Source organism: Phascolarctos cinereus, unplaced genomic scaffold (assembly GCF_003287225.1).
Source record: "Phascolarctos cinereus isolate Bilbo 61053 unplaced genomic scaffold, phaCin_HiC Scaffold_4;HRSCAF=312, whole genome shotgun sequence".
Taxonomy (NCBI): domain Eukaryota; kingdom Metazoa; phylum Chordata; class Mammalia; order Diprotodontia; family Phascolarctidae; genus Phascolarctos; species Phascolarctos cinereus.
The window spans coordinates 699,883,609-700,027,387 of record NW_027555847.1 but is presented as its reverse complement, the minus strand read 5'-3'; the positions used below and the strand labels follow the sequence as shown (position 1 = coordinate 700,027,387).

General features: G+C 44.6%; 3 protein-coding genes and 1 long non-coding RNA gene across 4 annotated transcripts; 2 read left to right on the top strand and 2 right to left on the bottom strand.

The window, feature by feature from the left end:
* Positions 1-2,593: 2,593 nt before the first annotated feature.
* On the bottom strand, positions 2,594-32,110 carry ALDH2 (aldehyde dehydrogenase 2 family member). The gene is made up of 13 exons (XM_020970197.1): positions 31,885-32,110; positions 17,969-18,073; positions 16,076-16,216; positions 15,827-15,906; positions 12,809-12,920; positions 9,619-9,747; positions 8,877-8,990; positions 7,356-7,458; positions 6,524-6,708; positions 5,992-6,156; positions 5,497-5,654; positions 4,930-5,044; positions 2,594-2,868 (listed from the first exon to the last, which is right to left on the bottom strand). The coding sequence occupies exons 1-13, from the start codon at positions 31,996-31,998 to the stop codon at positions 2,836-2,838; spliced, it is 1,554 nt and encodes a 517-aa protein (XP_020825856.1). The 5' UTR covers positions 31,999-32,110; the 3' UTR covers positions 2,594-2,835.
* A 21,816-nt stretch (positions 32,111-53,926) lies between these two features.
* On the top strand, positions 53,927-64,428 carry LOC144457127 (uncharacterized). The gene is made up of 3 exons (XR_013486482.1): positions 53,927-54,304; positions 54,744-54,940; positions 63,981-64,428. It is a non-coding gene; the product is annotated as an uncharacterized LOC144457127 (long non-coding RNA).
* ACAD10 (acyl-CoA dehydrogenase family member 10) lies at positions 59,732-115,603 on the bottom strand. The gene is given in 23 exon segments (XM_020970111.2): positions 59,732-60,555; positions 61,195-61,272; positions 62,019-62,162; positions 64,426-64,598; positions 66,147-66,305; positions 66,944-67,034; positions 67,145-67,282; positions 68,791-68,931; positions 71,014-71,414; positions 74,864-75,004; positions 75,007-75,036; positions 75,981-76,126; positions 77,953-77,993; positions 77,995-78,104; positions 81,295-81,476; positions 82,105-82,173; positions 85,607-85,754; positions 94,500-94,659; positions 96,179-96,337; positions 102,161-102,361; positions 106,302-106,450; positions 108,813-109,017; positions 115,562-115,603. Coding segments are annotated over 22 exon segments (3,183 nt in total). The 5' UTR covers positions 109,000-109,017; positions 115,562-115,603; the 3' UTR covers positions 59,732-60,420.
* A 212-nt stretch (positions 115,604-115,815) lies between these two features.
* BRAP (BRCA1 associated protein) lies at positions 115,816-143,333 on the top strand. Its single transcript, XM_020970112.2, has 12 exons — positions 115,816-116,008; positions 118,639-118,800; positions 119,838-120,033; positions 121,315-121,504; positions 126,215-126,328; positions 127,417-127,565; positions 131,013-131,088; positions 131,559-131,697; positions 132,100-132,209; positions 135,943-136,032; positions 141,630-141,733; positions 142,849-143,333. Exons 1-12 carry the CDS (start codon positions 115,924-115,926, stop codon positions 143,201-143,203), a joined length of 1,770 nt encoding a protein of 589 aa, XP_020825771.1. The 5' UTR covers positions 115,816-115,923; the 3' UTR covers positions 143,204-143,333.
* Positions 143,334-143,779: the final 446 nt, after the last annotated feature.

The window sequence follows — 143,779 nt, the reverse complement described above, 5'->3', positions numbered from 1 at the left end:
CCCTGGAATGTTCTAGGGCTTGGAAAAATTGGTACAATACTATATATGTATATATATATAGGCATAGTGTTTAGAAATTAAGAGATTTGCTTAACAATCCAAATGGGAAAAACTAAATGGATGAACACATCTGTTGTTTATAGGACGACCAATCCATTGAGCAAGTAAATCAGCATATGTATTTGTGGGATCTAATCTAACTTGCTCATTTTATACATGAGGAAAACAAGGCCTAGGGAAGTGAATGAGCTTGCCCAGGGTCATTTGGGACAAACATTCTAGATTGGCAATGATTTGGGTCTGGAACAAGAATTAGCAGACCCAAGCTTCTCCTTAGAGCAAAGACCCATTTTCCCCCCCAAGACGTTCTTGTCAATATCTGGTTGTAAATATTTAAATACCACAATCTCCAAGGAATCAAAGTTATAGGTGACCCAAATGGAGGGACATACAGTGGGCTAAAGTAGGATGTAGCCCATCTCCAACAATGAGCTATGGTCAAGGAGTGGCATAGGTTCTTGAGGAGATGCACAATTGGGAAAGGAAGAGGGCTGGTCACGTGACCAAAGTGGAGGAAAACAGAGTGCTCCACGTGAAACCCCCAAAGGAAAAGAAGCAACCCTAGAGCAGGAGTTAACTTTTTTTGTATCAAGGACTCATTTGGCAACATTCTGGACCCCTGTTCAGAATCATGCTTTTAAATCACGCATAAAAATAATTGAATTGTAAAGGAAAATAATTATACTGAAATTTTTTTTTCAATCCATGTATGTTGGACCCCCTGAAATCTCTCCACAGACCCCTCACCAGTCCATAAACCGCAAGGTAAAAACCCTTCACCTAAAGGAAGCCCTCAAGCATGATGAGTTGATCTTCTGGGGAGGATCTATGGGAGGACACAGATAAGAACAGAAGAAGATATATATTTATCTCAGGATTTCAAACGCCATCAGCGATGAATATCACTAACCATCTTGAAATAGTAAAACACATACATACTAAGGGGAGGAAATGTTTGGTTCCCATCCCGCCCCACACAGCTTAGCTCACATAGTCACAGGATGTAAACATTCCTGAATAGGTCTTAACACCTTGTTACCACAGTAACACTATCTGTGATTTTGTGTGGTTCAGTCACATCCAACTCTTCGTGACCCCATTTGGGATTTTTCTTGGCAAAGACACTGGAATGATTTGCCATTTCCTTCTCCATTTTATAGATAGAAGAAACTGAGGCAAACAGGGTGAAGTGACTTGCCCAGGGTCATACAACTATTAAGTGTCTGAGACCGGATTTGAACTCATGATGATGAGTCTTCCTGACTCCAGGCTGGGCACTCTATGCACTGTGCCACCCGATTATGTACTTAAGGACGCTGCCTCTGTTGTATATGAACAGTCTGCTTGGGGAAAGGGGCGGGAAAAGATGTGTATAAAGAAAGCTGATCAAATCTACTTGTGAAGAAACACCTGCGATAAAATGTTGAGGAGAGAGACACTGTACTGAGGAACAGAAAACTGCCCCCTCTGAGAAATATTCTGAGGGCTCATTGTTGTTTGAAGAGCTACTGGGGCCCGCTGTTCTCTAGCATTATTTAGAGCTAGAGGGGAAACTTCTCAGAGGCCAAGGTTGTCTCCTACTGCTTTCTCTAGTGTGAAAGGGAAAAAGACAATCATTGCAAGTATTTTTGCTGTGATAAGAGGACTGGAGCTGACTGTGAACAAAGCAGAAGCCCCTGTATTAGCAGATCCAAGGAGCCTGACAGTTCTGTTAAAGCTTGACACTTTTTCAGTGCCCTGCCAAGGGTGGCAATGAGCTAAAAAGAGCCTGTCTCAGCTTCATCTGCTTTGAGAACCAAAAGGGGAGCAAACTAGCAAAGAAGCATCTTCACTTAGTATAGACTATTCTTCAAGGGACTGAGGACATGAAGACCTGAAGTCCAGAATGATGAGTTGCTCTGGGCCCATGGATTTCCTCACTCATGCATCTCTCTGCCAGTATTCTCTTAAGTGCGTCCACTCCCCTCAACAGAAGCTGACTGTAGTGGAGGAAAAGTGTGATCAAGATTTGTGATGCTTTGATTATCCTAACTTTTGCCTTCTATTGATTAAAAATTATGATTATTTATTTTTGCCTTCTCCTAAGTAAATGTTATTATTGCTTTTGTTTTTTAATTATTAAATATTTATGTTTAAGATTAAATGGTATCATGTGACTCACTTCCTATAAATAGAGGCTCAGGAGCTACAATTGCAAACAGTCTTTGTGTAGCAACCACCTTCCCCCCCCACACACAGAGCAGGGAGGGAGAGGGTAAGAGAGAGAGGGAGGGGGACAGAGAGAGAAACAGAGAAGTGAGATGTGGCAGGCGCCTACACTCGAGAAACCCCAGACCTTTCAGCATGAGTGCAGGTTAGGTGAATGAGCTAGCCAAAGAATGAAGAGTCCATACCAAACCCAGGCTATACAAAGCTTTACATGATGCTTTAAGATTCGCAAGGCTCTTTACATAGGTGATCTCACTGTGTATCTGCACACATGCCACAGAGGACACTGGGTCTTCTTCTAAGGAGAACAAATTGTACAAGAAGCAAAGGTATGAAGGTTTTTAATAAGGTTTAGCCCTAAAGCAAAAAACGGTGCCAAAATGTCGACAAGAAAGTGACCCAACATATTCAAATGTTTCAGGTATAAAAAATTCACCCATAGCTTGTAATGTTGTTGCAATTAAAAAAATACAGTATTTTCCCCTCACCATGGAACCCTATCATTCTAATCCCAATCTAATCAAAACATCAACGGCCAGCATGGTTGGGGAAATCCCACATTCTTCTTTAGGAATTCTTCTGAGGAACTTTGATGGTGACCTGTTAATAGAATAAAGAGTTAGAAAGTTTCAAAAAGAGGGAACGTGGACTAATGCCCAATCTTGGCCCCGGAGAGGAGATAAGGAAAGACGGCTCTCTTCTTTCCTGGGAGAAGAAGGAGGGAGGTTGGTTTATTGGCTCAGAATATGTACATGCTGCCAAGATGGCTCATTTTGCCTGCAAGGGACACAATTGGGCAGGTATTCCACGTTGAAATGACTTGTGTAAAAATAAAAGACATCAATAAAACTTCCTTTTAAATCAAACAGAGGGAATGTGGTGTTAAACGTTAATTTTTGTTGTCCCCTAGAATAACACCTGTTTCAAAAGCCTCTCCGAGCAAAGCTATCCTTACTGTAACTGTAGTTTTAAGAGCTAAATGCAATGTTGTGGAAATGGAAAACTTTAACTGTTGGTTTGCAGAGACTATTCAAAGGATATCTTGAAAGAAGATGGAGAGGCTTCCTCCCTTGAAAAAGCTGTTTATCTTGTGAAGAAAATGAAAAGAATGCTTGAGAAGGACTTTGCTTAGCTCCTGAATGAACTAAATGAGTCAGGACCATGTTCTCAGAAATGAAGAGACATTATCTGCAGCTAGTGAGTGAGTGAGGATTTGAAGTGATTTTGACCATGATCCTTCAAACAGCTAAAATACTCTAAATGTTCATTTATTTGGGTTTCTGAGGATTGTGCTGTTAACAAACTGTATAAACTGTAATTTTTAATGGAGCTAATCCTGGGAGATTAGAGCTTTGATACTTATAGATAAGCACCTGTTTATAGGGAAAGGTTTCTCCGATTTATTAAATATCTAATAAACTGGGTTGGAGGCTCTAAGTTAATTAGTTGGTGAAATAATATCCAAACGTACTCCTGGATTATACTAGAACTCAGGATGATTGAGAACAAATACAGTAATGGGTCAAATAGCTGACTAATAGAGGACTAATGCCCTCTCACTGGGGAATACATGACTATCAAATTATGGCATATTGTGGTATAATGGAATAGTATTGTACTGTAAGAAACAAAAAATACAAAGATTTCAGAGAAACATGGAAAGAGTCATTTGAGCTGATTCAGAGGGAATTAAGCTATGTCCTGTGCATTATAACATTCTCTCCCTCTTCCATAGCCTTGCAAAGATTATTCCCCGTGTCTGAAACCCTTTACCTCCTTACCAAACCCTCTGGGAATCCCTAGCTCCCTTCAAGACTCACATGAGATGCCGACTCCTACCCAAGGCCGTTGGGTAAGATCCAAGGACCAATCCATCCAATCCCAAAACTGCACTGATTTATCTGTGTCCAGAACAACGTAAACAGCTATCTAACTCTCTCTAGACCACAGGTTTCTAAACCTAGGTATATGAACCTGTTTGGTTTTTTTTTAATATATTGATAACTATATTTGAATATAATTGGTTTGCTTGGTAACTTGGTCTATTTTATTCTATACATTTAAAAATATGATTGAGGGGCAGGTAAGTAACGCAGTGGATAGAGCTCCAGCCTTGAAGTCAGGAGGACCTGAGTCCTAACAGACACTTGACACTTACTAGCTGTGTGACCCTGGGCAAGTCACTTAACCCCCATCGTCAAAGCAAAAAAAAAATATATATGTGTGTGTTGTGTGTGTGTGTGTGTGTGTGTGTGTATGATTGAGAAGGCTCCATAGACTTCCCTAGACTGGCAAAAGAGTCCATCCAGGACACACAAAAAAAGTTAAGAATCCCTGAATATGAGGCAGCTAGGTAGGGCAGGGGATAGAGCACCACCCCTGGGGTCAGTAGGACCTGAGTTCAAATCTGGCTTCAGATACTTACTACTATGTGACCCTGGGCAAGTCACTTAACCCTGACTGCCTCAAAAAAAAAAAATCCCTCAACATTCTAGAATGTAAGCTCAAGGGCAGGGACTATTTTTATTTTTTATCTTTGTATCCCCAGCATTATGCTTAGCACTTAACAGGAGTTCAAGAATTGCTTAATGAATGGAACTGAATATGATGAAAGTAAAATAATTCTTGGTAAATAGGCCTAGGAGTCAGCCCCATACTCACAGTTTTCACTTCTGTGTATGCCTGCAGGCCATACTCGCCCAGCTCTCGCCCGTTCCCAGACATCTTGTAGCCTCCAAATGGGCACTGTGCCCCAAACACATCATAGCAATTTATCCTGCAATTTAGAAATTTAACAATTTAGAACAAGGTTTCAAAAACATTTCCTAGTGGAAGCTTCTTGCTCTCCCAATCTCCACTTAAAGTGGTGTTTATGGGATTTTTTTTTTAATTAAATTGTTTTCAATGAAAATCTGCCTTTTCTCCCTCCTCATTCAGTTGAAAAAGAAAGAAAAGCAAAACCTTTGTGACAAATGTGTCAGGCAAAATAAATTCCCACATTGGCCACACCCCAAAACCAAGTCTCAGACAGCACCCTGAGACTGTGATCTCTCATCAGGAAGGGGCATGCATGTTCCAACAAGAGTCTCCCAGAAGGGTGGCTGGTCACTGCCTTGATCAGAGTTCTAAGGTCTTCCTCAGCTGTGGGTCTTTACAATATTGCCACCACAGAAGGTGCTCAATCAATGCATGCTGGGTTAGCTCCCTGTCAGGGGGTCAGCTCCTTACCACACTGTGCCAGCCTGCAGCACCTGGGAGAGATAGTTGGCCTTGTCCAGGTCTTTTGTGAAGATCGCTGCAGCCAGCCCATACCTGGAATCATTGGCTCTCTCTACCACCTCTTCAACAGTCTTGAACTTCATAATCTGCATCACCGGCCCAAAGATCTGTGGGGCAGATAGAGTGGTTAGCCACTCCACTGTGGGGCAGCTCCTATCTTTGGGAGTTTTTCCTGACATCTAGCCAAAATCTGCTCGTCTGAAACATCTACCCACTGTGCTCTCTGGGGCCAAGCAGAACAAGCTGATCCCCTTTTGTCCCCGTGACCAGGCCTCTAGTTACTTCAGGAGAGCAGCCATGTCCCTCTGACACCCCATCCACCAGACCTTTTCCCCTCCAGGCTAAACATTCAACCCAAGATGAGCCAATGGGTCAGAATGCTCAACTGAGACCTTCCTCTTCCCTCTGCGGGGAGAAAGCAGCCAGTGGGGCTGCGGGGCTCACCTCCTCCCGGGCGATGGTCATGTTGTCCTGCACATCCCCAAAGATGGTGGGCTGGATGAAGTAGCCCCGGTCAGCAGCAGGGCCCCCTCCACACAGCAGCTTGGCTCCCTCATCTTTCCCTGAACTGATGTAGCCTAGAATCTTCTTATACTGTTCTTTATCTACCTGTGGGGGGAGAAGTGCAGCTCGGTCCCAGCTCCCTGAGTCTGGTCTGGGTTGTCAGAGGGAACTGGGCCTCATTTCAGATTAAACCGTAAGCTTCCGACTATCTTTGGCCTCTTTTTGTATCCCCAGCTTAGCACAGTGCCTGGCACATAGTAGGTGCTTAATAAATGTCAACTGACTGACTACTTATGAAATACAACCCATGACAGACAAAAGGAAATAACCAAATAGACAGAAAATGGAGGAATCCGAAAGAGAGCCAGCATTAAGGAAGGGCGCCTTTTGTGCATTCCCCTGCCCCTGGACTCTGCTCCTCCTGGGCTCACACACACATGCACATGCACAGAGAACAGACCGGCCCTCACACCTGAGGCCCCTGCTCGGTGCGGCTGTCAAAGGGATTCCCCACCACCCGAGCCTTGGCCCGGGCCACACTCCTCTCCACAAACTCAGAGTAGATGTCCTCCTGCACGTAGGTCCTGGAGCCAGCACAGCAGCACTGACCCTGGTTGAAGAACAGAGCAAAGTGGGCCTGCTCCACGGCCAAGTCCACTGTAGGGAGGAAGGCAGGAAACAGGTGAGATTCCGCAGGTGCCCATCTCCTGACTTTGGGGCCCCTCCGGGCAATTTAACTCAACTCACATTTATTCCTACTTTGTCACGACCCTCTGTGACCCCATTTGGGGTTTTCTTGGCAGAGATACTGGAGTGGTTTGCCATTTCCTTCTCCAGCTCATTTTACTGATGAGGAAACAGGCAAAAATGGTTAAGTGACTTGCCCAGGGTCACACAGCTGGGAAGTGTCTGAGGCTGGATTTGAACTCAGGTCTTCCTGACTTCAAGCCTGGTGCTCCATCCATCATGACACCTAGCTATGCCTTATTCCTTCTTAGGATGTGCAAAGTGAAAGGTGGTGTGGCACAGTGGGTAAAGAGCTGGCCTTGGGGTCAGCGAGACCTGGATACAAGTCCCGCCTTGGACACACAGCAGCTGTAGGACCCTAGACGAGAGACGGAACTCCTCGGGACTCTGGGCCCTACACCGCAAAGAAGGTGCCAACCTGCATTGGCGGAAGGAGTTTCCTCACCTGGGAGTTCCCTATCCCAATAAAATCACACATCAGGTTTAACAAAGCTACCCAGGCACCACCTTGCCTGCGGGGGACATGGGCACTTCTCCCCACCCTCCGCAGGGCTTACTGTTGGCATCAGACAGGATGATGTTGGGGCTTTTGCCGCCCAGCTCCAGTGTCACCTTCTTCAGGTTGCTGCTCCCTGCGGCTACCTGGATGAGGCTCCCGACCTGTGCAGAGAGAAGAGGCTGTAGGGACTACGAGCTAGGGCCGCCGTTGGATTCATGGCAGCAGACACCACTCCAAACTCCCTTGGCCATTTGCTCCCCATGGGACCTTAGGCTGAGCCTCGGTTTCCTCATCTGTAAAATCAGGGGTTGGATCAGATGGTCTCTGAGCTCCCTGGAAACACTCAAACTGGAATTCTATGAGTTAAGGAAAGCCAGACTCCTCACTTTCTCCGTCCTTGCTGAAACTCACCTCCCTTCCCTGACAGGTTTCCAAAGGAAGGGATTCACCCAGTATCACAGACTCCAGGGCACTGTTTAGTCAGTCAGCCCTTAGTTAAAAACTGACATAATAACAACTAGCATTTATACAGTGCCTACTGTGTGCCAGGCACTGAGCTGAGTGCTGACATCTCTACAGTAATAACAGCTCACATTTATACAGCGCCTACTGTGTGCCCTGGCACACTGTGCTAAGCACTTTCCAAGTGTCATCTCATTTGATCCTCACAACAACCCTAGGGGGTAGGTGCTATTGCTATTCTCATTTTACAGATAAGGGAAGTGAGGCAGTTAAAGGCAAAGTGACTTGCCCTGGGTCACACAGCCAGACAGTGTCTGGGTCTTCCTGACTCCAGACCCAGGGCAAGTTCTGCCATGTCATTCCACATCAATCCACCACATCTGCCAAAAGAAGGGACATGTGCTTTATCAGCAGTCTTGGTCAATATAGTATTGGAATTGTGCCCCCCCCCCCATTCCTACACTAATAGATGGCTACCCAGTTATTACATGGAACTGAGGAGGGAAAAAAAAAGGTTTTTCCCCACAGTTGTGGGAAATCCAGCTGGCCACACAGTATCCAAGGCCATGCTGAGACCTCACAGCATAAAATGCTAGTGGACAAGACCACCTCCGTTTGGAGACTTCCTCCCATCCGCCTAAGAAGCAGCCTCTAAGGCATAGTAAACATGGCGTCTTGGAGCTGGGGCCTGGATCCCGTGTGTGGGGGGAGACTCCAACCATCCAGGTTAGGCTGTCCCTCTGACTCAGGACGTCCATGTTATCCACCGCCCCCTGCCTCTTCCCACCCTCCACCTCCCATTTTGTGTGTGGTCTTCCTTCATTAGAATGTGAGCTCCTTGAGGGCAGGCACTGTCTTTCTTCTTGTAGCTGCATTTCTAGTGCTTAGCACAGTGCCCATAGTAGGTGTTTAATAAATGCTTGCCGCCAGCACGCTTTTAAAATCGCTGCTCCAACCTAGTCTGTCTCCCACGACTCACATGCTCCAGACCTCTTCATTATCACTATAAGAGATGGTCTGAAGCAGCAGCTTCTCAAAGGAGGCTCCACACCCCGAGTGTTACGCAGAAGCCTCTCTTCTGAGGTACCCAAGAAGGGAGGACCCTGGAACCGCTTACCTCGGTGGAGCCAGTGAACGCCACCTTGTCCACATCCATGTGGGAAGCGAGGGCGGCGCCAGCCGTCGGGCCGTATCCGGGGATGATGTTGACCACTCCAGGGGGGAAGCCAGCCTGTGTGTGAACAGCCAAGGGCATGGATGGGGTTATCTCTCTGTGCCGGAGGAAGAAGGGGATCGGGAGTCCCCTGCCAGGCCCAAAAAGGCCCCAGGGGGCTTCTCCCTTCTTCTTAGATGACAGGACAGCACAAGGCAGAAAGAGACTAAGTCTCGACTTAGCCCATATGGGCTTTGGGGGAAGCCCCTTCTGTTCAGCTGCAGGATCCTGAGCCCAGGGCTGCAAAGGACCTCAGGGGTCATTGAAGGGCCCGGCACACAGCAGGGGCTTCCTAAGCGTTTGTGAATGAATCACACGATCTTCCCTCCACTCTCCTCTCAGACCTGTGCCAGTGGCTTGGTCACTTACAGCAGCAGGGACAGGTGGAAAGGAAAGGAAGGGAGAAGAGAAGTCAGCACTCATTTGTTAAGCGCTTCCTGGATGCCAGGCATCGTACAGAGAAAGGCAAAGATGGTCTCTGCCTTCAAGGGGCTCACATTCAAATGGGGCACGATAACAAGGCCCGCAGCAATGGGCAAACCAGACAGACAGAAGGGAGGTAATCCAGAGGAAATCCACAGAGACTAATGATACAATTATAATATTAAAAGAGGGAGGAAGGACAAAGAAGAGCCGTGGCACTCACCTCCTTGATCAGGTTGGCCACGTAGAGGGCCGTCAGGGGCGTCTGCTCGGCCACCTTCATCACAACCACGTTTCCCGTGGCCAAGGCCGGTCCCAGTTTCCAGGCCTGCATCAGCAGTGGGAAGTTCCACTAGAAGAGATATTGTTCAGTCATTTCCAACTCTTTGTGTCCCCATTTGGGGTTTTCTTGTAACCTTGCCATCTCCCTCTCCAGTTCATTTTACAGATAGAGAAACTGAGATAAACAGGGCAAAGTGACTTGCCTAGGGTCACACAGCTAGGAAGTGTCTGAGGCTGAATTTGAATTCGGGTCTTCCTGATTCCAGGTCCAGCGCTCTATCCACAGCACCGCCTAGCTATTACTTATATGTTGTCTCCCCTGTTAGAACGGAAGCTCTCTGAGGACAGGGACTGCTTTTGGTCCCTTTTTCCCCTCCTCTGTATATGCCTGGGACATAGTAGGTATTAATGAATACTTGTCAATCAACTGATCTCTGGAGTGCTTTTATTCCAGTGGGAATGGCTAACCGCCAAGGATGGTCATCCTCTGGCTTGACAGGCCCAGAGGTCTGTCCTTCTGTTGGCTTGAGCCCTTTCTCTGACAAAGCCAGGAGCCAGCCCCCCACCCCACCCTCCCTACCCCACTGTGTGGAGGACCACAGGGCCATACTAACTCCCCACAGCCGCCAGCACGTGCGGACTCGGCCTGGCTGCCCCTCCGAGAGCTGAGGCTTCCCAGCCTAAGGCCCTCCCCAACCCTGGTTCGCCCAACGGACCTTGCCCAAGACCCATCTGAGGGACACAATAAGACAGGAGAAAGCCCTAAGTCTGCTCAGGAGACAATCACAAGTACTTTCCATCCCGTCCTGCAGAGGGATCTAAAGAGCGCAACCCCAAAGAGAGAGGGGCAAACAGGAGGGAGAGGCAGCATGTAGGGGAGGGGCAGCCTGGCCACAGAGAGCTGGGGACACTCAGAATCATTCTGTGGCTTTGTACAAAACTCTTCTGCTGACTTAGCGTGGTTCCCGCCAGAGAACCTGTAAACCCTCTAGTGCCTGGACACTTGGCCTGAAGGTGAGATGCTTGACAACCAGGGTCTCAGAGAGATGCTGTACCTGAAAAAACTGGAGACTGCAGCCAACCTGGCTCCTCTGGACTTGAACAGGCAGGGCCTGACCAGTCAGCCAACAAACATCTATTAGACTCTTACTATGTGCCAGGGCCCAGCTAAGTAACTGGGGGGGTAGGGAGACACACAGGCAGAGGGAAATAACCATGTACTGACAAAATCTGAGAAAATAGGTAAATATGTGTACACATATGTATGTGTGTATATATATATATATATATATATATATATATACACATACATACATATGTACATATATTTATACACAGAGAGAGAGAAAGAGACAGAGACAGATGAAGGGGACAGACAGTATTAGAAGGGGGTTGGGGGGAGTGGGAGATGGAGAGAGAAAAACAGAAGGCAGAGGAGAGAGAAAATAAAGGAAGAAAGGAGAGAGATACTAAGAGGAAGGGGAGACACAGAAAGGGAAGGAGGGAAGAGGGGGAGAGAGAGGGCGGGAGGGAAGAGGAAGACAGAGATGGGGGGAGAGGGAGAGAGAGAAAGTGAGAGAGAGAATGAATGAATGTAACTAGGAGGCCATCCCTGAGGAAAGGCACTACCTTTAAAGAGGCCGAGGAAAGGTTTCTTAGCAAGACGAGCATTCTCAGCACAGGCCGTTCACAGCCCATGCAGACTCAGAATCAGAAATCTTGTTCGTGGACCAGCCACATGGCCAGTGTCACTGGACCCAAGGGGGCGTGTTGGGGAGTTAGGTGTGAGAAGAGGTGGGAGGGGGCCTCTTGTAACTGCTCCTGGGGGCATGGGAAGCCACCCCAGTCTCCTGAGTGGGAGGCTGACGTGACCTGACCTGCATTTTAGGAAAACCACGTCAGTGGCCGAATGGAGGATGAGCCAGAGTGGGGAGAGGATGGAGGCGGAAAGACCCCCCAGCAGCTACTGCCGCAGGACAGGGGGGAGGGGCTGCACCTGGGGGTGGCAGGGTCAGAGCAGAGAAGGGGGCCTATCAACAGGCCTCAGCAACAGCTTGGATCTGGGGGGTGGGAGAAAACGAGGAACCGAGGATGACACTTAGGCTGCAAGCAGGGGGGTGGGCAGGATGGTGTGGCCCTCTATGGGAACAGGGAAGTTTGGAAGGGGAGAGGCTTGGGGGGAAATAACGAGCTCAGTCTGAGCTATGTCTACTAGACATCCAGAGTCGAGTGTCCAAAAGGCAGCCAGCGGTCATTAAGCACCTACCGTGTGCCAGGCCCCAGGGACACAAGCACAAAATGACAAACAGCCCCTCCCTGGAGGGAACCAGCATGGACATGGGTGATCCAGATCCAGATGAGTAAGTACCTGCTGACTACCACAGGCGTCAGGGAAGGCTTCCTGTAGGCGGTGGCGCCACAAGCTGAGCCAAATAAAAAAATCAGTATATTCAACATAAGGGCTAGAGGCCAGACTGGTGATTCCACTGGCACAGGGGCCTCCTGGGCTAGGAAACTCCCTGTGCCCAGCGCAGGCAAGCCCCTTCTCTGGGCTCAGAGCCTTGCAGAACAGCCCAAGGCACTACGAGCCTCCCTGTCCTGTTCAAGCTTACGCACAGCCAGGACGCTTCAGAGGCAAGATCTGAACTCGGATCTCGATAACTCTAAGGCTAGCTCCCCGTGCCCTGTGCCAAGCTGCGTCTCACACATTCGAAATACACGCAAGATAAATGCCAGGTAATTTTAGGTAGAGGCCCTGAAAACATCCTTCTTTTTTGGAAGCACTTTTTTCAATCGTGTACAGAGCGGAACGAACAGGGTAGCGATGTGAACAGATACACCTTCCGTCACCAGACCCATCCGTGGAGGCTTTCTAGCCTGGCCGGCCTGGCCTGTGCTTGCCCCTCAGAGGCACCATCTTGGAGTCACCTTCTTGCCACTGTGAACCATAGCAGGATGACTTCAATGGGAGCCGTCCTCGATGGCAGCCACTACTGCGGCCCACCCCACGGAGCAGTGAGATTGCTCAGTTTTTCTGCCTCATTCCAGGGAAAGCTCAGGTAAGCGCAGACCAGGCCAACATTCAGGATTTGTGGGGAGGGAGGCAGGAGCAAGAGGGAGGCATCACTTACCGGAATGATCTGGGCACACACCCCAACAGGCTCATGGCGTGTGTAGCTGAAATAATCTCCATCCATGGGGATGGTCTTCCCGTGGTACTTGTCAGCCCAGCCCGCGTAATACCTGAAAACGTCAATGGGTTTAATGTAGGCCTTCTAAAGCCCCAGCACAAAGGAGAGCAAACAGGTTTAAGATAGCCCCCACTTCTCAAAGAGCTTTCCTCTTTGGCTCTCTCCCTGCGAACACCGCGGGAAGCACTAAAGATTTGGCCTGGGGGACCTGGGCAACAGAAGAGAGGATACCCAGAGTTCCAAAAACAACACCAGGCAAACATATTCTCTACCCTCTAGAAGCTTACACTCTAGTGGGGAAGGAGTCAAAGAAAGACGTGAGTATGTGTGAGAAGTGATGAGAAAACTTGGAGCAACCTCCTCGTTTGGGGTAAGGAAGGGAAAGACCCAGATTTCATGAGTATAGGGACTTCCAGATGCGGATACTACCTCCACTGATGCAGATCACAACCCCTTTGTAACCCCTGGTCATCTCAGGGTTGCCTCTCGAAATGAAAGGTTAAGGGACTTGCCCAGGGTCTCATAGCTACAATATGTTGGAGGTAGGCCTCAAACCCAAGGCTTCCTGACTCCAAACCTCAATTTGCTAACACTACACTGTCTGTCATTCGTATGTGCAGTAAGTTATGTTCATACACAGAAGCAGGGCTTGGTTCATTCTCTGAATCCCCAGGGTTTTATGTAAATACAGTAGGCATTTAATCAATGCTTGCTTATTGATAAGGGATAGGAGAGGAGAGAGGAGAGGAAAAAAAGAGAAGGGAAAGAGAAGAAAGAAGGAGGAGAGGGAGAGAGAGAGGAAGGAAAAGAGAGGGAAGAGATAGAGAAAGGAGAAAGAAGAGGGAGGAGAGAGGGATATGTGTGTGTGTGTGTGTGTGTGTATACATGCACACACATTAGATATATGCCTATATATACGCGTGTATATGTGTGTGTGTGTGTGTGTATATATGTGTACGTGTGTGTATTTGACTTACCCATGCCCACCCCCGTGTGCCCCATCTGTTCTGAAGGGCGGATTGTTTTCCTTCCCCTTCCTCCTCTCAGAGGAAACACAGTGCTGGTAAGAGTGAAACAGGATGTGCGATTCCACAAGCATAGTAGCTACTGGGTACCAGTTGTGCCAAGAACCTAACGGTCCCTGCCCTCAGGGAGCTTACATTCCACTCCCCTAAACAAGTGTATTCAATAACCAGGAGGTGTTACAGAGCCTATGAACTATTTCATAAGCCTTCGAGGCATGGTCCTGGGCCAGGGCTCATCAGAAGCTGCCTGAAGGGTCTTTGTGTCCCGTCCCCCCCCCCCAGTTCTAGACTGTTTACATCCATGGGATTAACACCTGGAAGTCAAAGACAAAAAAGAAAAATAACAAATTTGCCAAAACGATGGCAGCCACGCTCTTTCCACCCATAGCCTGGGGAACATCTATTGACTATAGGGGGTAAATACAACGGAACATGATCATGTGATGAGAAAACAATGAAGATAAAGAACTCACAGAAACCTCAAAAGAACTGTATGAGCCGAAAAGGACCCACATGTACAAAAATATTCATAGCAGCTCTTTCTGTGGTGACAAAGAATTGGAAACTGAGGAGATGCCCATCCATTGGGGAATGGCTGAGCAAGTTGTGGTATATGAATGTAATGGAATACTATTGTGCTATAAGAAATGATGAACAGGCTGACTTCAGAAAAACCTGGAAAGACTTATATGGTCTGATGCTGAGTGAAGTGAGCAGAACCAAGAGGACTTTGTACACTATAACAGCCACATTATGCAATGACTAAGATTGTTAAACTGAACGTTTCTCAGCATTATGAGGATGTAAGACATTTCCAGAGGCCTCGGGATGTATAATGCTGTTCACATTCAAAGAAAGAACTATGGAAGTCGAATCGCTATCACTTATTTTTACTTTCTGTTGAGTTTTGTTGCCACTCTCCGATGGTTCCTTGTATTGGTTTTAATTTTTACTTACAACTTCACTAATGTGAAAATATGTTTAATGGGTACGTAAATGTAAAGCCTATATCAGATTGTGCACCATCTTGGGGAGGGTGGGGGGGAGGAAAAAGGAGAAAAATTTTCAACTCAAAAGCATATGGAAAAAATTAAAAAATTTAAAAAAAAAAAGAACTATATGAGCTGATAAAGAGCCACATGCACAGAACCAGAAAAACACTGTACAATGTTGATAATGATGGGAATGAATGGGAATGAAAAAACTCCGAAGGGCAGGTGAACTCTAATGAACCAAAAAGCCAGTCTCAGATCTGGGATGTTGCTGCCCACTGGGCTCCTGGTACTTCTTCTGTCTCTTTGCCAGAAAAAATGGGGAAGGGGGCACATGTTGCCAGATGACTTTGGAGTAAGAACAAAATGCATCAATAAAACTTTTTTAAAGTTAAAAATGATGAAGTTCAATGAAAAATCATTTATTAAGCACCTTCTAGGCACAAGGCACTATGCTGGACAGTGAGAATACAAAAAGAAAAAATGAAACAGATCCACCCCCAAGGGGCCTTGCATTCTACTGAGGAGAAAGAAAAGTTAAAATAACATCCATGAGATGTTATTGCTTTTTAAAAAATGTTACTGCTTTTTAAAAAAATTATGTATTTTAGATATGTGTGTCTAAAAATATATATTAAAACAAACAAAATTACACAAATACACGTGTGTATATTGCACACACACATAAATCTGTATGAGTCCATAAATGTGTACATATAATACACATACATGTATATAGGCACACATGTGCATATATATATGTGTGTGTGTAGATATATATATATGTATATATATATCTACACACACACACACACACATGATCTTCAGTAACTCCTAAAGAGAGTACCAAAGTGAATCCATTTTCCCCACACTATCTTGGTCTCCTTAGAACTTTCCTTTTCAGTGCTAGAAGCATATAGAACAAGAACCACGGTACCTACCGAATGCATTTGACAACCATGTCCAAATCCACGAGGTAGGAGATGGAGTAGGGTTTGCCGTTGTCCAAGGTCTCCAGCGTCTGAGAAAAGAAAAGCCGTTCAGTCTTCGCGTGTGCACGTGCCTCGTGCCTATACAGCTACTGGTCACGACAGACTCCTACTCCTAACTCAGGCTTCTGAAGCAGGTGCCGGGTGTGTGCATTTGGGTAGTAGGGAGGGAGGGCAGGGAGGCAGGGGAGGAGCACGTACGGCCAAGTAAGCCCGGTCCCTCTCGATCAGGTCTGCCAATCGGTTCAAGAGCTTTCCTCTCTCCGATGCATCCATCTTCCTCCACGGGGAGCCATGGCGAAACGCCTCTCTCGCGGCTTTTACTGCCTTGTCCACGTCTGCCTGGGAAACAAAGGCCAGGCCCCCGCTCAGTCTGTGCATGATGACGATGGCGACCGACCAGGGACTGCTCTTCCCAGGATTCTAGCTCTAGGGGCCAGCCGATCCACGTCCCTTATTTGCAGATGAGCTAGCTGAGAAACACGAAGATGAGGAGACCTACAGGATCATAGATCTCGAGCTGAAAGAGAAACTAGAGGCCTTCGAGTCTGGTCCCCTCCTTTTACAGTGAGGTAAGTGACTTGTCCAAGGTCACAGGGGCAGTAAGCATCACAAGTGGGATTTGAATCCCGGTCATCTGACGCTTTCTACCAGTCCACACCCTTCTCTCCATATGCATTCATCCCCGAATCCTGGGCAGGCACAATAAATACCTATCAATCCAAGCGAGCCAAACACTGAAACAAAGGTCCAAATACATGACCAAACCCTCCCAGCAGCACTTTCTATGGTGGCAAAGAAATGTGGACATAAAGGGGGTGCCTGCCCATCAACTGGGGAGACAGCTGAACGGAAGATGGTGTGTGCACATAATGAATCATTACCGGACAAAACCAATTTGATGAATTCAGAGAAACTTTGGGAAACCTGTACTAACGGATGCAAAATGAAGAAAACAAACCCAGGAGACAACCTATACAACGACTACAATAATGTGAACAATAATAAAATTCAAAGGCAGATCAACTCAGATGAACTTGGACGCCCCATATGGATTCCAGGGGACAGCAGATAAGGCCTCCCTCCCTCCTCCTCCAGAGTGCTGGGAGGAAAGGCAGAGAGAGACCACGGATGACAAACTCTGATGGTTGTGTCCAATGTGTGGCGGCTCAGCGTTGCACTGTTGTTTTTCTTTCTTATGAGGGAGGGCATTATGGTGGGGGCATAGTATAGGGGGAAATAACATGGTGTAAAAAAAAAGGTTCAATAAACCTCAATAATAATAAATATATATTGATCCATCCTTAAAACACATGCCTGAGAACTGTCCAATTAATCTAGCTCCCCAATCTTCTCTCCACAAACTCAAACTTAAGGATGTGAAAAGGGGAAGCGGAAACAGACAGTGAGAAAACTTCCTCTATTGCTTTGCCGTTTTATAATCTTAGTACACAAGAGGTGAGGTGACTCCTCCAGGGCCAGCCAGCCAGAAGGTTTCAAAGACTGCACTTGAACCCAGATCTTCCAGCCTCCAAAGCCAGCTTATCACATCACCTCACAATACTTAAGAAAACACAAACTTGTTGACTGAAGCATTTCTGCTCCCTACATGTGCAAATAAAATTCATCTTTAGTTCTACAAACACTTCAGGTGTTAAGGACAGGGCCACAGATTTTTCTCCCTCACTATTTATTTCCCTTTCAAAATCAGAGTGGGAATGACCAGTTTACTGGTATCTATTTTTAAATAATAATTTTTAAAAATGCTTATCCATCCCCAGAGAAAGAACTGGCTGTGTCTGAATACAGATTGAAGCATACTTTTTTTTAACTTTTAAAGTAACAATAATAGTAATGATGATAATGAAAGCTCAAGACAAGGACATTCCTGGGATTTCACATCTCCCCCTCCTCCCGTCTTCTCAGAAAGAGAAACTAGTAAGACGATACACATTTCAAAAGGAAAACGGCTGTCTTTCTAGAAGAGACTCAAATGTGCCAGGTCTCCCTCACTCTCTGCCCCTGCAAAGAACACAGGGAGCCGACAAAGCGCATGCTGGCCTTGCTGCCTGTTCGGGACGAGGCTCTCTGTACCTTGTCCCCCTCGGCCACTTGACAGATCACATCCCCGGTGGATGGGTTGATGGTGGGGAAAGTCTTCTGGCTGATGGCATCATGCCACTCGTTGTTTATGAAAATCTGCCACAGGAAGAAAAAAAAAGAAACTTTCCATCAGTCAGTCAACAAGCATTTAATTAAACATTTACCATGTGCCAAGCACTGAGCCTTTAAGCTTCGGGACTTGCTATTAACTGGAGACCACCGTGAAGCACCATGAATGGATGGGGCACCTGGATAAGACCTCAGTTGGCGTCAGCTTGGCCACCGCAGAGGTCAGATCTGGGGAGAGAGAGGTCTTCACTGCAATTGGCAAGTGTGCCAGGGAAGGGAAACCCCGAGCGGAGACACTGAAATGTCACAGAACAACGTGCTAGAAACTGTCCCTAGCTCAGCAGAAGGAGGATAATGGCCCTGGCGCCATTTTGTCCCATACTCAAAAACTGCAGAATTTCCGAGTTAGGAGAGAATGTACTCTCCATTTAGACCAGGAGTTCTTAAACTGGGGACCTCCAAGGGGTCTGTGGATGGATTTAAGGGACTCTGTGAACTTGGCTAGGAAAAACTGACACCTCTAGCTCTATTTCAGTATAATTGGTTTCCTTTCTAATCCTATGCATTCTTCTCAGAAGGGGTCCACAGGTTTCACCAGACTGCAAAGAGGTCCAGGACACAAAAAAAGAGTCTAAGATCCCCTGAACTAGTGCCAACAAAAACCTTGAAAAAGAATTCGGTTCTGTGACAAGTGGCAATCCAGCCCGTGGCTGAAACCTTCCAGCGGAAGGCCCAAGGGAGGAAATAAGCACGTCAATAGCACCTACTATGTGTCAGGCACTGTGCTAAGCACTTGAAAAAAATTGTTATTTCATTTGATCCTCACAACCACCCTGGGAGGTAGGTGCTGTTATTATCCCCATTTTACAGATGAGGAAACTGAGGCAGACAACGTTTAAATGACTCACCCAGTATCACAGAGCTAATGTCTGAGGCACGATGTGAACACGGGTCTTCATGCCACCAGCCCGGTGCTCTATCTACTGCACCACCCAGCTGCCTCTAGGCACAGTGAGCATGTCACCCCCTCCCCCAATTGAATCAACTCCGGTGGCTGCAGGATCAGATAAAAAATCCTGTCTGGCTTTTCAAGTCCTCCATAACCTGGCCCCTTCCCACCTCTCCCGTCTTCTTACGCCCGACCCCCTCCCAAGTTCCCTCTGATCCGGTGATACAGGCCTCCCCCCTTTCCTTCAACATGAGGCTCTATCTCCCTGGTGACTTCCCCCTGGCCGGCCCGTGCCTGGAATGAACTCTCTCTCCTCATCCTGGCCTCCCACACTCCTATGAGTCTCAGATTCAGTTCCACCTTCTGTAAGGAGCTTTCCTTTTGTTTTTAATTTAAAAAAAATGTTAAGTCCTTCTTTTAAAAAAAATTATTAAGTTTTTATTGACATCCTGTTTTTCACACACCCAGTCCCCAGTCCCCCATCTCCCCCACCTTTTCCAGTCCTCCTTAATCTTGTGGATAGAGCTCTGGCCTTACAGTCAGGAAGACCTGAGCTCATATCCAGGCTCAGACACTTGGCACTTACTAGCTGTGTGACCCTGGGCAAGTCACTTAACCCCAACTGCCTCACCAAAACAATAAAAACAAAAAAAAAATCTTGTACTTTCCCTCTGAGGCTACCCCCAATTTCTCACACCTCTGTCTTGTTGGCATGTAGCTGTTTGCATGTTGACTCTTCCATTAGACTGGGAGCTCCTTGAGGGCAGGGCCTGGTTTTTGTTTTTTATCTCCAGTGCCTAGTACAGTGCCTGACACACACAGCAGGAGCCTAATAAATGCTGCTTGATTGATGTCACTGGTATAAGGAGCCCCTGGGTGAGGAAACTCAGCCAACACATAAATATGGATGGGCACCATCTCTGTCTGCCATTCATAGTCTCAGAGAGTTGCCTAGGTCATCGAGAAGTTAAGAGATTTGCTTGAGGCCACAGCCAGCATGCCTCTCAGGCAGGACCTGAACCCAGGTCTTACCAACTATGGTTCTCTATGTACCACCCCATGCTGCCTTGCTGATATTCCTGTTATACCCATTTCACAGATGAAATACCTGAAGCTTGGAACAGCTGCCCAGGCTCACATAGTGAAGTATCCAAGGCAGGTTTTGAACCTGGCTTCTGCCAGGATGGCTCCCTTTCCATACTTTCTCCTCTTCTGTCTCTATAACTGTCTTGCTCTCTCACCCTCCCTCCTTCCCCATGTCTGTCCATCTGTCTCTCTGTCCCTCTTCAGAACACACTGGGGGGAAGGGGAGGGGGTCGGGCTGTACTCTTTGCTGAATGAGCCTGGGTCAAGGATTTGCACCCAGGGCTCTCCCTCAGTACAAAGCCCAGGGTTTGAGATAACAAAGTTACTCACACAGGGAGGGCCCAACCCCCAGCCAAGTTTGGGGTTTCACGCTCTACCAGCATTATATAATAATGTTTGTTTGGCTGCTCTGTGGGCTAGGATTTCTACAGCAGAGAACGAGAAAGGAAATTTCACAACAGAAAGAGCTCTTGGGGGTAAGTACTCTTCAGCGACAGGGCTTTACTGAGGTCAGAGCAGACAAAAGGAGAGAATGGTTGTGGTTCAGGCATTTTGAGTCCTATCCACCTTTCCATGACCCCAATTGGGGTTTTCTTGGCAGAGATCCTGAAGCGGTTTGCCATTTTCTTCTCCAGTTCATTTTACAGATGAGGCAACTAAGGCAAACAGGGTTAAATGACTTGCCCAGGGTCACACAGCTAGTAAGTATCTGAGGCCAGATTTGAACTCAGGAAGAGTAGTCATCCTGACTCCAGGCCTGGTGCTCTGTACACTGCGCTACGTAGGGGCCAAAGAAGCTACTGCAATCTATCAGTCCGTTAAAAGAAGGCCAGCACTTAAAGTGCTTGGCACAGGCTCATACATACAGCACATCCCATCCCATCTCAGGACAGTGCCTGGGCCAGCCATCTCTTCATCTCCCACTAGGCTGCAGTCCTCTGGAATCCTTCACCAGGCCCCTGCCCACCTTCAGCTTCCCCCACTAGCATGTAAACGCCTTGAGAGCAGGAACTATCTTTCTTTGGGCTTGTAAGCCCATTCCCAAGTGGAAGACCTTATGCTATCCCTATCGAATTTCATCTTCTTGGATCCTGACTGTCAGCTACTGTGGTTAGCTCTCCCTCCCAGCTAGGTGCTGTCATCCCTGGGACCCACCACTGTAGACCTTCTGACCGCTGACAATGAACCATTAACAACTTCTCTGATTTTGCATATCTGACCAGTTGAATCCTTCAGACTATATTCTTATCTAATTTACAGATCTCTGTCTTCAAGATAAGAATATTATGAGATATCTGGAGAGCAAAGCAGCACAGTAGGCTAGACCAGAGGTCAGGAAGGTGAGTTCAAATTCAGCCTAGTTGTACGACCTCATACTAGCTGTGTGACCTTGACCAGATCACATAACCTGTCTGCCTTGGTTTCCTTATCTGTAAAAAGGGAATAACCTCCAAGGGGCTGTTGTGAACACAAGACAACATGTGTTTTGCAAACCTTAAAGTGCTATACAAATGCTATCTTCGTCATCATCAAAAGGTTTGCTAAATCTTTCCCTTTCCCTGGCAAGACAGAGCTGGACATTAAATGAGGTGCCACTTGCTCTACAGATCACAGATCTAGAACTGGAAGGGACCTTAGAGGTCACTGCATCCAACCTGAGACCACCCTGGCTCCCCTGACCAGCAGTGACCTAGCACCAGAATCATCAGAAGGTTCTGCCTCTGACCCAGGAAGATGTAGCAACATCAACCCGGCAAACAATGAAAGATCTTTAAAATGCATTCTTCCAGGGCAGCTAGGTGGCGCAGTGAATACAGCCCTGACCTTGGAGTCAGGAGGACCTGAGTTCAAATCCAGCCTCAGACACTTAACGTTTCCTAGCTGTGTGACCCTGGGCAAGTCACTTAACCCTGATCACCTCACCAAAAAAAAATAAATAAAATAAAGAATAAAAATAAAGAATAAAATGCATTCTTCACATCTCCCCTCCCCTCCCTTCCCCTCCCACTCCACGTCTTCTGGTGCCATCAGGGCCCCTGGTCTGACAGAGTCTACCTCACCTGGGAAGCCTTTGAGTACGGATGGACCCAGTGGCAGGCAGCCTCCACTGTCTAAGCAAAGCCCGGCCCTCTCCTCTGCTAGTGCATCTCACAGACAGAGGACATCACTGGCAGTGACCTCCTCACTCACAAGGTGAACACCACCGATTTGGAGCCAGAAGCCCATCCTACTCCAATGTCTTCCTCTGACCCAGGAGGAACCTGAGACTTAGAGAGTAGAGGGACTTGACCCCAAAGTCACCAGGTAAGTCACAAGTGGCAGAGTGGGGATCTGAACCCATGTTCTGATCCCAAATCCATCCCTCTTGTCAGGGCAGAACACAGCCCCTCCCAGAAGCTCTGCTTCTCACCACAGCCTAGGATCCCATGAAATTTCTCTACTCCCACTGCCTGACTCATGTTGAGAGCCAACTTAGCCTAGTTCAGAGAGGCCCTTTGAAAGCTTGGAGCCACAAAGATGCTAAGTCATGGAAGGAGGTTGGCCTTATCTCCAGAGGGAAACCACCCACACTCAAGGGTGGACTTTGCTGCAAAGAGCTATAAAGAGGTCACCAAGTGATAGCTATTTGCAGTCCTAAACTTTGGGCATCAACAGGCACTCCCTGCAGTTCTTTTTATTTTAATCTTTTTAAACAAGTCCTACCCAGTAAACACTTGAACCACTCAGACAATGTGATCATGACCTTCCCAGAGATTGTGAGGTCCTGGGTCCTAAGGGCTTCAAGCCAAAGGCTGACTCCACCCCCTAATACCACATATATTTTCCCATCTTCTGATCTCCATCCCTCATGCCAAGACAGAGTCCAAAGAGTTGAACTCAGAAGTAAATAGATCATGTCAAGAGACCTTTATTTTGCCAGCTGAAAAGTAACTCACAGGAAGTTCTCCAGACTAGGATTCTGGGCTGCTTTTCTTAAGTAAATAGGAGGGTGGAAGGATACTGATTAGACCCAGTGCAAAACCTTACAGCTTGGAAACCAAAAGAATGGAATCTTAGGGAAAGCAAGTGAAAGGGCTGGCACTGTTTCTTAACATTAAAATGTAGTTCCAGGAAGCAGAATCACAGAGTTAGAAGAGAAGTCAAGTGGGGCAGCTAAGTGGTGCAGTGGATAGAGCACCAGTCCTGGATGCAGGAGGACCTGAGTTCAAATCCGGCCTCAGACACATAACACTTAATAGCTGTGTGACCCTGGGCAAGTCACTTAACCCCACTGCCTAGCCAAAAAAGAAAAAAAAGAGAGAGAGAAGTCAGAAGTCATTTAGGTTAGAAGCCATTTAGCTCTTAAGGTGGGGTTTGGGTTTTTTTTGTTTTTGTTTTTTGGTGAGGCAGTTGGGGTTAGGTGACTTGCCCAGGGTCACAGAACTAGTGACTGTTATGTGTCTGAGGCCACATTTGGACTCAGGTCCTCCTGACTCTAGGACTGGTGCTCTATCCACTGATAATCACTTTCTGCTAACTATTTCAGCATCATTGGTTTCCTTTGTAATGCTATCCATCTGGTTTAATGCGTTTAAAAACCTGATTTTGAGGAGTCCATCCACAGGTTTCCCTGTGCCCAAGGGGTCCACTGGGGACGGTTAAGAATCCCCCCGACTGGCCCCAAGTCTACCTCTCCTCCCCAGCCTGCAAAGTGATACTCCTACAGCCCAGTCACGCCCTACACTCTGGATTACCACCCACCCTCCCTCCCCCAGCTCTCTCTAGCCTCCATCAGGATCAAACAGGAAAACGAAGTTTGGCTTTCAAAGCCCTTTACAACCAGTCTCCAGGTGACCTCTCTGGGCTTTCAGGACATTACTCTCCTTTACCTAAATCACCAAGGGACACCCCTGAAATCAATCTGCAATTTGCATCTGTTGTTCCTAGATCTGACTTCGGAACAGAAGGCTAAAACAAGCTGGAGCCTTCCCCTGACCCCAACCCCAGCCAGCCCAAGTGTGCTCCCCTAAGACTGTGGGGATCAGATTATTTTCAAAGTGAGTAAATCAAGACTCAACTGCCCAAAAATTCATTCCCGACCTAGACAGGGGGTGGCCCCCAAATAGAGGCACAGGGGCCAATAAGGAAAGCTATAGCCTTGGGACTCAATAAATGAGTCAAGAGGGTCTATGCACATACCCTCAGTTTTCCTGAAGAGCTCATACACAGGGGACTGATGGCTCAATTCTCCAAGGGGTTTAGCAACAGTCCCACCTCTGAGCTTCTAAAATGTTCCAGACTTACCACACTGACAAGTTCAGGGTGGACCCCAAGAATGCTGGAGTGCCACCTGAAATGATGAGGAGGAATAGACGTGTGGTTCCTATCGTCCTGAAAGAACTTACTCAGACAGTCTCCAAGTTAAATCACCCCATTTCTTAGGGTGATGCACTCAAGTGGATCTGCTCCCACGTGGGAGAGACAGAGAATAGGCTGCAAAGGCCTGTAGGCAGGTTAAAGGTATAGTTTAGATGTAATTTTATGAAATGGGGGAAAAGGGGCAAGACAGTGGGAAGAGCAAGCCCGGCTCCAAGATGCCTGGAACTTCAGGTAGTCCAGAGGTGTCATTATCATACAGATAAGTAAAGAGAATAGGAGAGGGGAGGGGAAGAGTTGTTCTGGAATTGGGGGCACTTTGTGAAAGCACAAAGGTAAGTCCAAAGGTAAGGGGGGGGGGCCTTATGCATCTTTGATCACTCTTCTGGCTAGTCACATCCTGCATCTTATCTCACATCTCACATCTCAAATCCTGCTTGCTCCATCTGACTGGAGCACTCCTTTCTACCTCATCAACACCACCTTCAAAATCATCTTACAATTCCTCAGCTATCTCGTGGTCAGAACCCCATTCCATCTGGAACAGAGCACTGTTCCCCAAGACGAGTCATTAAGCATTTATAAAAGCACCTACTATGTGCCAGGTGTTATGCTAAACTCTGGGGATGCAAAGAAAGGCAAAAACTGTCCCTGCCCTCTCAAGAAGCTCAGGTTAATGTAGGGATAACGAACAAGAAATTCTATATAAACAAGCTATCCACGGGATAAAGTGGAGATAATCTCTGAGGGAACACACCAATATGGAGGGGAAATGGGAAAGGCTTCTTGTAGAAGGTGGGATTTGAGCTGGGAATGAGGGAAGCCACCCCCATCACACCCTTATGATGGGTCAGAATGGAAGGGGTAGGGAAATGGATGCACAAGCTGTGGTCTTATGAATGAAACAGTGTAAGGGACAACAGAAGTAGCAAGGTATGTGTGGTCCTACCGAGAGCCAGCCTCAGTCAGAAACATCTGGGTTCAAGTCTCACATCCAATTAGTGCCCTAAGTGACTCCTAAGACTAGACCTTGCACTGATGGGGAGTTCCCTCATTGTCTTCCCTATACTTCGAAACCAGGAGGGATTAAAAAAAAAGAAAGAAAGAAAAACAGGTCTAATTTTTTTTAAAAAGGAACAAATACAAACAATTCAGATAATTATGGAAAACCTTGTGTGATGATTGCTGTCAAGTGAAGAAAGTAGAAAGAGATAAAGAGATGGAGGAAGAAAGGGATGCTGAGAGCTGGCTTCGAATTTGTGAAGGGTTAGATTTGTTCAACAGGGCCCCAAACGGCAGAACCAGATGCAATGGGTGCCCAGGAGCATTTTTAGGATCCCTATCAGGGAAAAGTGGCTAACAATGGAGCTATCTGAAAATCAAACAGGCCACCCTGGGGGTTAGCAGACTTCCTTCCCCCACTGTAGAGGTCTTTCAGCAAAGGCTAGGTGAGTACTCTATCAGGCAGGTTAGAGCAGGGATTTCTTTTTGAGTAGGGGTTGAATTAGTCCAGGGCCAAGGCCCCTCCCAAATCTGAAACCCCCTAATTCTTAGGGTGTAAAAGAACAGAAGTTAAATAATAACTCATATCAAAGAAATGATCAGTATCTGGTTCGGATGGCTGATGTTAGAACACACGGTCTTCTTGTAAACTGGCAGACTCTGGATACGGACAGTCCTTGTCAGGCGAGAGAACATGATGGAGAGCTTGTAAGAACCATGGGATCACACAAAATCAGACTCCAACCTAGAAAGGACCTCAGAGGCAATCAAACTCATCTGTGTTTGGGGCAGGGTTTGAAATCGGGTCTTTCTGACTCCAAGCCAGGGGCCACCTTGCTGCCTCTGAACATTTATTCACATCTAAGTGTCAGGCACTGTCCTAGGTACTGAGGGTCAAAACCACCAGCTTACTCATGTAGGCAGAAGAGCCAGAGCTTACTGTGATGACATGCTGTTTTACATTTTTCTGTTTAAATTAAACAACTTTTTTCTCCCTCTAATACTGACTTAAGCAAGGACCTGAATAAAGTCTCCAGTTCTCTGGAATTTGTTAGAAAAAAAAGACTATTTCTCCAACCTTCTAATTCAGGGAGGTATCATACATACCACCTCAGGTAGAGACCTTTCCAGTCTCATTTCACTTAACTTCCCTCACTTTCTGTGCCCCTGACTGTCCTCTGTGCATTTAGGGTCTCCCCCTAAATCTTTGTATAAGCCATACCTCATACCTTAAATTCATTCCCTCCTCACCTCTATCTCTAGAATTATTTTTAGCATCTTTCAAAGCTTGGGTACCACCTCCTACAGGAAGCCTTTCCTAGATAACTCCTCCCCCCCCACTATTTTTGAGAGAGCTGTAAGGAGATCTTCTGTTTATATACTGCCTAATTCTCCCCCAGTATACCTCCAACACCCAGTCCCAGGGACTCATCTCTTATATCAAAGGATTAAAAAAAAAAAAGGAAGGGGAAAAAAATTCAACAAAACTGACCCATACATCAAAAAAAATCTGACATATGCAATGTTACACCTACCCAGCACCCACTTCTCCACCTCTGCCAAGGATGGGGGGGAGGAGCACTCCCCTACTATTAATGGTTTTCCTTACTCAAATAACATGTTGTTTTATTTACATGTTGTAAATAAATGTAGAACTCAAACTCAGTGGACTGAAACAGAAACTCCTTGAAGATAGAAAACTGTTGTTTTTGTCTCTTAATCCCTAGCCTGAAACCCAGTAGGGATTTAATTAATGTCATTTTTGTTTGGCCCAACCATGGGTGGGGCATTTCAGCCAAATTTGATTGATGTAAGAAAAAAAGGACCCAATGAGAATGATTCTGTTTCAGGAGGTCAATCAGAGGATGATAGTTAGAGGTCCTGGCAACTTTACAGATGAGGAAACTAAGGCTCGAAAAGTAAAGTGACTTGCCCACAGTCATGAAAGTACTAAATGGCACAGGTGAGATTCCAATCCAGGTCCTCTGACTCCAAATCCATGGCAACACCAGCCTCCAGAGCTGAAGTGGAGAACCTTTGGCCCCGAGGCCACATGTAGACCCTTCAGGTCCTCAAGTTCTGCACTTTGACTCAGTCCAAGTTTCACAGAACAAATTATTTAATTAAGGAGATTTATTCCATGAAGTCCACGTATGGGTTATGCTATAAACCTGAGGCATCAAACACATAACCCACGATGTTAGTGCAAGCAAAAATCGGGGAAAATTTAACAAAATAAAAACTAAGTCAATATGGGATCTTTTACGGATAGTTCAGTTTCCACCTACCCCCTTTCTGAGTTTGACTCAACTGCTATAGAGGGAATCCTTTTTTTGGGGGGGGGTAGGCAGTGGGGTTAAGTGACTTGCTCAGGGTCACACAGCTAGTAAGTGCTATGTGTCTGAGGCCAGAATTGAACTCAAGTCCTCCTGACTCCAGGGCCAGTGCTCTAGAGATCCACTGTGCCTCCTACCTGCCCCTTATAGAGGGAATTCTTCCCCAGATTTGGGCTTCTAACTAGGAACTCCTGTGATTCTGAAGTGAGTGGAAGACCAAAAGCTTTGGTGGGTCAACCAGATGAGGGATTATTTGGAAGTGGGTAACTAATTAAACCATCTAGGAAGGCCAGGAAAGCCGTAGATCTGAAAACGTGGTGGGAGGGAGCCTGAGAGAGTGAGATCATAGAATCCTTAAAGTACCAGAAGGTCCAGACCCCAGTCTATTAACTTAACAGCTAAACCCTAATTACAGGGAAAGGAACTGACTCAACTGTGTAAAAGCTAAAACACTAGGCTCCATCTCTACCCTGTCCTTAATTTACAATAAAATTCAGAAAGGAAAAAAAAATGTGGACAAAGGAGTTGGGGCTTGTGATGGATTTACTGCCTTTCTAATTTGTGGAGTTCAAAGAAAAGGGCTGGATTTGGAGTCAGAGAAAGTAGGCTCAAATCCCAGTTCCTGTGACCCTTGGTAACTGGATGAAACTCTGAGTCTGCATTTCTTTAGCTGTTAAAAAGAGGGAGGTGGAACCCATGACCTCTGATCTCCTATTCCACTGATTAATCTGTAATCCTATCGCGTGTCTGCAAGCAGGAGAAATATGCAAACCCCTAAACTCATGCAGATATGCTTCCTCTAGTAGAATGCTTTAAAAACAACAACGACAACTTCCCAAGGGTCAGAACTCTTTAGATTTCTGGTTCTGTATTCTCCAGAGCCTAGCACAGGATCCAGAACATAATGAGTGCTTCAGAAGTGCTGTCCACAGTAGGTGCTCTTCATTAGGGGCTGCTCTTGTGTAAAAGAAATCTCCCAAATGAAGCAAACTCCCCAAAAGATCGGCACCTTCTTTGAAATCTATTGTTTTAGTTGGAGAGGTGACTTCCCGAAGCCAATGCCAGTGGGTGTGAGAAGGAGGACTGAAGCCAGCTCTCTATCCTGTCCCAGAAGACAGTACAACCAGAAAAATAAAAGCACCTGGGTACAGTGGGAGAAACAAGGGGTCACTCCCTGACAGTTTTCCCTTTTGGGTGCCTGGCCCTCAGCTATTTTGTAAGGTGCTGGAATAGATGCAGACTAGGGGCTCCTCCCAGTGCCTCTCCCCCTCACTAATTCAATTGCCCAGATTAAAAGTGGAAGTGGGGGGAAGGGGGAGAGAAGGACTCTCGGAAAAGGAACTCAGAGCCCAGCTATTAATCCCATCTCAAGAAAGTTGAAGCTGGTCCAAGTTTTCTGAGAACAAAAGGTCAGAGTAGCCCATTCTTTCATAACATAATTCGGAGAACCCAATGATGTTTCCTCTGTGAAAACGCAAGATTCTGATTATTTAAGGGCCTTGAGCTGTTAATCCCTGGGGGTGTTGGTTTTTGTTGTTTTTATGAAAAGAAAGGAATTGTGATGCTTGCCTTTTCAATGGGTGGGGGAGGGGAGGGAGAAAGAGGATATGGAATTCAATTTTTTTAAAGTGAATGTTAAAAAATAAATAATGTGGGGGGAAAAATCCACCCAAAATGTCAGTCGTGCTGTGGATGGAGCAGTGGGGTTGAAATCAGGATGACGTGAGTTCCAGTGCTGCCTCAGATACTTTCTAGTTGTGTGACCCTGACCAAGTCACTTAACCTCTCTCAGACTGTTTCCCCATCTCTAAAATAAGGGGGTTAGACTCTAAGGATGCTTCGAGATCTAGTCCTAGAGTGGAAAGAAGGCTGACTCTGGAGCTTGAGATGCTGAGTTCAAATTCCCTCTGACATTAGCTGTGCGGCCCAGGACGCATCCTCAGTTCCTAAACTGGTGAAATGAAGGGGGTTGCACTGGGTGGCCTCTAAGGTCCCTCCGGTCTCTGGACCTATGGTCCTATGAACTTTCTGATAATTGCAGATAGCCCAAAAGGGAAATGGGCTTCCTGTGGAGGGAAGAGGGTACCCACCCCTGGAGACAGGCCAGATGTCAGGGATGTTAGAGAGGAGACTCTTGGACCAAAATATATGTGGCTTCTTTCAACTCTGAAATTTGGCGATTCAGAGATCAATCAATCAATAAACACTTATTAAGCACCTACTGTGTGCCAGGCACTGTACTAAGCCCTGGGGATACAAAAGGAGGCAAAATGACAGTCCCTGCCCTCAGGGAGCTTACACTCAAATGTAAGGGAGGGAGCCAACAACTAACTAGCTATATACTGGATAAATAGGAACTAATTAGCAGAGGGAAGGCACTGGAATTACAAGGGGTTGGTGAAGGTCTCCTGTACAAGGTGGGCTATCAGCTGGGACTCAAAGAGAGGTCCGCAGGTAGAGCACAGAATAAAATGTTCCCACCCAAACCAGGTCAATATTGACTAGTTGGGGGAGTAGTTACTCTCTGATACCTTTCCCTTTCTGGTTCCTGACCCTGATACACTTTGTAATCTGCTGGCAGCACCACCTGCTGAAGGGTGCTCTGGCGGACATTATCTAACTATGGCAACCTCTCCTTTGTCCCCAAGCCCTGGTGCAAAGAGGCTCTATTTCTCAAGGAGTTGAAAGACATTTGCCTGAGGAGGAGACATCTATCAGCCAGAGCACTTAAGGAGGAGGGGAACAACCCTCCCGGGGCTCTGAATCACAGACTTTCCCCACCAGAACGGGTTCTGCTGACCAGCTAGCCCAATTTCCAACCCCCTCTCTCATTTGACTGATGAGGAAACTAAGGAAAAGGGCAGGTCTCAGGGAAGAAAGGCAATCTATCCCTCTACCATCACCTTGAAGGAGCAGTTCAGGGAAGACATTGGCAGGGGAGGGAAAGGAAGACAGAAGAGACATCCAGAGAAAGAAACAGGGGAGGGTAAAAGGGAAGGAGGAAGTCCTGGTTAGGAAGGATGGGAGAAGCCTCATTGGGAGTGAGGAGGAAAGGCTGAGGTCAGAGAAAGGAAAAAGTTTTAGGCTGGCGTGAGAGAAGGTGAGGAGCAGAGAGCACAACACCAAGAAAGGAGAAAATGAGCGTGAGGTGCAAAAAATGGGGGGGGGAATCAAGCTTGGGGGAAGGAAGTGGTAGGGAGAAGAGAGGACAGAGGAAGGACGTCAGTCAATATGCACAATAAAGCGCCCACTATGTGCCAGGCACTGGCTCAGTGCTAGGGAAGAAAGTAAGAGTAAGAAAAAGGAAGGGTGGGTTGGAAAGGAGGCCCACAAAGAAAGAGAGAAGGAGGAAGGGTGGAAAGGAGGTGTCAGGGAAGAGGCAGACTAGGGAGGGGGAGTTAAGAAAGAAAGGGGGTAAGTGGAGAAGTATAGAGGAGCAGGAAGAGGGGCCGGAGGGAGAGAAAAGGGAGGCAGAAGGGAGCATGGGGTGCAGAGGGGAAGAAAAGGGAAGTGTGGGGTGCAGGGGAAGAAAAGGGAGACGTAGGGTACAAAGCACAAGGAAGAAGATACAAAGGAGAAAGAGGAGAGGGAAGACAGAGGAGTGAAGAAGAAAAGTGTGGTGTGGGGTCTACAGGAGGGGGTGTGCTAAAGAGGGCACGAAGAGGAAGAAGTGAGGCGAAGGATGCAGAAGGGACTGGAGAGGAAGAAAAGAGAGGCATGGGGTGCAAAGAGGAAGAAAAAGTAGGCTTAGGTTGTAGAGAGGGAGGAAAGGAAGACATTGGGTGCAGAGGGGGAAACAGAGAGGCATGGGGTGCAGAGCACAGGGGAAAGGTAGAAAGGAGCGAGAGGAAAGAAGAATGGCTGAAAAAGAAGGCTTGGGGTCTAAAGAAGAGGGTGCACCGGGAAGAAGAGGCTGGAGGGGGCACGGAGGAGAGAGCGGAAGAGAAAGGAGTGAGGCGTGGGGTGCCGAACAAGCAGCACACAAGGTGGTGCCCGGGACACGAAGGAAGGGGTGCAGGCTGGCATTTTGGGCTCCCCCAGCCTGGTCCACCCCCTGTCCCCGGGGGAGGGGCGGGCGCTCAGGCCAGCGGGGGCGGGGGGAGTCCCACCTTGTTGTAGAAGATCTCGGGGTGCTCGTTGGGGGTGGGCACGGTGGCCGAAGCGGCCAAGGACAGACAGCGGCGGCCCAGACGGGGCCCGAGCAGGGCTGCGGCCCGAAGCATGCTGCGAAGGCTGGAGGCTGGAGGTTGGAGAGGAGCAGCTCAAGAGCCCAGGCTGTCCACCGCAGGCGTGAAACGCACAACTGACTCCCGAGAGCCGTCACTCAGCCGCGGGGCAAACAGAGAGGCGGAGCCTGCTCCTCACGCACCGCCCACCTGCACTCATTACCAATGGGAGGAGGGAGCGACATCTGGGGCGGGGCCGAGGAGAGCGCTCCGGGCCGCTGGTGCTGAGACCAGGATGTCAATCACCGGCCCCCCCCCACGCCCACGTGGGAGGGGATGGAAAATGTCAGAGCTGGGAGGGCCCTCCGAGCCTAGAATGTCCCAGCCTAGTCCCAAATGGAGTCTTAGCAATGAAATCCTGAGTAAAAGAACAAATCCTAGAAACAATTAATAACTATGTAAAAGAAAATGGTAATGATGAATCAACGTATCAAAATTCCTGGGATGCAGCAAAAGCAGTCTTCAGAGGGGAAAATACACTCATACCTTAACAAAATAGAAATAGAAGATTAATGGACTGAATATGCATTTAAAAAGATTAGAAAACCAACAAATCAACCTAAAATTACAAATGAGGAGATACGAAATTTAGAGGGGAAATAGATAAATCAGAAACAAAAAACCCCATAGAAATGATAGATAAAACTGAAAGGTGGTTCATTGAAAAGACTAATAAATATGACTAATATGACTAAAAAGGAAAGAGCAAATCAGTACAATAGCAAATGAGCAATGTGAAATCACAGCAAAACCAGGAGAAATAAAAAGAATGATCAGAATATATTTTGTTCAGTTAACAGCTAACAAAACTGAGAACACAAAAGAAAGAGGGATATCTTCAAAAATATAAAATACCCAAATTATCAGAAGAGTAGTCAGAGATCTTAAATAACCCAATCTCATAAACGGAAATAGATCTAACTGTAAAGGAACTACCAAAGGAAAAAAAAATCCTGATCATACTGGATTCTGTGAATACCTCCCCAAACCATTTTGAACCCCCATTACCTAAGAAAGGCCTAACACCTGGATTGGCCAATCAAGAGAAAGGCATTTTGGCCCACTCTGAGCTTAACCTACCATAATGCCTTGTGCACCATGGCAAAACAGACATGCTTTGCTCTGCTCTCTGGGTGATCCCAAAATGCCCCTTCCTATGTCAGCAACTCTAAGACCAGATGAAACTGATCAGGAGCAGTCTTCTGTTTAGGACTGTCCGGGGCAGGATGCCTTGAACCGGACACTATCTTGAATAATGCGACTTTTTTCTTATCTTGGTATTTTATGGACACATGTTATGCTATGTAAATAGTTATGATAATAATAGAAGAAACACAGACATCCTGGATCTGTAATTTCAATTGATACCTTGATATTCTCTTATCTTATTGTATCCAATTAAGAAATTCCTTTCTCATGTTATGGTTAACACATACGGACACTAATTTTGGCTGACATAGGCACCCTGAGCAAAGAAGGGAGGGAGGGTTGAGAGGGAATTACTGTGAAGATATAAGGTCTGCTTTGTCTGTCCGTCCTTGGGCTCATTTCCACAACGAGCTCCCATGCGTATCTCTATATACATGTTCCTCTGGCTCTGAGAGAAATAAACATGCACATGCAGCCTCATTTTGTTTGTCCTTTTTAGAATGAGCTCAGTAATGGTTGACAATTCATAAGAGAATTCTATCAGACTCCTCATACTTCACAAGCTATTCTCCAAAATTGAGAAAGAACCTTATAAGAATCCTTTTATGAGACAAATGTAGTCCTAATACCTACAGCAGAGAAAGATAAAATACAAGAAAACTATGGGACAATATCATTAATTAACACTGACTCGAAAAATTTAAACAAAATCCTATCAAACAGACTACAAGAAATCATTTATTATGATCAAGTGGGATTTATTCCAAGGATGCAAGAATTGTTCAATATTAGGAAAACAATCGACACGACTAATCACATTAATCATTAATAATTATTAATCATTAATCACACTCTTTTTTTGCCAAAACAAACAAAAACTGCTAGAAGGTACTTTGCAAACATGAAAGCACCATATGAATATCAGTTATTAGCATTGTTTGTATTATCATTATATATATTATGATATTATTATATCATTGAAGTCAGAATGGAAAGAAGCCTTACAGAGAGGGCCCCAGCATTAAGCTTTCTCATCCAAGCCCTACGTGTACAAGGCCTCCATCAGAGTCAACAGGTGGCAGTCCAGCCTTTGTCGGAAGATATCCAGGGAGGAGGAATCCATTGTCTCCCAAGGCACACCATTCCATTGGGGGATGCTCTAATTGTTTTCTTTTTTTCCTGAGGTTTTACTGAGTCCTATTTTTTGCACCAGACATTTCCCCAATCTAACCCTATCACCACGAATTTTCCCTTTAAACAAAAAATTTTTTTAATCAACCTCAAAACCGAGTAAACAAAACCTACCGAACCCTTATTTGACAGTATGTCTATTCCCACAATCTGCCACCTCTGTACCTAAATGAGGGAAATGCATTTCATCATCTGGTCCAGGGAAGTAAAACTAGCTATTAAAAATACTTTTACTGTTGTTTTCATTTGCTTTACTGTGGTCCTTTTGGGTATTTTGTTCACCTGGTTCTGTTCTCTTACCTCTGTATCAGTTTGTACAAGACCTCCCAAGTTTCTCTGAATTTCTCATATATTCATAATTTCTGAAGGTGCTTTATTCAGCCATCAATTACTCAATCTGTAGGCAATTCCTAAGCCCTTCCTATGTGTCAAACACCATGGGATTAGAGCCGGGGATTCAAAGATGAAGGTACAACGGACCCTGCCTCTCAAGGAGAGGGAGCAAACATATATACACACATAGACAGGGGGATGCTTGGAAAGTGTTTAACAACCATCTCTCTAGAGAAAGTGTAGACTTGGTGCACTCTTAAATTTAATCTGCCCTATTGACATTTTCTTCACCTCCTTCTTAAGCTTAGACAACCAATAAAACAATAAAATAAGTGGTGATTTGTAGCATTTGCTGATTATTTCTGAGGAATAAATCCTCACACAGAAAATCTTCACAATGGCCTCTCTAGAGCCCTGTACCAGCTGGCTCCAGCATATCCTTACATATAGGTATGTGTATACACACATATACATATACACATGCATGTATACATATTTGGAGGGTGTATGTGTATATACATACCTATGTGCAAAGATATGCTGGATCCAGCTTATACCAGTTATATATCCAGTAAATCCTTAGATATAGGTGTATATAGGTCTATAGGTCTATGTATAGGTATATAGACACATATATACACATATGTAATATATACATATATAGGTGTCTGTACATGCAACTATATACCTATATACAATATATTATATATAACATGATATATAATTTTATCACATATATAACACATGTATATGTGGTTGTAATTAATATATTATACATGTGAATAATTATACATGTAATATGTAACATATATGTTATTGTGATTGTATACTACGTTTCTATATGCACAAAATTAGAATACATGACAATTATTATGTGCATACATTCTTATTTTGTGTGTGCATGTGGATACATCATGTATGTATTATATAGTTATATGTTCTGTGTACATTTTATATATTATATATATATATATATATATATATATATACGATTAAAATATAAAATAAATAAATTAAGGTAATTTGGAGGGAGAGGTGCTAGCAGTTAGAGATGTTGGGAAAGGCCTGCTATAAGAGGTAGTGTCTGAATGGAGCTGGAAAGAGAGGAGGGAGTTTCAAGAGGCAGGAGCAAGTAGAGACCAGGCATGCGGTCAGCTAAATGCAAAAGCCTCAATATGGGACATGGAATCTTGTATGTGAGGGAGAGGAGGATGTTTGGCCCTAGAAGGAATATGTGAAGGGGAAAGATGTAAATCAACCTGGAAAGGCAGATCAGAGCAGGATTTTGAGGAATTTTAAATTCCGCAGTGCTTACTATTTGATCTTAGAGGTATTAGGGAGCCATTGGAATTTATTGAGCTGGGGAGTGACATGATCAGAATTGTTTGTTTCGTTTTTTTTGAAAATCAAATCTCTGACAGTTGACTGAATTAAATGAGAGGGACTATTACTTGAATTGTGTGAGTAGAAAGGAGAAAAGAAAAGACACTTAGACACTTAGCCTTAGATACTTATTATCTATGTGACCCTGGGCAAGTCACTTAATCCTGCTTGCCTCAATTTCCTCATCTGTAAAACAAGCTGGAGAAGGAAATGGCAAACAGCTCCAGTATCTTTGCCAAGAAAACTCCAAATATGGTCATGAAGGTCAAATATGACTGAAAAATGACTAAATAATAGAAAAGTATGAGAAGATTAAAATTGATCCTGTATCATTTATTTATTGATCCTGTTTACAAGTCATTGATTTTGTCCTGTAATTGCTTAAGTCATGGCTCTTTGTCTCTGAATTGAACATCAGGCCTGTAAGGGGCCTTCTTGGCTGTTCTTGCCTCAAGGAATTTAAGTGGTCTTGGAAAATGTGTGTGAAAGCAAAGGAGTTGGGCCTGATAGCTCTATGCCACCAAGCTAGCCTTTGAGGATGTCTGGTTTTGTGTCCAAAAGTCTGAGCTGCTATCTGGCACCCGGACTCAGACAATGAACACTTAGTCTCATGAGAGAACAATCGGGGAACGGGGGCTTGTGGGTCCCCATCACCAAGCTTCCAACCAATCACATTGTTCTCTGTGCCTCAGCTTTGTGACCAGTCGTGTTGCCCTCTATTCTGTGATGTCACTTATCCTGTTCTGTCCCTTGTTCTGTACCCCACAAAACCAAAAAAGGGGAATTGTCCTTTTGTTCGAGGTCTTTGACACAAATGGAAACAATCCATTTATTTATAATCCAATTGACCTATTTATTGGCAGGCAGCATGGCCCTGTTAATAAATGTAATCTTGTGTACCTATCAGCCTCGGTTTACCTTTTTGTCAAATTTTACCCAAGACAGGTGGAAATCACTGGGTTAATAGTTAGGAACAGACATTTTCCCCATAATTACTCATTATTTTCCAGAATGACTAGACTAATTTCCAGCAAAGTATATTAATGAACCAGTTTTCCCATGGTCCCTCAAAAATCCACTATTTTTGTCTTTAAACATTTTTGACAATTTTATGGGTATTATAAATTTCATTCTCTTATTGGTGATTTGGTGCATTTTCTCTCATAGTTCTTTATAGTTTGGGATTCTTTTTTGTTCACATCATTTTACCACTTATCTATTGGGTAGTAGGATAGTTTTAGTTATTGTTAAAAACAAAACAACTTTCTGTAGAATCATTGAAGGGGAACTTAGAGGCCAAGTGCAATGTCCTTTTATCAGATGAAGAAACTGAGGCACAGAGAAGTTAGTGACTTGCTCAGACTCACAGATCTAGTTAAGTCTCTGAGACAGGATTGGAACTCGGGTCTTCTTGATTGCAAATACAGCACTCTATCCACTTCTCCAAAGCCACCTAATGTTGGGGTGAGGGTAGTTGGTCTTTGAGAAATTGGTTTCCACCTCAGCCCTTAGGTGTAGTCGCAGAGAGGGTAAATAACAGAGGCAATGAGATATTCATGTATTAATGAGGTGTTCAACTGTCTAGATGCTTAAAGACGTCTCAAGTGTTTTCTAATGACAGCTAGGTGGCTCACTGGCTAGAGTCCTGAACCTAGAGAGGAGAAGAGTTCAAAGCCAGCCTTTGATCCTCACTGGCAGTGTGATCCTGATATAAGTTACTTGAGACCAGGTCGTCTCTCTCAGCCTCAGTTTCCTTATCTGTAAAATGGGGATAATAATTGTCCCTACCTCCTGGGTTGTTGGGAGGATCAAATGAGATAATATTTGTAAAGTATTTTTGTGAATCTTAAAATGCCATATAAACGTTAAATCTTTCTCCCCCAGCTTCTCAAAATGACTTCAGGGTTGGACTGGTCAGCAATTTTAAGAGCTTCTAGGGATTTGGCCAATTTTTAGCTTGTCAATCCTAAGCTCCCCTTCCAGTGGAGAGAGGTGTTTTCATACATTGCCTCTGCTATCTGTCCTTTGCTTTGACTATATCAAAAAATGGGGGAAGGTTAAGAGGGAAAGAAAGGGAGAGAAATCAAAAACCAACTGCCTCCTTATTCTGGCATTGAGCTGAAACTGGAGTCTCTTCAGTTTCTACCCACTGCCTCCATCTGCTTTCTGGAGACAAGAAGAACTAATGTAATCCCTTTTTAAGCTTTTACCAAAATCTCCTATTTTTGTTCCTTTAAAAAATTTTTTTACTATGAATCAGACAAACACTTAAAAAAACCCTCAAAGTGGAGCAGAGAAAGCAAATTATATGTGAAATTACATTATGTATAGCTTGGTTTTTTTAATGTATATAATAAATTTAACCTGTTACTCTGAAAGCTGTCCTGCTTATCTGTGTTTCTTTCTGATCTTCTTTCTTTCTTTTTTTTGGCAATATTATTATTAGCCCCCACAAGAAAATCCCTCTCCCTACTGGAAAAAAAGAAAAAGAAAACTCTTGTTGCCAAAAAGCAGAGTAAGCTTTCTCTTCCTAGCAGATCCCAAAACTCCCGTAGCCCTCTCCTTTGATGGGCGAGTTCCTTCCAGAACCTCCATTTTGAAGAAATACACAGGTCAGCCACACTCATTCCATTCCTCACCCAGCTCTGCTCCCTATACTATAGATTTTTCCACCATGTGGGCATCTTCTCTTCTACCTCACCCTCTCTGCCTCCATCCATTTTTTTTACTTTAATCATTTTTCAGTCATGTTCAACTTATTGTGACCTCTTTTGGAGTTTTCTTGGAAAAGATATTGGAGTGGTTTGCCATTTCCTTCTGCAGCTCATTTGACAGATGAGGAAACTAAGGCAAACAGGGTTAAGTGACTTGCCCAGAGTCACACAGTTAGTAAATGTCTAAAGCTGGATTTGGACTCAGGTCTTCTTGACTCCAGTCCTGGAGCTCTATCCATTGCGTCACCTAGCTGCCCAAAGGCAAGTGTCATATTAAGTGAAGATACAATAGAATCTTTTCCAGTAAATATAGGTGTAAAGCAAGGATACCCACTCTCCTAAGTATTTTTTGATGTCATTCTGGAAATGCTAGCAATAGCAGTAACAAGAGAAAGAAATCAAATCCATAAAGAGAGGCAAAAAAAAAAAGATTAAAACCATCCCTATTTGCTGATATGTTGGTTTACTTAGAAAATCCTAGGAAATCAGCAAAGATACTAATTGAGACAATTAAAAGCTTCAGTAAAGTTTTAAACTGCAAATTATTCTCAAAAAACAACAGCATTTCTGTATATAATAGTAATACAAGAGGAAACAATTCCAAATAACTTCAAAATTCATAAAGTATTTGGGGGTCAAGCTACCCTTAATGCACACAAAAAACTTGTATAGATTCAATTACAAAGTGCTCTCTAAAGAAAAAAAAAACAACAAATAGCTGGAGGACTATTTAATGCTCTTGGCTGGGCCATGTCAATACAATAAAAATGACAATACTACCAAAATTAATATGCATTTTAATGCTACGTCAATCAAATTACCAAAAGGATACTTTGAAGAATTTGATTAAATAATAATAAAATTCATTTGGGAAAATAAAAGATCTAGAATATTAAGAGAAATTATGAAGAGAGGTAGGGATAAAGGGAGATCAGCACTTCTAGACCTCAAACTATGTTATAAAGTAGCAGTCATCAAAACCATTGGGAAGGGGGGGCAGTGTTAAAGTCAAAATGGTGGAATGATGAGAAGCAATGCAGCGAGTTGCTCTCCACAAACTCCTCCTAACAGAGCTAGAAAATGTGCCAAGCTGGGGCAGCTGGTGGCTCAGTGGATAAAGCACCAGCCCTGGATTCAGGAGGACCTGAGTTCAAATCCAGTCTCAGACACATAACACTTACTAGCTGTGTGACCCTGGGCAAGTCACTTAATTCTGTTGCTTCAGTTTCTTCCTTTGTAAAATGAACTGGAGAAGGAAATGGCAAATCGCTACAGTATCTTTGCCAAGAAAACCCCAAAAGAGATCATGGAGAATCAGACACAACTGAACAATAGGAACAAATAAGGGTGCACAATGAGACATGCTATACAAACAAGGTGGAAGGGGTGGAGGGAGTCATTGACACTGAATTGAAGGAAGAATACACACATATACACACACACATAGTTGGGTACAGAAATCCATTTCCTTCAACAGTGAAACAAGAGGAAAAGGGGAGATGGAAGGAGGGGGGAATTTAGATGGAGGGTAAATTAATACAGGGATGAGTCCTAAGCAAAATACATGCTAAGGATATGCAAAAATATTTATAGCTCTTTCTAAGGTGGCAAAGAATGAGAATCCAAGAGGGTGCCCATTAATTGGGGAACGGAAGAACAAATATACAAATGTAATGGAAAACTATTGTATTGAACTCTTCTCAGGGTAATGACCAGCCATAATTCCAGAGGACTAATGATGAAACATGCTACTCACCTCCTAACAGAGAGGTAAAGGACTCAGAATGCAGAATGAGACTAATTTTTTTTTTTATTAACTACACATGTTTGTAATGGGTTTTGTTGTTCTAGTGTTCTCAATGGAGGTGGAGGGTTTGGAGGGAAGACAAGAAGGTAGATCTTGGCTGATTGAAACAAAATACATATAAAAAAAAAAGAAAACTTGGGAACTCTAATCAAGCCAACTGCCAACCACAACTCCTGAGAACTCGTGGTGAAATATGCTGCCCACCTCCCAACAGAGAGAATTCTGAGTACAGACTGAGACATTTTTTTAAAAGACATTGACATTGAGAAATTTTTTGCTTGATTATACAGGCTTGTAACAGAGGTTTTGTTTTTCTCGCTTTCTCAAGGGGGATGGAGGAGGCAAGTGGTAAAGAGAAAAAGCTGATCTTTGAAAACAAAACAAAATTTAATTTTCAAAATGATCTAATATTGGTTAAAAATAGATATAGGTCAATGGAACAGATTAAATGAATTAGAAACAATGAAACATTAAATAATAACAATGTTTGATAAGTTGGAAAACATGAATTACTTTAAAAAGAACTCCCTGTTTGATTAAAAAAAAAAGACCTGGGAAAACTGGAAAGCAATCTAGGAGAAATTACGTTGAGACTCAACATCTTATACTATATTCCATAAAACATTATAAATGGATACATTACATTAATATTTAAAATCATGATATTAGGGGGCGGAGCCAAGATGGCAGAGTGAAAGCAGTGACTTGCTTGAGCTCTCCCCCAAATCCCTCCAAATACTCATAAAAAATGGCTCTAAAATTCTGAAGCAGCAGAACCCACAAAAAGACAGAGTAAAACAAATTTCCAGCCCAAGACAACCTGGATGATTGATCAGAGAGGTGTATGGCGCCGGGCTGGGAGCGTAGCACAGCGGGGCGCAGGCCGCAGCAAACCTGGAGCAGGCCTCAGAGGACTGAATCGCGGGCAGCTGTGGAGGTTTCCAGACTCCTCAATCCACGAATGCCAAAGACAACTTAGAAGGTCAGTGGGAAAAGTCTTGTTTCTGTCGGTGGTCAGAGAGGAAGGCGGGTTTCAGCTCCATTCCCCAAGAGCTGGCCCGGGGGGGGCAGCTGCTTCCCAGCTTCCGGCCCACAGACTGAGGGGGAATCCAGTGGCTGATCAGAGAGGGATGCAGGGATCTCTTTGCCAGTGCTGAGGCAGGAATCTCTTGCTTTGCCCTGTGTGGATCTGGGTCACAGTTCTGGGGGCAGTGCTGGGGTGAGGAGGAGCTGGCGTGGTGGAGCTTGTAGTGGCTGTGGAGAGGAACCCCTCCTCACAGTTACAGGACAGAAAGGAATACTTGTGGTCACAGGCCAGGAAAGGAGTAAACACCTCCCCCTTATCATACCACCTTGGAAGAACTGAAAATTTACAGGTCCCTACAAGTATCTCTGAAAACAGCTACACAAACCCCTGAAGCTTGGGACAGTACACTCTCCACATTGGAAGCAGACTCTTACCTTAACAAAGAGTTTAAAACTCAAGTAATTGGCTGGGATCATGAGCAAGCAGCGCAAAAAGAGTCAGACTATATTATCTTACTTTGGTGAAAAGAAGATCAAAATATACAACCAGAAGAAGACAACAAAGTCAAAGCTCCTACATCCAAAGCCTCCAAGAAAAATATGAATCAGTCCCAGGCCTTGGAAGAGCTCAAAAGGGATTTTGAGAAGCAAGTAAGGGAAGTAGAGGAAAAACTGGGAAGAGAAATGAGAGTGATGCAAGAAAATCATGAAAAACAAGTCAACAGCTTGCTAAAGGAGACCCAAAAAAATACTGAAGAAAATAACACCTTAAAAAACAGCCTAACCCAAATGGCAAAAGAGGTCCAAAAAGCCAATGAGGAGAAAAATGCCCTAAAAAGAAAAATTGGCCAAATGGAAAAGGAAGTCCAAAAGATTACTGAAGAAAATACTGCCTTAAAAATTAGAATAGAGCAATTGGAAGACGTGACTTTATGAGAAATCAAGACACTGTAAAACAAATCCAAAAGAATGAAAAATTAGAAAACAATGTGAAATATCTCATTGGAAAAACAACCGACCTGGAAAATAGATCCAGGAGAGAGAATTTAAAAATTATTGGACTATCTGAAAGCCATGATCAAAAAAAGAGCCTAGACATCATCTTTCAAGAAATTATCAAGGAAAACTGCCCTGATATATTAGAACCAGAGGGCAAAATAGAAATTGAAAGAATCCACAGATCTCCTCCTGAAAGAGATCCCCAAAGGAAAACTCCTAGGAATATTGTAGCCAAATTCCAGAGTTCCCAGGTCAAGGAGAAAATATTACAAGCTGCCAGAAGGAAACAATTCAAGTACTGTGGAAACACAATCAGGATAACACAAGATTTAGCAGCTTCTACATTAAAGGACCGCAGGGCATGGAATATAATATTCCAGAGGGCAAAGGAGATAGGATTACAACCAAGAATCACCTACCCAGCAAAACTGAGTATAATCCTTCAGGGGAAAAAATGGTCATTCAGTGAAATAGAGGACTTTCAAGCATTCCTGATGAAAAGACCAGAGCTAAACAGAAAATTTGACTTTCAAATACAGGACTCAAGTGGAACATGAAGAGGTAAACAGGAAAGAGAAATCATAAGAGACTTATTAAGATTGAACTGTTTACATTCCTGCATGGAAAGATGATATTTGTAACTCATGAGAACTTTGTCAGTATTAGGGTAGTTGGAGGAAAAAAATTGTATGTATGTATATATAGATAGATAGAGGGCATAGGGTGAGTTGAAGATTAAGGGGTCATATCTGGAGAATAAAATTAAGGGATGAGAGAGGATACTCGGAGAAGAAGAAAGGGAGAGGTAGAATGGGGTAAATTATCTCACAAAAAAAACAGAAAAGAAAAGTCTCTCACAGTGGAGGGGAAACAGGGGAAGGTGAGAGGGAATGAGGGAATCTTATTCTCATAGGATTTGGCTTAAGGAGAGAACATACACATTCAATTGGGTATGGAAATCTGTCTTACCCTACAGGAAAATAGGGGGAGAAGGGGACAAGAGAGCAGGGGGTGATAGAGAGGAGGGCAGATTGGGAAAGGGTAATCAGAAGCAAATACTTCTGAGGAGGGACAGGGTCAAAAGAAAGAATAGAATAAATGGGAGGGCAGGATAGGATTAAGGGAAATAGAGTTAGTTTTTCACAACATGTCTACTAAGGAAGTGTTTTGCATGATTGCACATGTACAACCTATATTGAGTCGCTTGCCTTTTCAATGAGGGTGGGTGGGGAGGGAGGAAGGGAGAAAATTTGGAACTCAAAGTTTGAAAACACATCTTTTAAAAAAAATGTTTTCACATGCAACTGGGAAATAAGAAATACACGAAATGGGGTACAGAAGTGTATCCTGCTCTACAGGAAAATAGAAGGGGAAGGGGATAAGAGAAGGGAATGGGGAGAGATAGAAGAGAAGGCAGACCAAGGGAAGGGGTATTCAGAATGCATGCCATCTTGGGGTGGGGGGAGGGGTGAGAAATTTGGAACTCAAAAGCTTGTGGAAGTGAATATTGAAAACTAAAAATTTTTAAAAAATTAAAAATTTAAAAAAATAAAATCATGATATTAAAAATTAGGGGGGAAAAAGGTGATATACCACTCATAGTTACAGGTAGGAGATATATTCTTTTTTTTTTTTTGGCTAGGCAATGGGGTTAAGTGACTTGCCCATGGTCACACAGCTAACACGTATTATGTGTCTGAGGCTGGATTTGAACTCAGATCCTCCTGACTCTAGGGCTAGTGCTCTACCCATTCTGTCACCTAGCTGCCCTTAAGAGATATATCCTTAATCAAACAAGGAATAGAAGCAATTACAAAAGATAAATTAGATAACTTTGATTGCATGAAACTGAAAAGCTTTGGCACAAACAAAATTAATGCATCTAGCATAAGAAAGGAAGTAGTCTAATAAGAAAAAATTCTTTGTATCAAATTTCTCTAATGAGAGTTTAATATTGAAGATATACAAATAATTAACAGATATATGCCATTCCTCTGTAAGTGATCAAAGGACATGTACTGTTCTCAAAAGAATTGTAAGCTATTAAGAACCACATGTTACTAGCTGTGTGAACCTGGACAAGTCACTTAACCCCAATTCCCTCACAAAAAAAAAAAGAACCACATGGAAGAATGCTCCAGTTCACTAAAAATAAGAGAATTGCAAATAAAGACAATCTTGAGGTTCCACCTCAAAACCTACAGATTGGCAAAGCTGGTGAAAGATGGGAATAGTGAAGTTGAAGATCAGCATGCTAGAGTATTGTTAATGGAACTTTGAGTCAGGACAACCATTTTGGAAAGAAATTTAGAATAAATAAAATATCCATACTTCTTGACCCAGAGATTCTATTACTGGGCTTTTACTACAAGGAGGCCAGTGATCAGAAGAAAGTCCCCAAATACACCAAAGTATTTATTGCAATAATTTTTGTGATAGAAAATAATTGGAAACAAAATAGATGTCCATTGATTGGGAAATGGCTAAACAAATGGTGTATATGAATGTAATGAAATATTACTGTGCTATAAAACAGGATAAATGTGATGAATCTAGAGAGGTATGGGAAGACTTACATGAATGAATGCAGAGTGAAGTGAGCAGAGTCAAGAAAACAACTAGAAGTGAATTTTTTAGTTTTATGTAATTGATTCCAAAGCTCCAAGGGCCTACTTCAAAATAATAATAATAACGATAATAATAATAATGGTAGCTAACATTTATATAGCATCTACTATGTGCCAGCCATTGTACTAAGTGCTTTACAATTATATCTCATTTGACCCTCACAATAATCCTGGAAGGTAAATGTTTTTATTATCCCCATTTAACAGATGAGGAAACTGAGGCAAACAGAGGTTACCTAGGGTTACAAAGCTAGTAAGTATCTGAGGCCAGATTTGAACATAGGTCTTCCTGATTCCAGGCACAATCTAGCTGCCCCTGACAAAAAGGATAAAGACAAAGTCAAAATCTAGCCTTTTCTCAATGGAGAAACACCAGAAGTTTTCCAATCAATATATTCCCAGTAAATGAAGGTAATTTTGTAGGGAAGGAGAGCACTAGCAGCATGGAGGATGCAGAAAGGCTTTATGTTGGAGTTGGTCCCTGAGCTGCATCTTGTCTTGAAGGAAACTAATGATTCTAAGAGAAAATAAGGAGGGTATGCATGCCAGGAATGTGGGACCCAGTGCAAAGTCAGGTAAGACAGGATATGGCGTTTCATGTATAAGAAGCTGGAGTTTATTGAGCAAAACCTGTTCATTCCTCTCAAACCATCTCTGGCTCCCTCCCCCCCACCCTCTCAGATGAGAACCTTGCCACATAGTTCATTGAAAAGATTGAGGCCATTTGCCAAGAGCTCCCTTTTCTCCCCTCCTCCTCATCTCACATCATTCAGACCCCTTCTTCCTCCATGAAGAGGTGGCCTTTCTCCTTGCTAAGGCAAATCCCAATATGTGCACAAGTGATCCTGTTCTAACCCCATTCTCCAGCAGATTGCCCCCTCTATCATCCCCCCTCTCACTTATTTTCAATCTCTCCCTGTCCACTGACTGTTTTTGTACCCATGCCTCCCCCATCCTTCAAAAACCCTTACTTTATCTGTCCATCCCAACCAGTGATCAACCCACACCTCTCCTCCCTTTTGTAGCTAAACTCCTTGAAAAGAGAAGCTATGATTGTTGCTCTACTTCTTTTCCTTTGACTCTTTATTTTTTTATTTTTGGCGATTGGGGTTAAGTGACTTGCCCAGGGTCACACAGCTAGTAAGTGTGAAGTGTTTGGTCTGAGGTGAGATTTGAACTCAGGTCCTCCTGACTTCAGGGCCAGTGGTCTATACACTGCACCACCTAGATGCCCCCCTCTGACTCTCTTTTTAACCCTATAGACTGGCTTCTGACTTCGTCTTTCAACTGAAAATGCTCTCTCCAAAGTTACCAATGATCTCTCTCCATTTTTTTTTAACATTTATTGATTTTTTTTGTTTTAACATTACCAATACTTAAAGATAAGTCTCACTTTTGAGAGGTCTCTTGTAACAAAATAAAACAGATAAGTAAAATAATAACACAATATTTACTTCACTCTGTATCAGTTTGAATAAGTCTTTAATTTTTCCCATAAGGACTGCTTTGGATGCATCCCACAAATTTTGGAATGGTGTGTCATTGTTGTCATTATGTCTAATGTCTCTCACACCAGTGGAAGGCATCCTCAGATTTCACTGAGGATTTTTAAAAATTAAATTTATTTTCAGATCAACATTTCTCCCACCTCCCCCTATACCTTCTTCCCCATTGAGAAAGCAAGAAAAACAAAACCAAACCATTGCAAACATTCATAGTCAAGCCGAGAAATTCTCCCATTGGCCATGACAAGAAAAATATGCTTCAGTCTGCCCTCTGATTCCATCACCTCTCTCTCTGGTGATAGGTAGCATGTTTCATCATGAGTCCTCTGAACTGTGGTTTGGCTTTCACCAGTTCTTTGAATCTGTCTTTATTTGTGTAAATAGTGTTTTGTAATCGTGCTCATACAGTAGGAACTGCATGTGTTTCTGGGTAGGCAAATTCCTGTTGTTAATTATTTTAAATGGGATTTCTCTTCCTAGTTCTTCTTGCTGGGTTTTGATGTAATATTCTGAAGTGCTAATGATTTGCGTAGATTTTGCTGAAGTTCTTAATTGTTTCAATTAATTTTTAGTTGACTTTCTTGGGTTCTCTAAGTACACTATCATAGCTACAAAAGTGATACTTTTGTTTCCTCTTTGCCTATGCTTATTCCTTCAATTTCTTTTTCTTGTCTTATTGCTATAACTAATATTTCTAGTAATATATTAAATAGTAATGATGACAATAGATACCCTTACTTTACCCCTGATCTTTCAGCCCTCTAGCTTATTCCTATTACAGATAATGCTGGCTCTTGGTTTTAGATAGAGTCTACTTTTCATATTAAGGAAAGCTCCATTTATTCCCATGCTTTCTAGTGTTTATAACAAGAATGAATGTTGTATCTTGTTAAAGCTTTTTCCGCATCAATTGGCATAATCATATGATTTTTGTTGTTTTTGTTATTAATATGGTCAATCATATTTCTAGTCTTCCTAATATTGAACCAGCTCTGCATTCCTAGTATAAATTGTGATATATTGCTATATTCTCCCTACTAATATTTTGCTTAAAATTTTTGCATCAATATTCATTGGAGAAATTGGTCTAAAATTTCCTTTCTCAGGGCAGCTAGGTGGCGTAGCCGATAGAGAAGCGGCTCTGGATTCAGGAGGACCTGAGTTCAAATCTGGCCTCAAACACATAACACTTACTAGCTGTGTGACCCTGGGCAAATCACTTAACCCCATTGCCTAGCCCCCCCCCCAAAAAAAAAGGAAAAAAGAAAAAAAGGAGAAAAAAAGAATAAAATTTCTTTTCTGTCTTTTGACTCTCTGGTTTGGCTATAAAGATCAAATTTGTGTCATAGAAGGAACTTGGTAGGACCCCTTCCTTTCATATTTTTTCAAATAGTTAATGTAATATCACTAATATTAGGAGAAATGCATATCAGGACAATTCTGAGAAATCTAACTCACAGTGAATTGGCAAAGATGAGAAAAGATGGAAATGGTCAATGTTGGAGGTATCAAAGGATACAAGTACACTCATAAACTGTTGGTGAGGCTATGAATTGACCCAACTATTCTGAAAAACAATTAGAAATTATGATGGAAAAAAGTCGAAAACATTCATGCCCTTTGACCTAGAGATCTCACAGCTAGGCATATACCCCGAGAAAGTCAAAGACCATAAAATAAAAAGGTTCTAAAAATGCTAAAACATTCATAGCAGCTCTTTTTGTGCTAGCAAAAACTAGAAGCACAATAGATCCCCATCAACTGAGGGAATAAACAAACTGGGATACATGAATGTGACAGAATATTACTTGCTATAAAAAATGACAAATATGAAGAATTCAGAGATATATACCAAGACTTTTATGAATTGAAGGAAGCAGAATTAGGAAATCACATACACAATGACTATAACAGTATAGAGAAAGAGAACCAAAAAAAAAAACAACTGAACCCTGGGTAATAAGAATGACCAAGCTTGGTCTCAGAGAAGAGCTAGGATAATAAGTCTCACTCCTTTCACTGCAGAGCTGGGAGACTTTTGGTGTCTAGAATATTATACATACTGTCAGATATGATCAGCATATTGGTTAGTTTTGCTCAATTTTTTTCTTTTTAAATTTTTGTTTCAAAGCATTATTTGCTGGGAAATATTCAGAAACAAATGTGATGTAAAAACAAAATTAAAATAAGACCAAAAAATTTTAAGTAATTTGCTTCCAATGGAAAAAGAATGAAATCTAAGTTTAATTCAACAATGAAACTTTCAATAAGTATTAAGTGCCTGCTATGTGCAAGGCATTGAGCTAGCCACTGTGGATACAAATACTAAAATGAAAAAGTTGAGGCAGATAAATGGTGCAGTGGATAGAGCACTGGCCCTGAAGTCAGGAGGACCTGAGTTCAAATCCGGCCTCAGACCAAACCCTTGATGCTTACTAGCTGTGTGACTTTGGGTAAGTCATTTAATCCCAATTGCCTTAAAAAAAAAAGTCACAACCCTCAAAGAGCTTAAATTGTTTTGGATAATGGGTTCCCCATGTACTTACACCAGTTTCTTTAGACAGTTCCCCTTCTTTCTCTTTTAGGAATTATTTTCTGTTTGTGTCTTCAGAATTTCATTCTTTTTTAAAAATTTCAATAGTTTTTGGTTCCATTCATTTTTTAAGATAATATTTAATTTTTTCCCAATTACATGTAAAAACAACTTTTAACATTTTTTTTAAAGTTTTGAGTTCCAAATTCTACCTTCCCTTCCTCACTTTCCCCCTCCCTGAGACAACAAACAATCTGATATAGGTTATATCTGTGTAATCATATAAAAATTTTCCTTATTAGTCATTTTGTGGAAGAAAAGTCAAGAAAGAAAGAAAGAAAGAAAGAAAAGAGAGAGAGAGAGAGAGAGAGAGAGAGAGAGAGAGAGAGAGAAAAGGAAGGAAGGAAAAAAGGGTGGAAAAGAAAGGAAGGAAGAAAAGAGAAAGAAAAAAGGAAGGAAGGAAGTAAAAAATAGTATTCTTCTGACTGTATTCAGATGCCATCAGTTCTTTTTCTGGTGGCAGGTAGCATTTTTTATCATGAATCCCTTGGGATTGTCTTAGATCATTCTATTGCTGAGAATAGTCATTCACAGTTGTTCATCATACAATTTTGTTGTTACCATGTGCAGTGTTCTCTTGGTTCTGCTAACTTCACTCTGCATCAGTTCATGTAAGTCTTTCCAGGTTTTTCTGAAATCCTCCTGCTCGTCATTTCTTTTAGCACAATGACATTCCATTACAATCATACATTACAACTTGTTTAGCCATTCCCCAATTGATGGGCATCCAGAATTTTATTCTTGAGAACCGTCTCTCCTTCTGCTGACTTTTGCTGTGTGAGTTTTGGAATGTTAATAACACTGGGAGGGGCTTAGGACATAGAACCCATAGAATGTTTGTTCTTAACAAGTTCTCTTAGAGGATAGACTGTCAGATCTGGGAGAAGCCTCAGAACACTAGACATCAGAGTTGAGAAGAGACTTCAAAATGTAAAATGTCAGGATTGGGCTGGGCCTTAGCAGACAGAACGTCCAAACTAGCAGGTCGTCCAACTTCCTTACCTTACAGAAAAGAAAATAAGCCCAGAGACGTGAGTTTGCCCAAGATGACTGAGTTTATCAGTTGTGATTATTAGCATAGAGTAATTTCCTTAGAGCTGGGCATGTACTTTAGACCTTCTGGCAAGACATGTGAGCTGGCCCCTTGCTAAAGGTCATGCATGACCAGCAATTCTTGGCTGGTCTCCCGCTCCCTGTGCCTGAAGGGTTGTGTTAACAGAGCTAGGCAGAGACACCCCCTCAGTGGGCTGTAAGAGCCATAGAAAAGACAGATCTTCCTCTCATTTGAGTGTGTTTTCTTTGGGCCTCAGGCAGCCTTTCCCTTGAACTTCCAACAAAAGTGAGGAGAAGATTCTGCTCCATTTCCTGCCTCCCCCTGCCCCACTCAGCAGCATGGATGACTGCTACTAAAGGACATGACAGCAAGAACATGCATATGCCTAAGTCAAGTAAATAAGCAGACAAGCATTTATTAAGCACTGACTGTGTGCCAGGAACTGAGCTAGATGCTGGGGATACAAAGAAAGTCAAACACAGTCTCTGCTCTCAAGGAGCTCACAATCTAATCCAGGAGACAACATATAAATTACTATATATCTACAGGACAAATTGGAGATAATCAACAGAGGAAAGGCATTAAGAGGGAACAGAAAGAGAGGAAAACAGGGTTTTTACAACTCTCCTAGTTTCCTGTGATAGCAGCACTTCCTAGATTAGTCAGCAACTTCTTTGGCTTCCTGATGAGGAAACTGAGGCGCAGCAAAATTAAATTACTTGTTCAAGGTCAAGTGTTAGAGACAGGATTTAGACGTGGGTCCTCTGACTCCAATATCACTATTTTTCCTGCTGTAATATGTTGTGTCTCTTCAGGAGGCTTAGATTAGGCCGCTGCTTATTCAGCTAAATTTCTTCCTCTGTAAAACAGGGATAATAATTCTTGTGTAATGGGTGCCTGTGACAGCCAGTCCTTGAAGCATATAAAAAATATTCTGTGTCTAGTTTCAGCCTAAGTGATTATATAGAAACTTGGGGTGAGCCTGTTTCTGGCCATTTGTGACTAAGGGACCTATGTCTCATGATGCTGAAAAGTCTTCTAATTGGCTGCAGAGGCAGAAGAACTGGTGACTCAGAAGTTGCTGAGCTGGAACTGAAGGGGTATACAAAAGGAGCTCTTTCAGTGATCTAGTGTTCTTTGCAGCTGTGAGTAGGCAGAATAACTTAGAGTGTTTGGTGAGGGCGGGACAGTAGCCTTGTGTTTTCCCCAGTCACCATAGCTGTGAATATACGGCTACCTCTGAATCTTTGTGTTTATTCTTTCTGATCTTAAGCAAATGGGCATTCAAAAGATGTATAGATGATCCTGTGACTTGGGGACACCCAGGGGTCCCATCAGAAGTGAATGGCAATGGTAGCAGTGGGTTACTATAATGGTACTGGCTGACAATGGTGGAAGCAGTTATAGTGGGAGTGAAGAGATAGTGAATTGAGGAAAGACAAGTTCAGGGAATGGGACCCCTTAAGAAGTTCTGGGGGAAAAAATTCTTAAAAAATTTAAAAAATTTTAAAAAAAGAAGAAAGAAAGAAAGAAAGAAAGAAAGAAAGAAAGAAGAAGGAAGGAAGGAAGAAGGAGAAGGAAGGAAGGAAGGAAGGAAGGAAGAAGGAAGGAAGAAGGAAGAAGAGAGAAGAAAGAAGAAGGAAGAGAAGGAAAGGAAAGAGAAAGAAAGAAAAAGAAAGAGAAGAAGAAAGAAAAAAAAAAGAAAGAAAAAAGAAAGAAAGAAAGAAAGAAAGAAAGAAAGAAAGAAAGAAAGAAAGAAAGAAAGAAAGAAAGAAAGAAAGAAAGAAAGAAAGAAAGAAAGAAAGAAAGAAAGAAAGAAAGAAACTCTAGGTTTGGACTCAGCAAAGGAACAGAGCCCAGCTAGGCTGCCCAGTCAGTGGGGAACTTGGTTAGTTCTACATGAAGAAAAAGATGGAGGTAGCCTGGCCTATGAGGGCTAGTCCTTGGAACATACTCAGATATGCTTTGCCTGGTTCCAGTCCAACACTCCCTGGATTACAAATTGAGAAGTACCCCTTTGCCACAGGTGTTTCTGACATGTTTGCCTTACTTCCTTTGTATTTGATTCTCATGAATCTTGTGTGTGTAGGGGGAGAGTACATACCAGGTTTGGGTGGAATGCTTGCACCAAATATTCTTAATATACATTTAAATACATTTTGTAAAAGCTAATTGACTGGCTGGCTACTTGTTAATGGGGAGCACACCACGGGGGACTCAGGAGCAACAACGCCAAAAATATATAGCTCCTCAAGGTTACCCCTAGAACCATGAGTGAGAGAGAACACTCAGCCTTCCTCTAGCCAATGGCAGTAGGTGACATTCCTTCTTGTGCTACCTGCTTTATAGAATTCTAGATTTAGCATTAGGAGGGATCTCGGCCATGTAAAGTGTGTATGGACTACACACATGTAGTCAAGTGGTATCAAACTCAGATAGAAAGGTAGCCCACTAAACCATACATCAGGATCCCTGTGAGGCACATACTAACAGTTTCAAAATGTAATATTATCTATGTTTTATTGTATTTTTATTTACTTCATTAAATATCTTCCAGTTATATTTTAATCTGGTTTGGGTGCACTCTGGGATGTTGTGGCCCCATGTGCCACCCACCACACAGAGCCGTGTTTGACACCTCCAATATAGTCCAGACTTCTTATTTTATGTTTTAAGAGGTGAAACCCAAGGAAGAAAACTGACTTGCCCTGAGGAAACTAACATGCCTGAGGAAACTGACATGGCTGAAGAAACTGACATGTCTGAGAAACTGACATGGCTGAAGAAGCTGACATGGCTGAAGAAGCTGACATATCCGAGGAAACTGACATGGCTGAGAAACTGACATGGCTGAAGAAGCTGACATATCCGAGGAAACTGACATGGCTGAAGAAACTGACATGTCTGAGAAACTGACATGGCTGAAGAAGCTGACATATCCGAGGAAACTGACATGGCTGAAGAAACTGACATGGCTGAGAAACTGACATGGCTGAAGAAGCTGACATATCCGAGGAAACTGACATGGCTGAAGAAGCTGACATGGCTGAAGAAGCTGACATATCCGAGGAAACTGACATGGCTGAAGAAACTGATATGCCTGAGGAAATGAGGAAACTGACATGGCTAAGGAAACTGACTTGCCTGAGGAAACTGACAGGGCTGAGGAAACTGACAGGGCTGAGGAAACTGACTTACCCAAGTTGGGCAGCTAGATGGCCAGTCCTGAGTTCAAATGTAGCCTCAGACACTTACTAGCTGTGTGACCCTAAACAAGTCATTTAACTCTGTTTGTCTCAGTTGCCTCATCTATAAAATGAGCTGGAGAAGAAAATGGCAAGTATCTTTGCCGAGAAAACCCCAAATGGGGTCACAAAGAATTGGACACAACTAAAAATGACTAAGTAACAACAGGACCTCATAAATTGAAAGTAACAAAGCCAGGTTGTGGGTTGAGGGAGGCTCTGGGGAAGCATTTAAAACATTATGCAAATATGAGCTGCTATTATTAGTCCAAGTATTCCACCCCAGCCTTTATCTCTAGGCAGGCACAGAACAAAAATGCTACTTATAACCAGCTTCCTGCCACCTTCTGCTCCTCTATCAAGCAGCTGACTCAGAGAAGATTGTGGGATAGACTCTTGAATCCCCAACACTTTATTCTTTTACATTATCTCCAACCTTTGGCTTCAAGATGCTTCCAAACGTTGTTGGTGCCTTTTTGTATCTCTTTGTTGCTCAAATCTAGCTCATCCAGTTTCTGAAAGAGGAAATAACAAAAGGCCAGATTTGAATGCAGGTCCTCCTAACTCCGAGGCTGGAGCTCTATCCACTGCGCCACCTAGCTGTCCCACAAATCTAACACTTTCTACCATGCCATCGAGCTGCCTTGGGCTACAATGACTTACCCAAAGTCATACAGGTAAGTAATTATGATGTTGGTGTTCAGTTGTTTCCGACACCATTTGGGGTTTGTTTTTTTTTTTGGCAAAGATACTGGAGTACTTTGCCATTTCCTTCTCCAGCCCATTTTACAGATGAGGAAACTGAAGAAAACAAGGTAAAGTCACTTGCCCAGGGTCACACAGCTAGTAAGTATCTGAGGCTGGATTTAAACTCACGCAGATGAGTCTTCCTGACTCCAGGCCTGGAGCTCTGTGCACTATGGTGCCAACTAGCTGCCCCATTTGCTGCTTTGGGCCAAGTGCTTTACAAATATTATCTCATTTGATCCTCACAATCCTAGGAGATATATGCTATTGTGATCCCCATTTTACAGATGAAAAAACTGAGGCAAACAAAAGTTAAATGACTTGCCCAAGGTTACACAGCTAATACACTTGCTTTTTTTTTTTTTTAAGGCAATTGGGGTTAAGTGACTTGCCCAGGGTCACACACAGCCAGTACATGTCAAGTGTTTGGTGTGAGGCCGGATTTGAACTCAGGTCCTCCTGACTTCAGGGCCGGTGCTATATCCACTGTGCCACCTCGCTGCCCCAGCTAATATATTGAGGCTACGGTCTTCTTGCTCTATCCACTGCACTACCTAGCTGCCTTGGTAAGTCACATCTCAATCTTCTCTCTGGTGTTTCTAGAGCAGAAGGCACATTTGTCATTGGGAAGTGTTCTTGGCAAGGAAGAAGGGATATGCTAACGTGGGGCCATCCAAGTCACAGCTTAGGAGCTGCTATCAGAGCTCCCACTAGAGCTGGAAGCCCAGGGTATGGAGAGGAGCTACCTTCAACATAATCTTGTATGTGCTGGGCTGTACGGCAAGCACCTGTATCATATCAGTGTGGGAAGTTCTGATGGGGAAATTCCCATGACCAAGGCTGATTGGAGCCTATCTATAACTTTTGGAGGACAGCCCGAGGCTCAGAGAGGTCATGGGAGCTGCCCAAGGTCACACGGCTAACAAATGTCAGAAGCAAGATTCACGCCCTGGTCTTCCCAATCTCAAGTTTAGCCCTTTCTTCCCTCTATCCTCCAGGATCATATTCCATTCCTTTTCCCAAAGTAGGTCATAGCAGGACAGGCCTAGGCTAGCAAAGTTGGAGGTGAGATGCTATATATTTTGGAATAAAACTGGTTGAACATAATTATGAGCAAACTGGGCTTGGCTCGTCCTCACCTGAACATTCATTAAGAGTCATACTCGTACTGAATAGGGATAAGCGTAAGTCTCATTTAAACTTCTCTTAGGGAGAAGCATACATCAGAGATCAGTGTAAAACACTAACAGTTTTCCAAGGTTATGTTTGAAAACTCTCCGGGCCCCAAGGAAATAAATATTGGAAACTGGGATCTGGATAAGCTTAGACTTCCCTTTTCCCAAATTTCTTTAGTATCTACTTAGCATCATTTGCTCTAGGTTATTTGAGTTACCTGATTGCTATATTGGCAGAGAAGACAATCTGCTTGTTTCCTCTCCAATCAATCCTCATGAGCCTGGTGGCTCCAAAATAAAGAAGAAACTGAATTAACTATGGTTGGGTAAATTTTCCTTGACTTTTGACAATGCAGACTGAGAATTATAACAACCAACACTTTTCTAGCACACCAAATGTGTGATTTACAATGTTATTTCACCCAATGCTCATAACCACTCTTGGGAGGTAGGTGCTGTTATTTACCTCCATTTAACAGACGAGGAAACTGAGTCCTAGAGAAACTAAGTGACTTATTCAGCTTGAAAGTAGCTGAGACAAGGTTGGAACTTCCCCCAGTTTTATCTACCATGCCACCTGGCTGCCCCTCCCAAGACAAAGCCTCATCAAGTCTATCTGTCTCTCTCCCTCTTTTAAATTAAACTCAACCTCCATCCACAAACACAAATATGTAACTACACACACAAGAACAAGGGGTTGTGAGTTTCTGGTTCTTGTTTATGCATTAAATATTATGTTTGCCAGTGGATGCTGAAGTTATAACTAATGATTGATTGATTGATCGAATGTCCTCAAATGTAAGGCAGAAAAAAAAAATCATCCAGTCATGTAGTTAGAGCGAAGGAGAGCAGCTGAACTGTCTCTATATTCCACTGACATCCTACAATGTCAACAGAATATAAGGAAGGCTACCAGCACATGAGGATGGACTCCATATGAACAACTTCCATGAGAAAGTGAGTGAGAATCACAAAGGACAGGTTTACCTCACTAAGACACCTGTCCTATTTAAGTCTTTTCATCTCCCTAGTAAAGGCAGTGTTAGTTCCAGCTGCTAAGTCCTTTAGAACAAAGGTCAGAGGTACTCCTAGATAAGTAAGGACTCTCTGGAGAAATGGCACTGAGTCCTTGTTATTCCAGTGTGGTTGAGTTGCCTTGGCCACATTGGCTCCCTACACGTGTATTTCATTAGCACTTCCCTTCAAATCTGTGCTCACTCTCACCCGCCACAGATTGTCTATAATTGTGAGAAAGTGTGGTTTTGAGGGGTATGTATGTTTTATAACTATTGTTCTTTTCAAACCTTTTGAGTAAATGTCTTTTCTAAAGACCCAGTTGAGTATACTGGCTGATTGTTAACAGGAAGAACACCAATGTGGGCTTGTGAGCTACAGTGTTAGAAGCAGTCACCCATAAGGTTATTTTTAGGACCTGAAGAAGCAGTCCTTCTGGGGACTCAACCAGCCAATGTCAGTTGGAGGAAGCGAGCCCAGGGGGTGCTACATGTAGATATGGACTCTGCTTTCTCTCCTCCCATTCTTATCATTCAACCAAAACTCTCCAAAGCCACCAAGGATCCCTCAACGGCCAAAGCCAGTGACCTTTTCTCAATTCTCTCTGCAGCCTTGTACACTGTCAACCACTCTCTTTTCCTTGATACTCTTTTCTTTCTAAGTTTTCATGACATCCTCTCTCCTGGTTCTCCAAACTCGGTCTCCCTTGCTGGATTTTCATCCTAGACCAGAGCATTCCATCTCTTAGCTCTGGGCATTTTCACTGTCTGTCCTTCATGTTTGGACACTCTCCCTCTTCATCACTGCCTCTTGCCTTCCTTCAGTCCCCAAAGTCCCACCATTTACAAGAAGCCTGTTCTGATCCCTCCTAATTCTAGTGCTTTCTCTGCTAATTATTTCCCATTTAATTCTGTCCATAACTGGTTTCTCCATGTTTGTCTCCTTCATTCCACTGTCAGGTCCTAGAGAGCAGGGACTGTCTTTTGCCTTTCTTTGCATCCCCAGAGCTAGCATAGTGCCTGACTGTGATGATCATTCTGATACCCCCTATTCAAATTAATCAGCATTTACTCAGTTTATTGTGATTTGTTGAGGTGATTGTATTAGTGAATTAAGCAGAATAGGATTAAGGTTTAGTTAGGTATGTTAATGCTATTAGGATAAGAGTTATGAATGATTAATCTGCCATGTATTGATTACTTGTTTTTGATTTATTAGCTAAGTTCATATTAGTTAGAAATTGTAATTGCTTCACTCCAACCCCCTCCACTGTAAAACATGCTGTAATAAGGTTCATTGCTGGTGCAATACTCCCTCACCCTTAAGAATCACTACTGTCCACTCCCTAGTGACCTTTGCTTTAAACCCACAACTTCCTTGGACCCTAGGATACTGTTGGTCAAACACTAGGGTCTTATGGCTTCAAGAAAGCCCTGAGATATTGTAGGAAGGGTCTTATGAGTGTTAGAAAGCCCCAGCTGAGATGACCTGGAGCTGATGACCTGCTGTGACAAAGTAGTCATGACTGATGGACATTTCCCTTAGCCGATCGTAAGATTTCCCCAACTTGTGGAATTGACCAATCAGTGAAGTGTAATGTCTCCTTACATTTTTCATGCTCTCCAAAGTGTATAAAAGTAGTTAGCCCCAAGGGAGAGGGAGGTCCCTGATAGGGAGGAAGATCTTGGACCCAATTCATTAAGGACCCCCAGACGCCATAATAAATTGATTAATCATGTTTGGAGTTTTTTTTTTCCTTTTGGCTAGGCAATGGGGTTAAGTGACTTGCCCGGGGTCACACAGCTAGTATGCGTTATGTGTCTGAGGTCGGATTTGAACTCAGGTCCTCTTGAATCCAGGGCCGGTGCTCTATCCACTGTCATGTTTGGAGTTCTTAAGTGACTTTTGTTACAGACTGGAATTTTATAGCCCACAAGGCTCATAATAGGTGCTTAATAAATATTACTGACTGACTTACTCCATGTTCAAACAATTCTTCCATGTGATGGACTTCAAATATATGAAGACAACCATCATGTCTCCCTAAGGCTTCTGCAGGCTACCTAACCTCAGGCTATGGGAAAGAAGGGAAGAGAATGAGCATTCATTAAGTCCCTGCTGTGTGCCAAGGTACTGTGTTAAGCCCTTTACAAAAACTACCCCATTTGATCCTGGAAATATCCCTGGGTGGTAGGTGCCATTGTGGTCCACATTTTACAGTTGAGTAAACTGAGGCAGACTGAGATTAAGTGACTTGCCCAAGGTCATATAGCTAGTAAGTTTCTGAGGCTGGATTTTGGATTCTTAATGAATCATAGGATCCTGGATCTAGGCAGGCAGCTAGGTGTCAAAGCAGATAGAGTGCTGGGCCTGGAGTCAGGAAGACCTGAGTTCAAATCTGGCCTCACACACTCACTAGCTGTGTGATTCTGGGCAAGTCACTTAACCCTATTTGCCTCAGTTTCCTCATCTGTAAATAAGCTGGAGAAAGAAATGGCAAACCACTCAATATTTTTGCCAAGAAAATTCGAAAAGGGGTTTTCATGACTGAAAATACTGAACAATAAATCATGAACATTAAACCAAGAAATAACATTAAGATTAACAGAAGGTGGGAGGTTCCATCAAAATCTCAAGTCACTAAGAGGCAGCTCAGATCAAATACCCTTTTTGGCATTTACTAGCAATTCACTTTACCACATTGGTAAAATGTGAATAAAACCCCCCAGAGTACACACCTCACAGAGTTACTGGGAAGATCAGGCAGGAATGTTTTCCCAGTGATTTGCTGGGGATATAAATCTGAAAGTAAAAAAGTTTCTGCCCCCAAAGAGCTTACATTTGTAACAGAAGAAACAGCATGGCGGGGCAGGGATGCCCAGGCAGGAGCATTTTGGTCTGGGGGCAGGCCTTTGACCAGCCCTTTCCAGATACAGCAGTGGTGGGGACTTGATTGCAGTCTTAGAGCCAGAGGTAGAAGGGGGAGGAGGGTTAAGATGAAGGCATGAGGTTCAAAGGACTGCAGGGTCTGGGGGCTTAGCTCTTCCCAGGCAGGGTCTCTGGAGGTCTGATGGGAGGGTGGAGCAACCCAAAGGGGCCAGGGCCCTGGACAAGTCTCACATCAAGGGAGGTATGAGTGAGGGTCACTGAGATACTGATGCAGAGGGATGATGAAATTAAAATGCTTTATTCTGAATGTTGTTCATGTTTCAAAGATGCGCCTCAAGGCGGTGTGATTTATTTCCTTATTTTTTTTAAGTCCTTTTTCCATTCTGTATCCAGGGCCACACAATCTGGCCTCCCCACAGGAGCCCCTGAAATGGTTGAGTGGTGGTCTCAGGGGCCAGGTGTTGGTTTCACTGCAGGAGAACTCCAGTGCCCCTGCACATTCAGCCATCTTCTCCACAGGATCAGGTGTTCCTTGATGGCAGAAGAGGGCACCACTGGGCAAAGGAAGGTCCAGGGCTGGCCAGCTCCTCCACTGCCACCCTCCTAGCCGGCCTTATGGGCCTGTCCTTGGTTCCACTCTCAGGGTTGCGAAGCACCACACCAGCTGGATTCCCAGGCAGGCCTGCAGAGGCCTCAGGCCGGCTTTGTGGCCTCTGCAGGGAGCGAGGGAGGGCCCAGGCTCTCAGCCCTGGCCTTTCATGCATCATCAGACCCTGTGTTTCTCACAGGGAATTCTCCTATTGGCAGTAAAAGATCAAGGTGATTGTTCCCAGATTTAACACAATTGAAAGAGCTACCACCCTAAATCACAGAGGCGATTTTAAATTACATCACTGCTAATCCTCAAGCTTCCCAATTCCTCCCACTATGGCGCTGCTGCTGCTGCTGCTGCTGCTGGTGGCAGAGACCTAGCGCTTTAACTCCATCTTCGCCACCGTGGTCCTGTGAACCTCGTCAGGTCCGTCTGCAAGACGGAGAGCTCTGGCCCAGGAAAAAAACTGGGCCAGGGGAGTGTCACTGTTTAGTCCTGCAGCTCCAAAGGCCTGAAACACAGAGCAGGAAGTGAGAGGGGCCCCTCCAGTAAAGCACAGGACAGATCTCCCTGACGGGCTAATTGTGATCATTAGACACATGAGCAAACTGAGGCCTAGAAGTGAAATGACCCCCCCCCAAAGTCACCCAGGGGCCAAATGGGGTCAGCAACGGGCAGAGCAGCAACAGGACCTGAGGGCCTGCCACTCAAGCCCATCACACCAAATTCGGTGTCTTTGGTGAATCCCACATGATCGAATTCTGGGACTGAGACTAGAAAGGGTCCCCACTCCAGGGACACTGATGACAGCACTGCCTTCGCTAAGCAACCTCACATGATAAACTATCACCGAGAAAAGTGCCCTTTCTCCAGCTCAGTGGTGATGGAGGATATCTGGGGGAGGCCTTAGACCTGGGAAGAGTTCTACTGCTCACTGACCTTGACATACGTGAAAGGGATATATGCTCTTGGGTAGGAAGCCTCAGAGGTCTCTTTTAGCCCCAAATCTACAATTTAGAATTATATCCCTATAATTGGGGACACTGCTAAGGGGAAAAAAATCAAAGACCTTCCTTCATTTTTGCTTTCAAAGCCAACTATTCCAGGTTTAAGCCCACAGATCAATCCTCTGTGCTCCATCCACACTCACCTGAATAGCGCGGTCAATCACTCGCAGGGCCATGGTGGGGGCTACCATTTTGATCATGGCAATGTCTAAAGCAGCTGCCTGGACAAATCAAAGGAAGCCGAGGATGGTGTGGTGAGTGGCCAGGAGACAGAACCCTGGAAACCACAGCAGCTGAACTAGAACCCCAGACCAGTGGAGGGAGAGGCAGGATTGGCCTTTCAGTGGCTCCCTATTACTTCAAGAATATACAAAGCTGGGGTAGCTACGTGGCACAGTGGATAGAGCACTGGCTCTGGATTCAGGAGGACCTGAGTTCAAATCTGGCCTCAGACACATAACACTTACTAGCTGTGTGACCCTGGGCAAGTCACATAACCCCATTGCCTAAAAAAACCAAAACCAAAACAAACAAACAAACAAAAAAGAATATACAAAGCTCTCTTTGGCATGCCCTCCAGCTTACCAATGTCCTTCCTACCACCAAGGTGCCCAGAACTGAATACAGTGCCACAAATGAGGTCTGACAAAGGCAGAAGACAGTGGGGCTCTCATCTCCCTGCACTTCCCAGAAGCTGGGTCCCTTGAAATGCAGCCCCTGCTTTCTTAGCCACCACATCACAACACTGACTCATATGGAGCTTGTGGTCCACTGAAACCCCCAGAGCTTTTTTGGAACCACTGCTGACTGATTATGCTTCACTCTTCTTATACTGGTGAACTTGATTTTTTTTTTGTGCCCAAGTGTATGATTTTATTCTTATCCCCATCAAATTCAGACCAAAAACTGGCCCACCAGGATCAGTAGGTCAGATTTAGATTTTGGCTTCTAGAGATGAAGCTCGCACCTTGTTTCCTGCTACGTCCATGAGGTGGGCCGCCTTCAACACGAGCAGTCTTGCCTGATCAATGTCAGCTCGGGATTTGGCAATGTTGGCCAAAATGGTGCCCTGCTCCACCAGAGGCTTCCCAAACGCTACTCGGGATTTCACCTGCAACGTAGGGACCAAAAGCCTTTGAGGAGATGGCTCAGGCTCCATCACACACATGGTATTCTAACCTCTCCCGGGCCATTGAAGATGGGAAGAGGTCGTGCAAGGACTGAAAGAAGGAGGGCCAATGGTGCACTCAGGGGCACGGGCAGGAGAGCCACGCCCGGTTTCAACTCTGCCAGATGCTGGCCCAAGGCACTTTGGAGGGGCTAGTGACTTACAGGGCACAGCCACCCTGGCCAGACACATGGCGCTGCCCCCCGCTTTGGCTTCTGCCACCTCAAAGCAAGGAATGCGGCAGCAATCTCCAACACGTAGGTGGCCGATCCAGGCCAGGAGCAGGGAAGAGCAACGTGTCCCCTTATGCTGGGGGGAGGGAGAGCCTCGGCCCCATCTCAGCATTAGCTCAGCTCTTTGCAGAAATGGTACCAAGGGAGGAAGTGGGGAAGAGCTCAGGAGCAGGGGTCTAGACCTGCTGCAAAGGCTTTGAGCCAGGTGACGAGAGAAGAGGGCCACCCAGTGAATGCAGAGGGTCAGTCACTCCGTGCCTGAGTGTGTGTGCATCTATGTATCTATGTAAATGTATGTTATCTCTATGTATGTCTCTGTATGTGTATGGATGGATGTGTGCGTCTGTGAGTATGTGTGAGTGTATGTGTATCTGTGTCTGTGTGTATGTGTGTGTGAGTGTGGTGTGTTGTTTTTGTGTGTATGTGTGTGTGAGTGTATATGTATATGTGTGAGTGCATGTTTATCTATGTACATGTGTGAGTGTATCTGTGTGTGTTTGAGCATATATGTACGTGAGCACATGTGAGTACATGTATATATGTGTGTCTGTGTGTTAGTATATATGAATGTGTCTGTGCGTGAGTGTATGCTTGTATGTGTCTGTGAGTGTATGTATGTGAGTACGCATGTGTGTCTCTGTGTGGTAGAGTGTGTTTGTGTGTCTGTATATGTATATGTGTGTGTAAGTGTGTATGTATGAGTATTTTTGTATGTATGCATGTTTCTATGTGAGTATATATGTATGAGTGTGTATATGTGTGTCTATATATGTATATGTGTGTGTATGTGTGTGTGTCTGTGATACAGAAGCTACTAAAGCCTAAAGCCCCACTGAGGCCCACCTCCAGGCTGACTGGTCGCTCAAGGCTGTATGTTACTTGAGTGGAAGCTTCTTCCTAAGAAATCAGGTTAGAGGTCCTGGGAGCTATGGAGAAAGGCCTCATGGGGCTGTAGAAAGAACCCTGGACCAGAAACATGGGATCCTCGCTAGACTCATAACTGGAAGGGACCTTGGAGAGCCCCATTTCACAGAGGAGGAAACTGAGGCCCAGAGTGTGCCCTGCAAGGACACAGAAGAGCAAGTGGCAGAACCAGTATTTAATTAATCCTGGCCCTCTGACTCTGAGCCAGAATCCTTTTTTAACCAGCCCCCTTGGCCTCCTTGGCAGCCACCAGCCTGGCTAGTTATGTAATCTGGGCAAGTCCCTTCCCTGATATGGGTTCTGGTTTCCTCAGCTGTGGGAGGAGGGGGCAGGATTCCATGTCTGCCCAAGCCCTTTCCAGCTCTGACATTCTAGACTCCTCTCTCGTTCTGTGTTCTGAGCACTGGGCAGGATGGGAACACGCTGCCTACAGAGTGTGTGTCCAGAGTTAGGGATTTCCTGTATATTGGGAAAAACTTGAGCAGCTGAATTGGTCTGAGCTGGGGATGGTCAAGATGGGGGCTGGGAAGTCGGGAGAGGACAGCTGAGATGTGAGTAGCACCATCAGATGCCCGCTAACGAGGCCCGCTGCTCTTCTTTGCAGACTCTCATAAAAGGCTGGCTTCATCTCCGAGAGGTCGAGACCACTGATCTGAACTCTAGTTCCTGGCAAAAGAGCTCCAGGCTCAACTCCAGGCTCAGCTGGGCCACTGGCTTCGGGCTTCCAACCGGCACCGAAGGAGAGGCTGGGGAGAAATCAGGGTGAGAGCCACACACCCCAGGCACTGGGAGCAAGAGCAAGATGGCCTTCCTGACTGCGGCTCCAGCCCAGGGCCCCCCTCGGCTTCGTCAGGTCCAGCTCCTGCCTAATGAGGCAGAGGGAAGGGAACGAGGCACAGTCTCTCTGCCCTAAGTGTCCAGCTTCAGCCCGGTATCCAACGTGAAGCCGAGCCTCAGATACCTCTCTGCTTTCTCGGTGAGGATCTCACCTGGCCTCCTCCCCTAATACTCACAGAGTCAGCCAAGGAAGCGTCAGGGATCCCACTCACCCGCTCCTTCATGAGAGCCAGCGTTCTCTCCGAGTACCCGATCAGCCGCATGCAGTGATGGATCCTCCCAGGGCCGAGCCTGCCCTGGGCAATTTCAAAGCCTCGGCCAGGGCCCAGGACCATATGGTCCTTGGGCACCCGCACATTTTCAAATAGGACCTCTCCATGACCGCCTACGGAGACAGAAAGGGAACCCAGTTAGGCCCACGGCTTCTTCGCAGAAGACGATGGTGGGACAGCGATTCTTTTCAGCTAGTTTCATGTCCTTTCCACTTTCTCTCCTTGCTTTGGCCACCTCGTGGGGACGGTTAATACTGCTTTTCACCGAAGCCTAAAACTAAGACAGGAGCTGAAGAAGGTAGCAGATGTCTCCAAGTAAAAACCCAGTAACTTGAGATCAGAGGATCACGTGTCCGCAGACTTAGGGGTCGAAGGGACCAGAGTCCCTTCGTCTACCTAACTACTTCATTTTACAAATGAGGAAAGTGAAGCCCAGAGAGGTGAACTGACCTGCCCACAGTTACCCAGGCGGTGAGTGACCAAGTAGATTCAAATGGTCACTCTGCTCAGGCACCTAGAAAACATAGCATCTGCTGAGCCTCATGCAGGGAGGAAGTCTCAGAGAGTGCAGAGAGCAAAGCAGGCTTGGCCCACAAAGCCAGTAAAAGTTTCACATTTTTAGGGGGCAGCTAGGTGGCACAGTGGATAGAGCTTGGGCCTTGGAGTCAGGAGGACCTGAGTTCAAATCCAGCCTCAGATGCTTGATACTTACTAGCTGTGTGACCCGGGGCAAGTCACTTAACCCCAACTGCCTCACCAAAAAGCAAAAAAAAAAAAAGTTCACATTTTTAGCCAAAAATAGAAGCATCACATGACCAGCCTGAATACAGCATCCAAGCCACGAAGGCAATATTCTCCACACAGAGACTCAGAAGCCAGGAGGGGTGCCCCATAGCCTTCCTTGGGCTCTGTGGATGGCAGACACATGGTGGAGAAGAGGAGGAGTCCATAAGTGACCCTGGGAAATCCACCTGACATTAGACTGAACTGTGGGGGTCTGTATGTGTGAATTTTATGCAAAAGCACCCTGTGGCAAAGAAGAATTCGATGATAACAGTACTAAAACTACTACTACTACTACTAATGATAACAATGGTGAAGGTGTTGGTGATGATAATGATAATAATCTCTAGAGCTAATTTCAGTTGTGTCCAACTCTTGGCGATGCCATCTGGGATTTTCTTGGCAAAGATCCTGGAGTGGTTCGCCATTTCCTTCTCTATTTTACAGATGAGGAAACTGAGGTAAATAGGCGGTAAGTACTTGCCCAGCATCACCAGGCTTGTAAGGTTTTGAGGCTGGATTTGAACTCAGAAAAAAAAGAATCTTCCTGATACCAGGCACTATGGCGCCACCTAGTGACCAGAATAACAATACGACTACCAAGCATTTCTATCCTGCTTTAAGGTTTGTAAAGGTCCCATAGGTGGGTCACCTCGTCTGATCCTCATGACAGCCCTGGGAGGGGGTGCCATCCTTGTCCCCTTGTCACAGAGGAGGCCTCAGAGATGAGGCATCCCCAGCAGGATCACAGAGTCAGGATTCCAACTCGGGCTTCCCTGACTCCATTTCTAACACCATTCACCACGCTACCAAGTGGCTGTGGCCAGATGCCAGCCAAGAGCCCTGGAGGGAGCACGTGGAGGTACCTGGGCTTTTACCTGGAGGGTCTTCCAGCCCGTACACGCTCAGCGGCCTGAGGACTTTTATCCCCGGCGTATCCATGGGAACCAAGAGTACCGACTGCTGCTGGTGGCGTGGGGCGTGGGGGTCTGTTTTTCCCATAAACACACAGAGCTGGCAGCGGGGATCCAGGATTCCTGCCAGGAAAGGAGGGAGACAGAAGCAGATCTCCTGACGCCAAGCCTCGCTGCAAACTTGCTTCTACAACAGACCAGCTCACAATGAAGAAGCATACTGAGCGCATGCAGATTCTCGGGTCGCCAGAAGCAGGCTCGGATTCCTCTGTCCTCGCAAGGACTGACTCCCAAGGCAAACAAGCGTTTTACCCAAAATGCCGAGGTCTGAGCTCAGTTCTGAGGCCTGCAGGCGGCCCGACAGAAGGGAGGGCCCAGGGGGCTGAGCCGACTGAGCTGTGCCGCGGAGCTCTGAGGCTGGGGGCACGGTGCCCAGAGAGGGTGGGAGGAGAAAAACAACGCCAGGGGTGGGGGCTGGGCCGAGGCTGTCTGGTCTGCAGGTGAGAGAAGGGCATGGGAAAGTGCAATGAATTCCAGTTCCATTCTAGGGCAATGGCACCAACATTCATCTTTTGTTCTGGAGCTCAAATGCCCCTTCAGTGAAAGGAAAGGGCCAGGCTCCTGGAGCTCCCTGCAAAGGAGTCTGAAGGGCCCCTTCATTTCTTCACGAACACCAGGGCTTGGGCTAGGGATGAGGGAGCCCTTTTACAAAGACAGTCGGACCAAAGCATGTTTTTAAAACGGGCTCTGAAGCCACGTACCTGATGTCCACCACTTGTGACCATTTATGATGTAGACCCCGTTCTCCTCTCTAATCGAAGATTCGATATTGGTGGCATCCGATGAAGCAACCTGAAGAAGAGTAGACTTGGGTTCAAATCTGTCAAGGATCCTGGGATGGAGGCCAGGGAATAGTGGCTGGGATGGGAGGGAAGGGGAAGGCACCTGCTCCTGGTCTGTACCTGGGGCTCAGTCATAGCAAAGCATGAGCGGATCTTCCCCTCCAGCAAAGGAAGGAGCCATCGGGTCTTCTGCTCATCGGTTCCATATCTCACCAGCAGCTCCATGTTTCCCGTGTCAGGGGCAGAGCAGTTAAAAATCTGAAAGAGGGAAAAGTACGTGTACCAGTGACTCTTGTGTGCCTATTCATAGCATCAGAGAGGGGTGTATTTCTGCCCCTTTGGTCTAGAAAACAGGAGACCACTGGAAAGCAAGCCAAAAGCTGGTAGATGCTCTCCCACACCCATCTCCGCTTCTCATCTCCACCTTCTCTCTCTCACCGGGCCAACTCTCATCCAGCCCCGTCCTCCCCTGCTCTAGCCAGCACAAGCATCCTGCCATGGGCCCACACTGAGCACCAGGATGAAAAGACAAAAGGCAATATTTGTCCCTGCCCTCGTGGAGTTTATAGTCTAAAAGCTAATTATCAATGGGTCTAGTAGACAAAGAGAGCCAAGTCAGCAGAAAGAGCCCTGAACAGAGGAGTCAAGCTCCAGGATGCAGGTCAAGGCCCTCCTCGGACACGGGCTGGCTCTGCCACCTGGGACCACACACCCAATCTCTCAGTGTCCCAGGCCATCTCCGAGACAAGTTCCAAGCAGTTCTCTACATCAGTGAAATCACCAGTCCGGTCCAATTTAAAGTAAAGCCTTCTACATCGCTCAGGTTGGGGGTGGGGAACCTGCAGCCTCGAGGCCACATGTGGCCCCCCTAGATCCTCGGGTGCGGCCTTTGCCTGAGTCCAAGTTTTACAGAACAAAAGCTTCTATTAGGGGGATTTGTTCTGTGAAGTTTGGATTCAGTCAAAGGGCTGCACTTGAGGACCCAGAGGGCCACACTGGCCTCGAGGCTGCAGGTTCCCCACCCCCATCTTAGGTTACTGAAGAGGAGGAACCACAAAAAGTGGATGTATTTCTCTGGGGCAGGATCCCCTCAGCTTCTCTCTGGGGGCTGACCTGTGTCCTCTCCAACTGCCTTTCCGACATCTCAAACTGGGTGTCCAGTAGAAATCCTAAGCTCATTATGCCCGAGAAAGAATTCATTATCTTCCCCCTAACCCTAACCCTTAGCCCCCTCCACACACATTCCCAATTATGGTAGAGGGCAGCACCATCCCCCCCAGATCCTCAGTCTCACAACCTAGGAGACACCCTGGACTCCTCACTACCCCACCCTGCCCCCCCACCCCACACATCCAATCTGCTGCCAAGGCCTGCCCTTGTCACCTTTACAACACATCTCAAATACGGCCCTTTCTCTCTGCCGACACTGCCCCCACACTGGTGCCTGGGACGCTCTTCCCCCTCTGCTACAACTACTGATGTTCTGTCTCCCTTAGAGTCCCAACTAAAATCCCACCTCCTACAGGAAGCCTTCCCCAACCCCTCTTCATTCCAGTGTCCCTCTGTTAATCATTTCCTATTTATCTTGTATATAGTTTGCTTTGCATATAGTTGTTGTTTGTATACCCCACATTGAACTGTAAGCTCCTTGAGGGCAAGGATTGTCTTTTGCCTCTTTTTGTATCCCCAGTGCTTCACACACTGGCTGGCACATAGCAGGGGCTTAATAAATGTTTACTGACTGATTGTAGACAGAAAGTAGGTACCTCTGGGGCATATAGGGACTTGCCCATGAGCTCACACAAATGGGCATATTCCAGGTTGGTCAGGCCTGCACCATACTTCTTCTCAGGGTCGGTCTCGATGGGCAAGAAGAGATTCCACAGCCCTTCAGACTTGGCTTTTTCCTGTCCAGGAATGCCACGAGAAAACAGCAGTGACTGACTCAGCCCAGATCCATGAAAGACCCATGCCCAAAGGAACGGGAAGGAAAGGGGGCAGAGGCTAACTACAAACACTGCCCATGTTGGGTCATCACTCTGGCCACTACTGCTAAACCTCAAGTCGGGTCCCCAGAAAGCAAAAGAAGAATCCAACTGATGATGAAGAGGCAGATTAAGAGGTCCCCCAGACCTCGGGAAAGAGAGGGCAGCCTTTCTCCAGCTGATGCCCAGATGCACCTTCCCACGGGACTTTCCCTTTGCTGCGTGGGCCGCCGTGCGGTAGACTTCACTAGGCTGGCCGCTGTAGGGTGGGCCAAGTCTGATCCTATGACTACATCCCGTGGGACTGGGGATCTGAGCCAGCACTGTTGGAAGACGGGGCATGTGTATGGGGTTAGAGAGAGATGGGCAGATGGCACCTGTTTGTAGGAGCAAGCTCCCCAGTGCTGGGGACAAGAATACTTCCCCTATTTTTGAACTGCCAGGGAGGGAACAACAGATCAAAACACTTGCCTACTGTCAACCTGGAAGATTCCAAAGCCCTGCAGAAACAAAAGCAAGGCCTGCCTGCCTTTCCTATTTGTTGCTCTACTAGCACTTGGCACAGTGCTTTGCAGAGTAAGCACCTAGTAAATGTTTTCTCCTTCATTTCAATTCACCAAAATCCTCCTCCAATATGTTAATGTGGCCTGAAGATTTATCTCCCTCTATGCTCTGAAAAGCACTGTCCAGCTGCAAAGCCTCTGAGGACAGGCCGGCCTGGGGGTGAGGTGTGTGTGTGTCCCAGCTGAGGTCCTTCAGAGAGACACTTCCAGGGGCAGCTAGGGGGCACAGTGGATAGAGCACTGGCCCTGGAGTCAGGAGGACCTGAGTTCAAATCCGGCCTCAGACACATAATACTTACTAGCTGTGTGCCCCTGGGCAAGTCACTTAACCCCACTGCCTAGCCAAAAAGAAAAAAAAAAGAGAGAGACACCTCCACTCCACAGCAATTCCTACAGATCACCCCTTACTAGGCTGAAGCTGGGCTGGGATCTTAGCTGATGGAAGGAGGACAATGGATGAACAAGCAGCTGATCTTGCTACCCGTAATCCAGGCTACTGCAACAGGATCAGTGAGGCAAGAAGCTGGGGCCCTGGGCTTTTGTCTCTCAAGTACCAGATGAGATAGACGGAGAAAGAGACAGAGAGTGAGACAGACCAGGACTAAGAGAGAAGAGAGCGAGAAGAGGGAAGGAGAGACAGAAACAGACAGCGATAGAGACAGAGGAGGAGAGAAAAACAGAGGAAGGGAGAGACAGAAAGAGATGGAGAAGAAAAGGAAAAAAAGAGGTAGGGAGAGACAGAGAGACAGAGAGATTCAAGTTAATTTAGTGTCTCTGATCTGGTGTTTAACATCACACAGTCCAAAGCACAGAAGCGCCAGAGACACTGAACATCTGGGCTCAGTGGAAAGTCCGCATTTTCATGTTGGAAAACAATTTGGAATTATGCTAAAAAAAAAAGTGACTAGCATGACCCCATGATTCAACTGCTAGGTATGTACTCACTGAGGAGATTAAAGCCAGAATGAAAGGTCCCATATAGGCTAAAATATTCCTGGGGCATTTTTTCTGGTACCCACATAGACGCACAGGGACTGAGGATGGCCAGGCTGGCTGGGGCACATACAGGATGAGTACTGCATCATGAGGAAAGATGGCCCAAGAATTCAGAAAAGTATGAGAAAACTCCTACAAACTAATGCAGAGTCAAGTGAACAGAACTAGGACTACAACAGACACAATAACTAGAACAAAGTTAAGAGCAAAAAAGCAAAAATCACAAGAGTGAACCCTGGGTAATGAGAGGGACCCCAGAAGAGAAGTTAGTTTTAACTACTTTTTTCTTCATTGTTCTGAGTGTAGGGGTGGAGAAGGGTACATCTGCAAATTAAAATGACAGAAAAGCAAAAGATAATAAACCAGTTTTCTTAAACACCGAAGTGATGGTTTTTCCATTTCATACCATTTTGGCAGAAGGTGATTCTTCCTAAGACCCATTTACCTTGAGCTCTTCAATTTGCAGAGGTGGTGTCCATCTGGCCTCAGACATCTGGTGATTTCTCAGTTCCTGCTCAATGGGATATACATGGGTTTCTATGAATCTCTCCAGCCTCTGGTGGAGATCCCTGACTGGTTCTGAGAGGGCTTCTGGAGAGATAATCAGGACCCCTTTGGAGGCAGCAGCCTGAGATGCCTTGGAAAATGTGGCCCAACTTCTTGTCCTGCTTGGGATGAGCGGCAGCCTCCCACGGGCCCACTGACAGTAGGACCTTGTCGACGCTCTTGTATTTGGCATCCCTTTGAAGATCCGAAACCCTTCCTTGATGGCAAAGTCCCACGCCAGGCTAGACGTGAATTCAGCCAGTTTCCCACTCTGTTCTGCAGCTGCTGAGCTCGACTGACCTGGCCAAAATCAAGACAAAAAGGGTTAGGCATTCCACTGACCCCAACAGGATCGGGAAGGTGGTCGCCGCGTTCTTGAGTCATTTTCTAATCCAGGGTCTCCTCCCCTCTCTCCTTCAGTTGGTCATTACTGTTTGCTGCTGTTGACTTGTTTCAGTCGTATCCACAACCCCCATTGGGGGTTTTCCTGGCAGACACTGGAGTGGTTTGGCATTTTCTTCTCCAGCTCATTTTACATAGGAGGAAACTGAGGCACAGAGAGGTTTAAGTGACTTGCCCAGGGTCCCATGGCTAGTAAGTGTCTGAGGCTGGATTTGAACCCAGGAAGATGAGTCTTCCCGACTCCAGGCCAGGAGCTCTGTGCACTGTGGCGCCCCCAGCCGCCCCCATTGCTGTTGGCTTCCCCTGTGTCTGGCCATGGCCACCCATCCTAAAGAGAACGTGTTATCCTTACTGAGGTAGTTTCAGCAAATGCAGCCTCTCAGTGCCCAATACTCTTCCCAGTTGCCATCACTGTCATGGCTACTTCCTTAAGCTCATCCTTTTATACAAGCCTTGGGCCACAGTAATAGTGGTTTATGCTGCTCTCTATGAGTTATGAGCCAAACCCTTCAGCCCCTTCGCAGGAAGTCTGGCTCTCCATAACCATCTAAACCTTCCTGCACTTGCCGGATTCATTTCCTTTCTAGATCATTATCAGGATGCACTGACGCCTCTAAGGAAAAGACACAATGCTTGAATTCAGTTTTATTAGAAGCAATTTTCCCGTCTTGGAGAGGGCAGGAAGGAGCCTCTCAATGCTCCCCTTTTAGGAGCTCTCAGTCACTAGAGCCAGGGCTTTAGAAGAGACTGATGGATTACTATCGCTGCTTACTGCCCATGGCTCTTCCCAAAAGTGGTCTTTGAGGGGGAAGGAGGGGACGTGTACTACAAACCTCAGAGCTCTGCAAAGCTGTAAAGCTTGATGTCACCTAAAACCAGGCAGCAACAACTGCTGAGAGGGATTCAGTCTGGGATTTGAGGGGCCAGGTGTGCTCACACACGTATTTATCTGTGCAGACATGCTGTCTGGTGGCGAACTCCAGCATCGACTGGGTTCTGGCTCTTGGAGAGCCTAGTAAACTGGCCACATGACATCCTGTTAGGCAAGATTTGGGACATGTCACTGGACTTTGCCAATGCAAAGATTCCAGAATGGATACTGGCTACTCAGCAAGTCTCCTTTATTGGGTCACCATCTGCAAAGAGCCAAGAGCTGGAATGGGACAAGGCTGTTTACCAATCGCTGGGATGAAGGCATCCTAGGTCTGGAGCAGGGAGGGCCCTCAGAGCCCATCTAATCCAGACCCTTCATTGTACAGCTGAGGAAACGGACATTCAGGGAGGCTACGTCTGATAACCGTAACAACAACAACAATAATAATAGTGCGGCAGAATCACAGCGTCACTGACGAGTCCAATTGTCCCATTTTACAGAGGAGGGTCTAGGGAAGCTAGATGAGAGGATGAAGATCATAGCTCAGCTCTAGAGCTGGGAGAGACCCAAAAGGCCTCCTCCAATTCCCTCATTCAAGGGATGAGGACCCTCCCTTAGCCCACGGGGGAAGATTAAGTTTTCCTGGGATGCAAGGACACTGGAGCAGAACACAGAGTTCAAGAGAGAGCACTTTAAAAACATCTAAAAGGAATGAGGGGCGCGTCTGACTGTTTCCCTCCCTCCTCTTAAGGGATTTAGCAGCCATTTTATTGAATTACATCAGCCTATTTTACACTGACTATAGAGAATCAAGAAAAAAAAGAAATGATGAAAAGAATATAAAGTCCTAGTTTTTGGTGAATCTTAGCACTGTCACCTACGAGCCACAAAACCTCTCTGAGGATGTGTAAAATAGTGTGTAAAATAGTGATAATGAGACCTGTGTGGCCTCCTTCACCCAGTTATTGGGAAAGAATAAGGCCAAAGAGGTAAAAGTGATATACATTCTAAAGAGACAGACCTAGACAAAATCTGAGTCATTTCTGCCCAGAGGGAAGGAATGGGATATTCCTGGGAATGTTGTACTGTTGAGGATTCTGATTATCTAGTGAGCTTGTCAGTAATTTCTTTATTAATTTTCATGTTTGCCTCCCACTCAGAATGTTCTGGCCAAAGTCTCACTGCCCTGAATGATTGCCCTGGCCTCCTGGCTGCCAGATCCCTCCCCAAATGATGTTAGCAAGCTCAGGCTTTTGTTTGCCTGATGCCCAAGAAGGCCCGAAGGCCACAGAGTCCTACCTCCTCTACAGTATTGTGTCTTTCTGTAGACCTGCCCTTCCTGCCCAAGAACAAGCCATGACCCCCTACTCACCTTTTGAGAAGGGACTAGAACCAGTTTCCATCTCTCCCTCCCACAGCCCGATCCAGGCCTGATGCTCTCTGTGGCCCCTGGCAGCCAGGCCTCCTCCCCAACTTCTCTACTGATCAGCAGTAATCATCTCCTCTGCCAACCCAAGATCCTCTCCTCCCTGACCAGCACTGGTCCTGGTTATGAGCTCCTCCCTTGGCTTCAGAAATATCCTGGTTCTCCTCTTGCCTCTCCAGCCACTCCCCTTCAGTCTCCATGGGCTTCTCAAACTATTCCCAGACCCACTTTTCTCTCTCTACTCTCTCCTTTGGCCACGTTCACTCCCAAGACTTCAACTGTCCCCCCGATGCAGATGATGGTGAAGTTGTATCTCTAGGCCTGACTGCTTTCTCAAGGCTTAGACACCTGTCTCCATCTGGATTTCCCATCGGTATCCCAAACTCAACATTTCCAAGCCTGAATTTCTTTTCTTTTCCTCCAAACCTCCCCCTTCTGCACAGAAAATAGGCCCCCATCTCCCAAGGTCATTGTGACAACATGTGTATGCACTCTGCAAACACCACAACCCTGTTGCTTAAATGCTAGTATTGTCCCCAGGTTACAGATGAGGAAACTGAGGTTGGGATTCAGTGACTGGCCCAGGAACAAAGCAGAGGATTTTACCCACTGACGTGCATATGAGCATACTAGAGGGAGGAATGCAAACACAGACGCATGCACCAACCAATATGGGCGATAATCCTAATAACTCAGAGGAAGGAAAGTGGTCAATCAGGGACCTGTTCCCAGTAAATTGACTTTTCCACTAGGCTGAAGACGAGGCAGTGAACTCTCAGTAATCATCTCCTTTCCTCCCCACTATACACATCTCATGCTTCCTTAGGAGGAAATGGCTTGGTTTTTGAGTGGGAATAGTGCATTAATCTCTTAGAAATCCTTGCCCAGCCTGTGTTTTCCCCAGACCCCTGGGGGCTCTTGCACAGGAGCAGGGCCTGTCCCTGGATGGCCTGGATGGCCTTCAGGCTGAGGGACTTCCCTGAGATCACTGCCTGTTCTCCTGCTTCACCCCCTCGGGGCAGCTTTGCAGCTCTGTGGTCTGCTTACCTTTGAGAAAACGTTTGTAGACCCCTTGCAAGATGGCAGCCACTCGGAAGAAGGAGAAGGCCATGTAGAAGTTCCAGTTCTCAGCTGTAGGGATCTCCATCTGACGGCAATACATTTCGAGATACTCCTCGGCAGTAGGATTCCTAGCTGAGTAGCATCCAGGTCACTCACACCTATGAAACAAGAAAAACTGCAGCCTGCTACTCACCAGCCAGTGTCATCGCTGTCCCCTGAGATTCCCATGAGGCGTCATGGAACAGCGAAGAGAAGTCAGGCAGACCTAGGTTCACATCCTACCTGCAGCACCTTGGTCAAGTCTCTTAACTTCTCTGCCTCAGTTTCAGGGTTGGACTCGACGGTCTCCAAGGTCTTTTCCAGATCTAAATCTAGCATCCCATGACCTCATAATTCTCTGAATTGGCTTACTCACTGGAAACCCGCTTTGAAGTTCACTCAGAATTCACACATTATTTCAATGACCCTTTCTCTCTGAGCATGCTGGAAAGTCATTCAGGAAGCATTAATCCCAGATTGGCTCCTAAAGGTTTAACTAAATTAAAGTTGGCAGGGAAAGCCCAATTTCTGAGTTCCCATCTACCCTGTGGTCAACATTCAAGGGATGGGTAGAAGTGACCTCAGAGGAATCTTTCACCTTGTCTATTTGTTAGAAACCCTGTTAAATGGGGATTTCAAAAATCGAGGGAAATTTGTCACAAATTAATCAATCGGCATTTATTAAGTGCTGACCACATGCCCTGGCACTGTGCTAAGTGTTATAGCTACAAAGGCAGAAGCAAAACAACCCCTGCCCACCAAGAGCTTACAGTCAGTCTACTGGGGACACAAATGAAATTTTCCACTATCTTCCCCCAGGACTATCAATGGTTGAAAACAGATCTAGATGTTCTAACGCTATTTTGCATGTTCCACATTTGCCCAGCAAACGCCCCCCTCTTCCCTCCCAACTGTGTTAAGCTGCCTTCCCACAGCCCTTCTTGCCAAAGTGGAGGTCATTCCCCACCTCAACCAAAAAGGAAACTCAACGAGGTGCCCTCCTTGCCACGGTAATTGTCGGGGGAGTAGAGGCATCTGGATTCTCTTCCAGAGCAGGTCATACCTTTTATGATAGGGAAGTCAGATGGCAAGTAGTGAGCCAGGCAGCTGTAGGCAACGTCTGAGAGAGGATCTCCTAAAGTGGACAGTTCCCAGTCCAGGATGGCTAGCACCTCGGCCTTTTCTGGATTAAACATCAGGTTGTCTAGCCTAAGGAAGTAATAGAAAGACTGAAGATATGCAAATGGAGCACAAACACAAGTATGTGTGAAGCACCAGCCATGCACGAGTCAACATTTAAAGGGCTACCCCGTCTTGGACATCTCCAATATGCTATAAGGATTCTCAGAAATCATGGGATGCCATGGAGCTCCAGAACTTTAGAGCCAGAAGGGCCAGCTCCAAATTATTTGGATTATTTAAATTATTTACAAATTATTTAGTTCAACTACTTAATTTTACAGATAGGGGATCTCAGGTTCAGAGGAGGGGACCTACCTAGTGACTGTTTCCTAGCCTAAAGCTTCGAGGGACCATGGACATCACTGCTGTCATCATTCCCACACCTTCATTTAGTGCCAGCTGCTCTGACGGCCAGTCCAGTGTTTTTCCCACTAAACTATGTTTAGAAACTACTACTGGAAGGCAGTACAGTACCATGGGAAAAGCTCCAGCTCTAGTGTCCTGCCTCAATCCTGCTACCTGAGTGACACTGGGCAAGTCACTGAATCTCCCTATGCCTCAGTTTCCTCATTTGTAAGGGGAGGGGATTGGGCTGATGGCCTCTGTGGTTCCCTCCAGCTCAAGAACTATAATCCTATGGCCTCTGAAATGGCTACATAACTCCAGCAAATGAAATAAGTGGGCAAGGCAGACGAAGGCCAGTGGTTTCCACAGAAGTTTTGAGTTTGATGATGTGTATTGGTCTGTGTTGTCGAATGATGGAGAGGTGAGCCTTGTCCAGCCCCAGTGATTATGGGAAAACGAAGGCCATGGTACCATCGATTTCCTGCTCAATGTCCTGGTGAAGTGGGTTTCAAACCCACTATAGTCTCCTAGTCTAGAGGTCTGGGATAGAGAGTAAAAGGACAAAGAGGAGGGGATCCAACCCCAGTCACCCCACATGGAGACCAGACAGACCAAGCCAAGGCTAAAAGAAAAATATTTTTGTCTTTCCAGCCAGAGCGAACGGAAGATGTGGTCAGACACCTAAGCCAACAGAGGCCCAACGCTCCAGCAGAGGCACCCACATTCCCATTAGAGCCAGACAGACAAGCCTGAAGCCTTGACTGCTCCAAGAACATTGAGCCTAGGACACTTGGAGCAAATCATTCCAGGAGGCCACAGGCCAAAGCCCATATGACAGGGATGGAGGGAGGGAATTTCACTTGTTAATGAAGGAAAGAGAAGACTGATTTCAAATGCATGCAAATTCTATCTTCAAAATACTATTTTAAAAAAATAAAACTTGCTCAACAAAGCAATTTTCCTCAGTTCTCTAAGGCAGAGAAGGGTTAAAATAATTAGAGAGACTCCAGTTTGGCCTGGATACAGATCACTCTGTGGCTAAGAGGCCTCCTAAGTGCTTATGTGAAGTGGAAAAACATTACAAACCAATCAGACATGCAATTAGTTGATTCCAAAGCAAGACAGGATCAAGCCAGAAGCACAGGCTAGATGCCAGACCGTCCTGGCTCTGCGTAGAGACTGACCATCAAAGGCCCGAGCAAGTCACTCTGGCTCCACTTCATTGGTTTCAATAATGCAAAAGGAGAACTTGGTCAGTCACTGACTGACCTTTGGGTCAGGGAGTCTGGAGGTCCACTTCACCTTCCTGCTTGGAGAGACTGGCGGGGGGGGGGGGGGGGGGGGGGGGGGGGCTGTGACTGATCACGTGAGCACAAACACCTTCTAACTACAATGCAGATCCAAGCCACCAGGGAAACCTGCCCAAGGGTACACAAACGGCCTTCAGCTAATCCTGGAGCCTTCTCACTTTACAACCTTTTGCTGCTCTCTCTGCCATCCATTTCTACCTGAAATCTCCGTGCACCACGGTTGTCCTCTGCCCCTTCGGGCAGGTGTTGTGGGAGCCATTTGATGAGGCGCTCCATGGCCGGGATGGTGCTGGTTTCTGTGGCTCGGTATTGCTTAGTCCAGGTTTGAACCTGGCGTTGAATGTAGTCCCCTAAAACAAAGAGGTTTAGAATGCAGGTGGGCTACACCAACAGCTTCAAAAGTCTTGAAAATTAATCTGTAGAGGAGCTCGTAAATCTTATTTGAGAGGGGCAGCTAGTGGCGCAGTGGATAGAGCACTGGCCCTGAACTCAGGAGGACCTGAATTCAAATCTGACCTCAGACCAAACACTTGACACTTACTAGCTGTGTGACCTGGGCAAGTCACTTAACCCCAATTGCCAAAACAAAAACAAAAACAAAAACAAACAAAAAAAAATGAAAAAGATTAGATGGATGTAAATAAAGACTTTCATCCAAGTTATAAAGGTCAGCCTGACCAACATTCTGCCCTGGGAGAGAAAGGTCCCAGAGGATGGTGGGTAAAGGTAAAGAGGATGCTGATTACTTGGTAAAGAGAACAAAGGCCTAAATAACACTACCATCTTCCTCAATACACTTCTTTTGTACCTTTTCAAAGCATTTTTACATATTTTATCTCATTTAATTCTCATGATATTCCTAGAATCACAAAATAATAAAATTCTAGGTCTAGGAGGTCAACTACTCCAGCCCCCTTGTTTTAACTTACTGATAAGGAAAATAAGTGTGAGGGGTTCTAGGATGGGGATGCCCCTGGGCGTTCCCAATCAAGCCAGAAAACCTCATTCTGCTGTCCCGTGGAGGAATCAACTACATAAAGCGGGACTGAGGAGTGGGATAATTCCTTGACTTTACATTTCCTTCCCCCTCCAACTCTTCATAACCAAAAGAGCGAGGTCTGGACAATCATTTGTTTCAGATACTACGGAGGGGATTCTTGGTCAGGGATAAACTGGACTCCAGAGCTCCTGAGACGCCACCTCTGAAATTCTGTGACTGCATGAGCTTCATGGAGAGCTATGTCATAAACAGAGCAGGAAAGAAATGTTTGCTGAGCTGAGGAGTGCTCCTGGTCTGTTCTCAAGAGCTGTAAGAACAACTGTGGTTCTGGGAGCTCTCCAATGTACCAGTCAACCTCTGCCGGGAGGAGCAGGCCAGCCTCTGCCTAACAAATGCTGACCTCCTGACTGAGACAACTGTCCAACGCCACCCCTGCCCCATTGAAAACTTAATTAACACCAAAACCAGCCCTCTTCCCAGACCCAGCCTACCCTAACTGACTTGGGGCTTTGTCTGCCACGTCTCAATCACGGCCCTCAGAGGCAGGTTTCTAGGCTGGAGCCCTGACATCATGAGGCAAAATTTCTCAGAAAGAATTGAAGATTCCCAATTCAACTTGTTTGTTACAAATGAAATATCAGTCAACTTTTTTATGCTCATCAATTTTTAAGAAAATGCCTCTAGGAATGGCCATGAACCAGTAGAAGAAATCATTTCTCCTACCATGGGCCTTGTTTGCTGCCTAGACTTCACTGGGGCTTCCAAAACGATCAAGGTGAATAGCTTCAGGACATTCAGTCACCATCACACAAAACAGACTGAATCATTAATCCCTGCTAAATGACATCTTCCGTTTACACACTTGTTTTGTACCTTTCAAAGCATCTCCACATATTTTATCTCATTTAATTCTCATGATGTTCCTAGAATCATAAAATGATAAAATTCTAGAGCTGGGAGGTCAACCACTCCAGCCCCCTCATCGCACCTTATTGATGAAGAAATGGAGAGCAAGAGATGGGCAGCGACCTGCCCACGGGTACACAGCCAGTCAGTGTCTGCGCCGGGGTCCCCCGACTGCTGCCTGATGAACTTCTGAGAAGGCAGGAGTTATATTCTACGTCTATTTTACACAGCTAAGCAGTTTTTCCCAGCAAGCTGGCCGATTCCTTGGCTTGTGTGTTTTCCACTGTCTCCCACACTAAGGCAACAGACACAAGAAGTGATCCATAGCTGACAAGCCTCAGCTCTAGCCCGAAGGAGCGGGCTCACAGGCTTGGGATCCGATCTGCTGGGACCATTTCCCCTCGTGCACAGCCCTGGTCTAGGTCTCCAGTGATGTGGGCTAAAGGATCTCCAGTCTCCACGCAAATGCTCAGAGAAACAAAGCACATCAGCTACAGGCCAGCTTCGGTTTCCCTCATAAAGGGTCTGCAGTAATCCATTACCACTTCACTCGTTCCCCCTTACCAGGGGTGCTGACCTGCGCCCCGGGGACCTGAGGCAACAGACCAAATCTGACAGCGTTTTTCCATGTTAGTACCTAGTCCTGAGAAGCTTGCTGTCTCTCCAGGGCTAGGGTTCGAGAGCCCATCTCTAATACTCCACTAGCCATGCGCCCCTGGCACAGATCATCTCACTATTCTGAGACTCAAGCGACTTCCACTAGACCACAGGGAAGCCGCATGTGGACAAGATCAAAGGCCCCTCCCCCCTCCCCTTCTTTGGCCTTTGCCGTTAAGGACGTAAAAGAAAATAAAGGAGAAGAGGGAAGGGAATAAGAAGAGGGTGACCAGTCCAACTAACGGGAGCTCAACATAAGAAGGGCAATGCTCAAACACAGGAAACCAAAGTCCCAGAATCTCTAAGGGAATGGGACTCGAGCAGTCCTCTGGCCCAGCCGGCACACCATCCCCAGCAAAGGTTCATCGCAGTTCTGCCTGGAGAGCTCGCCTCACCCGCCTTGGGACACTGCTCATTGTGCAGAAGTTTTTCCTGACACCGAGTCAAAAGCTGCCCTGTGCATCCAAACCCAGGGCCCCCTAGTTCTTTCTCCTGGAACCAAGAAGAGTAGAGCCATACCTCTTTTGGATGATGGCCCTTTAGATACTTAAAGATGGCTACCTCTTCTTCCCTCACCCTTCTCTTCTGTAGCCTAAACACCCCTAGTGTCTCCAGGAAATCCTTATGTGGCTGATTCTGTAGCCCTTCCCCAACCCAGCCATCATCATCACTGCCATCACCATCCCCTGGATATTTTCTGCATCATCACTGTGGCCCCCAAGGTGGCACCCAGAACTGGACCCAATATCCCAGAGGTGTCTGACGAGGGCACAGGACAGACACACAGCAAGGCTAACACTTCCTTCATTCAGGACTCTGACCTTTTCTTAATGCAAACTAAGACAACATTAGCTTTTCAGTACACAGGAAGCTCCTTTAAACTAGGACTGAGAAGCAAAATTTGTTCACTTCACACACATAAAAACATTCACTAGCAACAGCACTGACAAACAGAGGGCCTCTAACCTCTTCCTTACCATGCTTCCCGTAGTCTTCCAGACCCGCTGCCTTGATGTCCACACTATGAAGCTGGCACAGCACTTGGTTCATGGCAGCGTAGATGGCCTTCCTCTGGCTGGGCTCCATGCCTGGAAGCGAGGCTTCGTTGTAGATCTGCCCAGGGCAGTACTCCATCAAGTAGAATGGCGTGCCAATGATGCTGTGGGCACACAGACGAGATCATTCTTGTTCTCCTATGTTCACAAATGACTTCAGTGTTAACAAAAGGGGTCAGACCACACGTAGCTGTACTTTTTTTCTCCTTCCATTAGACACAAGACTACAGCAATGGAAGCTTTTTCATAAGCCTGCCCTTTGTCCACATGAAGAAACCATCAAACAGGTTTCAAAGGTGACAGTTTTGTGATATGAATTATACTCCTCCTCCCCAGCATCCTCATGACTGGCCCCCAAGCTGTCAGCAGGCTGCTCACCACCAAGTACGCTCAGGTTGTCTGCAAGGGAGTCTTTAACCTGGTCCAGTTAATTGTTAGGATGAGCCACATGGAAAATCAGTTCAGAAATGGTAATAAAAATGATTAAATTTGAGAAAAGACAATTGCACATGCAGGCTGTTTTCTACTCACGGAAAATAAAATGTTTCCCTCCTGTCTTGCAATGCAATTCAAATGCTTTTGAGTTCCTGGGCAGGTGGCTCCAAGGCTTCCATTTCTCCTTCTCACCTAAGTTTTCCTCATCCTTAATTTAGCAAACTGTGTGGCTGGGCCATCTTGGGGCCTTGCACTATCCTGGGAGCCCTGATCTGAGTGGAAAAATCCCCAATTTACCTTGAATCCTCACAGAGGTCAAGAACTTTGGGAACAGGAACTCCAGTGTCACTGAGGGCTTTTATTATCCTGCAGGCACAGAAGAGGTAGGATGACTGGTCAGCCAGGGGGAGGCAATTCTCAGCTGAACTGAGAATGTATCCTTTAACAGCTTAACACGGTAGAATCAGAGGCACAAGAGACAAACCGATAACCAATGTGTGTGTGTTCAGCGTCCACTTCTGAATACATCTACATCTCTCTGTCTCTGTCCCTCCCTCCCTCCCTCCCTACCCCCATCCCTCTCTCTCTTTCTGTCTCCTTTTTCTCCAAGGTCTTCTTGATAGGCATCTATTTTGAGGACCATTAGGAAGTATGGGCATCTTTTTTTGAGGTTATTAACTGTTTGTATTTCCTCCTCTGAAAATTATCTGTTCCCCAGTTTGGAGCTATGCCCAAAGAGCTATAAAAATGTGCATACCTTTTGATCTAGCAATAGCACTTCTAGGGCTATATCCCAAAGAGATCAAACAAATGGGAAAAGGACCCACATGTACAAAAATATTCATAGCAGCTCTTTTTGTAGTGGCAAAGAATTGGAAATTGAGAGGATGCCCATCAACTGGGGAATGGCTGAGCAAGTTGTGGTATATGAATGTAATGGAATACTATTGTGCTATAAGAAATGATGAGCAGGCTGACTTCAGAAAAACCTGGAAAGACTTGTATGGTCTGATGCTGAGTGAAGTGAGCAGAACCAAGAGAATGTTGTACACAATAACGGCTACGTTGTATGATGACTAATATTGATAAACTTAACCCTCCCTAGCAATACAAGGACCTAGGCCTCGTGACGGAAAATGCTATCCACATCCAAAGAAAGAACTATGGAAATTGAATTGCTATTTTCTTCTCTTCTGCTGAGTTTTGTTTCCTCTTTCTGATGGTTCATCTCATTGGTTTTAATTTTTACTTACAACATCACGAATGTGAAAATATGTTTAATAGGAATGTAAACGTATAGCCTATATCAGATTGTGTACCCTCTTGGGGAGGGTGGTGAGGAGGAAGTAGGAGAAAAATTTTAAAACTAAGTATATGGAAGTGATTACGGATAAATCAAAATAAATTAATAGAAAAAAAAGAAAAGAGAATTATGTGTTCTCAAAACACATAAATACAAATAAAAGATATCGTTTACAGAGATTGAAAATGTCTTAAATAATTAGAGAGGCATTCATTGCTCATGGTTGAGCTGCACCAATATAATGAAAATGAAAATGAAAATGCTTCCTAAATTTACATACAGATTTGGTACTATACCAATCAAAATACCAAAGGATACTTTATAGAACTAGATTTTTTTTTAAATTTTTTTTATTTGGAGAAACAAAAGATCTAGAATCCCAAGAGAAATAATGGGAAAAAAAAGTAAGAAAGAGGGGGGATAGTCAGTCTACAGCATCCATTAAATACCATCTGCCAGGCACTGTGCAAAGCTCTAGAGAGACAAAAAAAAAAAGCAGAAGCCTAGTCCCTGGACACAGAGAGTTCCTTTTCCAATGGGGGAGATAACAGGTAAATAACTAGATTCCTACAAGATCTACACAATGAAAACAGAAGGAAATCTCAGAGGAAAGGCCCTAGCAGCTAGGGAGGGGTTTGAGTGAGCAGAGATTGACTGGAAATTGTAAGCCTGAGTGATCAGGAAAATGGTCCCTTCCCAGCAATAGGCCCATTGAGATCAGTGTGAGGGACAGGAGTTAGAGGGAGATAATGAGAACACCCAAGGAAGTCAAAGATAGGAGAAAGGTCCAGCAACCACCAAAATATTCAAAGCAGCACCTTTGTAGAAACAAAGAGCTGGAAACAATTAGGGAACGATGAAAAAAACTGTGACTTGAATATAATGTAATATTAATGTACAATAAGAAATACCAAATATGAGAAATTCAGAGAATCTTGGGGAGATTTTTATGAACTGACACTGATCAAAATAAGCAGAACCAAGAGAACACAACGAACATAGACAAATGATTACTATAATGGAAGGGAAAAGCTCATTTCATGGAAATGTGAGTAACTAAAAAACCAAGGGAGTCCCCAGAGAAGGATAAGGCAAGGCACCTACCTCCTCCCTCCTGGCAGTCAGAGGACTATGACAACAGAATGGCTTCTATTACCAGAAGCACTCACTGCAGGAGATGTTTTTGTTTAATTGTCTTATTTTGTTCAATTTTGACGGGGGAGGAGGGATTTTACATAAAGGCAAAAGGCATGAAGAAAAACAATGTTTCAGAGCAGCTAGGTGGTGCAGTGGATAGAGCACCGGCCCTGAAGTCAGCAAGACCTGAGTTCAAATCCGACCTCAGACCAAACACTTGACACTTACTAGCTGTGTGACCCTGGGCAAGTCACTTAACCCCAATTGCCAAAAAAAAAAAAGAAAAGAAAAGAAAAACAATGTTTCTTAAGGAAAAACTGTGAATGATGGGAGAGGACAGAAATGTTCCTCCTTATATAGTCGAGACAGTTATCTAAAATATTCAGACCACTCATCCAGTTAAGGGATTAGTCTATGCAGTGAGGGATGGATTCAAATCCATTTTATGATGCAATAGTTAAACAAAAAGTTAAGAAAGAAGGTAAGTCAATAATGAGGGCTAAAGAGCTGGTATCATAATGGTACTTCTCATTCTAGGGAGCCTTTCTCCTTTACAGAAGAACACGAGGCCCAGTCTGAGAAAGGGGTACCAGAGAAAGGCTCCTGGATGCGTGGGCACCATCTTGGAGACATTCCCAGCCACACTGCTCCCTCCGTGAGAGACCTAGATGAAGTCCTCTTTCCCTCTCTTTTCCTAAATGTTTCCAGCTCCTCATTTCTCACTGGGTACACTCATGGTGCACTTCTTTGAGGTTTCCACCACGCCCCTCTGAAGGTACCTTCTAGCCTATCTCCTCCTTTTCAGCTTTCTTTTGTGTATCCTCTCCCCAAATAGACTAGAAGCTCCTTGAGGGCAGGAATTGACTTTCTTTTTGTATCTATAGCTCCAGAGTTTAGCACAGTGCTTGGTACATAGGACATACTTGATAAACATTTATTGATTATTGACAAAACAAACTGCTTTGAAGTAGACTGACACTCTTCTACACAGGATGCACTGTAAAGTAGACAGTCTAAGGTGGGTTAAGATGAAAGGATGGCAGGAATGAAATAGGATGTAAACAGATGACCACAATTAGTATACAAATAATGAGGCACTCTCCTCCCCCAGCTCTGATGGAGAAGCCCAGCCTCTCACAGATGTCTGTGCCCTTAGAGTAATGCTAACAGATGAACCAGAAGAAATGAGATGTGTAATAAAAGTAATGGCACCCAAAGTGATCCAAAATATCTCAAACATTTATTTTGTTCAATTTCTAAGGCAAGTCTCTAGGACCATTGTCCAGGGCCTCAGTCAGTGGTACAGCACCTCCTTCTATGAGCTGCTACAGAGAAGAGCGTGCTGCCCTGAGGAGGTACCTGAATTCCCTCTCCACGGCATGGGCAGAGGGAAGGAGTTTTCCTGGTGGCTTCTTTCTCAGGACCAAGTGGTGATTGTCCATCCTGATGGAGTAAGTTGGATTGGACTGCCCATGACTGAACTGCAGGACTTCCAAGGGACCTGAAACTATCAAAGACAATGGCAAAATTAAAAAGCGTGGTTGATGAAAAGACAAAATATCGGGGTTTTTTCCAATTTTACCCCAGAAAACACTATTTCCCACAGAGGAAAAAAGGCATTTCTAAGTCACACACTAGAATGATGAAATCCCTACAACACCCATTTAAGCTTGGATAAGCAATAGAATGGGGGTGTACTGTACACGCAGACCCCCTAAGATAGGAGCCTGAAGTTGTTTCTGGGAAATTGGAGGTCATGGAAATTCTGTGTTGGCCAACCACATGGCTGGAAGCAGCCAGAAATGTCTGTGTATATAAAACCACCTGACTCAGGCTTTTGCTACATTTGTATCTGAGGAAAGCGGTGACTCCTTTATTCCCACTATGGTATAAGAGGCAAGGGCTTTAAGGAGCCCTCCCCACCCCACAATGTGTCTCAATCTTTGGCCTTTCCTTCATTCTTTTCTATTCCACGTGTAGGGAGTGGAGTCTCTGACCTTGGCCAAGTGCTTGAGCTACGGAGAACTGGGAGTCCAGGAATCCAGGCCAGGTATTGCAGCCAGTCCATCAGAAGCTGGCAGGAAATCGAGGCTCTGGATGTGATGTTGGAACTGAGCTAAATAGGGAGCGTAATTCTTCTCCCTTCTTGCTCCCCTCCCCCTAGACAAAAAGCAGGTGGTGGTGGGGATTGTGCCCCAGTGGTGATGAAGCAAATGTTGAGTGATTTTTCTTATTACATCTTTGGGTTTTTTTATTAATCTATTTTTATTTATCAGCAACCACTTCCATAACCTTTTGAGTTTTAAATTTTTCTCCCCCTCCCCCCCGCAAGTTGGCACACAATCTGATATAGTCTCTACATATACATTCCTATTAAACATATTTTTACATTAGTGATGTTGTAAGGAAGAATTAAAACCAACAGAAGGAACCACAAGAAAGAGAAAACAAAATAAAATGAAAGGAAAAAAAAGCAAATAGTATGCTTTGATCTGCATTCAAACTCCATAGTTCTTTCTTTGGATGTGGATAGCATTTTCCATCATGAGTCTTTTGGAACTGTCTTGGATCATTGCATTGCTGAGAAGGGCTAAGTCTATAAAAGTTAGTCATTGAACAATGTGGCTGTTACTGTGTACAATGTTCTCCTGATTCTGCTCACTTCACTCTGCACCAGACCATACAAGTCTTCCCAGGTTTTTCTGAAGTCAGCCTGTTCATCATTTCTTATAGCACAATAGTATTCCATTACATTCATACACCACAACTTATTCAGCCATTCCCCAATTGATGGGCATCCTCTCAATTTCCAATTCTTTGTCACCATGAAAAGAGCTGCTGTAAATGTTTTTGTACACGTGGGCCCTTTTCCCATTTTTATGATCTCTTTGGGATACAGCCCTAGAAGGCTACTGCTAGGTCAAAGGGTATGCACATTTTTATAGCCCTTTGGGCACAGTTACAAATTGCTCTCCAAAATGGTTGGATCAGTTCACAACTCCACCAACAATGCATTAGTGTTTCAATTTTCCCACATCTTCTCCAACATTTATCATTTTCCTGTTTTGTCATGTTAGCCAATCTGATAGGTGTGATGTGGTACCTCAGAGTTGTTTTGATTTGCATTTCTGTAATCAATAGTGATATAGAGCATTTTTTCATATGATTATCTAGCTACACCTTTGAAGTAAAAATCCCTTTGTAAAAGCTATAATAATGATAGGTGACTAAGTGGAACTGGGGTGGAAGTCACTAGGCCCCTAAGATGGGATTATAGCTGAAGGCACAGAAGAAGAGACCCCGGCCCCTCAACTTCTTCATGGTACTTGTGAAGAGTCCAGTGTAACAGAACTGGCCCTGAGAGAACAGGGCCAGAGTCAAAACAGGTTAGTGACCAGAGCCATACCTAGGAAATCAGGCCTCTGGGGCAGCTGCATGAAAGATGCCCTAAAATCACCTTTTAAAGGAAACTGAATGAGAGAGGGACAAGAGATGCCAGAACACAAGGGCCCGAGGCGAGTGAGCCCGAGACCCAGGTTCTGGCCCCTTTGGACAAAGTCCAGGACACTGAGGCTGGGAGGGAGCAAGGTAGGGCCTGGTTGGCAGCTCACCTGGGATGTGGTTTCTCTGGTGCAGGTAGGATAGGGGGAAGACACCACCTGGTAGCCTCCGATTTTCACTAATTATTCTTACTAAATGCGTGCTAAAATCAGTTGCTCAGGCAGTTTTCAGATGAAGAAATCAAAGCTATCTATAGTGATATGAAGAAACGCTCTAAATCACTATTGATTAGAGAAATGCAAATTAAAACAACTCTGAGGTATCACCTCACATCTGTCAGATTGGCTAATATGACAAAAAAAGGAAAATGATAAATGTTAGAGAAGCAATACCTTTGGGTCTGTATCCCAAAGACATAAAAAAAAGGAAAAGGACCTATTTGTACTAAAATGTTTATAGTAGCTCTTTTAGTGGTGGCTAAGCATTAGAAATCAAAAGATTCCCACCAGCTGGGAAATGTCTAAACAAGCTGTGGCCTGTGGCTGTGACAGAATATTATTGTGCTATAAGAAATGACAAGAAAGGATGATTTCAGAAAAACGGTGCAAAGTGAGGTCAGCAGAACCAGGAGAGCGCTGCACACGGTGATGGTGATGCTGTAAGATGAAGAACTGAGAATGACTTAGCACTTCTCAGCAGCACAATGATCTAAGACAGTCCCAAAGAACACACCATCCACCTCCAAAGAAAGACCAGATATTGCCTGAATGTAGACCGAAGCATGCTGTTCTTCACTTTCTTCCTTTCATTCTCTTTTTTATTTGAGTCTTCTTGTATAAAATGACTAATATTGAAATGTTTTACAGGATTGCACATGTATAATCTACATCGATTGCTTATCTTCTTGGCAGGGGGAGGAAAAGGAGGGAGGAAGGGATTTAAAAATAGGGGCAGCGAGGTGGCGCGGTGGATAGAGCACTGGCCCTGGAGTCAGGAGGACCTGAGTTCAAATCCGGCCTCAAGACCAAACACTTAACACTTACTAGCTGTGTAACCCTGGGCAAGTCACTTAACCCCAATTGCCTAATTAAAAAAAAAAAAAGAGAGAGAGAGAGAGAGAATTTTTTAAAAAGTGTTAAAAATTGTTTTACCATGCAATTGGGGAAAAATAAAACATCATATTAAAAATAATAGACTAGCCAAAGCTGGGGGGGGGTGGGAAAGTCAGTGGTTTCTTCTTGCAGAAGAACTACAGGTGTTGTCAGCCCCTTCTAAGTCTCAGGGCCCTGGACAAAGTGCAGTTGCCCTGCCCCGGTTATGGCCACAGTGAAGGGCACTGGATTGGCACTTCCATGATGTCTTTGATTAGTATTGTATTACGTCTCTCCTTGTAGCCCTTTTCCAAAGAAGGCAAGCTCGTAGTTCCATCCATCAGCAATAATGGTTTCCCGTATTGCTAAAAATAGGATGCTCTTGGTCTGCAGATGAAGGGTTGTTTTTCACCCCACACCCTACTAAACCACTTCTGACGATGCAGCGAGAGCTGAAAAGGGCAGTTAAACAGCTTTGCTAGTGCAGACAATGCCATTTCCCCTGTCAGTGAGTTACCCCCCATGATACTGCCATGCTGACATCTTGGCCCTAACTGGCACACAGACTGAAATCTGGACATTGGCCAGATGGGCAGAGAATCAACAGAAGCTCAGTAGCAAAGAAATATAACAAGTGACATCCCAAAGGATACGGTGGGGGGCAGAAGTTTCTTTACCAAAGGTCCTAGGAACGTCTGCTAATTCATACATTTTTCTAGAACAGGAATATGGAAAATGAGAGGGAAGGTTCATAGGCTGCATAGGAAATTTGCTACAATTTGTAATCCTGCAAGGTTCAATTCCCCTTCACAAAACAGATGGTTATTGTTCACATTAAAAATTCTTAAACTACGGATAGTATAAAATACTTGGGTGTCTACCTGCCAAGACACACCCAAGAACTCTGTGAACACAATTACAAAACATTTTTCACACAAATAAAGACACATCTAAATAACTGGCGAAATATTAATTGCTCATGGATAGGCTGAGCCTAATATAATTAAAGTGACAACACTAGCTAAATTAATTTACTAATTCAATGCCAAACCAATTAAACCACCAAATAATTATTTTAAGCTAGAAAAATTAATAACAAAATTATCTGGAGGAATAAAAGGTCAGGAATATCAAGAAAATCAATGAAAAAAAGTGAAGGAAAGCAGCCTAGCAGATACTAACCATCCTACAAAGTGGCAATCATCAAAACAATCCGGTACTAGATAAGAAGTAGAAGAGCTGATTAACGAAATAGATGAGGTGCGCATTACACAGAAGCAAAGGAACATAAGAACTTAATGTCTGATAAATCCAAAGATCTTATCTATTGGTATGTCTGCCAAAAACTGCTGGAGAAACTGGAAAAGCAATCTGGCAGAAACTAGGCATACAGAAACAGCTCACACTATCATCAAGATAAGCTCAAAATGCGTACACGATTTAGACATAAAGGGTGAGAGCATAAACAAATTAGGGCAGTATAGAAAAAATTACCTATCATATCTGTGGCTAAGTGAAGAGTTCATGAACAAACAAATGATAGAGAGGATCATGAGACATAAAATGGATAATTTTGATTACATTAAATTAAAAAGGGTTTGCACAAACAAAACCAATGTAGCAAACAAACCAAAAGCAGAAGGAAAGTAGGAAACTGGGAAAAAAGTTTTTATAGCAAATTTCTCGGTAAAGGTTTCATTTCTGAAATATATAGAGAACTGGGACAAATTTGTAAGATATAAGAGCCATTCCCCAATTGATAAATGGTCAAAAGATATGAACAAGCAGTTTTCAGAAGAAGAAATCAAAATCAAAATAGTCACACAAAAAATGCTCTACTTCACTAATGCAAATTAAAACAACTTTGAGGTACTGCCTCACACCCATCAGATTGACTCACGTGGCAAAAGGAAAATGACAAATATTGAAGGGGATGTACAAAAATAAGGATAGTAATACACTGTTGGTGGAGTCGTGAACTGATCCAACCATTCTGGAGAACGATTTGGAATTATGCCCATAGGGCTATAAAACTGTTCATATCCTTTGACCCAGACATACTGCTGCTGAGTTTGTACCACAAAGAGAGATACACAAATAAATAAATAAATAAATGGATGAATGAATGAATGAATGAATAAGTAAGTAAGTAAATAAATAAATAAATAAATGGAGATGGAAAAGGCCGGAAAGAGAACTGATGAACTCTGAGTGCAAACTGAAGTATAATTTTCTCACCTTCTTTATTTTCATTGCTTTTTAAAAAAAAAAAAAACTATGGCTAACACAGAAATGTTTTGCATGATCTCACATGTATAATTGATATCATATTGCTCACCTTTTCAGTGGGTGAGGGAGGGGTGAGAGGAAGGGAGAGAATTTGGACATCAAAATTTTAAAAGAATAGAATATTAAAATATATATAAATAATACATTTTAATGTTAAAAAAAAAAGTAAAAGGACCCATATGTACAAAAATATTTATAACATCTTTTTTTGTGGTGTTAAAGAATTTAAAATTGAGGGGATGTCCACCAGTCGGGGAATGGCTGAACAAGTTGTGGTATGTGATTGTGACAGAATACTATTGTGCTATAAGAAATGATGAGCAGGATGGTTTCAAAAAAACCTGGGAAGACTTGTATGAACTGATACAAAGTGAAGTGAGCAGAACCAGGAGAACATTGTGCACAGCAACAGCAATGTATAATGACAACTAACTGGAGGTGGAGCTAAGATGGCAGAGAAAAGGCAGGACTTGCCTGAGCTCTCCCAAATTCGCTTCCAAACAACCTTAAATAACGCGTAAAAATTAATTCTGGTGCAGCGGAACCAACGAAAGGACAAGGGAAACAATTTTCCAGCCCAAGACAACTTAGAAGGCCAACAGAAAACGTCTGTCACGCAGGAGTGAGAGTGGAGCACAGTCCAGGGCAAGCTGTGCCTCAGCAAGACAGCAGCAGGCCTTGGGGGCACCTGAATCGGCAGCAGTGACTTGTGGAGCTCTTAGCCCACAGATGGGAAAGGGGTCAGACAACTGGTCAGAAGGAGATTACAGGGGTCCCTTCGCCAGCACTGAGTGCAGAACTCAGCTTTGGCCATATGTGGATCTGGACCACAGTCCTGGGTCATAATCCCAGGGCAAGACGGAGCACTAGAACACCAGCGCTTATAGCCACGGGGGAACGGGGACTGCGGTCACAGTTCCAGGGTGGAAAAAAGTACTGGAGGTAGGTGACAGACTAGAGTACAGGCCAGGGGAACAGTGACCACACCCTTCCCTTAATCATACCACCCTGGAAGAGCTGAAAACTTACAAGTCCCCAGAATTAGCTCTGCAAACAGCAGAACAAAAAGAAAAAGAAAAAAACAAACTAAGCTTGGGACTGTGCCCCTTCCACCCCTGGAGCAGAAGACAACTTTCACATAAAGTTAAAAGTCAAGGCTGAAAACATCATCAGAGAAGGTGCTATGTACTCTATGAGCAAAGCAGAACTGAAGCAGCTCAGAGGAAATGCAGAATGCACAAATTTAGAGAATCCACCCCAAATGTTCACATGAATTATTTGTGCCTGACCTACGGCAGAGCATCCGAGCTTGTACTGGTCTGGTCAGCCACAGTCGGACACCGTAACTTGACTCTAGCACAGTGACATCATTTTGGTCCTCTTCGAGAACAAGGGACAACAATCAAACCAAAAACCAACCAAAAGTCAAGGAAAAGGCTGGAAAAAACAACAACAAAAGAACCTGACTACAGAAAGTTACTTTAGTGACAGGGAAGATCAAAGCACAAACTCAGGAGGGAACAATAATGGGAAGATGTCTACAGGCAAAGCATCCAAGAAAATTGTGAATTGGAGAGAGAATACATGGGAAAAAGAGGATGGAGAGAAACACAGTGATCATAACCATGAATGGAATGGGATGCACTCCCCCATAAAATGGAAGCGGATGGCAGAGTGGATTACAAACCAGAATCTGACGCTATGCTGTCTATAAGAAACACATTTGAAACAGAGAGACACATACAGAGTGAAAACAAGGTTCTGGAGCAGAATCTATTATGCTTCAGCCAACATAGAAAAACAGGGTAGCAATCATGATCTCAGACAAAGCAAAAGCAAAAACAGACCTAATTAAAAGAGATAAGTAAAAGGGCAGCTAGGTGGTGCAGTGGATAGAGCACCAGCCCTGGAGTCAGGAGGACCTGAGTTCAAATCTGGCCTCAGACACTTACTAGCTGTGTGACCCTGGGCAAGTCACTTAACCCCAAATTGCCTTAAAAAAAATAAAGAGATAAGTAAGGAAACTACATCTTGCTAAAAGGCTATGGCCAATGAAATAATATCAATACTAAATGTACATGTGCTAAATGGTATAGAACCAAATTCTTAGAAGAAAAGTTAAATGAGTTACAAGAGGAAATAGACAGTAAAACTACACTAGTGGGAGACCTCAACTCTCCCTTCTCAGAACCAGATAAATCTAATAAAAAAAAATAAGAACTTAAGAAGATTAAAATAATTTTAGGAAAGTTAGATATGACAGACCTCTAAGAAAAACTGAATGGGAACAGTAGATGCTACCCACATACACAAAAATTGGCTATGTATTAGGGCATAAAAACTTCACAACCAAATGCAGAAAAACAGAACTATTAAATGCATCCTTTTCAGATCATAATGCAATAAAAATTACATTCAATAAAGGGCCATGAAAGATAGATTAAAAATTAATTTGAAACTAATGATGATCAATTGTAAAAGACTTAGCTACTCCAATCAATACAATAATCCATGAGAATTCCAAAGGACTCATGATGAAAAATGCTATCCACTTCCAGGGAGACAACTGATGAACACTGAGTACAGACTGAAGCCTAATTTTTTCACTTTCTTTTTCTCGGTTTTTGTGTATGCTTTCTTTTGCAACATGAGTAATATGAAAATATGTTTTACATGACCACATGAATAACGTATATTATATGTCTTGTCTTCTCAATGAGTGGGAGAGAGGATAGAGAAAAAGAGAGAATTTGGAACTGAAAGTACTTTTTTTTAGTTTAGAATATTTAAAAAATGTTTACAATTCCCTAAAACCTCATGGGGATCAGACTTGGGATACACAAAATACATTTCTTTACTGAATAACTTTTTCTTTTTTACTGACTCCTTTTCTTTTTATATCCCAGTCATTTCTGGATATATCTCCTCCTCTCCCCCCACACACACACACACACACACACACACACTGAGCTCCACCCCATCTTTGAAGACAGAAAAGCAATCAAGCAAAACCAACCAATTCAGCAAGAGTAATTGACAGGGCACAGCACCCTGCCCCCTCATCCACAGTCTACACTCCAAAGGGGCAAGGGATGTTGCATCCTCTATTCAGGTCGACAACCTCAGGGACGTGCACTAATGTCCACAACCTCTCAGAGCCAAAGACATGCGGATACAAAGGAGTCTGACGTCTCTGCCCTGATAGAACAGAGAACTTGCTCCCCTCTGAGCCCCTGGGCCCAGCACTGCCCCTTCCTGTCCCTGCTATACCTCATTTGGCCTTCACACCCTCAGCCAATGCTCAACACAAGATGAGAGATGGACCCACTAAGAATACGGGTCTTCAAACATAACACCAGACTGCAGAATACCTGCTGCTTGGCTTCCTAGAAGGTTTTTGAGGTATTTCTCTAGGGAATCTCTTGGAATTTCCATTGTCTTTCTCACAAAGCAGGTATTCGGAATGATCTTCCACAAGGGAAAACCCAGAAAGGTTTCTAGCTCTTTTAAGGCATTTTCTGCATCATTAACCTGGTTAAAAAAAAAAGAGACTTTAGCACTTCCCAGCCCTCAACCCTAACCCTCTTCCAGCCGCCTATTCTGTAAGTTCTAGACGACAGCTTTTTCAAAGGTGAAAGGCACAAACAAATTCAATCGAGGCAAAGGCTGAACAGGCTTCCCATTTCCATTATGCCTCTAACCATTGTACACATTCTGTCCAGGAAGGATGATGTTTCCTAGCACTAAGAGGTCACAAAAGAGGCTGCTTCTGATTTCTGCTCAGAGCCTCCCCTACTGGGCTGTCCTGATGACAGGGCCAGGACTTGTGGGTTTTCATCTCAGCATTTCAGAGCTGAAAGGGGATGTCAGGGGTCATCTAGTGGGCCCACACCACCCTACAGGGAGTGACCAGCCTCTGCCAGAAGACCTCTGCTGAAGGGCCTCCGCGTCTCAAAGGTAACTGGGACATCAAGACTCAGTCAGGCTTTTTGTGATTTCCCCTCTGGGGTCAAGCCGGACACAACGGATCCTTCCTCATGCAGGACTGGAGACACAAGAGAGTCACCATGACCCCCCGTCTTCTCTTCTCCAGAATAAGCATCCCAAGTGCCTTCAAACAATTCTCATGTGTCATGGCTCAAGGCCCTTCTGGATTCTGGGCTGCCTGCAGCTGCTCAATGCCCATCCTAGAGCATGGTGCCCAGAACTAAACATGTGGCCTGAGCAGGGCTGAGGACAGCAGGAGGCTGCGGCATTCTCCTTTGTGACCACACGTCACGCTGCCAACCCACTAACCACCAACCCAACCACGGGACTTTGCTCTGCCTTCCCCTGCCCCTCATCCTTGGAAAGCCTAATGTGAGACTTCACAGTGACCCTTCCTACAATATTCTCCAATTACTCTCTAAGGGCAGTGGGATTGGGATCAGAGTTCAAATCTTACCTCAGATACTTCTTTGCTGTTGTAACGTTGGGCAACGCCGTAACCCTGACTGCCTCAGTTTGTAAAATGGGGGTAATACTAATTACCTCACAGGGTTGCTGTAAGGCTCAAATAAGCACCTAGCTAGAGCCTGGAACATAGTAGGTGCTTAACAATGCCTGTTTCCTTCCCTTCTTCCTTTCCCTAGCTGCCTCTGAACAATTCACCTCACCTCCCATGCTCAGTTTCCTCACAATAGCATTACCTTACAGAGTTGTTGTGAGAATCAAATGAGTGAACATGTATAAAGTGCTTTGTAAACCTTAAAGTGCCCTATAAATGCCACATACTGTTATTATTTGTTATTACATTGTTATGTATTATATATATTTTATGTTTATTAACTACATATTATATGACATAATATATAATTGTATATTATATTATATATAATGATATATTGTATTATATTACATTATAAAATTCATGGAAATTTAATATAATATAAAAATATATTATATTATTATTATTTTATAGAATTCACAGAAGGTCTCCCCAACACCTCTAACACTACCTGGATACACAGTGAGTGTTTAATCAATGCTCACTGGCTGATTGATTCTATACCTTTATAACGTGAATGCCAAGCTGGGCCGCTGCTTTTAAATTACGTTCGAGGTCGTCAAGAAAGATGGATTCTGCAGGCTCCACCTGCAGCCGCTGCAAGCACATCTTATAAATATGGGGGTCCGGCTTGCAGACCCCTTCCAGACAGGATTCAACAACCTAAAGGAGGCATGGGAAACACAGGTAAACATTCAGAAAACCAGTTTTGGGGCTCTCTAATGTGAAGATCAGCATGTTTGCTGAAATGGAGACAATATGGTTGGACACAGGTGGTATGTTAGAACAAGCGTACCCCCTTTTGCACAACATGCCAAGACCAAGTTAGGCTGAAGGATTTGGGAACACTATGGGCTGTGATCCTGTGAAGCCACCCTAGCTACGCAGGGCTTCTTCCTAGCTAACAGCTTCCAATAGCACCTGTTATCAGGAGAAGCTGTCAGAAAGCAGACCCAGGGATGTCCCAGGGGCCCACTTTTGTCTCAGAAGGCCCCAACTGAATGACCCGTCCCATTGTGTTGCTTGCTAAGTGCTCCTGGGGCTGTAGATTATGGCAGTGAGGATACCAGGGGCCCAGGGGTACAGGCCTTGGAGACAGGGTTAGAAATGGTAATTAGACTTTCCTCCTCACAGTCCGCCATGTTCCTGAGCTCCTGGTGTGAACCTCATTGAGAGTCCTGGAGAAATGGTGGGGAAGGAAATAGCAAGCCATGGGCTTCCAGCGCTCCTAACTCTCCCTCTCCACCTGCTGCAGAGAGGAGGACCAATTTCCCCCAAAAGGCCTGCTGAGCATGCTACCACTCATCCTGTTTGCTTGAATGCGATAAAATGAAATCTATCGACTGCCCTATAGATTCCCAAGTCACAAACTCAGACCCCTGAAGCCATAAAAATTCTAACAAAGTCGGGTTTATGTTTTGTGATACAAAACAAAATATCCTGAGCAAATTCACAATCAAATTATTAGTATGAGGTTTGAAAAAAGCCTTACCCTATGTTGTGCTTTGGGCTTACAGTACAATTCTTTGGGTGGTTTTTGTTTTTAATGGAACTATGCTGACAATCTGCAGTGTCTCCCTAATACCTCCAAAATAAAACACAAACCCCTTTGTTTGGCATTGAAGTCTTGACCAGGCCCCTTCTTCCCTTTCCAGCCTTATCACATATCACCTCCCTCCATGTATATATTCTACGGTTCAGCCCCACTGGCCCACTTGGGGGTCTTCCCACTCTCACCTCCACACCTCTGCGTGGCCTGTGATTTGAACCGGAACACACTCTCTCCTCGTTTCCATCCCTTAGAAGCCCTGGTTTCCTTCAAACTTCAAACACTGGTTTCCACAGGAAGTCTTTCCTGGCCCTTCCTATCCCTACCAAGTGCTAGTGCTTTCTCTCCCAAAACTCTCTGGTATCACTGTCCATAGATGCTGTATATTCTAACATGATAAACTATACAGCAGGTATAGTGATGAGTGTATGGTCTCTGCCATCAGAATGTAAGCTCTCTGAGGACAGGGGCTGTTTCACTTTTGTCTCTGTAACCTCATCAGCCAACACAGTGCCTGGCACATAGCAGGCATTAACAGATGCTTCTTGATGAATCTAAGGAGCCTGAAACACTGAACCCTCTATACCAAGCCAGGGAAAAGAAATGGTACATACACCATCCCCCATTCAGATATGATGTGGCCTACAGCCGTATGCCGGGCTCCGGAGGAAATGAGACGGGGCCTTAATCTCAGTGTTTCCCAGCATCATCCCTGGGTGTCCAATATTTGGGGACCAGCTCTGCGACTTCTATGGTGTAGGGGACTCTACATAAGGGAACTCCCTTTGCCCAGGTGGTTCAGCACCTGCTCTGCACCTTATAGCCTCAGGGGACTCCCTGTGGCCTGAGAACAGTGACATACCCAGGGTCACACAGGAAGTATGGGTCAAAGTTGGGACCTGAACCCAGGTCTTCCTGACTAAGGCTGGCTCTCTAGCCACAATAACACACTGCCTCTAGGAAGATACAGAACATTTGTTTAGTTTATAAACTAAAATATATCCTCTTGGATGGGAATTATAACTGAAGAGGATGTAGTAAAGATTATTTGCCTTGACATTTAACACATCCCTACCCTACCCCTTCCCTTTCACCCTAGGCCATCTAGGTTCTGACGCTGACTTAAGAATTCAAGTATGGACAGAACCTTTGAAGGCACCAGGAAACAGTGCTCCATTTATTACAGGTCTGGGAAACTGAGCTTCTTCTGGCCCTCTTGGGCAGTGTGTGTGTGTGTGTGTGTGTGTGTGTGTGTGTGTGTGTGTAGGGAGTGTCTACCAGAAAATGGGCCTTACATGGCTACAGAAACCCCTAAAATCAAAACTTTGGGGGGCGCCCTAGGATACAACAAACTCCCTGGATGAGTCTTGGAACAACCCCAGTCTAGATCCTGAGGATAAGAAACTAGCCCTTGCTAGGTAGTGAAGTGGGAAGACCCAGAATCAGAAGACATGAGTTCAAATTTGGCCTCAGATGCTTATTAGCTGTGTGACCCAAAATTCAGTTAACATCTGTCTGCCTTAGTTTCTTCATCTGCAAAATGGGGATAATAATAGCCCCTATCTCTCAGGGTTGTAGTGAGGACTAAATGGGATATTATTTATAAAGCCATTTGTCAAGCCCTTATTTAAATGCTAGCCATCATCATCAGTATCGTCATTGTCATCATCACGAGCCATCCTGGAGTGGTAGGTACCACAACTGCACTAGCCTCGAACAGCAATATCTTAGGTGACCAGGTGATTACCTCTCTACCCGGTCATCTCAAACTCTAAATGAGGCACAGAAGGGTGAGCAGCCCCTTCTAAATATCACAAGTCAATAAATCTCGTCTGGAATCTCCAGCCACCTGTTAGACATCTGGAACGGGATATCCCGCAAGAATCTTAAACTCAGCATGTCCAAAATGGAACCCATTCTCTCTCCCCCAAACCCTCCCCCACACACACCTTCCCTATTCCTGTAGAAGGCAACACCATCCTCCTGGTCCCTCAGGCTCCCAACCTAGGGGTCATCCTGGACTCTTCACTACCACTCACCCCCACATCCAAGCTGTTGCCAAGGCCTGTCCATCTCACCTCGGCAGCATCTCTCAAATACGGCCCCTTCTCTCCTCTAATGCGGCCCCCGCCCTGGGGCAGACCTTCATCACCTCATGCCAGGACCATCGCTGTAGTCTGCTGGGGGACCCACCTGCCTCAAGTCTCCCCACTCCAATCCATCCTCCAAAGCGATTTTCCTACAATGCAGGTATGACCACGACACCCCCTACTCAATAAACTCCAGGGGCTCCCCATCATCTCCAAGAGCGAATACAACATGCCTATCCGGTCTTCAATGCCCTTCCTAACCTGCCCCCTCCGATGCTTCCAGCCCCGCACCTTACCTCCCCAACGCGTCCTCTTCCACCTCGGGACCCGAGCCTCCTGGTTGACCCTGCCCCAGAATACTTCATCTCCCAACCAGGCACCTTCCCTGCATGTCCCCCACACCTGGAAGGCTCCACTCTTTGTCTCTGCCTCCTGGCTTACTTCGGGTCTCACCACCTGCCAGAAGCCTCTCCTGCCCTCCTTTACTGCCAACCCCATCCCTCGGAGATGAACTCCGATTATCCGTCCACACCTTGTTTGTACACGGTTGTTCATATGATGAATCCTCCATTAGACTGTAAGCTACTTGAGAGCAAGGGCTACTCTCGCCTCTCTTTGTATCCCTGGCACACAGTAGGTGCTTCATAAATGCCTGTTGATGACCTGGAAGGTGCTGCTCAGAAGCCAATGCCTTAAGTCGACATCCTTCCTCTTCAGGAGCCAGAGAGGGCAGCTTTGGGGAAGAAGTGCTCCCAGTGACACAGTCCCAGAGACGGCCAAATCTGGCTGTGCTGCTCAGAGGCTCACAAATCGGTCACGTCACACTGTGTGCCTGCTGTGTCTCTAGAGCTGCCTCCAGAGGTTCTTTCCCATTATTTCAGACAACACTGACCCGCTCCCTTCTTTGAAATCCTTTTCGGGGGGACAGCTAGGTGGCACAGTGGACAGAGCCTCGGCCCTGAAGTCAGGAGGACCTGAGTTCAAATCCAGCCTCAGACCAAACACTTGAACTTAACAGCTGTATGACCCTGGGCAAGTCACTTAACCCCAACTGCCTTAAAAAAAAAAAAAAGAATCCTTTTCTGTCTGTGGTTCTTGATTTGGCTTTTACTCAGGTCCTCTGACCCCAAGTTTGTCAGTCAATAGTCCAATAAGCATGTATTAAGCACCTACTATGTGCCAGGCACTGCACAAAGCTCTTTCCTGGCACCTTGCACCAAGGGCGATGGCACAGGGGTCTTGGGTAGAGAGCAGGATTTATGGACAGAAAGGGGTTTGCTCCTCTGCTATTATTTAACTGTTCCAGGGGTGTCTCTCTGCCTCACCAAGCTGTAAACTGGCAGGTTAGGCCTTGCACTCCTCCTCCTCCTTCTTCTGGAATCTCTCCTCCACTCTCTCCCTTTCTCTCCACTCATACAGCCACAGCCCAAGTTCAGGCCCCTGCCCTCTCTTGTCTGGCTGTCAGAACAGCTTCCTCACTGGACGTCCCACTCCAGGTTCTCATGCTTCCAATCCATCCTCCAACAAATCTTCCTGCAGCAGAGGTCTGACCTTGCCCTTCTCCTGTCACCTCCCCATTACCTGTAGGTTAAAACACTAACTGCCTGGCTTTGCATTGGACGCCCTTTCTCCTCTGGCTCCAGCCACTCTCCCAGAGAGATCCTGCGGCACTGCCCTCATGCCCGCTCCACTTCCCAAGGACTGGCTTACCTGCTACTTCCTGAACCTGGTGAGCCTGGAAAGTACTCCCTCATCACCTCTGGGGGTGGAATCCTTAGCTTCCCTAAGGCTCAGCTCAGGGGTCAGCTCCTAAGGGAAGCCTTTTCAAAAGGCCCTGGTCACTCCTGCTCCTAGCACATAAAGTCCCCAGCTTCTGTCTCTATGGCTTGGCCCTCCACGGCTCTCATAGCTAGCAGCCACTCTCACCTCCCCTCCATCTCTTAGGCCTGTTTCCTTCAAAACTGTTCAACGGACAGACGCCTTCTAGGGAAGCCTTTCCCAATCTCCCCCTCCCCCCCCCTTCCCAGCCCTCTCCAATTGACTTAGTATTCATGTAGGATATGCTGTAGCTCTAACTATACCTCCCTGCCTCCCTGGAGAAAATGTAAGCCCCTTGAGGGCAGGGCCTATTTCATTCTTTGTCTCTGTAGCCCCAGCTCCCAGGGTAGGAACTGGCCCAAAGAGCAGGTGCTCATTGAACCCTTATTGGCTAGAGATGAATTAACTCTTCAGGTGCTTAGCAAGCTGCTGTACCCATAGAAGGGGCTCATAAATACTTGTGCAATTGAATTCTATTCCTGATCTATTTTTCCAAAGCTTAAATAAATGCTTTTGTAGAGAGAATAATCTTCTAGTGAAGAAGATGGATACTCAAGTGGGCAAAGTTGTGGCCAGACTGAGCACTCTAGAAAGTGGTCACAGAACGGAAGGGGAATAGGGCTGGCCTTAAGAGAGACAGCGGGACCAGGGCTCCCATGGCGGGGTGGAGGGTGGGGGAGGGGCTGATAGAGGCAGGGCGCCGATGAGACCAAGGTTCCCATGGGGGGGGGGGGTGTTGATGATCTGAAGGCCAGAGTGGAGCCTCTCACTGCAGTGAGTTTCCAAAGCTGAGGCCTGTGTAGCCACTCACTCCCTGAGGCCCACGCTCAGTCATCAAATCCTCTAGCGTTTGACCTTGGGGAGAGTACAAAGACTTTGTCAAGGCTTCGCCTTGGCTGAGCTCCTCCATCAGGAAGCAGGGCCTCTTTCCAAGGCCTGCCAGGATGAGGTGCCTCAGTCAGTGCTCCAAGAGAAGGAGGAAGGGGAGGGGGCCACTTTCTACGCTATTTTTAATCCCTGCAGCCTTACCACATCAAACTGTTTCCGGTCCAGAGGCAAAAAGCTCTCCCCATTGGGGAGATAGAAATTATTACTAAGAACTGCAGTCTTCAGGCCTTCTGCCCGGATTTGACTTATCGCTTCTGTCATCACTGACAACTGCTTCGAAAATTGTCTACTGGTCAGCAGAGAAAAAAATGAGCCAACCGGCACCGGCGACGGCGACTTTATCTAAGAAATAATGAGAAAAAAAAACCCAGCAATCAGCAACAGCGGCAGCAGTTGCAGCAAAAAATCTCCCCTAGTCTGGGAAAAGGCTTTCTTAGCTCTTGACCATTACTACCTGGTGGCCACGGCCCAGGCTAATTACAGCTGCCCCAGGGAAGCGTCCCACTTAGGACTTTGCCTCAACTTTGCAGGGCAGTTACTGTGAACCCCTATTGACTCTGAATGGCTGGGAAACAAAGTATTCGGTTTTACCAAATAGTGTAGGACAGGGGTGGAGAACCTGCAGCCTCGAAGGCCATATGTGGCCTCCTAGGTCCTTGGTGCAGCCTTTTTGACTGAGTCCAAGTTGTACAGAACAAACCTTTTATTAGGGGATTTGTGGTGTTAAGTTTGGACTCAGTCAAAGGGCTGCACTTGAGGACCTTGGCCTCGTATGTCCAATTTGCAAAAACTGGAAGACAACAGAAAACAGCGCAGTTTAGATTTCCCCTCTGCTGTGGGACCCTGGGCCAGTCACTAAACTAGTTAGCGCCGTGGGGGGCTCTTTAAGACCCTAAGTCACAAAGAAGGTAAGGGTCTGCCGTGAACAGGGGTGTGCTCCCTACATTAATACAATCACAGGTCTCATCCAAAAAAAAAAAATTCAACTCAAAAACTGCGGGGCTAACAGCTACAGCTAAATTTTTCTGCTGTTTCAGAAAATTCATCGTTTGAGCGCTCCGGGGCCACTGTCATGATTATCATCACAGCCCAGCTGCAGAAGGAGGGAACGCTGGAGCCAGGGCTAAGTCTGGGCTGGTGCAATCTGGAAGGAGCTTTATTTTTAAAATCCCTGCTGTCGGCTGCTTTCCTGTGCAGATCTCTCCTTTCCATAAAAATTGTGTGCAGAATACAGAAAAGAAGAATCAGCTCACTGGAACTCTCTTGTTGTTTGCATTCTGGATAGATGGGAATTTATGGTGTCTGTGCTGAAAGGACCATCCCATGGAGGCTCTGAGGTTAGGAGGCAGGGGGAGCAGTGGACAGAGTGAGGTTTTGGGAGGCAGGTGAGACCCGAGTATGAATTCTATCTTTGATCCATACTAGCTACGTGACCTGGGGCAAGTCAAGTACTCTCCATGAGCTGAAGTTTCTTCATCTGTAAAAAGGGATAAAAAAGCTACCTCATAAGGTTCTTGTGACATGGAAGATGATAGATAGATAGATAGATAGATAGATAGATAGATAGATAGATAGATAGATAGATAGATAGATGGAGATAGAGATGGATAGATAGATGGATGGAGGATAGACAGATGTGATTATATATCTATATCTACCTATCTAATACTGATACTATACGTATATATGTATGTGATTATATCAACATCTATATCTGTCTAGTAATTGGCAAACCTTTGCAAAGACTATGGGGATGTCGGCTCTTAGCAGCTAACATGCACAGAGTATAATTGGTAGTACACATTCCCCTCCGCACTGACACATTGCCTTGCCAGACCAATGGAACATGTGACGTGAGAAGGAATAGGAGATGGGACACAAGGAGCCCAAAATGGACCCCTTTCTATGACAGTCCTACGACAGGGAAAGGGCTTGTGCCAAACATCTGGCTGCCTATACCTACAGTCTTGTTGGCTCTTCTAAAGAAACATCTGCTCTGGCGGCCACACCCCGTGGCTGTGAGTGCCCCCCTCTGTCTTGGGCCACCTTCTCTTCGCCCTCTCTCTCACGGATTTGTGCAGATGACTCCCCCACGTCTACATCCAGGCTCTGAGCTCGCTGCCCTAAGCTTCTGCCCCATATCACCAATTCCCTATGGCACATTCAAACTAGATGTCCCAGCATCTAAACTGTAACATAGCCAAGGCTGAACTCATCATCCTGGCCCCTAGGCTCACTCCCTCTCGTGTCCAGGGCAGCAGCAATCTCCAGCTTCCCAGGCTCACTCCCAGAATCGTCCTGGCCTCCTGGCTCTCCCTCTCCTCAAACCTCCAATCTGCTGCCATGTCTCTTTCTATCTCCACAATCCGTCCCTTGCATCTGACCCTTTCTCTCCCTTCCAATGGCTCTCACCCTAATTCAGGTCCTTGTCACTTCTCCTTGAGATTCCTTAAACAGCCTCCGACTCAGACTCCCTGCCTCCAGTCTCTCCCCTCTCCAGTCTGTCCTACATGCTGCTGCCAGGACGGTTTTCTCAGACACAGATCTTACCATGTGGCTGCCCTCCTCAATCTACTCTAAGACCAAATATAAACTCCTCTATTTAGCTTTTAAAATCCTCTGCAGCCTCACTCCAACCAATCTTTCCAGCCTGGTTGGGTATTTACTCCCCTTCTTGCCAACTTCCATCCAGCCAAACAGGTGACCCACAACCGTCTATCTCTTGTTTCCAGACCTCTGCGCAGACATGCCTCATGCCTGGAAGGCCCTCTCTCCTTACTCCTGCCTCAGAGCCCCCCTCTTTCTTTAAGATGTAGCCCAAGCACCATCTTCTGCAAAAAGCCTTTCCATACTCTCCAAGTGTCAGGGCCCAAACTACCGTGTGTGTGTGTGTGTGTGGTGTGTGTGTGTGTGTGTGTGTGTGTGTGTGTAAAGAAAAGGAGACAGGGAAAGAGAGAGAGAGAGAAAAGAGGAGAGGGACAGAGAGAAAGAGAAAGGAGAGAGAAAGAAGAGGGAGACAGAAAGGGAAGAGAAAAGAGAGAAGGGAGAGAGAGAGACAGAGACAGAGGGAGGAAGGAGAAATGAGAGAGATTAGTAGGGCATCACTTGACCTTTGCGCTGTCCGTATTTGTATGTGCTCGGTCCCATTAGACTGGCAACTCATTGTGGGGAGGGACCGTTCTGCTCTCTGAATCTGTAGCCCCAAGGCCTTAACAGCTATGTGTTGAATGATGAGTTGATTTTAACACATTGTGGTTAAACTAGACACACAGATAGGCCTTGGGTCTAAGGCCAGCAATTGCTAGTGGGTCGTGAGTAAAGAATATTTATTTTGATTCGCTTTTCTGTGAAAGTTGACAGGCTCACATGCCTAAAGATGTGCCTTAGTCAAATCCTTCATTTTCCAGGTTAGCACAGGATAGAGAGGGAGTGACTTGCCCAAGGTCACTCAAGTAGTAAAAGGCAGAACCAGGATTTTAACTCGCTCCCTCTGACTCTAGGTCCAGCGCCTCTTCCGTGACACCATACGAAATGGGACAACAGACAATCTACTGAAACTAGGTATTCGGTAGATTGTAGGTGTTAGAGCTGGAAGGGACCTTCGAGGCCACCCACTCCTGTGGATGATGCAGTCGGATGTGTGGGGGATTAGAGCGCTGGGCCTGGAGTCAGGAAGACCTGAGTTCAAGTCCAGCCTCCGACACCTTCCAGATCTGCGACCTTGGGCAAGTCACTTCACCTCAAATGAGGTAATATTTGTAAAAGTGCCTGACACATAATAGGCATCCTATCAATGTTTATTCCCCCTCCCTTTTTCAAAATGGGGTCCTTGGACTGCTAGCGGTATTTGAGACCTTTTCAGGAGGTCCATGAAGTCAAAACTGTTTTCATAATACTAAAACATAATAATAATACCAAGACTGTATTTTAATTTCAAATAAGCAAATATTCATAAATATAACTCATAAAAACCCATCTTTGGCTGGGTAGGGGTGTCTTCAATCATTTTTAAGAGCATAAAGGGGTCCTGAGACCAAAAAGTTGGAGAATCACTGATGTCCTCTGATATCCTCGTGTTAGAGACAAGGAAAGAAGCCCCGAAAAGGTTGTCACACTGGGGGCAAACAACAGCAGAATTTGAACCCAGGTCCCCTAATCCCAAGTCCAACCCTCTACCCCACTATGCGCTTTGCAAAGTTGGACTTAAGGCAGCTTAATGAGTGAGCACAGCAGCCCCCTACAAAAACAAGCGCTGCAGGGAAAATCTGCTCCTTTCACTCACCATCTCAGAGCACTGTGTCCCAAACTCCTGTAAAAATTCCTCCACTGTCATTTCTCCTCTCATGAATCTCATCCAGGGCCCCTTATCCCCTCCAGTGACAAAGGCCTTGATGATTGTTCCGGAAGGGATGTGATTCTGCGCCTCCCACACTAGAGAAAGCAGAAGAGCCCCATGGGGCAACCTCGGTCAAAAATGTTGGGGACATCCAACTGTGTGGTTCTACCTAGAGCAGAGGCGGAGCAGCCGTGGCCAGGCATTCCAGGGAAGCTGGGGTCAAACAAAGCCATTCACAGTCCCATTCCTGCCTAGTATCACACAGGACCCTCACGGAGATGGTCAGGGACAAGGCCACTGAGTTCTGCTTCGTTCATACCCACTCATGACACCCTCCAGAAGTGAGGAAACTGCAGACATGCACAGCGACCAGCCCAGAGGCCACTCATCTAATAAGTCACTGGCCCTCTTACCCACACCCTTCAGCCTCAGTCCCCAGGAGTCTCCAGAAATATGATAGTCTAAAACTTAAGTTTGGATTCAATCAAAGGGCCACACTTGAGGACCTAGAGGGCCACATGTGGCCTAGAGGCTACAGGTTTCCCACCCCTCTGTCTAAAATGATCAATTTGACAACCAAAAAATGGTAGACAGTAACTAAGTCCAGGAGACATTCTGAGAGGGTTCTGGTCAGTGTCTGGTCATTCTTCCTTAGTCTACTTGTTTCTATCTGTATTATTTTCCATTTTCTGCAGCAATGATAGGATTTCAAGCTAGAAGGGATCCCAGGGACCATCTCACCCCACTCCCTCAGAGAAGTGACTTGGCCAAGGTCACACCAATGAACCCAGATCCTCCGACTCCAAATCTCAAGTTTCTTCTCTACCTTTCTGTATGCCTCTCGGCTTGTCATTCTTTACGGCTCCCCTCACCCCAATGACAGGAGGTGTTGTGAAGCAGCAGAAAGAACACCAAGTCTGGCATCAGAGGACCTGGGTTTGAATCCTGACTCAGCCCATGTGACTGTGGGAAGGTTCTGTGACCTCTCAGTTTCCAAAATGAGGAGGTTGCACTGGATGGCCTCTAGGGCCCATTCCTACTCTATGGCCCATGAGCAGTAACACCCCCTGCTGTCTTTATGGGGGCAGGTGGAGAACGAAGGAAACAACAGCCCAGATTTCCCTCCCCTCTAAAAGTCAGCTGCCCCCTTAGAAAGCACTGAGGCTGCCGGCTCATTAAAGAATATGGTGCCTGCCCCGGCCACTCCCAAAGGTGGCCCATCCTCCAGCTGAGGCCAGGAGCATGGGGGGCGGGGAATCACAAGAGCCAGACAGCAGGCCGGGTACCCTCTGGACAGTAGCACACATTGCTGTGGCTGCTCTAATGCATCAGGTCCTTTCACTATCCTCTGAGGCTTTTTCTCTTCTCCCAGTCCCGTAGGGACCAATGGGGCCTCCGTCTTTGTCTTAAAGCCCTTAGGATCGCATTGAGCGAGGCCCCCTGCAGTGGTGGGCGAGAAGGCCTGAGGAAGGACTCAATCTGTCTACTAATGAGTGTTGGTTAAGTGCCCAGTACCTATGCCAGGCGCTGTGTGAGGAAGGCCAGGGCTCAAGGGCCCCCTCTGACACAGGACAGCTCAAGCTGCCCCCTGCAAGTCACAGGGCACAGTGCGGGGCACATGGCAGGCGCTTAATAAATGCACAGACACAGATGTCTCAGTGCGCTGGGCAGCCCGTGGGGCTTTAAGCTGCAGAAAAGCTATCTGCTTGTATAGGTGGATGGAGTTTCTGCCTCAGAAGCTCCCTATACCAATGATATCACTGGCCTAGACTTTAAAAAAAAAAAGGAGGAGGTAGAGGTTTAAAAATAGTCCCTAAAGGTAGCTTTTTCACAGCAAACACTCCATTAAGAAGTGCTCCAAGGCAGCTGGCTACTGGCACAGAGCACTGGGCCTGAGGTCAGGAAGACCCGAGTTCAAATCCAACTTCAGACATTTACTAGCTTTGTGATGCTAGGCAAGTCACTTCATTGCTGTCTGCCTCAGTTTCCTCATCTGTAGAAAGGGGATGAGAATAGCACCTCCCTCCCAGGGTCGTTGTGAAGATCCTCTGAGATAATCATAGTAAAGTGCTTAGCTCAGTGTCTGGCACACAGCAGGTGCTACATAAGTGTTAGCTACTATTATGATTATTTGAAGTAGGCCCTCGGGGCTTTGGAATCAATTACATAAAACCAAAAAATGCACTTCCAGGATCCTAGCTCTCACAGCCTGATACACGTTAGAGGGAATCTACTGCAACCTGTTGGAGGAAGAAGGAGGAGCCCAGCTCGGGGAACCGGCCAGTCCTAGGTCTGCACACAGGCAGGCAGTGGAGGACGCATCCTAACTGCCAGACCGTGCTCTCTTTCCGCTGCACCCCACTGCCTGCCGCCTCTATCACGAGAGGATGGCCTTGGCAGCCGTCTCAACCTGTGTCCCCAGGGTCCTGGAAAGAGACATAACCTCGGAGAGCTCACCTGCAGCCACCTTGGATGGGGCAGGAATGAGAACCCCACCCATGTCAAATATCACAGCTTTGTAGGAGCCTCCCCCAGAGTGTTTCCATCGGAGCGGGTGCCAGGCCCAAATCTGGGACGGCTGCAGTCGGGCAGATTTCCAGGCCCACGGGACGGGAGTGCATCGGAAAAGCCTTAGGAAGCCCATGACGACACTCGACCTATTCTGGAGGGAGGGAGAGAGGCATAGTTTATCCGTCTTGGTCTGGCTGCCACCATATTGATGAGAAGACGTAGGCCTGAGGTAGAGTCTTCTAGCTGTCCCTCAGACCCTCCCCACAAGTCCCAAGTGGCCAGAGGATGATCCATCTCCCTCCTGGGCTCTACCCTGGGGCTTTCTTCAAGATGCAGCTCAAATTCCATCATCTGCAGAGGCTTTCCCAGTCCCTAGCCCAGCCTTTCCCAGCTGCTAGAGCCTTTCCCTCGGAGATGACCATCTATCCACTCCATGTGTCCCTCATGGGCAGAGACTGTTTCTGCCTTCACATACCCAGACTTAACAGTGCCTAGCACAGGCTTAATAAATTTCTTGTGGATTGACTTTACTATCTACTGTGCAGTGTGGAATCCCTCAGTTTACTTCTTATGAAACAGGGATAACAAGATCTCTTGCCTGTTCAATTTGCTTTGTATATAGTTTCTATTTATTCATCTATATTTTCTCAGTAGAATGTAAGGTCCTTGAGGGCAGGGACTGTCTCATTTTTGTCTTGAAATACAGAGGAGGCAGAAAAGGAAAGAAGAATGAAAAGGAATGCATTATTTGATTCAAGAAAACTATATTAATCAACCAATCAATAACAATAATTATACATAATAGCTAATATGTTATCTATATTATATATAATATACACTAGCTAATATCTGCTAGCTAACATTTATATAGTGCCTACTTATGTGCCAAGCACTGGGCCAAGTGCTGGGGATACAGCCCTTAAGGAGTTTATAGTCTATCACAGGTGACAACATATAAGACAACATAACCGCACAAGGACACACAAAACACATTCCACCTCTCCTGTGCCCGCCTGCCCTCCCCTTGTTCTTTATTCTCACCCTAGACCCCTCAGTTCTTTCTAAGCCATCTACCTTCACCCTAGTTACACTTTCCTCCCTTCTCATCTTGACTGCTTTGATGAACCAGTCCAACTGGCCATTATCTCCTCAAGTCCCTTGCCCCCTTATCAAATGGGTGATTTTGTCCTGCCAAGCCTCTGCCTGGCACTCCCACTAGCCAATGTCTTTGCTCCTACTCATGTGTGCCAAAGAGAGCTGAAGAAAATCCTGATGCCATGCTGATAGAGACTACTTCAAATGAATGTCACATGATCTCCCCTGGTCCCTCACTCCAGCAACACTTCCCTAACTAATTCCTTATACTGCTCACCCTGGTGGCTTTTCAAAACCTGCTCATCCCTTCTCCATCCTCCCCTGCCTCCCTCTCCTTATCCCCCTCACTTGAGAATCTTGCTCCTCATTGAAAAAAATAGACCATTGGTGGAGAGCTCCCTCTTCTCCCCTCCACCTCCTCATCTCAAGTCCCTCAGATGCCTTCCCCTACTCTCTCCTCCCTCCTTCACTCCTGTCTCCCAGGAAGGAGGGTCATTATGGTGGCCTGGGCAAACTAGCCTCCCTCTCTGCACAAGCAGGAGATGGTCCCCTCTGTCATTCGCACACTCACTAATCTGCTACTTCTCTGCTGTTTACAGACATACTCATGTCTCTTCTATCCTCAAAAACTCTGACTTGATCTCCCCATCGCTGCTAGCTGTCATCGTACACCTCTCTGATCTTTCATGGCTTAGCTCCTTGAGAAAACCACCTACAACCAGCACTTCCTTTCCTCTCCTCTTCTAAAAGCTCCGCAGAGACTTCCAACCTCGTCCCTCAACCTAGACTGCTCTTTCCAACCTCTTACTGGCCAGATCGATCCTTCTCGCCCTCTCTTCGGCCTTCAACACCACTGTTCCTTCTCTTCTCCTTCTCTAGGTTTTTGGGACATCATTCTCTTCTGGTTTCCCTCTTATCTTTCCGACCATCCTTTCTCAGCCCCCTTTACTGGCTCTCCTCCCTCACCACGGATGTCCTAGACCCTTTTCTCTTCTCCCTCTAGAGTGTCTCACTCAGTGCTCTCATCAGCTCGCAGATTCAATCATGATCTTTAACGTAAATTATTTTCACATTTTTATCCAGCTCTACCTACTCTCTTGAACTCAATTCTCCAACTGCCCACTGGACATCTTGAACCGAATGTCCCACAGACACCTGGAACTCAATATATCCAAAACTGAACTCATTAGCTTTTCCCCAAAACCCTCCCCTCCTCCTGACCTCCCCATTACTGTCAAGGGTACCAGCATCCTCTCAGTCACCCAGATTGGTAACCTAGGGGCCATCCTCCACAACTCACCCCGCCATATCCCCCATGTTGCCAGATCCTGCTTGTTCGGCCTTTTTTTTAGCACTTCTGGTATAACCCTGACTTCCCTCTGACATTGCCATTAGCCTGGCACACGCCCTCATCACCTCCCATATGGACTATTACAATAGCTGCTGGTTGATTTCCTCGCCTCAAATCTCTCCCCACTGCCATCCATTTTCCACTCTGCCGTCAAGTGTATCTGCCTTAAGTATAAGTCTGACCACGTCAGCCTTTTCATCAATAAACTGGCAGCTCCCCACTGTTGCTGTTTGCCCTTCGTTCTTGAAGAGGACCACGACAGCAGGGAGGTGATGCCGTGCCTTGCAAGTGAATTGGATTTAAGTGAGGAGGGCTGTGCAAAGTCACCAGCCTCACTCTCACCTCGGGAGCTATCTGGGTCCAACAGCAACATATCAAGATACAGATCAGGATGAGTGAAGATGGCCCCAGATCTCTATTACCTCCAGATAAGAAAAAGGAAAATCCCATTTGGTGTTTAAAGCTCTTCATCACCTGGCTTCCTGTCGACTTCACCTAGTGACCACAATATACTCTACCATCCAATATTGTGGCTGGGTGAGTGAAGAGAAGGGAAAATGACAAGATGTGGCAGGTGTCTGAATACGAGGGTGAGAGTGAGCAGTCAAAGATGGCTCTGAGCCTGGCTACTGAAAAGGAGATGGTGCCCTGATGGTAACAGTAAAGTCTGGAAGAGGAATGGGCTGGAGGGGAAGGACAGAGAACCGTTCAGGGAACACTGAGATGCCCATGAGACATCCAGCTCACAGGGCAGCGACTGATAAAGGTTTGTTGATTGTCCCAAGGTTGGCCCATGAAGAGTGGATTTCACTGGGTCGACTTATTTTTATACACAAAGGGGACTCTCTCCACCTAACACAGCCTATAATTCCTCCCCATTTTAGTGGGAGGAGTAAAAAAAAAAAAAAGCAATCCCATTTACTATCCCCGTTGGACAGCAAAGGAAACTGAGGCTGGGAGAGAAGTAGCCAGTGTGACATGAGGACTGATCAGCCTCTCTGTACCTGGCTAGGCTGGGTCTCAGGCAGCCCATTCTTAGCTTCCCAGGTCGGCAGAACCCACCAGACCTGGCCTAACCTTCTAAAGCTTGGAACTACCTCTGAGCCCAGATGAGGAGACAGAGGAAGGCTCTGCTATCCTGGCTTCTCTTATTAGACACTGGTAGAATTCCTCTTTCATAAAACATTCATGGCCATTCAATGCTTGGCAGGACGTGAAGGTAAGGAGACTCTGACCCCAGCTCTGGCACCAAACAGCTATGGTTTGGACAGGTCACTTCTCTCCAAGCCACAGTTTTACCAGCTGCCAAAATGAGATAGTGACTCGACGGCCCTACATGTCCCTTCCAGCGCAGATATTCTCTATTTATACCTTGGGCTTGGGAGTCAAGGAAGACAGCAAGAAGTTGTGGGAGAAGTCCTGGACTGGGGATTCAGGAAGAGTATCTCAGGCACCTAAGAGATACAGCGCCCCTATTCTGCAGATGAAGAAACTGAGCCTGAGAGAAGTCAAGTGACTCGCCCAGGGTCACATAGGTAGATCTGCCAGGCAGGATTGGAACTCCACCCTGCCCCAAGCTATTTACAAGCTATTTGACACTTACAAGCTATTTGAAACTCCTTGGACCTCAGTTTCCTGAGCTGTAAAAAACAGGGAATTGGATATCATGGCCTCTGAAGTCTTTTCCAGCACTGAATCTATGTTCCTTTGATCTGTGATGCTCAAAGCTAAAAGTTTGGGAGGCTCTTTGGGGCTCTGGAGAGCTAAAAGAATCTTCTTTCCACTCCTCATCAGGTAACTTAGGGCTTCCCAGGCCATCCCATGGAATGGAACAGTCCGTGCAATGTCCTCTCCCCCAGACTTGTCTCCATTCATGCAATCTCCCAAGCTTGGAAAGGGCACAGGATTTTGAGTCAGGAGACGCAGATGCAACAATTATTAGCTGTGCAGTCAAGGGCTGGTCACTTCTGATTCACCAGCCTCAGTCTTTTCTTTTTTTTTTGCGGGGTGGGGGTGGGGTTAGGCCACGGGGTTGAGCAACTTGCCCAGGTCACACAGCTAGTAAGTGTTATGTGTCTGAGGCCACATTTGAACTCAGGACCTTCGGAGTCCAGGGCCGGTGCTCTAGAGATCCACTGTGCCACCCAGCTGCCCCACCCAGCCTCAGTCTTCACAGCAGCAAAATGGGGATAATAGCCACACTTGTAGTATTTATTCTTGTGAATAAGAAGAGAGGATAGAGAGCACTTACAGCCTGTCCCCTCCAAATCCGCTGCCTGGAGCCTTCCCATCTCTGCTGAGGGCACTACTGCCTTCCCAATCACCTTGGAAACTCCTTCCTCACCTCCACGGCCAAGCAATGGTGGGGTCTGACGCCACATTTCTCTCATGGCCCTACCTGAGTTCCACCCCTCACCTGGACTATCCCAGGAGCCTCTTGGTTACCTCCCTGCCTCAAGTCCCCAAACCTAACACTCTCACCTCCACACCTCTGCACATGCTGGCTCCCCCACCCTCTCTACCTGGATGGATCTCGGAATGCTTAAGCTCCCAGGCTCAGCTCAGAGACTGCTTTCTCCGAAGTCTCTCCCGATCCCAGCTCTCTTCCTCCAGAACTAACCAAGCTGCTTATTTCCCTGAACACCTATTCCCCATAAGAAAGTCAGCTCCCTGAAGACATAAATGTCTACTATCATCATTACCGTTGCCTCAAGACACAACCCCGTGAAGCAGGCAGGAGGCATTGATTCTTATCCCCATTCTCCAGGTGAGGAAACTGAGGATCAGGGAAAGGAAGGAAGTCTGGCAGGTTTATGAAGCTCAGTGAGTGTGAGGGCAGGGAGAGGAATCACAGAATCTGGAGGTGAAGGAGATCTCACAGGCCCTGAAAGGGTCTGACCACTGGCCTTCCAGCCTTTGCTTGAAGACAGCCAGAGACAGGGAGCTCATTACCTCCCATGGCAGCGCTTTGGAGCAACTGTTACCATAGAGGTAAAGAGACTCACCCAGAGTCACCCAGCTAGAAAGCAGGATTTGAATCTGTGTCCTGCTTGACTCATAATCTAGTGAAAAGGGTCCTCAGAGACCTACAATGGGTCCAACAATGTTGCCTTGGCTTTTTGCATTCCTGCTATTCCCCAGAGCTTTGGACTTGGGGTCCCAAGACATGAGTTCAAATGGCGGCTCTGACGGTTATTAGTAAATCCCTCCTTCTCCAAGAAGCCTCTTCCCAAGCCCATTGCGCTCCTTCCCTCTGTAGACTGGGAGTTCTCTGAGGGTAGGGTCTGTCTCTGTCTTCCTTTGCACCCTTAGCCCTTAGCAGAGTGCCTGCCCCATGGGAGGCACTTCATGTTTATTGACTGACTTTATAACCTCGGGGCTAGTGACCTGGACTTTCTGGGCCTCAGTTTTCTCAACAGTTCAAACGGGCACAGTGACACGGGTAGTGACTGCCTCCTGAAATTACTGGGAGATCAGAGGGCTTTAAAAGGCACTTTGCAAACACCTCAGTCAGTGGAACGACCTGGGGACAGTTTCCGCGTCTTCTTTGTTTGCTCCAGGGCACACAGCAGGCACTAAGTGCCTGCTGCCTTGACTTGACTTAGACGCTTCCCTCCTCCAGGAAACTGGGGCAGAATAATGCCGTCCAAAGGCTGCTAGGACCTGAGGGCTCGAGGCAGGATTGGAACAGACAGCACGGTCCCAGGGTCAGCGCTCTAACGCCCATCTGGTCCAACTCCCTCATTTTGTGGGCAAGGAAACTGAGGCCCAGGAAGGTGACAGGAATGCTCAGGGTCACAGGAAGAAAGAGCCGAGGCAGGATTTGAACCCTGGTTCTCGGGCTCAAAAGCAAATGTTCTTTGTACTGGGCTACATGAGGTCCTGGGAAAGCAGCCCGAGCTATTCTCTCACCCGGCAGAGAAGAAAACTGAGATCTAGAAAGGACCAGGGACTGTTTTAAGTACAGGAGGAACGCCCCCAAACGAGACCCCGCTACCCCCCTTCCCATTTGGCCACGCCCCTCTCATGCTCTAGCCCCACCTCACTCTCCTCTGGCCACACCTCTCTCAAGCTCTAGCCCCGCCCCTGCCAGGCCAGTCCCCTAACGCCTCTAACTGCGGCCTCTTGGCGCGCGCCCCTGATTCCCCCCACCCCCCCCAAGCTCGCGAGAGGGGGAAGGAGGGGGGAGACTTCTCGGGAGCTGGGGCAGATGGAAAAGGGAGCGGAGGATAGAGCCGAGCTAGCTCACCTTCTCGGAGCGTTCTGCTCATGTGACCGCCCCGCCTCCGCCCCTGGCCCCGCCCCGCCCCGGTCACGTGCCCCTCGTCACGCCAGTGACAAGCGGACGGCGGCCGGGAGGCGGAAGTGTCGGGCTTCTGAGGTGAAGCGAGCGCCCGAGGGAGCGCGGGGCCGGCGGTATCAGCAGCGGCAGCTGGGGCCCCGGTAGCCTGCCAGCCAGCCAGCCAGCCCGCCCGCTCGTGTGGCGGTGGCCTGCGTATCTGCCCTTCCCCAACCGTCCGGGAAGGGGCCCGCATCGTCGCCCCCGGCCCGGCACGTCCCGTCCCCGCCTGGGCCCGTCGGGGCCCGCGCCGGGCTGCGCCTGCCCGCCCTATGAGTGTGTCACTGGTTGTGATCCGACTGGAGCTCGCGGACCACTCGCCCCTGCCCGCCGGCTTCGGCTTCAGCGCGGCCGCCGGTGAGTGCCCCGGGCAGGGACCCGGAGCGGCGCCCTCAGGGTGGGGGTTGGGGGGTGGGGCTGCCAGCCTGAACGGGGCCCTGCCCGGGAGGGGGGCGTTCCTCACGGGAGGGGAAGGGAAGGGTTGCCGGAGGGGGCCCAGGCCGTTGGGACGGGGGGGTGGGGAGGTGGTGGGAGTGGGGCTGCTGGCCTGACAGGGGAGGGGTTATCGGAGGGGGGGCTGCCTGAGGTTGGGGGATGGGAGTGGGTGGGCGGCGAGATTCCCCTGGCCTCTACCCGGAGAGGAGGAGGCCCCCTCGCCGTGAATCCTCCGCCCTCCCAGTTTCTCTGGCTGCTGTCCCCTCCCCCTCCTCCCCCACTCTGGGTCCCTGGGTAGCGCGTCCTCTCCAGGCTCCTCCCACAAACAAGTAGCGGAGGACCTCCTCCCCTTCCTAGTGTCCCCCTCCCCCTTCTCCCTCTCGTCTGCCTCCTCCTTTCTCCCCCCTCCCAAAGAGAGGCCTGTTGGCACGACCTCCGTCCTCTGAGGCTCAGCTGCAGCTGTGTGGACCCCCCTTCTGGGGAGTATAACACCCAACTACCGACTTTTCTAGGTTATTGGGAGGAAAGCACGTTTTAAGTAAGTCGTCGAGTGCTTTCAGGTGGCGAGGGGTTAATTGTGGCGGAGGAGTACAGGTAGAGAAACGTGACGCCAAGCCGTCCTCGGAGGAGTAGGACTGAGCAGTCCCCAAAGATAGGACGTTCGTGTCAGGCAAGGCAGGAAACCAGAGATAGGCACTTGACAGCCAGTTAGTCAGTAAACAAGTGACTGCTATGCGCCAGTCACCGTGCTAAGCACTGGGGATGCAAAAAGAGGCAAAAGAGAGGCGTCCTGTGCACGAGGAGCTCACAAATCTAATGCAGGAGACCACGTGCAAACACATGTATACAAAGCAAGCTATATACAGGATAAATAGGAAATAACTAATGGGGAGGGCTTCTTGTCAAAGGTGTTTGACGTTCCCATGGAGATCCAGTGTAGAAGGGCAGCTAGGTGGCGCAGTGGATAGAGCACTGGCGCTGAAGTCGGGAGGACCTGAGTTCAAGTGCAGCCTCGGGTCAAACACTTGATACTTACTAGCTGTGTGACCCTGGGCAAGTCGCTTAACCCCAATTGCCTAAAAAAACAAACAGAGATCCAATGGTAGAGTCCAAGAGAGACTTCCTGGGGGGGGGTAAGGTTATCTGGATACTAACATTGTGGATGACAATGTGCCCTAGAACATTATGAATGAGACCCATAACCTCTAAAGTTTAGCCTAGAAAAACTGAGTAGTTAAAGGATACTTGCTCTCTAGCCTGACACTCCCATAGTGCTTATTGGTCACTATATGTACCTTGGACAAATTTTGCAAGTGTATATTGAGATGAGCCCAGATTTAAGCAAAAAAGAGCAAGATAGAATACATTTGGGAAATGCCACGGTTCTTCGAAATGACCCCAAATTTTTGCCTGAAACAAAGGCACATACTTTTAATACCAACATCGTACCAGTGTTATGGCCAAGAATTGTGAATGATACAGTCTCTGAAGGATTACAAATGAATATTACTAAGAGGGAAGAGGAGAGAGCACCTGGTGTTTGTGAGCAGGTTGCAGTACTTGACAAAGAAGGAATTAGTAAGAACTGTGGTAATTTTTTTAAAAGAAGGTTATACACATGGATAATGTATGCTCTACTGGTATTTTTGAGAATATTGAGAGAAATCAAGAAAGGCTTCCAGCACTTCGGAAGACTTCTTGCTGCATACTTAGAGAAGGATAAGATTAGGAGTTGCACAGCTTCTAGGCATGGGCAGGTTGTGATCATCAGTGAAGGAACTACCCACATGATGGAGATCCTCACTCACTTGTAGTGTTATCTAGTTCAGTGTCTTCATTTCCATAACAAGGCAGTGTGAAATAGCAAAGGAACTTGGGCTAGGAGTCAGGAGCCTGGGGTTCTGGTTCAGAGTTCTTTTATTTCCCAGCCAAGGTAAGATAGGTAAAAGCTTAATCTTTCGAGCCTTGGTTTCTTCATTTAAAATAAGATTGTCTTACATGATATCTAAAGTCTCTTCCAACTCTTTGATCCTGTAATTGAAAATGGTAAAACATATATTTTACAGGATTATTTTGAGGATCCAGTGAGCTAAATATATATGATAGTGCTTTGAAAACTGTAACCATGTTATTTTAGTACAGAATATTTTTTATGGTGCGTTACATTACAAATTCAAACCTTGGCCTTAGTAAATAAAAAAAAACTTTAAAAAAAGTATAGCAGTTGACAGATGTTAACTTGGGGCTCAGCACAGCCTCCTTCAGGACTCCTTTTGTGGCTGGTTTCTTCTAGAAATTAATGTCATTAAAACAGACCTGCAGATGTTTATAGGTAATTAAATTCTCATCTCTTCCTCTTCTCCCTCTCCCTCTTTGTCCCAGGCTGGTAAAGAAAATGAAAAGGTAATTTCCTGACTTCTCTGATAATATAGACGCTACACAGTGACTGTGCTGTCCCTCAGATCTGCTTGTTTCTTTATTGGTATGAGGAGGAGTTTGTTTTGCCATCTGGACAGTCACTACAAGATGCTAATTAGTCATGTTTTACTTAGTTAGGGAAATGTCTGATGAAGAAATCAAAGAAAAGACACTAGCTTCAGCTAAGGTCCATTTAGAAGGAAAGGCACCAGTGGAGAAGGCAGCAATTATACACCAACATCTTGGCCGGCGAGAAATGACAGATATGATCATTGAAACCATAAAATCGAACACAAGTAAGTTTTAAAATGTCTTGAATCATTTATTAGATTGTTTTGTGCTTTTGGATAATTATTTCATACTGTGCAGTAAGCCTATTATTTCATTCTCTTATAAACCTTTACCATCATTTCCTGTGCTTAATATGCCGCAGGGAGGTAGGTCCTAATTTAATCTTATGTAAGTACTTTTTAAATGAATCCCAACAAATTAAGTTTGCCTTTATTGAAAGTAGTAGAGGAGATGCAGCTAGGTGGCACAGTGAATAGAGCTCCAGCCTTGGAGTCGGGAAGACCTGAGTTCAAATCTGGCCTCAGACATTTGACGTCTACTAGCTGTGTGACCCTGGGCAAGTCACTTAACCCCAATTGCCTAACCCAAAAAAAAAAAAGGAAAGAAAATAGTAGAGGAACTACCTCCTCTTAATTGAATGACAAATCAGCAGTCAGTCCAAATAAATCTGTTGTTCATTCCCATCATTTTGCTGACCTGCTCCATTCCCGAGGAATTGGATCAATATTGAAACTCAGATGGCCAAAACTGGTGGGTCTACTTTTCAAGCATATTAGCCTTGAGCATATGTATGAAATATCTTTGTACAAGCATATCCTGAAAAATGCAAAGTCCTTAGAAGTTATCAAAAGTGTTGATTTCATTTTTTGAGGGGCAAATAGAAATTACAGTTTGAAGTTAGGGTTCAATTTTTGCATACACATATATGATTATTTGGGTAGTTTGTTCAGATTGCAGTATGTTGAGTTTTCTCTGCCAAATGTGATCACTGAAATCACAAAATCTAACTAAGGCACGTTTCCTGAAAGGCCAAAAAATCTTGTAGGGGTGTGTGTATCTATATCTATCTATATATGTATGTATGTATGTATGTATGTAGTTATTAAAGGCCAAAAAATCTTGTAGGGAGATATAGATAGATAGATAGATCATCTTATGAAAGTGATTGGACCTGTGTGAAATTAGAATCTTTGAGCCCAATTATCCTCCTAATGCAGTTTGTAATCTTATAAAGTTTACCAGAACTTTTGATTTGTGAAAGGTGAGATGAAAGCTACAATGGAAGAAAGAAAGTCTTCAGAGGCATCATCCTCTCCTGAGAAAAGTAGAAATGGAGATCACAGTAAAGAAATTGCTCCAGATTCTCCCTCTAAGCAACTTCCGGACCAGATTTCATTCTTCAGTGGAAACCCATCAGTTGAAATAGTTCATGGCATAATGCACCTATATAAAACAAAGTAAGAAAAGCCTTCTTCCTTCTGAATTGGACAGGTGTGAGTGTGTGCCAGGCAGTCTTTTTTGCCTCTGAGGCAGGCTTGGATGGTGTGGGGGCTGGTTTCTGGGCTGGTGGCTGTAGTGACCAGAGATGGAACTTCAAGGTGATAACATTTCCTTAGTGCTGCCTCTGTGATGATTTTTTGTTTTATGACACTAAGGTTGGTTTGATGGATAGACCTGATGTTTTTCTTAATAGTAATAGTGGGGGTAGATACTTTGAAGGGAGAAGTTTGGGAAGAGTATTATTAACATTGATAGTAGAATTCCACAGAGAATCCCTAATCTCAATTTAGGCAGTTTTAGCTTCTTCTGTCATCAGACTTTTTAGCAAAGCTGCTGCAACAAGTTAATTAACTGATAAACATTTTGTTTACTTTTCCAACTCCCTCCTCTGGTGGAGTAACTCACAAGCAGGTCAGTGAAGTGACCCAAGGGCAAATTGCTTGTGAAAAAAAGGGATACATAGGTAAGATATTTAGAGCATCCACAAAGTGGATCATCAGCTCTTAATAACTGATAGTTGGCCCAGTGTGGAATAAAACCTCCTGGCTAGGTAGCCTATTGAATGACATCTTAATATTCTGGTGCGCCTGTCAGGATCCCACTGAGAGAAGCATGAAACTCAGTCAACTTTTCAATAATAACTATTTTGGTAAATAGTTTTTAGAAATTGGTTCATGGCAGCTAAGGTGAATTTGTACTGTTTCAAAGGTGAACTAAAATACAGGATAGTGTGTTCTCTACTGCATTTGTTGTAACTGGGGTAGTACTTTCCATGCTCTTTAAAACAGCAAAGGCATTACGTACATATTCTCATGCTTTTGAATCTCTGTTCTCACATTCAAAGTTCTGCTTTCCTCTTCCCTCCTCCTCCTCCTCCTCCTCCTTCTCCTGTCATCCCACAGCTGGGCTTCTAAGATGAATCAGTGGTAGATGGTTTTTTTTTTAAGTGATGACTATTTGCCCAGTACATATATATAACTCGTCTTTTAACTAAAGAGGTTAAAATTTTCTAGTGGGCAAATGATATGGAAACCTTAAGACTTATTACACTTTGCAAATAATTTGAAGTGATCATTTGTCCTTTGGGTGGGTATGTTCTCAATAAAATAAGTAGTCAATTAGCGAGACATCCTTTTTTTCCTTCTGTTATCTTCACTTAAAATGGCATTGTCTCGTGCATGTTGTCCAGACTCCCCGTGGCTTCTCTATTCAGGACTGTCTCATTGTTGTCTCTTCAGTAAGATGACCTCTTTAAAAGAAGACGTGCGTCGCAGCGCTATGCTGTGTGTCCTCACAGTCCCAGCTACGATGACCAGCCATGACCTCATGAAGTTTGTGGCTCCTTTTAATGAAGTCATTGAGCAGATGAAAATAATCAGAGATTCTACTCCAAACCAGTATATGGTGCTGATAAAGTTCAGTACACAGGTATGAGTTAAGATATTAAAGACCTCTTTGTTGCACAAACTGTATTTGGAACTATGTAACTCTTGATTCTAGCAATATGGGATCAGGACTTTTCATTTACAATATGTATTTCTCTGGATAATAACCTAGGGTGTTGTTGTGAACTGAACTCCATTTACATAGCCAATAATGTGAACGCTATTGGAATTTCTCTCTTTTTTTTTCTATGTGGTGACTTGTAGTCTTGTAGTTTTCCTTTAGTGGTACTTTCAGTAGAACAAGTAATCCATAGCCTTTTTAGAATTGCAGTACTCTATTTTTCTTTTTTTTCCCCCACACCTCTTTGCCTACCCTAAAAGAGTGCTGTGGGGCACATCATTTTAAAATTGGTTTTTAAATGTGAGAGACCAGGTGTTATGATAACCTCTTGGGAATACTAAGCTGTTGCAGAATTGAGGTTAGGAATCACTGCTGTAGGTAAATACTGAGAAGTTTGATAAAATGATAGCTCTTTTTTTTCTCCACTTCTTAAAAGCATGATACTATTAGGAGAAAGAAGAAGGTCCAAAAATTCAGTTCATTGTAGGTGTATATAATATTGTGATTTTGAAGGAAGAACTCATAAAAATATATGAAAAACTCCAGATAATTTGAAAATTATAATACTCTTTTTCATTGATGTGTTTTTCTTTTGCCTGTCATATTTTGTTTAAAAGCCAAAGAGTTTAAAATTGTTGTAATGACTCCACCTTGCCAGTAAATCCTCCCTAAATTTGCCCTAATTAAATGGAGTCCAGATTAGCTGGATGGCAAAAGGTGTGTCTTCAGTGCTGTTAGCCTTGGCCTCTGACATCACACGAATTTGTGGGTGGGAGGGCATAAATGCCACCACAGGTGTGCAGGCTTACCACCACCCTGCTTCCTCCCTAAAGGAATGCAAGATTGATAACAGCAGCAACAGCCATACAGTGGTTATAAGGGAACAAGCTTGGAGAGGAAAAGGCTGTATTTTCTACATGCTTTGCAACAGTGGTGTCAAATCCTTGCTGGCCACATATTGACTTAGAAAATCTTAAATTGACTTGATAGCGTATTTTTATTCATATTGTTAAACATTTCCCAGTTACTTTTTAACCAGTTCAGGCTGAAATTTCGAGTCTTGACTCTCTGCTCTTACAACACCTTTCAGAAAGAGAAAAATCTCTTATCTTGTGAGGCACAGTGATACTGAGTGTACACATTCATAGCATCCTGTCCATATGAGACATACTTCACAAGTGAAAAATAAAAGAAAACATGGGTCTCGGCTGTCAGGGCTTGAAAGTTTAGAAGTTGCAAAGCTAAGAGTTTAAGAGCATTTAAATCAATCATTTTCACTACATGTGCAAAGCCCTTTAGAAATCATTGGGGAACTTTGCAAATTGAGTAGATGTGCTGTCCTAAAACTCTTTTTAGCTGATGTCATGTACCTTCTGGAAGGAGTGGGATGAAGATGTGGGAGAAGGAAGAAAGCTACCCTTTATACAAGATTTAGTTCAGACTCTTTGTGTATGTTAATGACTTTTGCTTCATCAATCATGATGAAACTTAATTCAAACTTCATCAAACTTAATCATCAAGGGGCACCTAGGTGGCACAGTGGATAGAGCACTGGCCCTGAAGTCAGGAGAACCTGAGTTCAAATCCAGCCTCAGACCAAACGCTTGACATTTACTAGCTGTGTGACCCTGGGCAAGTCACTTAACCCCAATTACCTTAAAAAAAAAACAAACAGGTATAGCAAACTTAACTATCAAGTTATTTGACCTGGGGCTGACAGCACAGAAAACAGATTCTTTGCTCTCAGGTTCATAAGATCATTTGGCCAAATGGAGAGAAGATGTAAATGGGCTCAAAAAAGCACAAATAAAAGGATTATGTCTTCTCTTCAAAACTACCAAAATCACCAAGCTTTATCCTCTTGTTAATTTAATCTAATCATTTGCAATCATTTTTTGCAAATATTTCCATGTAATTAAATAATTCCACGTAATTGTTCTTTGTACATGAAGATGACTATTGACCACCATGACTGTGCGTTCAGTTTTTCTAGAAGAGATGGTGGATTTGCTATTGTATAGCAGACTGTCCATCTAGTCCTTCTGCAACAAAGTGCAAAGTGCTGACATTTGTTGGCTAACTTTAGCAGTTAAGTCCAGAGTTAGGGATAGGTGTGAAACTTATTTCTCTTTCTGAAAGGTGTTGTAAGAGCAGAGAGTCAAGACTCGAAATTTCGGCCTGAACTGTTAAAAAGTAACTGGGAAATGTTTAACAATATGAATAAAAATACACTTAGTGGTATAGGTGGACTTTTATTTTCTTCCACAGGCCCCCTTTTCATTTCTTAAATTTTCTCTTCAATCTTTGGTAAGTAGTAGAGCTGCTCTGTACCTTTTCCAACTTCATGTGAAATTTTGTTTTCTTTGGCTTTATTCTGTAGGCCATGTGGACAGGTATGTTTACTAACATTTGCCTATGACCTTTGGGGAATTGAGTTTATAGGTGAAGAATTTAAAATTCATCTGGGCATATAAAGGGAGTTCTAAATTTGTTCACATTTTTGACAAAAGAAAATGCACGATGGGGCAGAGTTTGGCAGCTTTTTTTAGCCTCGGCATGCTTAGAGCTGTCTAGAAGGCCTTTCTTTCTGTTGGGAACTTTATAGCAGGTCACCTGGACCTGCTGGACACTAGACCAAAAAGGTATACTTTTTAATGTTCCCCAACATTAACAGCATCGTATATCCTTGGGACAGGGTCACGTTACAAAAAGCTTCCTATTGCTAACGCCAAAGTGATAAACTGGGGGGTGGCTAGGTGGTTCGGTGGATAGAGTACCAGCCCTGGAGTCAGGAGGACCTGAGTCCAAATTTGGCCTCAGACACTTGACACTTACTAGCTGTGTGCACCTGGGCAAGTCTATTTATCCTGATTGACTTGTTGTTTCTGGTTGTTGAATGAGGCAGAGAAATCCCCATCTCGATTATTTCCTTATTTCGTTCCCAGTATCTTTTACCCTTCTTCTTTTCCTTGGATGAGGAATTCTGGGCCTGAATGGTATTAGAAAGACATGAGAAGGCATGATGTGAGGGGCATTTGTGCCTTGCCCCAACAGCAATCTGTGCCACTTTAGCCAAGTGTGGTGGTTTAGAGGAGTTCACACGTGTGTCTGGGTACCTCACCTGTTGCCCCTAGTTTCTTCAGACAAGAATTAGTTGTCTTAACGGGCCTCTGTATGATTACACATTCCAAGAAAAAACTGTGGCTTTAGAGTATGAAGGGAAGCCTTTTTTAGTGTTTTCTCCTTTATAATGTCAGTGTAATAGAGAATTCTGCTTATTAACATCTTGCTGAGTTGATTGAAAAGTACTTTGTCCATGAAGTCCCTTTTTTCTGGGGTGGAGAAACAACACCTTAAAATGTGAAACTGATAGTTGACAGTTCTTCATCAGATGCTTGGCTCGCTTGATTACATTTAATAAATGTTAATATAATTAAAATTGAATCTCCATCCTTCATAGGGCATTAAAAGCACTCTAAAAAACTTTCTGGTGCTGTGAGATAAAGGAGTACTGAGAACTTTGGGATAAGAGCATATCTTTGTTTCCCAAAGATCTTGGGAATCTTTTCTGTGAGTCTGTGTAGGTTCTCTGTAGTGATAGATTTGCGTGATATTTCCTTTTGCTACTAAGTGCTATAACAAAACAAGCTATGTAGATTGGTAGAGCTGATGCAGACCTGCTTCCTGTGTTTAGATTTGTACCTTTGTTCATATTTTGCTGACCCTACAATATAGAAGGTGATGAGACATCTAAATGAGTTCAGTTCTCTCAAATGTTCCTAAAAGGCCAATTTTTTTTAGTAGAGTCATCTATTCTCTGTCTCCTAAGACCAGACCAAAAGGCAATGTCTTATCTACACAAACATATTTTATCTTGTCATTTTAAAGGTGTGTGTGTTTAGGAAAGAAGACAGATTCTTAATCCTTCTAGCAGCTTTACTCTGCAGGAGCCAAAAAATTCGTGTCTTCTCTTCCCACTTTAATTCCTCAGGAATCTTAAAGAATGATTTATTTTATAGGCAGTCTAAACTTGGGGCTCTTTAACCATCATATTTGATATTGGGCATTCATTTCTTTAAATTGTCAGGATGAGATCTTTATGTGACAGCCCTTTTGGGGGTATGTTTTGCTTACTCAACAGAAGGTGAATTTTTTTTTCTTTATTCTGTTCCACTTGCACGGATGCCTTTTTCCTCTGATGTGATTGTCAACATTTTTTAATAGAGCTCATCTTAAGTATCCATTAATTCTGATTTGGTTCCAGGCTTTGCAAAAAGAGATTTACTTTTCAGTGTCTGTGAAAATGTTTACTGGTATGGGTAGGGGGAAATTGGTTGTTGCCAATTAAATCTTAAAATCCAAATAGCTGTCAGCTTTCTGCGATTTAATACTTCCTGCCACTTCAAGTAGAAAGTGTCTGTGGCCAGAGAACATTGTGGACTGGTGGGATATCGACCTGCAAAGGTTCAGATAGCTTATGGATGTGCCACTAGGTTGTCTGTTTTTAGTGGGTTGATTTTTCTAAATAAAAATATTGAAAATGTTCCCTTGGAGGTACACATAAATTGAATGTAGAGGAAGTGTCACTTGCTCTGAGTAACCTATTCTTCCTTCCCTTCTTTATATTCATAGGCTGATGCAGATAGTTTTTATATGGCATGCAATGGTCGACAGTTTAATTCAATAGAAGAAGATGTTTGCCAGTTGGTGTATGTAGAGAGGGCTGAAGTGGTGAAGTCGGAAGATGTAAGTTTGAAGGATTTTCCTGTTTTAAGATTTCTAGAAATGCTCAGGAGAAGCAGTGGGAGGCGATGAAAAGAACATTCAGGACACATGGGTCCAGAGCCTTGGGAACAAATCATCCTGAGCCCTGTTGTCATCACACATAAAATGGGAATAATACATTAACTTGTGTGGTGAGGAAAGAGATTATATAAATATTAAATTGTTACAAATATCTTTATAATAGTAAAATAATTTAGGTTAAAAAAATACATCAACCATAACAAAGAATAATTATGCTAAGTCACTATCGGTGCTGATCAAGTAAAGCTCTGACAGTTGAATTTGGGGTAGTTTTGGAATCAACTCTAAATCCTCTTCCCATATCTGCATAGCTAACATTTGCAGTTTTGAAAGCACCTTGAACTGCTTGCCATCTGGCAGAGTTCTTTGCCTCAGTTGATTGTCACTTGAGTAGTCAATTCAGTTGCATTATATTCTAGATTTATATTATTCTGAAGTGTAGCACTTAATAGTCTTTATCTTGCATTGGTCTTGATTGAAGTAAAATCATTTAGACTACTACATTGTTAGCTTGAGAATAAATTCTGGGCTTCATGTTAGAAAACTTACTGGCCAGCTATGAAAAAATTTAATATTAAATTTTGAGGGTCTTTCCAAAAGGCTTCTGGAAATATGAAGTGATTTTCATCATGTACTTAAAAGTCTATGTAATAATTGTGCTTGTCTAGCCTGTATCAAATTGCTTGCCATCTTGGGGAGGGACAGGAGGTAGAGAGAGGAAAAAAATGGAACTCAAAAATCTATCTTTATATGTAATTGGAAAAAATAAAATACCATTGAACAGGGGGAGGGGTCTGTGCAGTTGATGATTTTGTTGGATTGTGTTTTCTAAATAAATCGAGGTGTTTTGTTGTTCCCAGACCCATGTCTTCATGGACTTTAGAGCTGGAAGGTTGGTACACTTTTGGCTGAAAACTCTCATAGTAAATTTAAACTTCCTGGCTGGTAGCAGTCTGTTCATTTGACTTTGGCAGTTTATGAACTCGTAACTTGTTGAAATGAAAGGTATTGGTTACATTTATATCCAGGGTGCCAGCCTGCCAGTGATGGACCTGACAGAGCTCCCCAAATGCACAGTGTGCTTAGAGAGGATGGATGAGTCTGTGAATGGGATACTTACCACATTATGCAACCATAGTTTTCATAGCCAGTGTCTGCAACGCTGGGATGATACTACGTAAGTATGATGCCCTTTTTTTCTTTAATCAGCTCTAACTATATAAGCCTCTTTGGAATTTTAAAAAAGGGTCTTGCTCTTCTGTTCAGCTTTACAAATCAAGGGTGGCACTAAGCAGACGTCATTGCCTTCCCTTTTCCTTTCTTCTTCCATCATTCCTGAGAATAACCAGCATTCTTGGACCAAAGTCTCTCTAGCAGCATTGAGTTTGGGTTCTGCATCCCCGGGTGGAATGTGTTCAGTGCACCGGGAGTTATTCCTTTCTCTCATTCACCAGAAGCTGAATGACCAAATGTGAAGCTTTTATTTCTATGTTCTATGCCCTGGCCAAGTCTCGTTCGGTAATCGTGCATGCCATCTAATGCTGTTGGCGTGTTATTCCAAATTTCTCATCAGTGAAACAGCAGCTTCCTAATTACCATTTTAGTCTGTTGTGAATATTAGGAGTCACTGGCCAGAGGTCATAGTCATCACCAAGCAAAAGACGTATTTAAGGTTCTTTACTTGTAATGCTTCAAACAACTTTGCAGGTGAGATTGCCTTGGAGGACAATCCAGAGGCTCGCCAGTTGCCTGTGCAAACTATTGTGGGGCCTGTTATCAGGAGGCTTAGCTCTCTGCCCATATACCCTGGGCCTTCCGTAGTGTGGTCAGCTACCTGGCAAAGAGTTCGGTGTCAGCTCTGTGGTAACATCAGCTCCTCGGTTGTCAAGGATCACTGAGCATTTAGAGCTGGATGGGATTATCTAGTCTTAACCCTGCTTTTACAGAGACAGAAATGCTGAGAGGTGGAGGAATTTAGAGGCTGCTAGGGGGTGCCGCAGTGCACAGAGCACCAGGCCCAGAGTCAGGAAGTTCTGATGAGTCCAAATATGGCCTCAGGTGTTTACTGGCTGCATGATCCTGTAAAAGTCAGTTAACCAGCGCCTGTCTCAGTTCTCCAGTCTGTAAAATGAAGGCGCTAACAGTACATACCTCCCAGAGTTGTTCTGAGGGAAAAAATGAGATAGTATTTGTAATGCACTCGGCTGAGCACCAGTGACACAAATAGAAGTGAGCCTGCCCTCAAAGAGTTTACATTCCAGTGGGAGGAGACAACGCAGAGGGAGGGAGGAGAAGACAAGAAGAAAGAGGGGAGGGTTAGAGAGCACTGAGGCTTTCTTTCTACTAGTAACTATGAAAGATTGTGGATCCACCATAGAAGTAATAGAAAATAGATAACATTCTTTCTGGTTATTACTATTTCACAATAATTTTTATTAACCTTTTTTACAACAAACTAAACTGAAGGCTTTGTTTTAGGTTCTTTTTCTTCTTAACCTAGTGATATCATCCAAAGACTTTTTTAATTCAGGCAATTTGGAAATTTATAACTATAAGATTTGGACATTTATAACTGTTAAAAAAATCCACTTTTCATTGCTGTTTAGCTTAAATGACAAAATGTTTATAGCCAAGAGTCTGCATGAAAAATCTTGTATTTTAAAAAAAAATTTAGGTTTTTGCTTGACCCACCCCTGCAATTCTCAGACATTGGCGATTGAACACTGCATTGGAAGCTGGTTCTGTATTTGCAATGGCACAAACATAATCTACTTAATAATTTTCACCTAGATGGGGAAGGACAAATATTAGTTAAACACCTACTATGTGCTCACCTCTATGCCGCTCTTTACAAATACTTCATTTGCTCCTCACAACAGCCCTTTGAGGTAGTTTGTTATCTTCATTTTACACTTGAAGAAACCAAGGCAAATAGATTTTAAGTCACTTGCCAGGAAGTCATACAACCAGTAAGTGTCTGAGGCTGGATTGGTTTCAAGAAGTCTTCTTGACTCCTGGCCCAGTGTTCTATCTACTGCTCCACCTAGGTGCCTCAGATCATCTTTGTACAGTAGCATGCCTTCTGAATATCAGAAAGCACATTTGTGGTAGTTTTTGTTATTTGGTAAAAGCTATAGCAGGATGTTTCAGGCTACTTAAGGTAGCCTTGAAAGTGAAGATTGAAGCTGATTTGTTTTTAATTTTCATTGATATCTTTGGCTTTTACTTCATTTTCATTTCCAAATGTGTGCTTCCCCTTCCCTTGTAACAAAGAATTTTTTTTAAAAACAGTTCTGCGTTCAGAGCTAACCATATAGTCCCTCACCTCTGCTAAGAACAACAGAAAGTATAACTCTGGGAATAGCTTAAAAATAGAGGCCCTGCAACGATCCACATGTGTTCAATATAAAGACCAGCCTATATATGTTTGGAGAAGCTTATTAGGTTGGCCACCAGATGATGAATGTTTTTTGGCCTCAGCTGTGCATGAAGTGCTATGTGCTGAGTCACCGTGAGGCTGCAGTGGGAGGGGACTCCCGCCTGGCTAAAATCCAAGATCTTTTGAGGTCTTGAAGTAAAGGCTTTGGGCTAGTAATAACACCCAAAAAATCAATAATGTCAGATATTAAACAAACTTGATAAGTTCTCTTAAATACCTAATTCTGACTTGTAGATTTCTGACTATTGGTCTTGAACTTTAGACAGAAAAATAGAAAGGTATATATACTATGATCTAGGCTTCTCCCTCATTTCTCTTCCCCTTGTCCTTTACCTTTTTATTCATGAAGTTTTTATATTGAGATTGTATATTTCTCATATTATATCGTTGGGTTAAGTAATGTCCTCACTTGTAAATTTGTGAGTTGAGTGTATCCTTTGTGTTATGTTTGAAAATTAATTTATCTGGGGAAAGAGAGGCTATACAAGTCTGAGGTGTACTACCTCACACCTATTAGACTGGCTAATAGGACAGAAAAGGAAGACAACAAATGTTGAAGGGGATGTGGGAAAATTGAGACACTAATGTACTCACTGTTGGTGGAGTTGCGAACTGGTCCAACCATTCTGGAGAGCAATTTGGAACTATGTCCAAAGGGCTATAAGACCATGCATATCCTTTGACCAAGCAGTACCACTGTTAAGTCTGTATTAAGCAAAAAGGAGAAGGACCTATAAGTACAAAAATATTTATAGCAGCTCTTTTCTGGTGGCAAAGAATTGGAAATTGAGGGGATACCTCTCAATTGGGGAATAGCTGAATAAATTGTGGCATATGACTGTAATGGAATACTATTGTGCTATAAGAAATGATGAGTAGGATGATCTCAGAAAAACCTGGAAAGATGTTTATGAGTTGATGCAAAGCAAAGTGAGTAAAACCAGAAGGGAGAGAACTTGGAACTCAGTTTTAAAAACGAATGTTAAAAATTATTTTTATGTGTAATTGGGGAAAAATAAAATGCTAAATAATTTTAAAAAAAGAAAGAGAGGTTATTAGCAGTGTACTCTTCTCTGATCATATTCACAGTTTTTACACTGGAAGACAGTGTCTTTAATGAGTCTCTTTTTATCTAATCTGAAACATGTTTCTTTATCTTCTCTCTTCTGGTGATTACCCTCATAGGTGTCCTGTTTGCAGATACTGTCAAACGCCAGAACCTGTAGAAGAAAATAAATGTTTTGAGTGTGGAGTTCAGGAAGTAAGTAATGGGTTTTAAAATAGTGATGAATGCATCTTGACTTCTCTGGGAATATTCTCTGCTGGGTACAATTAAATTCCTTTTAGGTCCTGTTGATCTATCCTGATCCTCTTGGGGTCTACATTAAAATCTTTTTTAGGGATCAGGCAGGAAGTATAACTGCATATCTCATTTCTAATATGCCTCTGATATACTACTGTGATTTGATGCTTTTATCTGTTCTGTTTTTAATCAATATGTACTTAATACAATTCTGAAACTTCACTCTTGCTATTTTCTTAGTGTACTCAGAAAAGCAAGATAGGAAATGATTTGTCATTAAAATTGTTCATTGGTCTCAAAGTGCGTTTGTTCAAAACTCTTAAAGGTACAAACCAAAGTATCCCTCTGTATCTCAGACACTATCTGCCACAGTGGACCAGATTTCGCAGTTACGTTGCCTAATGGTTGCCTTTCTGATTTGGTAACAGAACCTCTGGATTTGTTTGATATGTGGCCATATAGGATGTGGACGATACGTAAGTCGGCATGCTTACAAGCACTTTGAAGAAACACAGCACACATATGCAATGCAGCTAACCAACCACAGAGTCTGGGATTATGCTGGAGGTACGAGCAGGCTGCTGTCACTTTTATCATCAGTCTGCCTACACATTTTATTAGGAGCAGGCATCTTCTCGATTCTTCAGTTTCCCTTTATTGCCAGCGGTAAATGGCTGTCATTTGCCTGCTAATTGCTGCAAACGTTGATCTCTGCTGGCATGGCAGTATAACATGTTCAGTGTCCCTATGAATAACTTGAACTCGAACAGCACGGTAATTATACCCTACAGCTGTCAGACGTCTGCGCACTGATAAAACTGCAGAGCCTAAACCAAGCCTTTTTTGAACAGAATATTACCAACACCGTCATTTAGATAATTTCAAAGGGAAGTTCTCTTTCTGTGATGTCAAAGCTTATAGAGGACTACCACTGTCTAAGAAAACTATTTTGATTGTTTTTTCCTCTAGATAATTACGTTCATCGACTGGTCGCAAGTAAAACTGATGGAAAGATAGTGCAATATGAATGTGAGGGTGATACTTGTCAAGAAGAGAAAATAGATGCCTTGCAATTAGAGGTGAAGTGTTTTAGTTCTTGAATCAGTGCTTATTTGTGTCGTTTAGCATTTAAACACCGTTGGGACTTAGAATTTGGCTATCGTACCTAGAATTTTATCAGCCTTTAACCTTACAGATTTCTCCACCTGAGCCAAATGACCTAAGGAGTTGGTTTGTTTTTTTTTTTCCAGGGTTGATATAGCACATGTAAAGTGTTCTATAACTCCACGTAGAATACTAGTACACATGTGGGCTATTGGGGGTTTTTTTGCCCCTGAAGAGAAATGTATTACCATTAGGTGATAATAAAGTCAAAAGCTGATAATAGTGTTTTCTTGGTTCAAAAACAATTGAAGAAATATTCGCCACATTGCTGTGCAAAATACTTCAGTGGATCCATGACTTCATCGGAGTATGTGTGCTCCCTCAGTACCTGTCACAACCCCTCCACATCCTTTCATCCTGCATGATTTTTGTTTGTGGCATTCTGTAGTCCTCCCTGCTTCTAGAAGGTCCTTTAAATGTTAGTATATTGTATGGGGGCAGCTAGGTGGCGCAGTGAATAGAGCTCTGGCCTTGGAGTCAGAAGGATCTGAGTTCAAATCCAGCCTCAGACACTTAACACTTACTAGCTGTGTGACCTTGGGCAAGTCACTTAACCCCGATTGCCTCACCAAAAAGCAAAAAAAATGTTTTTTAAATGTTAGTGTGTTGTAGTAGGAGCAGAGCAGTTTTCACCTTCTTCCTGCTCTGAAGCCTTAGCAAGGTATGGAAGTAACATTGACTTCCTGAAGTCTAGGCCAGCCTGATGGTGGCTCAGGCTGTAAGAGCTCCGGGTATGGATGTGCTATATCTTCATGCCAGTGGAGGCTTCGATGGAGAGAATAACTTCCCAGATGAAATGATAGGTCCTGAAATGATCAGTGTCCTCTCGTGCTGCTCATCTGTTAACCCTCATTCATATCCCACCACCTCTAAATGGCTATAGATCAGTGATCTACTTTAGATGCTATATTCTCTTCTCTTCTTCATTTTTTCTTGTGTTATCTCAGGAATGTTAATAGTTGTTTTTGTTTTTTGTTTGGGCAGTCGGGGTCACACAGCTAGTGTCAAGTGTCTGAGGCCACATTTGAACTCAGGTCCTTCTGACTCCAAGGCCAGAGCTCATTCCACTGCACCACCTAGTTGCCCCCAATGATCTGCTTTACACCACTTCTCATGTGAAAATCGCTTGATTTTATGCTCTTGCCTCCTTTAATTTCACAGGCATTTATTAAAAACCTACTATTGCTAGGTGCTGGATACAGTGGTAACAGTGCAACAGTTCCTGCCCTCAAAGGCTGTTGGAAGTGCTTTTTATTCCCAGAGAAGTCATTGCAGAATAAATAGAGGAAGCCCCTAACAGCTGGGAGGAATCAGGAGAGGCTGTGTGTGACAAGTACCACTTGACTGGAATCTTGAAGGGAGCTAGGGATTCCAGGAGGAGGGCGCACGTTCCAGGCACGGGGACAGCTTGTGCAAAGGTGTGGAGATGGAGGAGGAATGTTGTGTATGAGAACAGCAAACAGGCCAGTTTGGCTGGAACGCAGCATGGGTGAGGGAGTATTGTGTAATCAGCCTGGAAAGATAGGTTGGAGCCAAGTTGTGAAGGGCTGTGAAGGCCAGAGAGGAGTTTGCGTTTTATCCTAGAGGCATAAAGAACTACGAAAGTTTCTTAACCAGTGACTTATACTTTAGGAATATCAGTAGGGCGACTGTGTGGGGGATATTGGAGAGGGGAGAGCTGGGGGCAGGGAGACCAATGGGGAGGTGATTGTAATAGTCCAAGCACAAGAGATCAGGATGGTCTGCAGAGGAGTAGTGTCTGTGTTAGCAAATCAGCAGTCATTAATCAAGCACCTCCTGTGTGCCGGACATTGTTCTAAGCACTGGGGGAAAATAAAAGGCAAAAACATGGTCCCTGCCCTCATGGAGCTCATGCTCTGTTGGAGGAGACAGCCTGTAAGTGACACTATACAAGCAGTATCTATTCAGAAGAGATGGAAGATAGCCTGAGAGGGAAGGCCTTAGCAGCCGAGGAGACAAAAGGAAAGGCCTTTTGCAGAAGGGTGAGATTTAAGCTTCAGTCTTGAAAAAAGCCCTACAAACTGAAAGGCAGAAATGAGGGAGCAGAGTATGCTGGGCATGGAGGTACCGGCTTGGGAGGTGGAATGGCATGTTTCAGGAACATCTGATAGACTGGGGTGACTGCTTCATGGAGTAGGTGGGAAAAGACTAGAAAGGTTGCAAGAGACTTGGTTGTGAAGGACTTTCCTTGCCCTGGAAAGAATTTAATATTTGATCTTGGAAGTGATAAGATGTGGAGTTTATTGGTGGAGTGGAAGAGGGGTGACATGACCAGCCCAGTGAAGGATAGATTGGAGAGGGGAGAGACTTGAAGCAGGCAAACCAATCAGAAAGTTATTATAGCTGGGCATGGTGGCACACGCCTATAGACCCTGAGCTACAATGGCGACAACAATGTAATTAGAAAGAACAGCTGCAAAGAGTCTTTAAAAATTACAAACACCAAGCTTGGCCCAAAGAAGAGATGAGAGAAAACACCTTTCTTTTCTTTTTTTTTTTTTTAAGAAATAGAAATCCACAGGTGTGAGACATATATAATGGCAAATCTTTTCAATTTGTTGATCAGTTTTATTAAATTATTTTTCCTCTTGGTTTTTTTTTCCAACAGGGATAGGAAGTGAGAAGGGGGAAATCTAGGCAATGTAAAAACAAAATGTATCAAAATCTATTGTTTAAAAAACTTCACAGTTGGGATGCACCCTGTCGTTTTAGACTTACTATACGGACTCTGTGATCCTGCTAGACTGGCCTTCTCACCCTTGACGATCCACGTCCTGTCTCTGTACCTTTGCACTGGTTGTACTCTGTGACTAGAATCCACTCACTCTTTATCTCAACCCCCTAAAGTCCCTGCTTTCCTTAAAATCTCGATGTAAGCACCCTGTTCCACATAAAGCCTTTCCTTTAAGTCGTATGCGCGCGTCTCGCATGCCAATTCTCTCCTAATCTTAATCAGATTCATTGTAAGAAAATCAAACCCTATAATGCTTGGGATTTTATACTACTTGGGGTATTGTGGAGAAAAGCCAGAAAATAGTTAATGCAATCAGATGTTTTTCTCATAATATTAATGATCACTAACATATATACCAGCTTCCCAAGCCGTCTTACAAATGTCACTAATATGGTAGTAAGCGTGAGGGAGGAGGGATTCCTGATGTGAAAACTCTTTCCCCTAATGGAGCTCAGCAATTAATTTATGTCTTATAAAAAGAGATGTCTTTAAAAGGGGAGACTGAGTGCTTTTGATTTGCCCATTGGCAAGTATGTGTCCCCATCAGGACTTGAACCTAACGACAAAGCTGACAGTTATACCACTACATCATGCTGCCTTTTGCTGCCTTTTACTGCTTTTACATTATGACAGTATATAAATTTATGTTAATGGCCCACGAGGTATTGCTGATGTAAGTCATACATGCTAGGAAATAGCCGTGCCATTAAGAAAAATATGGAGTCAAGTCCAGCTTATTTAGAATAGCAGACTCAACCAAGATAAAATGTCATAGCTTTCGTTATTAGGTTTCTGTATAATTATTTTTGGTTCAGCTTTCTAAATAGATTTCAGCAACTTGCCAGCAATTGTTTCATATCTATTTATATCTATGTTATTCTTTCTGGTTCTAGTACTCCTATTTACTAACCAGCCAGCTAGAATCTCAACGAATCTACTGGGAAAACAAGATAGTCCGGATAGAAAAGGATACTGCTGAGGAAGTAAGACTCCTTGTTGGTAACTGGGGAAAGACTGTTTTGGTCTCTAACACTGTGAAGGTGTTGGGGTGTGGGGTGGAAAGGATAATTTGGGAGGAGGTTAATTCTAAAATCTTTTCCTTCCCAGTATGCTGTCCAAAGAAAAAAGTGTTTTTGCTATTAGGTGGAAATATTTAAGCCACATTTTATTTTGAAGACTTGATATTTTTTGTTTTTAATCTTAATCAGGTTATCTAGTGCTGTGTATAGGTCTTTTTTTTTTTTAAAGAGCATAAAGACTTGGCATTTGAATCAACCAGATGGTTTGGCAACCTTAGAAATAGCTGATGTACAGAACTGAACATGACTCCTAGGAACATACAGTGGTGCTGTGTGTGCACCATTGTAATTTAAAGAAAACAAGATTTGGCAGACATACTAGGACTTTAGAAATTTATTGTGTGTACCATATACCAAGATACGGTTAAAATGGGTATATAATTTAGACTTAAAGGGTGATACTGTAAGCAAATTAGAGTTAGCAAGGAATACTTTACCTATCAAATGTATGGATAAGAGAAGAATTTAGGACCAAACAAGGTAGAGATCATTATGAAATGTGAAATGGATAATTTTGGTTATATTCAATTAAAAAGGTTTTGCACAAACAAAACCTGTGCAACCAAAATTAGAAAGCAGAAAACTGGGAGAGAAATTTACAGCAAGTATCTCTGATAGAGGCCTCATTCCTCAGATATATAGAGAACTGAGTCAAATTTAAAAGAATACAAGTCATTCCCCAATTGATAAATGATCAAAGAATATGAACAGGCAGTTTTCAGATGAAGAAATCAAAGCCATCTGTGGTCCTATGAAAAATGCTCTGAATCACTACTGATCAGAGAAATGCAAATGACAATAATTCACACTTATCTGATTGGCTAATGTGACAGAAGAGAAAAATAATAAATGTTGGAGAAGATGGCAAGAAAATTGGAACACTAATGCATTATTGGTGGGGTTGTGAATTGTTCCAACCATTTTAGAGAGCAATTTGGAACTATGCCCAAGGGCTATAGAACTGTGCATACTCTTTGATCCAGTATTACCACTACTAAGTCTGTATGCCAAAGAGATCATAATAAAGGGAAAAGGACCTATTTGTACAAAAATATTTATAGTAGCTCTTTTTGTGGTGGCTAAGAATTAGAAATCAAAGGGATGCCCATCAATTGGAGAATGGATGAACGAGTTGTGGTATAAAATTGAGATGGAATATTGTTGTGCTATGAGAAATGACGATCAGGATGGTTTCAGAAAAACTGAGAAGACGGACATAAATTGATGCAGAGTGGAGTGAACAGAACCAGGAGAACACTGTACACAGTAACAGCAGTATTGTATGATGAACAATTGTGAATGACTTAGCTATTCTCAGCAATACAGTGATCCAAGTTAAAAAAAATTTTCATTTTTTACCATGTACCTTTTTGGTGCAGACATTATTTCCCTGGAGGTTTCAGTTCAGTAAGCATTTATTAAGCATCTACTGTGTGTGAGGCACTCTGGAAAGAGAGGGTAAAAGGGAGGTAGTCAGGTTCCAGAAGAGTATTTAGTATAGTGATTGCTAATCTTTTATGATTTCCACATTTCTTCATAAAGTAGATTGGGTAGCATATTCCTTTAAACTGAATTAAAGTAATTTTTTTTCAGCCAAAGACAAGGTTTATTAGAACATCCATCATATTGGGTAGACTCTTAAGGAATCTGAACATTAGTAAGCTATTGGCTAGATTTTAGGAATCGAGTCCTGGCTAAATTATAAGAATCTGAGCATCTTAATGGAGACAAGATGGACTTTATATACAGAAAGACTATGGGAGTGGCCAAGGGAGAATGGAGCCTAGATAGGATTAAGGGTGGGAAAAGGGAGATAAAACAATGGAGGGCCAGGGTAGGTTTAGGTTAACAGAGATTGGGCATAGCCACGATGAAAAGCCAGTTGGTGGGATTATAGCCTCAGGGGAATGCCAGAGATTAGGCCGTGTGGGAAAGTCCAGGGATTTTCCTTTCTGGGGCCCAGATCCCAACCCCATCTTTTTTCCCTCAAACAAATTAAAATAATTTTGATTTAAAAATTTTGTGACCTTCCTTTTGATGAATGGAATCACCCCGAATATTACAAAACTGGAACTGAGAACCACTTTTCAGTTGGATTAGGCCTTCCCCAGACCCCAGGCACAGTGTCTCTCTGCTTGGACTAATGCCCAGTTGTCATGTGACTCTTGGATTACCTGCCACTTAACCTGTGAAAGAGGAGGAACCAGATCCCTTGAGTTCCTGATAAACTCAAGCTGGAGTTATGGTGCCACAGCCACATCTTTAATAAGAGGAAAAAAAAAACTAAGATAACTGATCTTCCCAGCAAGAGAAATGCTTAATGCTAAGGATTTATAATTTATAAAATATTTCATATTCTTTGAGGATGTGTAGATTGTGATAGGTGGGAAAGGGTGTGCTCTTTAAGGGTCTTGGGCTGTTGGCATTCCCTCTGCTAAGTGGCTAGTGCTTTCACTTCAGGTGACCTCATATGATACTTGTGTATCTTCACTGTAATTCATCACTGAGCCCATACTTGAAGCCTTTTTGGCTTGGTAAAACTGGGTAGAGCTTGTGTTCATCTGAAATAGCCTGGGAAGAACCCAGGATCAACCCTTCTTCACCCTAAGTAAGGCATTAAAGTATCACTTTAAAGGTTGTACTTTCCTTACCCTTTCAATGATCCCTAAAAATTAACTGATTCCATTCAAACTGCTATGGAAAATGACCTTGACAGAGCCAAAGATCAATCTGCTGGCAATTTATTAGTGACTGAGGAAAGAAGATGTATAATGGAAACTACTCTGCAGCCTCGATTCCAGGTTTCATGGTGACAAACACTGGTGTTGCGACTTAGGACACTTCATGCAAACAACTTGTGGAGGTCATCTCACGGTACTGTGCCCTGTAGGGTTTTTTTGTATTAGTTGCTTCATAACAGTGATGCAGCAAACAAAGGAGCCAACACAGACAAAACTTTTGAAATCAGGCCGCCTTACCACAGGACCTTACCAGAAAACTTTGGCTTTTAATGAGTTTTCTGCTTTCTATGTACAGTTCTTGATTAACCACAAGTTGGTTGTCTAGGTGACACATTATTGTGGCCCTTTTGTTTTTCCTTCCTCCTGTCCTTTTTTTTTTTTTTAACATTTTCACTGGCCCTTAGAAATTCAGGCTAGGAGTCTGCTGTGAGAAGAGGTATGTTGTTCAGTCAAGTCATTTAATTGGTTTTTGGGTTTTGTTGGGGTTTTTGTCTCTCTTTGTTAATTTCTAGTAAAAAGTACTACCTGGCTGAAGAAGGCCAAAACTAACTGAATTTAAATTAATGTTGTTCAGTTAATACAATAAAAACAATATTGTAAAGACAAACAACTTAGAGCTCTCATCAACACAAGGACAAACCACAATTCCAGCCAATTCGTGTTGAGACGTTCCGACTTAAGTGCTTTTAATTGTAGTGTTCTTTTTTTTGCTGACATTCTTACCTAGTATTGTCATGTTGCGCTGCAATAATAAGAGGCCATAGGAGAAAATGTCAATAGGGCAGATGCTGTGGGTCTCATTACTAAATCTGTCTCCATCTTGACCTCCCTTTTGAATTCCAAATATGGCTCTCTCACAGGACATCTCATTGTGGAAACCTCAAGCTCTACATGTCCACAACCAAGCTTATTGTCTTCCTGTTCAATCTTTTCCTCCTTCTGAGTTCATTATTTATGTCTATATATAGCATTCTCATTCATTCTTACCTTCCTTGTTTGTGTTATCTTTGACTCTCAAACATATTGAGTGTTAACCATGTACCAGACAGTGTGCACTGAAGATACAAAGACAAAGAGCAGTCCCTGCCCTCAAGGAGCTTACATTCCAACTGGGGAGACACTTGTGAACAACTAGATATGTACTCAATATACATAGAATAGATGGAAGATACCTGTGGGACAAACCGTTTTGGATGTCCAAGAGGCAATTGGAGATGTATGTGTGACTGTAGCTCAGCGGAAAGACTAGGGCTAGATATATAGATCTGAGAATCATTTCCATAAAAGTGATAATCGAGAGCTGATGAAATCACCAAGCAAAAGAGAAGGTAGTTGAGGATGATATCTGATTGATGTGAAAGGAGGAGAGAAGTCTTAGAGAATGGCCTTCTTTTTGTCATAGGAGGTTAGGTCTCCTCTGCTGAGAAGGTGGAGAAAGGGAGTCCCATATGAGACTTGAGGAAAGAAGACAGTGTTTGGAACAGCTTTCTTTGGTGGGTGGAATAGCAAATTGATGAGGAAAGTATAAAAGGATTGCAGCTTTTTTCAGTAGTACACAAAAAGGAACAAAGGAGGGGTGGGCGTGGGTGGGAGTAATCCAGATTTGGAATTTGGCAAGTTGTGATTGGTGATAGGACATGAGAGCAAAGTCTCAAGGGTCTTGTCTTATCCTCATATGCCCTATTGCGGCATGAACATTTTTCATCAAGAGTTTATTTTAAATTTTATTTCTCTCATTGATTTTCTATTTTGGTGAGGCAGTTGGGGTTAAGTGACTTGCCCAGGGTCACACGGCTAGTAAGTGTCAAGTGTCTGAGGCCAGATTTGAACTCAGATATTCCTGACTCCAGGGCCAGTGCTCCATCCGCTGTGCCATCTAGCTGCCCCTCCTCATTGGTTTTCTTGATACGGTCTCCAGGGAGCATAGAGATCCTGTGGGTTGTTGAGAAGTGTTTGATAAAGAATAAGTTAAACCCCAAAGAGATCAAAGAAAGAGAAAAAGATCTTGTATGTACAGAAATATTCATAGCAATGCTTTCTGTTGTGACAAAGAACTAAAAACTAGGAGGATGCCCATCATTTTGGGAACGGCTGAACAACTATGATAAACATGAATGTCATGGAATGTTAGTATGCCATGAGAAAAAATGGAGGTTGATTTTAGAGAAGCCTGGCAACGACTTCTGTGAACTGATGTAAAGTGAAGTGAGCAGAACAAGAACGGTTCATACCGTGACATCAAAAGTATAAAAGTGAACAGAATTCTGATCAACATAGATGATGAAGGGTGCAGAGGGGTGACTAATATGTAGAATGAGACACCTGTGTTTTGACATGGCCAACATGGATGGGAATTTGTTTTGCAATGCTTAATTGTTACAAGGGATTTTGTTTTTGTTTGGGTAAATGGGGCAGAAAAAAAAATGCTTGACAGTGGGGGAGGTGGGGAACCATGTTAAGATGTTGACCTTCTCGGGGCAGCTAGGTGGTGAAGTGGATAGAGCACCGGCCTTGGACTCAGGAGGACCTGAGTTCATATGTGGCCTCAGATACATAACACTTACTAGCTCTGTGACCGTGGGCAACTCACTGAACCCCATTGCCTAGCAAAAAATAAATAAATAAGATGTTGACCATCTCTGTTATAGTTTAGTTGTTCAAAGTCTAGAAGTTACCACTAAAAATAATAACTGTTAATGACAAATTTACAGGACTTTGTCCTGCCTGATGTATAGATATGATATCTGTTTGTACTTTCAGATTAACAACATGAAGACTAAGTTTAAAGAAACAATTGAGAAATGTGATACTCTGGAGCATAGACTGAATGATCTCCTAAAAGAAAAGCAATCTGTGGAAAGAAAGTATGTATTTGGTTCTGTATTTAAAGGATTTTTTAAATAAAGCCCTCAAATAATGGAATAATTTCCGTAACAGTTACGGAAACATTCTAAATAATATGCAGTAGTGTTAATACTTAGAAAAATGTTTTTATTATCCGTCTTTCATGGCTCAGCATATTCTTTCCCCTTTATATAGTACCTGCCTGCTTTTGGACCGACCTCCTGTTGAGTGGAAAATGGGGTATTTATCTTTAAAAGTCAGAATAATTTAAAGGATATTGTGAAATGTAGTTGTCTCTTCCCGATAGCTGCATGATTAAGATGTGTTAATATAGTCTCCCTTTTTTTGTCTCCAGGAGCAGTTTCTCTGTTTCCATAGTTAGCTGTTCTTAGGAACATATGGATAACTGAATGGAGTCATCCTGGTATATATAGTAAAGAGGGCTCTTCCAGGCCAGAGATACAGTGTACCTTAAAGGGGGGGGGGCGGTGTTGATGAATGCTGAGCAAAAGATTAACCAACTATGGGTCAGAACATAGCCTGATGAAGGTGTTTTGGAAGAAAGGCAAGTATTATGGAGTTAAAGGGGTTGTCCTTGGTTTTCTAGGTGTCCTCCAGAGGCAGGTGTTTATTTTTTCTGTGCCCTGAGAGAATGAGAGGCAGGTCCATAGGCACTTAGTCTTGAAATTAATTTTAAAAGCGTAATCCCCCTCCCTATGTAGTGTATCCATTGAGGTCAGAGCCTTTGACTTTCCAAGAATGCTACTTTTCCTCATAATTTCTTTATCAACACTGCCATCTCCCAGGCACCCATCCAGCTGCAGACCAAACTTACTGGAAAGGATTAATAATTGTGGCTGGGCTATAACATGCCCATAAATTTTCAAATCCAGATACTTTTTTTTAAATGTTCTAAATAATCCGTGAGTATGTTATTGTGATAGTTGAAATGTGTTAGCTAGAGAGAGTACTGCTCAGACAGACTCGATCCTAATGGTAGTGCAATGTTCCGCCTCACTAAGGTGGGAGAGGGGCTTACCTGCTAAAGAAACTCTGGAGCCTCGGCTCCTCCATTGGTTTGCAGAACAGAGAGCTGGTGGAAAACGTGCCTTTGTGTTGCTTTGTTTCTTGAAAGGTGCACACAACTGAACGTAAAACTAGCCAAACTCTCCACTGAGCTCAAAGAAGAGCAAGAAATGAACAAGTGTTTGCGAGCCAACCAAGTCCTCCTGCAGAACAAGCTTAAGGAGGAGGAGAAGGTTCTGAAGGAAACTTGTGATCAGAAGGACATGCAGATCACCGAGATCCAGGAGCAGCTGCGTGATGTCATGTTCTACCTAGAAGCCCAGCAGAAAATTAATCACCTGCCAGCCGAGACCCGGCAGGAAATCCAGGAGGGACAGATCAACATTGCCGCAGCAAGCTCCCCTTCTGTCGGAGGTACAGGAAAGCTGCCCTCCAGGAAGGGCAGGGGCAAGAGGGGCAAGTGAGCCTCTCCTAAGCAAGCACTTGTGGCTAAGACAGTGGCCTCTGTCACCAGGAGGTGTCAGGGGCTGCCCACTCAATGTGAGGTTGGTTACTATGAATAAGTAAGTACACCAAGTGAGGATCAACATGAAATTGTTTGGGTCGTTTTTTTTCTAGCGTGTTGTTTAATGAGTTATAGGGGTTTATGACCAGGATTGCTAATGGAGATTGGCAGTATTTAAAAGGGTTTTTCTTTAAACTTGTATTTAGCTAACCTTGACATGTTTTAATTACCATTTTGCCTTCCAAATTTACCCAAAACTAACTCTCCATTTTTCAGCTGTACTTATTGAGTTGACATATTTCACACTTAAGTCCTGGGGTCAATTTTTGATATTAAAAAAATGTTTGAAACCTCAGTGAAGACTTCCTAGGCGCAGGAGTACCAAAGGATCCTTGGAGCAGTAGCAGCTGCAAAGGTCAAAACATCTGGCACATTTAAAGCTGAAAAAGCCATTCGGCCGTTCCAGAAACATTTGTCAGAAGTTGGTCCTGTTGGGTGCTGATGAACATAACTCCTTGATGTATGTGCCCTGCTA

Excerpts from the sequence above, each read along its gene's own strand:
- ALDH2 (XM_020970197.1), bottom strand. The coding sequence starts at position 31,998 with ATGCTTCGGGCCGCAGCCCTGCTCGGGCCCCGTCTGGGCCGCCGCTGT. Across the intron at positions 7,459-8,876 it reads CGTTCACTGGCTCCACCGAG|GTCGGGAGCCTCATCCAGGT; the intron begins GTAAGCGGTTCC and ends CTCTCTGCACAG. Across the intron at positions 2,869-4,929 it reads CATACACAGAAGTGAAAACT|GTCACCATCAAAGTTCCTCA; the intron begins GTGAGTATGGGG and ends TTCTATTAACAG.
- BRAP (XM_020970112.2), top strand. The coding sequence starts at position 115,924 with ATGAGTGTGTCACTGGTTGTGATCCGACTGGAGCTCGCGGACCACTCG. Across the intron at positions 120,034-121,314 it reads ATGCACCTATATAAAACAAA|TAAGATGACCTCTTTAAAAG; the intron begins GTAAGAAAAGCC and ends TTGTCTCTTCAG. Across the intron at positions 121,505-126,214 it reads TGATAAAGTTCAGTACACAG|GCTGATGCAGATAGTTTTTA; the intron begins GTATGAGTTAAG and ends TTATATTCATAG.